Source organism: Natrix helvetica (genome assembly GCF_964273705.1).
Source record: "Natrix helvetica genome assembly, chromosome: 1".
Lineage (NCBI taxonomy): Eukaryota > Metazoa > Chordata > Lepidosauria > Squamata > Natricidae > Natrix > Natrix helvetica.
Window position 1 is genome coordinate 261,978,418 of NC_138548.1, and position 144,179 is coordinate 262,122,596.

The 144,179-nt window shown below is 37.4% G+C and overlaps 1 protein-coding gene across 2 annotated transcripts; it reads left to right on the forward strand.

Annotated features, from left to right (window-relative positions):
- The first annotated feature begins 14,645 nt into the window (after positions 1-14,645).
- On the forward strand, positions 14,646-95,772 carry GABRG2 (gamma-aminobutyric acid type A receptor subunit gamma2). Of its 2 annotated transcripts, XM_081934818.1 has the most exons (10): positions 14,646-14,882; positions 36,767-36,915; positions 42,150-42,217; positions 43,646-43,866; positions 45,805-45,887; positions 47,248-47,385; positions 84,154-84,306; positions 89,921-90,126; positions 92,198-92,221; positions 93,597-95,772. In XM_081934818.1, the coding sequence occupies exons 1-10, from the start codon at positions 14,773-14,775 to the stop codon at positions 93,870-93,872; spliced, it is 1,428 nt and encodes a 475-aa protein (XP_081790944.1). In that variant the 5' UTR covers positions 14,646-14,772; the 3' UTR covers positions 93,873-95,772. The 2 variants fall into 2 exon arrangements, with proteins under 2 accessions (XP_081790944.1, XP_081790945.1); XM_081934819.1 differs by lacking the exon at positions 92,198-92,221 and having other exon boundaries at positions 14,647-14,882.
- The last annotated feature ends 48,407 nt before the right edge of the window (positions 95,773-144,179 follow it).

Below are 144,179 nucleotides of genomic sequence, written 5' to 3' on the forward strand. Positions count from 1 at the left end.
TACTCAAAATTTCCATACCGGTTCTCCAGAACGTGTCAGACCTGCTGAATACCACCTTTGATTGTAATGTCAGAAATGTTTGGAGAAGGCATTTGGATTGTAATGTCAGAAATTGGTCTGTGGAGAAAGTCCTGTTCATATATGGAAGACTCTCCACTAGAGACTGTCTCTGGGCCATCAGTATATATTGTATATCAAATCTATACCCTTTCCTCATCCTGAGGATTTAATTGTAAGATGATTTTATCATTAATTTTAGCCTTACTGTCAACTTTTATTTTATTTTGGAAACTTGAAAATAATTAGATAAGGATAATTGCCATAGAAGCAAATGACAAAATACGCATCAGGATGTGGGAGCACAAGGCACATGACTTATATACTGGTGTCTGATAACAGGACACAAACACAAACAACTAAGTGTGGGTCCAGGTGAAACTCGAAAAATTAGAATATCGTGCAAAAGTTCATTTATTTCAGTAATGCAACTTAAAAGGTGAAATTAATATATGAGATAGACTCATTACAAGCAAAGCAAGATAGTTCAAGCTGTGATTTGTCATAATTGTGATGATTATGGCTTACACCTCATGAAAACCCCAAATCCACAATCTCAGAAAATTAAAATATTGTGAAAATGTGCAATATTCTAGGCTCAAAGTGTCTCACTCTAATCAGCTAATTAAGCCATAACACCTGCAAAGGGTTCCTGAACCTTTAAATGGTCGCTCAGTCTGGTTCAGTAGCAATCACAATCATGGGAAAGACTGCTGACCTGACAGTTGTGCAGAAAACCATCATTGACACCCTCCACAAGGAGGGAAAGTCTCAAAAGGTAATTGAAAAAGAAGTTGGATGTTCCCAAAATAAATAAATGTAATAAAATAATAATAAATAAAAGTGCTGTATCAAAGCACATTAATAGAAAGTTATGTGGAATGGAAAAGTGTGGAAGAAAAAGATGCACAAGCAGCAGGGATGGCCGCAGTCTGGAGAGGATTGTCAGGAAAAGGCCATTCAAAAGTGTTGGGGACTTTCACAAGGAGTGGACTGAGGCTGGAGTCAGTGCATCAAGAGCCACCACACACAGACAGATCCTGAACATGGGCTTCAAATGTCTTATTCCTCTTGTCAAGCTGCTCCTGAACAACAAACAATGTCAGAATCGTCTTACCTGGGCTAAAGAAAAACAGACTGGTCTATTGCTCAATGGTCCAAAGTCCTCTTTTCTGATGAGAGCAACTTTTGCATCTCATTTGGAAACCAAGGACCCAGAGTATGGAGGAACAATGGAGAATGCAAAATGCTTGAAGTCCAGTGTGAAGTTTCCACAGTCTGTGTTGATTTGGGGAGCCATGTCATCTGCTGGTGTTGGTCCACTGTGCTTCATTAAGTCCAAGGTCTACCAGGAGATTTTGGAGCACTTCATTCTTCCTTCCACAGATGAGCTTTATGGGGATGCTGACTTCATTTTCCAGCAGGACGTGGCACCTGCCCACATTGCCAAAAGCCCCAAAACCTGGTTCAATGACTGGGATTACTGTGCTTGATTGGCCAGCAAACTCGCCTGACCTGAACCCGATAGAGAATCTATGGGACATTGCCAAGAGAAAGATGAGAGACATGAGACTGAACAATGCAGAAGAGCTGAAGGCCGCTATTGAAGCATCCTGGTCTTCCATAACACCTCAGCAGTGCCACAGGCTGATCGCTTCCATGCCACGCCGCATTGAGGCAGTAATTGCTGCAAAAGGGGCCCAAACCAAGTACTGAGTACATATGCATGCTTATACTTTTCAGAGGTCCAATATTGTTCTATGTACAATCCTTGTTTTATTGATTGCATGTAATATTCTAATTTTCTGAGATGGCGGATTTGGGGTTTTCATGAGCTGTAAGCCATAATCATCACAATTATGACAAATCACAGCTTGAACTATTTTGCTTTGTATGTAATGAGACTTATCTCATATATTAGTTTCACCTTTTAATTTGCATTACTGAAATAAATGAACGTTTGCACAATATTCTAATTTTTTCAATTAGAATATATGGCATATGTCAACTTAATAATGAATATTTTCTTATTTATTTATAACTAAATGATATCTGATTAGCATACTATTATTTATATATTTATTGTAGAATGACATTATCCAGAAATTCAACTGCTTTGAATTTTAACCAGAAAACAAGGCATTTTAAGAATGTTCATCCACAGATTGGTCATAAGATTTGTTTTAACAGCTTTAGATAATAAATATAGAAGCAGTTATCACTTTTTAAATGGTGTCTGGAACATCCAAAGAACTTAAAAGAAAGTAGCTTAAACTAGGTCACAAATTCTAAAGAATATAGCAGAAAAATAATCTTCTGCTTATTTTACATTATGGTTTTCATAATGTATAGTCCATGGCATACTCCTTTTCTTTCTACTGTATTTAAATTAATAGCAATATCACTTAGACTTATATATTGCTTAACAGTGCTTTATAGACCTCTAAGTGGTTTACAGAGTCAGTTTATTGCCCCCAACAATCTGGGTCCTCATTTTGATGATCTTGGAAGGATGGAAGGCTGAGTCAACACGCACACACATATATACCTTTAAACAAACAAAAACGAACATACATATAACATAAAAATATCATCAATTACATATATGTTTAGCATGTCATTTGGTCACAAACATTTGTGCATCACCGCTTTCAATTTGTGTATAAAATCAGCAATTATCAATTCAATATACATGAGTACATTGTTATCATTGTAAATCATAATAACATATCTTTACAGTATCACCTGTCTCATTCTGGTATTTCTTACAGTATATATAAAAAAAGGTTCACCAACATTTTATATATGTGTATCATTATTTTCAATTGTATGTAAAATCATAAAACATCTATCAAATGTATATAAATACATCTTTATCATTGTGTCTCATATATTCAATTACAACTATTATTTATTCATTTTAAACAAGATATTCTAAATATTCAATTCATATATATACCAATATTCCATTACATTGTTATAAATCTATATAATTTATATGATAATAGTATGTCTTTATGGTACCTCCCATCACATTCTATTATTACAATTCAAGATTGTGATAATTGTATCCATTGATAGAACAAGTCCCAGATCTTATAAAATTGTTCATCTTCTTGTTCTCTAATTTCAAATGTCAATTTATTCATTTCAGCATATTCCATTGTTTTTCTAATAATTTCCTCCTGCATTGGTATTTTCTCATTTTTCCAATTTTTTGCAAATACGGAAGGCTGAGTCAACCTTGAGCTGCTCAGAATCAAATTCCTGCAGTGAGTTAGCATGTAGTATTGCATTCTAAACACTGTGCCACCATGGCTCTATGGGGAAGATTCTACAAGGGGTTTGAATGATAATTTCAATCTTCGGTTGCCAGTAAAATTGTACTTTCCAGGCAATATTTGAACATATGCATGGTTCACTGACTTCAATAATCTGATGTCTTTTAAAGGGAAGAAAAACCCTACATACGACCTCAAAGCTATTCAGCATTTATGATAGCTTGCAAAAATTGAACCATTCAATTCTAAATAGTTATTTATAACCTAGTTATTTGCGGGATTGCATTCTACCCCATACATCCCTGCGACCAATCCGCTCTCACAGAGAGGGCCTCCTCCGGGTACCATCCGCTAAACAGTGCAGGCGGGCGGTGCCTAGGAGTAGGGCCTTCTCTGTGATGGGCCCAACCCTCTGGAACGACCTCCCCCCCGATATTAGAACCACCTCTGATCTCCGCTCCTTCCGCAAGAAACTCAAGACCCACCTGTTTCGAGCAGCTGGTCTGGCCTAATTATAATTATAATCGTAACTGTATTTAACATCTATTACTAACTTCCCTGGATGGCTTTTTAAATTTTTAAATTTTATATTGGGGTTTTAAACGGGTTTTAAAATTGTTTTTTAATTATTCAATTGGTTTTGGGGTTTTATATACAGACAGTGTGTGTGTGTTGTTTCTGCTCTATGTCTTATGTTATTTTCTGTTGTTTTGATTATGAATGGTCTGTACACCGCCCTGAGTCCCTACGGGGAGAGGGGGCGGTCTATAAATTAAATAAACTAAACTAAACTAAACTAAACTAACTAAATAGCTGACCTCTTACAACCTACTGCTAACCCTACTAGTTTTAAAGAGAAGTCCAGGTTCCATGTCCCCTTTCCAAATAGTGCTTGTGGGACTCAAAATCATGCCATTTCTAGTCTGTAGAATAACATGACTTTCTAGAGATTTGGATGAACCCAACCTGTTGGCAAGGCATTGAAGATCAGGCTAAAACTTCAGGTACTTTAGTCAAGTGGATAGATGAGCTCTGTTATGATTGATGGTCTGATTTTATTTTATTTTTTGGTCAGTGGGGTTATTGTTATATTCTTGAGCATTGGAGGGTTTATGCGTACTGTGTTATTTGTTAATTTTTGTAAGTTGCCCAGTCCCTTATGTGAGACAGGAAGCTTTATAAATCATATAATAAATAATTTTGGTGCTCAGAGAGTGGTATTTTAAGACATGCTGACATGAAAGGAAGTTAAGATGAGATATCCCACTGAGTCAAGAAAGAGTATAGCTCTAAGGATGTGAAATACTGGCTGAAATATGGCCAATTTTGATCGACTTCCCAAAGCACATTATTTGACTCTTGTTATGAATTCATCAATTGTAAATTGTGATTTGTGGATTAGCTATTTCATAAAATAGGACAAATGGACAATCACTTAAACATGAGTTAGTAGTGTGCGGCAACAGCCAGGAAAGCTAATACAATCCATGGTTGTTATAAACAGAAGTATACTATCAAAATCACATTGGTACTGCTTTATAAAGCCTTAGTAAGACCACATTTGGAATATTGAATCCAGTTTTGGTCAAAACAGTGCAAAAAAGATGTTGAGACTGGAAAAAGTACAAAGAGCAACTAAGATGATTAAAGGCCTGGAGACTAAAACATATGAAGAAAGGTTGCAGGATTTGGTTTGCCTAGTTGAGAGAAAAGAAGGGGGGGACATGATGGCAGCATTCCAGTATTTGAGAGGCTGTCACAAAGAGGAGAAGGTCAATTTATTTTCCAAAGCACCAGAGGGCAGGAGAAGAAACAATGGACACAAACAACCAGGAATTAAGGAGAAACATCCTAACAGTGAGGCCAATTAACCAGTGCCACAGCTTGCCTTCAGACATTGAGGGTGCTTCATCACTGGAGGTTTTTAAGAAGAGACTGGCCAGTCACTTCTCTGAAAAGGTGTAGGATATCCTGCTTGAGCAGGGGGTTCAATGAGAAGACCACTCAGGTCCCTTCCTGCTCTATTCTGATTCTGATTCTGAAATGCAGTTTCTTGAATAAGGCCATTATTAATTAAATCATGATTACCATACAATATGAAGCAATCTATCAGGAAACCAAGTGAGGAAAGTATACCATCTAAGAGACCTCTCATTACCTTTTGAACTTTTTTCTTTTCTCCCACTTCCTCAGCTGTCTGCCCAATCCTCACTGAACAAATTCGTCCAGAAAGACAAGAATTGCACATATGTGGATGCTTTCAACTTCTATTAGTGACTAGAGTTCTGGCGGTGTTTTTTTTTTGTATGATTTACAGCATCTTTCTTTATGATATTCTAAACCAATTGTCAATTTAAATATCCTGCTCCTCTAAAATACCTAAAATACTTTTGCACTTCAAATACTCTTTCCCTCCAATTAGTCCCCTTTATCATGTCAATTTGTGAAGGCTCCTTGAATTGGCAAAGCAGACATTTAACTGAAGTGAGTGCTGATCCCAGATGGCCCGTGTATCTGGAAGACAACAGCAGCAAACTGATAGCCTGGAATGCTGAAGAAGCTGGTCCTTAACCTCCAAGCAATGTAAAAGTTTTAATTGAATTATTACTTTCCAGAAGAAGATTAACTGACTGGAGAAATAAAATGAAATTGTAATGTGATTACAAATGTGATAGTACTAACAACACCAACAACTACAACAATAGGAAATAAAAATAGGCAGTAACAGAGATTGTGATATCTCTTTAAAGAGGAAACAATCTCAAGTGAAAACATAAAGGATTAATGCCTAATATTTTAACATAGATAGTCTTCTAGCAAAGACAGACTTTCTAAATTGTGCATTCTACCCTCACCGCCTTGCAAAGAAAAACCCAAAAGCCACGAAAGTAATCAAAGTGAATAATATTAACAGCACTAAGCAATACTAATGTGATAGTTATTGTTCTGTTACAATACATATACTGATATGACCACCACAGGAACAAATTGGTAGCTTCTCCAGCTTCCTTGGATGAAAAAGACAAAATCAATTCAATTCAATTCAATTGATGAATGGACAATTACTCAATGTCATCATCATCACAGTGGGAACTGGATGTTTTACTGGATAACACTGCTATATAAAAGATTCCATTGCATATGTAAGTGAGCCGTGGTGGCCACAAGTACCACAAAACTATTTGGCAAAACTATTTGCATGTGACATCAGAATATAACTGACTGGACAACCATTTGACCAGGATGGTATAAGATCTCCTGCTTTGAATAGGGCAATGGGCTAGAAGACTTCCTTTCCACCCTTATGATTCTAGGTTCTTTCATACAATTATGAAAGAACAGAGTGGCCACAGTGCACATTTCATCATTTTGGTACCAGACTCTTATGGTTACATAAGAGATAAGATTTATTTTGCAAAACCTTAGAAAAAAGATTTTTGCAGTAATTGGCATTATACTTTTGGTTTTCTGATTCCAAATTTTTAAACATTATCCTTCACATGCTGTAAAAATTCAACTTAACTACCAATTTATTTTAATATCTTAGAAGTGTAGGTTTGGCTTTTAATAAGGTGCATTCAAATACTTGTTAGGTATTCTATGTACAGGCTAATTGCATTATTTTGAAAGCATTTAAACATTTAAATACAATGAAGCAGAAAATATTGTTCGTGTAGTTTTCATTAATCAAATATAGACTTTAACCCATTTTTGTGGTATTTAAGTACAATGACAATAAAGATTATACTTAAAACAGAAACAGGGAGCAGCAATTGATGCTAAGTCACTTTCAGACTCCCCCCCCCTCCAAACTGATATAAAATATAACAGTTTAAAAAATTGCCCAGGATTTTCTGGACATGTGAACTGAGACATGTTGAGGATCTAGTGTAATTGATGTGTAGGAGAGTGTGCAATGACCCTTGTTTAACATTCAACTGAATCCAGGTAATAGGAAATTGGCCTTCATCATTGTAAAGGAAAGAAATGTATGGTGATTATTGGTATCAATGCGAATTTTGATGTTAAACTTAAATAAATGTTTGGCATTAGCACAATATAAATAGATCTGTAAGATTCATCTCTGCTTATGATGACTCATCGGATCTATTATGTCTCATTGCACAGTCAACCAGCTGTTTAGACTGGATTTGGCATTTTTTTTACCAGCTATGGAGTCATTCCAAGAACCTGGGACAGATGTAGTTGTTTAATAATATTAAAGCTATCATCAAAGAATGTAAGCTGTTCCAAGTACAGCTGCCTTTTGCAACTGACTCATGATTTTGACAATTCTAATGGTGTTCAAGTGGTGCTACATATATTTTGGGATTGCATTCAAGGCACCTATTACTATTAGTATATCTTTGCTTTCTTTAGGCATAGTAGATGTTCTTCTATTTGCAGACCTTTGTATTCTGTGATTTTCTTCAGGTTTTTTCTTTCTTTTCTATTCTGCTGTCTTCATGTATTGCCACATGCCTGGACTTTTTTGCAGTCACAATGCAATAGCTTTGTAGTAGAATTAGAGCTTAGAATCACAAAATATGTCAAAATCATTACAGAGATTTCAGAGCAACAGATCTGATCAGCTCAAACTTATTGAGTACATACATGCAATGACAAGCAAGCCCACAAATTAATGAAATGCAATTACAAATATGAATTTAAATCTTAACCTGTGTAATAGAGCACCATTGTCATGTAACAGAATCTTACCTATTGCCTCCCTTATTATATTCATTTTAATATTTCTAAAATTTATAACAGTGGAAGCAAGAAATTCTAAACCAGATAAAAAAGAAAAGCAGAGCATTCATTATCACAAATCAACAGTGACAAGCAAAAATAGAAGTGATTAGTAATCACATAGTAATCAAAAAAATTAAATGATACATATTAATGCGGAACAAAAAAACATAATGTCAGAGTTCATTTCCGAAACATCCAATAAACAACATCCAAGCCATTTTCAAGATCTAAAAAAAAACAACACTGTTAGATTTTATCTAATTTGAGTTACATTGATTACATTGAGTTAATCAATAATATTGATTAAAATGCCACATTATCAGACCTTACATTAATCCACCCTCACCTGAGTTCACAATAGTGCAAAGACTAGCTTGTAACAAAAATAGCTATTAAAGTCTTAATATCCAGTTGTTGTTGGGTGTGTGTGTGTTTAAAAAAAAGCAGTTTTATGATTGGAATAAATAACAGGATCCTTCCTAGACACTGAGAATTTGGTACTTCCTTCTTTAAAATTAAAGGACTGGATTCTGTTTAGAAAAGCTTTGACATATGTGTCTAATCAAATACAAGGTAAGAACCCAATCTATATTTTACAGCAATCAATTGAAAAATCATATGGCTCAGGGCTCTTCCCAATTTCAGTACTTTAATCACCAAAAGTTTTTAAAAAGTAAAAAGTAAAGGGAGGTTAGTAAATGGTTGCCTGATGATTGTAGTTATCAGTAAAGGGAGCTGGTGGTAGGAATCTAAGGAGCCATTGCTGAAAATTAGAAACTATTAAAATTTGAATTTAAAAAATTAATGTAGATTTTTTTTAAAAAATCATGGCTTTCTGATTAAATGTTTTCTGAATAAATTTATTCTGTAAAAATAAAAATTAGAATAGGAATAGAATAATTCTTCAATAATCTACACAGGAGCAGAAAAATGTACCTTTTCAGAAGAGTCTTCATGTCTCAAGACAATGAGACAACAGCTTGACCATACTCCTTCATAAAGCAATACAATTGTATACAATACAATTGTGATACGATCTTCCTTAGAATGAAATAATTGAGATAAACCTGAGAATGCTACCATTTTCCTTCTGTTGTGTAGGTTGTTTATCCAAAATATTGAAGTGGAAAACTTTTTTGGAATTGTATTTATGTGCTAGCACTTAATAATATTTGCACAGTGTTCCATATTGCTGTGGCCCTGAACAGAAGGCAAACATCTTTGTTTGCCCTATATTCATAGGAAAAAAAGTGAAAAGAAAATGGTCAGAATATAAACATAAAGATATATATGGAGTTTCTCAGTCATCCAGGTCATGATTGTCTCAAAGGAGCTTTTTCAAAGGGCAACTGGACTTCGGTTTTTCCCTTGAGGAAAGCATTTCACTTCTCATCCAAGAAGTGAAACATCTTCCTCAAGGGAAAAACAAAGCCCAGTTGCTTTTTGAAAAAGAACCTTTGAAGTGTCCTACAGATTCTGCAGCTGAGTAATTACATTAAATTCCTCTCACATACAGATATCCCTTGTTCTTCCAAGGGGGTAAAGAAGAACATCAGGTTTTGCCCTGGTAAACAGAGATGTAAAAGGGTCTACAGGTCTATTGTGTTAGAAGCTACTCTTTTCCTCCTTCAGATATGATGCACTTGATTGACATGGCTGAAATAATAGCTTCATTGGAAACTTGTATTACATCCTTTCTCAATCCTCCAGCAGGAATCTTTTGATCTGGTTGCGACCAAGAAAGAACTAGGAAGTCCAAGCATTTCTTACCAAGATGATTTTCATTAGGGTCCATTTTTCCATAGTTGTTATCTAACAGCAATCATTTCATCCTGTCACTGCCGTGAATGAACCATTTGGTCAACTCTTCTGGAGCAACATCCCCATCTGGTTCATCTTCTCCCTAAACAAAATTAATTCATCCTTGTAATAAAAGTATCTGTAAGAGTTTGCTTCTTCTCCTTCCTTTCTCTTTTTTTAATCTTTCCCCTGGGTCACTCAAAAAGTATAGAAGGCAGCACCTAATCCTGAGATCTTGCTGCAAGGATTAAGGGAGTCCTAGGCAGGAGATATGTTGACAAAAGTTCCTTTTTCCATTCAGATCCAATCTCTATAGAACTGACTTTTTACCAACTCTCTAAGAAGTCAAAACTAGATGTACAGATCTAGTCTACGAAGAGCTGGCATCATGAAAAGTTATTGAGAGTATTTTATTTGACAGAAATGTCTTGATTGAATGGAACCCAAAGGAATCCTTCCTTTTGAAGAGTGCTGGTGTTTTGTGAAAGTAGGGAATACTATAGTTTATTGGAGGCTGCATTTACCAAGCAAAACTGCATCTTTCCTCACGAGATTTTTTTGGGGGGTTGCTTTTGCTTGATGAGCCCAAAGTGACATTTCCTCTAGTCCTATTCTGGGTAACTGTCAACATTTATGTTCACATGCACTTTACAGATGACTCATATAATCTTATTGCTAAATATTCATTTCAGTATTTACTGTATTTCCATGGTATGTTTTGAGACCTGATTTTTAGAGTTTGTGCAGATATGCACTAGCTGCCATAAAACTTGAGATTGCAGTAAAAATAATAATTGAACATTTTTAGCAATTACAGCATTATGATTGGTTTTTAATTCCACAGCAGAAAAAGAGTTAATATTTTTAGAATTTTTTTATAGTATTACCTCCAATATTTCCCCATTTCGTAAACAAAAGAGCACCATCCAGAAACTCTGAATTAGCAAATGTTGCAAGTGAATACAAGTTACTTTTAGGAAACTATTGTAAAAGGATCCCAACCCTGGCTGAAGGCATCATTTGTTAATCATATTAAGTGCTGTGTGGAAATCCTTTTCATCCTAATGTGGTTTAAGTACAAGAAATCAGGGCTTCCAGCAAACACTAAAAGGTTGCAATATAGAAATAGTCCTCAAATATAAATCTTCCAGCTGCCAATCTTTCTCTGCATTCACATGATTGAAGATAACACTCACTGACTGGCAAATGACAGTAGTGCTGAAAGCATGACTTCACAGTAATGGAGCACATTGTGAAATTTCCTAGCAGGTTGGAATAACTGTTGGCAGTGCAAACATCTACACACAAAGGCAAGGTGTGAGAGCAGCAGGACTCAGCTCTGCAACACGTTTATTCCCGATTAATAATCCCATGTGAATGATACAGAGATTCTTTGACTGTGCTTCCTTTCAACAGATGTACTGAGAGATATCCCTTATGGAGTCACAACATAGCCTTGCCACAATGCGATTATGTTTTGGCCAAGTCGGCAGGTAATTCAGTTTTCCAGCAGAGAAAACTATTTAGTACCGATGCCTGCTTAGATATCTGTTCAGTTAAAATGGAGAAGTGGCTAAAAGCTGCCCAAAAGCTGTGACAAATGTAGTATTTAAGGTGCTGTTTGGCTTTCTCCATTGATGATGGTACAGGAATAGCACTACCTTCTTATCTGAATTCACCATTTTTTTTTAAAAAAAAATGAGGTCTTCAATGTTCTGCTGAAATAGAGCATTTCTATTACTTAATATGAAATTGACTGAAGTAAATTCCATGGAAATCCATTAAATATTGAAGAAAATATAGTCTGTGTGCTTACTTAGGGGCACCGTCTTGTAGATGTGCAAACGAACCTCTAGCACAGCATTTATCAACTTCAGCACTTTTTAAGAAGTGTGGACTTCATTTCCCAGAATTCTCCTCTATACTGTAATTTGTTAGCTTTGAGTAGACACTATGGAGGAATCCATTTGGAAAGATCCCTTGGGAGGGTGGTCCATTCACATATAACTGCTGCAGTGAGCATGGGCAGTCACAAATCTAGAGTTACCGGATCTCAGTGGCTAAAATTCAAGTGACTGGATAGCCCATCCAAACTTTTTCTGCCTTGTAATGGTTGTTTAGATACTTTCACGTCAGGCCTACAAGATTTAATATAGAAAAACCAAAGGCAAACCAAACTTTTTTTCTGCCATATAATGGTTGTTTAGTTATTTTCACTTCAGGCCTACAAGATTTAATATACCAAAAGCAAACAAACCTCAAATAATTTCGCTTCTCACTCTAGTTTTCAGGTTACAAAGGCAGTCCTACAATAAATATCCTGGTGGCTGATGCTTTGCTTTGTGGTATGCTCACATCCTAATTAATTTGTTTTTTTTATATTAAAGAGTTTTTAATGTTGGATGGGACTGGGAATTTAGTAGGCATTAAAGGGTGTATCAGGGATTACACTGGTGATTGCAAGCTAATTATAACAGCAGCTACTTCAAATAGAAGACTTGCTGATTACAAATTTGAGTTGCAGCTTTTTGAATTAATATAGTAGTTAAGAATATTGCCATTTCATTTCAAAGTTCAAAGTCTAATTTTATACTAGAAAAATCTAACTGACGTAAAACAAAAGTTGATGGCAGTTCCTTAGGGCAAAGAAAACTGGCCACAATCACAGTTCTGGTTTTGTCCTATCTCACCAGCAGTTCTCAATGTGTAAATAGAAAATGACCTGTAGGCAGACTAGGAAGTTGAAAAAAATATCATAAAAGAAAGTAATGGCAAATCAGTCACATTATGGCTGAGCAAATTACAATGACATGAACATGGTCATCAAAGCCTCAAAGGAGGCTTCCCTTAAAGGTGTTAAGCTGTGTTGTGTGGTAAGTGCTCTTCCTGACTTTCTCATGAACTTTGGATCAGGCTTTTCATCACTGAACTAAAAATCATGAAGTGAAAGAAAAGTTAAATCCTGTCATTTGACAGGCATTAAAATGATGCCTGCCAAATGATCAATGAAAATAGGTCTATTTTGCTTCTCTGCCTAAATGTTCCCGACATTACACCCCATTGACAGAGTTGCTTTCTATTTTTTTCAGTTTTCTTTCTTCCATTTTTTTCTTTTTTCCTTCCTTTCTTTTTCTTCCATTCAATCATCTTCAGTTCTTAGAGATTGCCTGGATAAATCTTCCACTCATGTGCTGCTCATTGGCTTGTACCAAAGGTGCTTATTTCAAGAAGCAACTGGACTTTCTGTTTTTTCTTTGAAGATGTTTCGCTTCTAATCCAAGAAGTTTCTTCAGTTCTGCTCACTGGCTCTTTATCTCCCTGTCTACTCATAGATTACCCAAAAACCTTACTTTACTCGCTCTTCTGCAAATGTCTTACATATTGGAGAAACCTTCTGCAAGGCAAAATTTTGTCTGGACATATGTCTGATGGACTATCACCCTTCCTTCCTTCCTTCCTTCCTTCCTTCCTTCCTTCCTTCCTTCCTTCCTTCCTTCCTTCCTTCCTTCCTTCCCTCCCTCCCTCCCTCCCTCCCTCCCTCCCTCCTTCCTTCCTTCCTTCCTTCCTTCCTTCCTTCCTTCCTTTCCTTGTGAAGTGTTAGCAAACCAATCTACTTATTTCAAAATGCAGCAGAAACCAAAACCATGTGCAATCCTCCATTTGGATGCCTCTGAAAATCATCGTTTTGACTTCAGTGCAGTGTGTATATTATACTGCCACCCTCCTTTAAACAGCCACACATATTCCTTGAAACCGCAGGTCCATTTCTGTGGAACATAATGCCCATCATCATACTTCTCTCTGGCCACACCAGAGCAGATTAATTCCTCTTTGCTTCCTACCCCCCACCATGCATCTCAATGCACTTGTTTGAAGGGTGTGAAAGATTCAGGGGACAGGTCCTCATCCTTGGCTCAGGTAGAGGCAGTTAAATGAATATCTTTGTGTAACTGCAACAGCTCTGCAGCCCTGAGGCCCACTTAATCCTTGAACAGGAGACCACTAAGAAATATCAGAGCTATAGGTTGCATTGGGAACTCAGGAGAAAAAACGTGAAGCTGTTGCCAAGCAAACTGCATATAGACCATTAAGAGCAGAACTGAAGTGCAAAGAGGCTGCACTTTTGCTTCACTTTAGAAAAAAGATCTAAAGAGATGGAAGATTTATACTTGGCTACCTAGCCAGGGCGGAAAGCCCCTCATTGCTGCAAGACGGCCCCGCATGGTGTGAAGAGGGAAGGGGGAGCAATTGCACAACTGGTACCACGCATGTGTTAAGCAGTGCTGCGGCAGTGGCAGCAACCTTGGGTGCCGCGTCTCCCCCTCTGACCTCGCGGCTTAATCCGGGCAAAGGCCTCCCCCCCCCTTCCGATCTCTTTCTCCAGGCCGATCCCTTCTGGGGGGAATAGATCACCTAGGATCCTTCGCCTCTCCCCCTCCCCACGTCAAGTGTGTGTGTGTGTGAATGTGTATGTACGGGGCCAGCCTTCCCTCACAGGCACACGCTCGCTGGCTTCTAGTTGTACAATTCATGCCAAGTCGGAAGGTGCTGTCTTTTTTTTTTAACCTATACATAAAGGAAGGATAAGGAAGCGATTTGTTTTTTGAACCCCCCGCCCAGAAAATTAATTCGGCTGAGGGGAAGAGAGCGGGCGAGCGCAATGGCTCATCCCACCAGCGGGACCTGGTAAAGAGAGGGAGGGCGAGACGGAGGGGGGGGGCTCTCTCTCTCTCCACCACCTTCCACACTACAAATCACTAAATAAAGGAGACGGATTTGTCTACGACCGAGGAAAGGGGGCGAGAGAGCGTGTGTGTGTGATGGTGGTGGTGGTGGGGGGGTGAAGAGAGAGAGAGAGAGAGAGAAAGAGAGAGAGAGAGAGATGAGTCCTCCAAATCCGCCGAGCCCAGGCGGCTTCTCGTTGCTGGATACAGCAGTGTCTCCTCTCAAAATGATGCTGCGGACACTACTACTCCTTTCCCTCATCCAGGGGTAAGCCGCGTTTTCTGTTTTGCTATGGAGGGCTGGGGAAAAGCTGGAAGGGGGGGGGGGTTGCGAGAATGAAGTGTGTGTGTGGGGAGGGGGGGCGCGATGAGAAATGCAAAAGGCTGGGAGGAAAATGCTGGAGAGTGCCTGCCTCCGTTATGTATTTATCTGCTTTGGGGTGAGCCGTACGTGCCATTCCTCCCCATGATCCGAATGGCTACATTTGCCTTGCTGTTTATAATGCTGCAGAGGCGAGGATACCGAAGGAGAGGAAGGGGATCGGGGCTCTATTCCAGGGAAGATTACCCACCACCCCCACCACCCCTCTCTCCCCACTCACAGCATTTTACCCGCTGCTTCAGTGCAAGGAAATCTACTAAAGCTGGCTAGGGAGGGAGGGCGGCGTGGGGTTGCTTAAGGCGGCCATAGCGGGACTGCGTGGTCGGGTTTTTTTATTTTTTATTTTTAAATCCGTGCTGCAGCAGCGTGGTTTCTTCTTCTGGGCCAAGGGCACCTCGCAGAGCCAACCATCTCTCCGAGAACAGGGACGCCGCTCCTTGCCGCTAGAGCCCGCAGCCGTAGTGATGGCATGCGCTGCATTCGCCTCCCAGCCTCTTCACTGGGGGGAATGTTGACGCGGAGACTGGAAGGATGTGTGGCTTTCTCGTCAATTATACAGGGCATGTGTATGCGTGTCTATACACACGTGTAAGTGTGTGGGGTAGATGGGCGTGTGCCCTTAATGTCAGAAAAAGCAAGCCAAAGGTTGTAGTTGGGAGAAGATGTCAGGCGATGGAATGGGACGTAGTGTTTGCTACTCTGCTTAAAGCCTGTGCTGTAGGACTCCATGCTTTGCACTTGAACATTGTGGAGTCTCTGATTATTAGCAGGCTGGTGTCAGAAGCAGCAATGAATGCCCTGCCAAATACTGAGCTGCTCTTATCCCAGGAGCCTTGTCCATAGTGCTGCAAGCTCTTTTTATAAATATTTGGCAACAGTAAAGCAGATGTTTTAATGCTTACTAGGTTCATTTCCCTTTCACCTGCCATATTGAAGAACAGCTAATGTGATTCTTGGATAAATGGCCAATCATGGCATGCTGGGCAAGAGTTAGAATTTAAGAAGAGGAAGCGCACATTATTTGCCTCAGACCCATCAATTCCCATTTGGACCCCATTTAATATATTTTCTCCAGTCCTTGCTTTTATTTCTCCCATTTCCATATCATATTTAATAATGGCAAATCTATAATGGAAGTTTTACTTTAGAAATAAATGTAAGTTGGAAAAAGGAAAAGTTTACCTCAAATGGCTTATTTTAAGCATTGATTAGATGTCCTAATGTCATATTTTGGTTACAGGCCCTTAAAGATATAGGCTAGCTTTTGGTTGGAAGGTTCTGCTTGTGTTTATTTTGAAAATTTTTACTGATACTACAATTCCTCCCCATTCTATGTTGGAAAGATTTGTCTACTGAATTGTGCATTTAATAGTTCCAACTTAAAAGACAAATGAATATATGAAAATTATGTGTAATAAATGCTTTAGCCATTTCAAACCTATTCCATTAACCTAATAAATTTTCAGAAATCAGTGGTCTGATAAAGTTGTAGGCCCCAAATGGCAATCATCATGAAAGGGAAACGTTTATGGAAAGCTTTAATGTATTTGATATTGTGGGCAACTTTTTCCATCTTTTTTAAAATGATGATTGAAAATACTTTGTACACACTTTGCGTGGAAAGCTTCTGTTGAAATTCATATCCCTTTATTGACATCACCTTTTGAATGCTGAGGAGGCAATATTCAGTGAACCATTTTGAAAACTTGTGGGGTCTCAACAGAGTAATTTCTGGGAAATATTCAAATTGTAATGTTGGGAGAAAGATTGGAGGTCCTCTTCCACCAATTTCTTGTTCAATACAAACAGCATGGGAGGGGAAAGTTGTCCAGCCTCTCTTTCTTTTTAACGTATTTCAATATTTTTAATATGAAAGCTACCTAAGTTACTCTGTTGAGAATGAATGCTGTAGCAACAGCATGACCAGTGATCTTCTAGGCCACCAATATCATCTGGACTGTGAGGGATAAAATTTTATGGCTGCTATCCCAGGTTTTGATCATGAACTTTGAATAGAAGCGTCAAACCAATTAGATGAGAAACATTTTTTCCTTATTTTTTTAAAAATCAGTGTTAATTTCTTCAGGATACCACCAAAGATTACCAGTATGTCATAGTGCCAAAATATTTTTACCCAAAAAACCTATAGGAGCATGTTCACAGTGACATTCTGGAATTTTCAGGAATGCTGCTAGCAGTTTGGAAAATAAATGCATACATATGTTCATAAATATATTTCTCCAAGCAATTAGTTGATGAGTTGTTATTTGGATGTCTAGTACTTTGCCCATTTTTGTCTGGCCTTGGTAGCTTACTAGAGTAAGATTGTATGGTTGTTTTTAATTGCAATCTGCCAAGAGACAATTGAGTGGGTAGTTCTCTAAACTTTATCATACCGTAAATACCAAAAGAAAAAAGAGCAAACATTGTTAGCCACCTTGAATTTAAGGTAAATCAACCTGTATGTTTGTCAGAAATTTGCTTCTCCTCATTAGAATTTCTTAATGATTCCTTCTCATTTTCATGGAGAATGAATAATACCAGGAAACTTGCTTTTTGGCATAATTAAATTGAGTTTATCCTAATATAATTTGTGCTGACACATCTTCCAATCAGGATGGGACTTGCACTATATCTAAAAGAATCCACTTAATCTGTGCAATATTCACTTTAAATTTTTCTATAAAGGATGATTTTTACTTGATTATTTAAAAGGCTGAATGTGCACCTCTTTGCCATCCTGATCCCAAGTACTAATGTTAATCTGATTTCTTAGATAACGTTTTGTTTCCAGATTGCACCTAATCATGGCACAAACATGCCCTGGCAACTTATTTTTTTTCTGCTGTGTCTCTGTGACATTGCTTTCATCTTATCCTATCTCATGAGTGAAAGAGGCTTAAAGTTGTCTTTAGCTATACCTGTGTTACACAGCAAATGTCATGCTGGAATAGTTTTCTCCTGACTTGAAGTTGGGTCATGAGCAACTCACCAAAGGAGTAAAGAAAAGGCCATAAAAGGTAGCAAACATTATCTAAGCCATTTCTTCTTCTAGCATAACAGACTTTCAGTGCTGTAGATTTTCTCAAAAGGGTTCTTACATACCAAAGGACTTAAGAGTCCTTAAGATTCAGTATCTTTCTTTTTCACTGAGTGACCACCCCAAAGAAATAACCCCTTTTTTTCTTGACTCATAAATGGCTCCAAAGCAAGGAATCTGACTCACCAATTTTTCTAATCAAAGAAAGTCTTTGCAGATGGGTAGGTTGGTAGTTATCATGAAATGTACAGGACATGTTTCTATCCATGAATTATTTGAAAACACCCAGATCTCAAGACAGAATTGTCCCAAAGGTGCTTTGTCAAAAGGCAACTGGACTTGGTTTTCCCTTGAAGACGTTTCACTTCTCATTCAAGAAGCTTGAGTCAAAACTGAAGAAGCTTTTCTTGGTTGACAAGTGAAACATCCTCAAGAAAAAAACAAAGTCCAGTTACCTTAAAAAAAAAGCATCTTTGGGTCAACCATAACATGGATGACTGAGAATCTCCATAGACATCAAGATAGGATTGTGTTAGGCAAACATGGGTGAGGAACTATCAGAAAGAATTTTGTGTTCAACACCAGCACAAGTCTTTGTAGTTTATGATAAATAAGAACTATACAGTAGTGGAAAATGATGCATTAACCTCTGATTCTAGACATTCAGAACCCACTGTCTATCTGCGTCATTGGATTTCTGGATATACATTTAATTATGTATCGTTGATGTAAATTTCAGGTCATCATGAGACACATTAGAATTAAAGTTAAAGAACATTTTTATTTTGGCTTTCTGCTTATGGGTTAAGGATTTCCACAGAATTGGCCAGGAGGCCCTAGCAAAAGGTATTTTGACACTGCTAAGATTGTGACACTTCTATTTTATTACAAGGAGAGTGAATAATAAAATTAACAACTCAAGGCCACTCCTTTCTTTAAAAATGTAAGATTACATTGTGTAGAAAAATAAAATGTGATAAAAGCAGGTTTTTGGCAAGACATTCAAAACTCATCAGTGTGGGAATCAATTATACCTTCCTCAGGGGAAAGAATCCCCTGTTTGAGTGTTAATACCAGTGCTAAAACCAAGAAGGCCCTTTTCCACATCCTTACTATCATAACATACATTGATCCAACAGGAAAGACTCCAAATGTAGTGAAACACAAATGCACAAATCTACTTTGAACTCAACATGCATTTTCATGGTAGCATCTGGCTGTATATTCTTATACATTTAAGTTTATGTGTTAGAATGCTAGTTTATATGAACCAGGAAGTATGAACCATATGATAACAGATCACAGACAGTATACTCAAATACAAGCCAGAATCACAAAAGAAACCAAAATGCCACACTAAGGAGCCATCTATAATCAAAGAATACTCAAAGGATTTAGGAATGCAATAAGATCCATAAAGTAATAATTGCTTTATTTTTTGATGCATTTGAGTCAGTGTTGACTCCTAGTGTTAACTCCAATCAGGAAAAGTCCTGAAGTATTTTTAGCAAGATTTTAGAAATGGTTTCCCATTTATTCCATTTCTAAGGTTGAGAAATGGTGACTAGTCTAGTTTTCCAATTTGTAGCCTGATGCCTTAACTACTATCCCAAACCTCAACCCTTACCAAAGTTTAATTCAGTGTTGCACAATCTTCAAGTGGCATATATATATATATACACACACACACACATGCACACACACACTCACACACACATATATATATATACATACATACACACACACACATACACACACACACATATATATACATACATACATACATACATACATACATACATACATACATACATATATATATATATATATATATATGAATTAATCTCATCTTTAGCTTCTGCAATCTCAACTTCCAATGCATATAAATTGTTATTTTCAGAAACATTTGAAGATGTTTCAGTTTATTTGGATGAAGGTCTAAGATACATTTTGCATTTGCACAACTGTATGCACAATATTAATTCTTTGCCATCAGAGATGTAACAGAGTCATCCACATGCAGATGTTTTTCACTTTTTTAAAAAAAATATTCATTGGCTGATGCACAGTACAGAGATATGCTGATGTTGTGAATGTGAGCAGCAGATGTGATTCCTTCACGTTTCCTGTATCACTGGACATATTTAATAAAAAAAGTCAAACAAGGCTTAATTCTAAGCAAAATAGTTTATCTGCTGGATATTCTAGAACATGGAATGTGAGAACAGTTAAGTTTAAAATTCATACTTGAATCCTGAAACCATAAAGCATTCAAATGCATACTGTAGTGACCCAATCTCAAAAAATATTAATGACCACTTATCTTCATTTATTATATTTACATAATGAAGTCTGTAAGCAACCAAGTTCTTGACTGCTGACTCTTTTGTAGTGGGTAGAGTGCTCAGCTGATAGAACGGAAGATCTTGAGTTCAAACTAAAGCCTTCTAAAATATTTACCCTCTAATGCTTTTGGACAAAAAAAATGCAGGATAGTTCAAAACACAGTGGGGAAAAAAAGTCCCTCATCCACTACTGTTCACACCTGTCCGATTTGTGTGCTACTTCACAAAATAGTTGTGACCTCCATACCATTTTTAATCCTAATAAAATGTTTTCCCTCCCCCCTCCAAAATTTGCTGCATTATGTGATCCTACTTGAAAAAGGATCACACTATGAATGATAACATATCATAGAATTATGGAGCTCCCTGGAGACTGATGACATGAGTGGGAACAAATGAAAGATTGATGTCCTGCCTGTGAATTTCTGATAGAGTTTTAATCACCCAGCTCTAATTGTGGTCTGGAATGCACACAAAGAGAAACAAAGCCCAGAAGAGAAACATAAACACTCCTAAACTTAGTGAAAGACACATCTGAATGCATACTCAAATGCACATAGTCCAATATTACAGTGAGACAAATTAGGAACAAGTTGCCAAGACAATCAAGATGCATTAGTTTTAGGTTTTTTTAAAAAAACATGTTCATAGTAGCTATGTTTGCACATCTGGGATGCTTGGTTATTGTCATGGTTGCACATCGTGGGAGGCATGTCATATGGTTTTGCAAGATACTTTGATTGAAAGGGAATTGGCTAGTTTATGGTTGAGAGTGTTAGCTGAAATCCAGCCATTATTCAATCTCTCTCTCTTTCTCTCTTTCCTTTTTTTTTTTGTAATAAAATTTTATTGGTTTTTCAAGATTTATAGGGAAAAGGGTAAATGGACAGGTATACAAATTTTGGCAGTTGCAAAATGTGAGAGGCGCCCCTCCCTCCATACCCATAGTATACATTTATATATAATGCATTAGTATATAATTGATTACAATCAGCATATCAGTTCTATTATTAAATTCAATCAAATTAAACATTACAGTATAAAATCCAAATATAATTCCATTTTCACTTTTGGTCAATTTATAATAATATGATTTTCTTGTTTATTTTTGTGATCTGAGTCTTCTTGCTATTGCCCCATCTCCCTCCACTGGCAGAGCTCTGGCCCCTCCCGTGTCCTGCGTGTCCGTTGTAATGTCTGGTGTTTTCTCTAGGAGTGTTTTATTTTTTTCCATAAAGGCCTGCGCCTCTATGGGTGAATTGATTCTGATTCTTGTCTCCTCCCAGAATATCAGCATACCTTCAGGCATCAACCATCTAAACCACACCCCTTTCTGGTATAATTTATTCGCTAATTGCGAATAATTTTTTCTTTTTTCTCTAATCTTCTTAGGGATCTGCTTCAGAATGGTTATCTCCATATCATGATATGTCAATGCTTGCCCCCTTTGTACACCCAGAATTTCATCTCTTGTGCTTTTTCTAAGGAATTTAATGTGAACCTCCCTGGGTACATTGTGTATTCTAGCATAAGCTGAGTTCACTCTATAAACCAGGTCTATGTCCCACCCCATCTGTTGTTTTTCTTTGTGTGTGTAGTCAGCCAGAATGTTTGTCATGATGTCCCTTATATTTTCCCCATCTTCTTCTATAACATTTTGAAATCTAAGATAATAGGACATTCTCTCAAATTCTAATTTCATCTGTTGGATGTCAAGATCTTTGTTCCCTTTCTGCACAGCTTCCACACACCCCCTCACCTCCTCCACCCCCCCCTTCCACAAGATCCAGTCTTTGTGAGTTCTTATAAATTTGGGCTTGATTTTCTTTAATTTCATCTTTCATTTCCCTTAGCTGTTTCTTGATTTCCTCCTGGCCCTGTAAAATTTGTTGAAGCATTTGTTGAAAGTCCATCTCTGTAGTCTTAGGTTGCATCAGTTCTGTTATTTTTGACTGTGTGGCTGGACTGGATGTTGCAGATGTTGGAGCAGACGTGGCAAAGCCAGGTTTCCCAGGAGGTGGTCTTTTAGATGCCATCCTTTATAACATTAGAAGTTCAGTCCATATATAAGATAAACAGTTAGAAAAGAAGGGTAGCCAGGTGAGGTCCGGGAGCAGAAGAACCAGGCAGAAGAGAATCTCTCTAATAAGTCTGGCAATAGATGAAAGGTTTCCCCTAGAAAGTTCAAAAAATATCAATCCACAAGAGATTCCTCTGGGAGACACGGAGACAAAGACCGGAAGCCTGAATTTTAAAGGTGGAGTCAGGTTTCACAATTCATAAAGACAACGGAAGTGTGCCATCTTCCCCTGCCAGTTTTGGGCACAGAGGCATAACAAAGTTTTAAAAAGTTCCAAAAGTCCACAAATCACAGTAGAAAGTAAAATTAAGTTGAAAAGAAAATCATCTCAACCTGGGTGAGGCTTCATTCGTTGGCTCTCCCCCCTCCTCCTTCCCCGGGGGCTGAGAGCAAAATTATTCCTCGCCGCTTGTCCAAGGGGGGGGGAAACCCCCCTCCCTCCAGCCGCGCCTCCAGAATACTCCGAAAGTTATTTTAAAGAAAGCTGACTAATTCTTCGTGCAAAATAGGGCATGAAGAGAGAAGCAACCTCACCGCACTGCAGCTGCTTCCTTCTATTGCTTCATTCTCCAGTCGGCTTTAGCGAGGCGCGAGGCGCAAAAACGCGAGGCGCCCTCCGATCTAGCTCCCCGGTGCCTTGGGCGCGCGAGAGACCTCCCGCCGGCCGCCGCCGCTGCAGGAGCTCCCCGCGATGCCGCCCCTCCGGCAGGACCCCTCTGCGGGGTGTCCTGTGCCCCCCAAGGAGTGGGGAAGCCCACCGGAGAGCCGGAGCGGGCAAAGAGCTGCCCGTCGCCGCTGCCGCCGGAACCGGAACCCTCTCTTTCCATCACTAACCAAATTCATTGTATTTAAGTACAATGAAAATAAAGATTATACTTATATTAAAGGGGAGAGATAGGAAGATAGGAAGCTGTTTTACATAGAACATAAGCCCATTTAAACCATTCTAGTTGACATTGACAATAGCTCTGTGTGGTTTTATGTAGGGGTGATTTTTTTGAGACTCCTACCTAGGGACTGTCTGTCTGTCTGTCTGTCTGTCTGTCTGTCTGTCTATCATCCATCCATCCATCTACACGCAGACCCACTAGAGGTTACTACTGGTTCCGGTGCGCTTGCACGTGCCATGCTTCTGGGCATGCACAAAAGCACCCAGATGGGTGGGCAGAGCCTCCCACCACTGCTACTACCAGTTCAGCCGATCCAGGCCAAATTGGCAGCAACTCACCTCTCACCCCTGACACATACACACACACACACTTTTCCAAGCTTGGAATCTTCTACCTTCTAAGAGTCTCTAACCTGGATAAGTCAACAAATAAATCTAGGACATTTTGTGAATGAAGTAGATAGATTCCCATTGGACTAAATTGGTATGGATGTGCAAATTGTTTTACAACATCCATTATAATCTTCGTAGTCATAGAGCTAGTGCCACAGAAACGTGTACAGATACATGAGGTAGTTTAATATAATTATCTTCTCTAGGTCCTTGGAAAAAGAATATTAAACATGGAAAAAGAATATTAAACAATAGATTACAGCTCTGTTTCTTATTGGAATAACCAAGTGCAAGGTTGAAGCAGACAGGCAATGATGCACATACAAACACACATTTAGCCTACATAGTAAATCCCTATAAAAGAAGTTGATAAGCATGTTTAGATAAATGAACATATTATCAGATGCTCTGCTTATTCTCCTGATCACAGGAGAAAAATCTAAGCATGTTTACTCTCAACATTCGTTGAGTTCTCCACAAGTGGAGCTGAAAAGTATTGTGTTTAGCAGAAAAGAACAAATGTTTCACTCTCTCCAAAACAGAGGACATAGATTTTCATTTAAGTCTAAAATCTAGGTGTGAATTTCAAGACTTCTGGATTTTGGTTGGTTCTTTTATTTGTTTTCTTCACATTTAGACTGAACAGACCTTCAACAGAGGACTGCCTGCTAACAATCCTTCACACACACAGAACATAAAGGAGAATGCAGGCCCTTCAAGAATTAATACCCTTCTATTTTATCTATATCTGTCTTCCCTCTATTATATTTTCTTTTTCAAATAAATGAGAGAGAAGATAGTAAAACCCAAAAATTACTGATTTCACTGAGAAAAAAAGCAAGAGTCAGTTCTCTCCATTGCTTTTTATGTGTGTGCATGCATACCACAGACTGACAGCATAAACAGGCATACTGTTCTTTTGCTAAGCTGAATCAAGTACCTCTAGCAAAAGTCTTTATTCTTTAGCAGGCTGAGAATATGTAGTAACAAACATTTCCAATTGCTTAGTCTTTTACCATAATATCAACTTATCAAGTCTTGTTAAACACAAAAATGACAGGTACAGTAGGTGAATTAATGGGAACGTCAAATTCTTCCTGAGGAATGTAAACTGTTCCAAATGAGCTTGTTTAACAGTAAAATTGAGGGTTATGAATAGTATATTTCTGCTCCTTTTGTATTTCATATATGTAGTGTTAGAAGACCTGTGATATGTAAGCATCTATTACTGAAAAGTTTATATTGCACTGAAAAGTCGATAGTTCTCGGCTTGCTTTGAAAAACAGGACAATTTTAAAGAATATCACCAAATTTTGTCATCAGGGACAGAGCCAATGGTCTTAGTTCATAGTGACATCAATAGACCTAGATATACAAATACTGATAATAAAGAGAGTTGCATAGTGATTAATAAAAGTAAAAAGGCTAGATGTCGAGAAGAAAGTAAGTTTCATAGTAAAGGGACTACTTAAAAACTGTCAAATTGTATTGCTTTGTATTTCTTTGAAGCATCTCTCTGACCAATATTGTCAAATTGGCTATCCAGAATTATAATTAAATCTACTTATTTATTAATAAAGATCTGGATCTGCTTTTTGCATAATTGAATGCAATATCTATGAAGAGTTAATCAAGCTATATGTTCATGTATGTATGTATGTTGGTATGCCCAAATATGGGAGGGAGCTCACTACTCCCTCTTTCTGTCATTCGGCTCATCACAGAAGACCATCCAGACAGAAACCCATATTTTTATTTTTAATGTTGCCTTTTTATATTTGTGTTGTATTTGTGCTGATAAATAAATAAAGGGAGACTAGTATGGATCCACTTCAAGCTATTTAGCTCTCATCAGCTAGCCATACCCTTACTGGGATTCGATACAGCCCTGGTTCGAATCCCAGTATGGTGGCAAATATCTGTACCTCGGCTGTAGGATGAGGGTGGAGGTTCGTCCTTCGAGCTTGTGGATTCGTTTCTGAATGTTTTGTTACCAGGCCTGGTGATGAAACATTCGGAACCAACCCACAAACCTGGAGAACAAACCTTCACCCTCATGTTAGAATAGACAATGTTTCCCAGCACATCTCAGAAATAGTGGAACATAATTGAACATAGGTTTTTATGTTCTAACAGTACAGTAAGTTTTAAAATTTCAAAATAGTTACATAGTGTAAGGCAGAGACAAAATTTCCAATCCATGATCACTGGCATTCAAGAAGATGTTGACATCCATATTTTTCTCATGGAGGGTTACAATAACTACCCTTAAGAGTAAGTTAAGAAAAAATATTCTTCATTTAAAACTACTGTCCCTTTTTATTTGAACAATATGCAGTTTGGAAAGAAAGGGTTGACAACCAGTTCTTTCAAGAGAAGGGGCCAATTTAAAGGGAAATAGTAATGAAAAAATGGACTCTCCAGATAGATTTTCAAAGGTTTGCATTGTGCTTGTAAAAATCCCCTAGCATGATATTGGATTCCAAGTAATCTGTACGAATCAAAATAAGGAAAGCAATATTTTATGTCTCTGATGCTTTTTCAGTAAGGATAAATTATCCTGAGAAATATTATCCATGCAATGTAAATATTCTAAATTTTGTAATATTAAAATCAAAGCATCATGTTCAAAATCACTTTCTGTATTTTATTTGAGGAAAAAGGCTAATATACATTTAGATTGAACATATGCAAAAATAACACATTACAAACAATACCAAAGAAATTTCACATGCTTTTCCCAGTATTAATTTTGAAAGAAAGAAAATATAATATTCTCTGGATATTATTTATAAAGAGCACGAAAACATATAGATATATTTAAGTGGATATTGTTTTAAAAAGATTGTTTTAACAATCACATACTCCAAGCAACAATTGTTTCTACCTGTTATTTTATTTCCCTTTCTTCATGTTATATTAATAGTTAATTATTGTACTATGTTGTTGTACTATACATTCACAATGAACAAGTATGTTTTAATGACTGAATTATTTCAATTACATTTTTCATATATTCAGGAATGAGTGCCCTTTAAAGGAAAAATCAAAGTGAATGCAAAACCCATAATATTTAAGTAAATATACAGTACCTGTCTAGTTTTTTTTTCCTTGGAAATCTAACTTTGGACATGGAGAGTTTCATGGATTTCTTATAACTGGACACAATAGCAATGCCAAGATTATTTGTCATTCACAAAGTGACTACAATAAAAAAGTCAATCATGTATTTTGAAAACATAGTGCATGTACCTTTTCTTAGAATTGTGTGTCTATTGCTTCAACAGCAGCTTTCTGCCAGACTGCATATCACAACCACTCAGTAGTAACTCTGAACATGGCACCATTCAATAGTACAAGGACTAGTTGTAAATAATTTTTCTCAGGTTGCTAAACAAATGGTTGCAAGTCCAGGACCACCTGTACTCCAGAGCATGTGCAGAACTATGTATTTAATCACAATGCAACAATGAAAACCATTACTGCTTACTCAGCTAGCCAAATTTACTAGTGCAACTTTACATAAAATAATAAATACTTTCATGCCTCCTTGGCGATCCAAATTCCAGATGTCATGACAATTAATTGAGAAAGAAGAGGGACAATTGTATTCACATTCGTTCTATGGTCGGTCATATGAGGGACAGAGCAATGGGGAACTTCTCTCATAAACAGCCTTCCCTGCTGTAGAAACATATCTCCAGTTGTATGGTTGGCAATAGGTCTAGAGATGAGCGATGACAGGCAGACCAAAAGACTAATTGCTAACCTGTTTTAAATTTTGAGTTCTGCAGATGTAAAGTTAAGCTGAAGATATATATTCCCCAGGCAAAAGCTTTGACAGAGATTGATTTGGAAAGAATCAGAAACCCATTTAGAGCCAGATTTATAGCTAAGTAATTAAAGGCCCTAGACTACATTTACTTAGTAGGAATCCCTTGTAAACAGCCATGTCTGTTTCCTTCATTTTAAGCATGGAACTCAGATGCACTTCTCCTCTAATAGTCCATGCTTCATAATTGTTTCTATCTTCTCAATATATTAGAGCAAAATATATGACAAGTCCATTTTTTTTAAAAAAGTAGTAGTATTTAAACCATATGTAGTTTTGCATTTTAAAGTTGCTTAGATCATAACAACAGCATAGTTACAACTGTTTGTTTCTGTTATTCTGATACTAAATACATTTACTAAGCACTAGATCCATGATGGCGAACCTATGGCACGCGTGTCACCTTTTTAAAAGCTATTTTTCGCCTTCCCCAGGCTCCATTGGCTTTATAGGAGCCTGGGGAGGGCGAAAAGAGCCTCCCCCGCCCCCCTGGAGGCTTCAGGGACCGTCCCTGAAGCCTTCGGAGCGCTTAAAACCACCCTCCGAGCAAACCGGAAGTGACTTCTGGTTTGCTCGGAGGGTGGTTTTAAGCGTTCCGAAGGCTTCAGGGACCATCCGAGGCTTCCCTGATGCCTTCGGAGCGCTTAAAATGACCCTCCGAGCAACCCGGAAGTCACTTCCGGTTTGCTCGGAGGGTGGTTTTAAGCGCTCCGAAGGCTTCAGGGAAGCCTTGGACAGTCCCTGAAGCCTCCGGAGGGCCTCCAGGGGGTCGGGGGAGGCTCTTTTTGCCCTTCCCAGGCTCCTATAAAGCCCCTGGAGCATGGGGAGGGCAAAAAACATGTAAAAATGTGGGGGGGGGGTCGCACGTTTTGCGCGCATGCGCACTGGGGGGGTTGCGCGTTGCATTATGGGTGCGGCACACCCGCACTCAACCGCCCTGCACTCCCCCCACTTGTGGCACGCGAGCCAAAAAAGGTTCGCCATCACTGCACTAGATTATACAACAACAGGATTATATATTTAAAAGTACAATAGTAAAGTGAACATCTGCAACTATGTATATGCCCAGATGATTCCTCCCTCTCCCAAGTATAATTTTAAAAATGAAGAGATGGTTGCTACAATGAAAGCATCGGCTTTAGTAGAATCTGCTCACTTGATTATGTTGCACAGGTTTATTATATCCCAATACTCTCTAGGTATCATTTGAGAATTTTAGGCACAAGCTCTACTTGCATCGCTGATTTGATGCAAGACTTAACTTGAATACTGGGCGCTATCTAGAAAAATGAAATTCAGGGCGAGAAAAGTTAAGATTTTACACTTAGGCAAGAAAAAACAAATGGACATGTGCAGAATAGGTGGAACCCGGATCAATAGCAGAGAGAGGGATCTAGGAGTCCTAGTAGATACAACTTAAATATGAGCCAGCAGTGTGCAGCAGCCACCAAAAAAGCCAATGCAGTCCTAGGCTGCATTAACAGAGAGATAGAATCAAGATCACCTTAAATGTTAGTACCACTTTATAATGCCTCAGTAAAATCACACTTGGAATATTGCATTCAGTTTTGGTCACCACAATATAAAAAAGTTGTTGAGACTCTGGGAAGAATGCAGAGAAGAGCGACAAAGATGATTAGGGATCTGGAAGCTAAAACATATGAATGGTTACAGTCATTGGGTAGGTCAGTCTAGTGGAATGAAGGACTAGGGGGTGACATGATAGCAGTGTTCCAATATTTTAGGGGCTGTCACAAAGAAGATGAGGTCAATTTATTTTCCAAAGCACCAGAAGGTAGGAAAAGAAACAATGGATGGAAACTAATCAAGGACAGAATCAACCTAGATCTAAGGAGAAATTTCCTCACAGTGAGAACAATTAATCAATGGAAAGGCTTGCCTTCAGAAAGATTGTAGGTAACTATCACTGAAGGTTTTTAAGAAGAGATTGGACAACCATTTGAAATGATAGACTCCTGCTTGAACAGGCAATGGACTAGAAGACCTCCAGGGTCCCTTCCAACTATGTTATTCATTTATTTGGGAGAACTTCAATAGTGGGTCTAGAAAAGTCAATATGATTTCCCTCAAACTCAGTTTCAGGGGAATGTTAGGATGGGGAAAAGGAAAAGGGAAAGGACTGAACATAATCTTGATAGCTTCTGTTTCTAATGATAATTAATATTGCTTTAGGGGAGAGATGTTGAAATAATCAGCATTCAGCATTCTTTATTACTCTCTTGAGCATGAACAATAAAAGTATTCAGTGACTTAGTCTATGATGCACAGAATAACATAATACTAAAAGGCTTGCTTGAAAAATGTTGGCTGTTCAAATTCATTTGCTTGTTATAATGTGTACGACACTCATCCTGCCCAATTAACTTTCCATGATATTTATGACAATTTAATAGAAAACAGATTTTCCTCCTTCACCATTCCCCAATTCCTTCTATTAGCCATTTAGATTTCACATGAGAGGAACAAGCTTGGTATGTACTATATTTGAGAGACAGTCTGTTTCTCAAACTTCAGTGATGCCTTCATGTCCTTTAAAGCCATAAAATCTCTGCAGATGCCATAACATCATTTTGTGGCAATATTCTGTCATAAAATATTTCTAGGTTGAAGACTGACTTTATCAGAAGAACGATCTATGTTTTAATGAACTGATGTGACACCCTCACTTTCCACAATAAAACTAATAGTTTTGATGAAATTATAGTTGGGCAAGAAATAAATGTATATCTTAATTCATGTTCATTATTCAATTTTAATATGTATATCCCCTGGGATTGTCAAAAGTATTGCAGCTGCCCATTGTGGACAGGAAAAGTGTTTGTTTGTTTGTTTGGGTGTGTGGGTGTGTTTCTATGTGTATAGCAGCATGACCTTGGGAGACCGGAGGCTGTTGCAAATATCTCAGAAGGGTTCTTCTTAGGTTCTTGGAATATAAAGTGAGGGGTGTGTGTAAAAGAATGTACTTTCATACTTGCAAGTTCCTATTAATGTAATCTTACAATAAAGTTAGGAGTAGTACTTCTGATTATGTTTCTTGTCTGAATTACCATGCAAGTCTGATGGGGAACCATAGTAGCAAATGCTTCCATTTTGCCTGTATGGTTGACTTTAAAATACATTTGTATTAAATGTTTTACAAGAATATAAAACCTAAGACAAACTAATGTAGAGCAAAAGCAGGAAAGGAAAAATAAAAATAAAGCTAAAGTACAGAATTTTTTAAAAAAGAAATAAAAAAAAAGATTTTTTGTAATGTAATGTAATGCAAGTTCCTCCCTTTAAACATAAGATCAGACCAGGGAATCCTGATTCACAACTGAAAACCTCCAGTTTAAGTAGTTGACAGCAAATGACAGATATTTGCTGGATTAATGAAAAGAAACTCATTCTCCCTCTTCTATGAGCTACGAATGTCAGCCTTCATTTCTGAGTTAACATCTAACATTCCAGTAGCTCATTTCAATCAGGCTGTGCAGATCTATGTGAATTATTTTTCCTTCCTGAAGGTTCATCTGACAAATCACACAAAACTATGTAGGCCTTTTGCTCTGAAGAACACCTTTGCAGAAGCCTCATCCAGATTAAGTGCTGGAGGCGCAGAGGAGCAATGAGAAAATGCAAACGCCTTCATGGAGGTACACTGCATTTACCTTTTTACCTCGATAAGAATCACTGCATCATCTCTGCAGTGTGAAACGTCTCAGCAAAGCGCATCAAATCCACTTTGCACATGGATAATCCGTATTATTTTGGTGGGGAGGAACAAATGAGAAAAGCATGAAATTCCCTTCAATCTGCCCCTCATCCTCCTCTATGCCAGATTTTTGAATTTCAGGCACAGTGCTACGTCTGATTCTAAGCATGTCTAAGTCGAAATACTGGAATGTCTCCAAGCATTATAGCTGATATCATGGTCATTTGTATGGATTTTACAAGTCTGACAGGTTTGTTTTTTCCACCTCTAGTCAAGAGCATAGATTTTATCCACGTAAGAAGCTTTTTTAAAAAGGGCCAGAATTACATTTTTCTATCTACCTACTAAATAATAACTGGTGATATTCATATTTGCTTAGTTTAAATAAAAAAGCAAATGGAAGGGAAAAGAATACAAAATGACAAAGGAAAAGAAGGAAACGATATTGACTGAGTCGTGTTAGGATTCCTACGTTTGTGAAACAGACCTCTTACTAATGCAAATTCATGAGGTGCAATATTGTCAAGGAATGCAAAATTGCAAAGCCAGCAGAAGTGAAGGGAAGATGTAGTTGATAAAGGGATTTAAAGATGAAATTGATAAAGAGCGGAGGGGCTCTGTTATTGTTCATTTGGAAATCTGTTTAGCATATCCCTGAAAAATGCATACAGATAAGGAGGGAAGCTTGTGGTTGGGATGGCTGTCTATACTATTAAAATTCTTGTTCCTTAAACTGGCCAAAATGGTGCATCATAGGGCAGCAATTTTGGAACCAAGGTATCTCAAATGAGTTAACTTATAGAATCTGTCCAAAATCTGTGACCCATGACTCCCAAGGGACTGAAAATTGAGAAAGTCATGGCTGTGTTAGTGTTACCAGGCTGTTACTGTTTCAGCTTTGCCGGGATGCTGCTGCTGTTACATGAAGTTCATTTTGAATGTTCTATGATTGTTTCAGAGCCACTCTCAAAATCCCTTGCTCCCTTTCCCACCCAGCAGGAGCCCACTTGCCTGCCTGCTGGGAAGGGAGGCAGGAAGGAGGAATAGGGAGGTAGGTACCTGTGTAGGGTTCTTGGCCTACATCACTTGTCTTTTGCACCCTATGTGTTCCCTCACCCCAGGGAAGGCAGGAAAGAAGTAAGGGAGGAAGGAAGGAAGATTTCTGATGCTCTGACAAGGAAACTCAATGGAAAGATGAAGTTGCTGTCACGCCCAGTGCCTTTTTGCAGTGGTCTGTGGTCATTCTGTTCCTCTGTTTTCTGAAATGATGACCTAATGGAGCCTGGGCTGTTATCTACCTGGCAAAGGGGAGACACTGTGGGTCGTAGGGCATTATATTGGAATCTATTATAAAGAATGAGGTGTAAGTTTAACTAACTAAAATGGCAGGGTGATCTTTGTGGAGCTGTGAGCAACAGGAATAGCTCACATTTCAATAGTGGCAAACAACTCAGTGGCAAAAAAAAAAGCAGCTTGGAACACAGAAGCACAGAGAGACTGCCTTCAGTTTCTGACATAGGGCTGGGAAAGCTTCTGCTAGAGATCATAAAAAATGTTGTCAATCAATGTCAACACTATCCAAGTAGCTGAAGTTGAACCAATGATCTGAGTTATTATCAGGTAATCATGTTCATGATTTGGCATTTGGAAGAACTCAAAAAGATGAGAACACTGAGTCCTCAAAAGTTGTTACATTTTTCTCCAAGCTTATTATATAGTCGTTTCGGGGAACTTCAGGCAGAGAATAACTCTCATTGCTCTCCAATCAGTGTTTTGGATCATGGACATTGCTTTTTTGTCAGTAATCCAGGACGTAAAGGGATTTCAGTGGATTTTGTGAGACTTGGAAGGAGACAGCACTGGATCATTGCTTGGGGGAAAAAAACATGGTCACTAAATAGTGCCCTGTGTGGTTTGCTCCACAGCTATCACCCATTTCTGTCCTTCAGATTTTTTACGATGTGCTAATTATTCTAAATTTTCAGCCCCTGCATGGATCTCTCTCAAAATGTGCCTATTTCTTGCACAAATATTTCACATTTGTGATCCAAATTTATACAGATTGTTTTTTTTTTAAAAAATCCTCCTTATCTTACAAACAAAGCAGAATCAAACCACTGTCGATTTTAATTTGAATGTGGGGGAGATGCTGAGGTCAGGGTATGCTTGAGACCATTTTAGTTGCATAGAGATTTTGATTATAAGAAACTACTAAGCAAGTCCATGTCACGGTTTTGGCTCTATTTGTATATGCATTTTTTTTTTTTTTGCAGAAGGCTGTTAATGCACTGTGTGAATTTTTTTCATTGTGTCATTTGAACCATATGATAAAAAAGGGGAGAAAGCTGTTTCTACAGCCACCCAAGCACATTCTGCTATTTGAACTGAGAATAGAAGCCTTCAGTGTTGATGGTGCAATTTTAGATAAAACATGCTTATACGATTTACTATAAGCCATATGTTAACATTTGCACAAAATGGCATACCTTCTGAAAAAAGAAGACTGTCTTTTAGTGAGGCTTTTCAGTTTGCTTGAATTTTATTTTATTTTATTTTTGGTACTCCTCCTGTCTTGGGATGATCATTGTAACATTCATAATCCAAGGAACTGTAAACCCCGCTGGAAATTTTGTGTTATTGCACTGATCATTGTGTTCCTCAGCTTTGAAAGAACTATACACAACTCCTAGACACCAAGAGAAATCCTTCCCATCCCGTATAAATGCCATACCTTCAGGAGCAAAATTCAGTATTTGTTCAAATAATAAATATATCATGTGGTGCCTCATTTGGGGCTTTACAAGAGTAGCTGTTAACTTCTTACAGAAATGCTTGTTTTATTTATTCATTATATTGATAATGTCTGTTTCCTCTAAGTGCTCAAGATACAGCACTTATAACATTCTTCTTCCAGTTTTATCCCAACAACTTTGTGAAGTAAGTTGGGCTGATAGACAATGATTAAAGTTACCTAATTAACTTCTATAACTGAGAATCAGGGCTTCCTACTTTTATTCCAGAACTTTAAACACATTTTCATGCTGACTTTCTATATTTTGTGTTTATAGATTATACAAACCCATTCATTCATTCTGTGTGTTCTCTCAGTTTGGGGAGACGTGATGAATTTGCATATAATCCTATTTCAGCATTCCTTGTTTATTTCAAATTACTACATATCCATGCTTGTTAGTACATGCAGGTGTTCACCTCCACTTTGCTCTGCATTTGGACAGGCAAACCATACTTACAGTTTTTCACACATGAAGCAGGATTGTAGATAAAACAAATTAGATTTGTGGATCAAAGTCATTTTAAGACATGTGAAATTTTCCATCCAGGGTATTCTGGGAGTTGGAGTCCATATATCTTAAAGCTTCTGAGGCTGAGAAAATTTTTCTACAGGTTCCCTCTTGACTTCTCATGGAGTTTGCACATTCTGGCCTATCGGGACAACCTTGGCATTTCTGTCCCTTGCTTTCCATAATGGTTAGGCCCCATTCTCTGTGGTAGACAGAGCAGCCAGTGTCTGGATGTTCAGGGACTCCAGAAGTCGGACACATGGGAAAGAAAAGCTTCATCTTTCACACCTGCACTCCTACTAGGGACACAATTGGCATTAGTAAAAAGATTCTATTTTGTACTAAGTGGGCACTATTGCTGTTTGCACATGTAATTAGTGTATGGGATGATGGGATGAAAGCACCGGATTAGATATTCCTCCCCCTATGCTGGAGTTTCCTCCCCCTACTGCTGAAGTTGCAAGTCCCAAAGGTAAATATTTTTTTTTGAATCAAAGTTGATTCCAGGAAATTTCATGGACATATCTGTCACGTAGCTTTGTTGGGCAACATTTGAAAGGGTTTCTTGCTCCTTCTACAGAGATGTCTCTTGATTTCCCTGTCTACTTTATAGATTTGGGGTTTTCTGGGTGATCTGTCATTCAATTTAGATGAGCTTTTTTTGAGATAATTCAAAATTGGTTAAGTATTGTCACCTTTGTTGGCTTAAAAATCCTATATTGTGCCCATAATGATTTCCTTGTTAAATCATAAGGGTAACATGAAGCCACGCCCTGGTCTTTTTTTCCACTTCTGAAGACCCTCAAACCCTTTTGAATCAAACTAATAACTTTGACAGAATAGATCCAAAAGAAAAAATTTATAATTTTGTTACAAAGAGTCAAAAAGCTTTGATTCCATAGCAAGTTAGGAGAGTTTTCCATTGACGGGACCTGTGGCACTTCCCAAAGCATGTCTATAGAAATACATTGGATTTTAGTCTAGGCACATTCATTATAGCACATTGCCCTATATTACCTTTGTTTCCAGTTATATTAATACAGAACTTTAAAACTGTACCTATTCTTTTACCTCTTTTGTATTTTCCAGTTTATTTGCTGTGATTATAAATAATGCTATTTTGTTTTGGGATAAAATATACATTGGGTAACCTTTGTTTTGAAATGAAAAAGAATTCCTCCATTAAAGTTATAAAACCATTACATTATAGTCATATAGTGATATATTTTAAAATAATATGCATAAACATTTTTCAAAGATATGATATAAGTCTAGAAAAACTAGAACTATCTGTTGTAGTTCCTTATGAGTAATTTCTTACTTACTCTGCTATCCACTTTGCTAAGTATGCAGATGTATGATAGGTTTTGTCTCTTGTATGTTATCTTAACTCAGAAGTAGGTTGTGCTGTAGAAAAATAAAGATTTTTCTACAACACAAGATGTTGTAGATTAAACATGTGGGAAGATTAAAATGCCTTTTTTCAAGTTTTAAATACTTTTGATTATGGTTACCTTGTTAAACACCTGTTCTGAATTTACTTACACATTATAATGTCTCAATGATACCAGTTGTATCTTATGTCAAACGTCTACTAATGTCTATTGTTCCAATTATTATATTCACTATTTGTTTTAATATTTAATATATTCGGCACCAAAGTGATCAAATGAGTCTCACAGACAGTGGAATATTGTAGAATATATATGTATGGATTAGTCATGCCTCTACTTTTGCACAAATCATATATTTCATTGTCTATAAATATCCTGAACTAATATGATTCTCTTAAAGATAAATGTGGGCTCTAAAGTATTATGTGCATGTAATTTAATAAAGATTTTCTTTAAAAAATATTTAAACAGAGTAGACTAGCAAGCTAAGCTGAAGTATCATTTTGTTTTGTTAACAAAGTAGAATATAGGAATCAATGTTATATATTAACTTTATAGACAGATCACACTTTCAAAAGCATGGCTTGAGCTACATATGTATTTTTTCATATTCTCATATATATATGAATACACAGAGATATATGTTCAGAACTGCTACTATTTAAAAAGGGTAAGATTGTAGTCATAATGGATTCTTCCGGAGTTGTCAAGGAACATAATTTTAACCTTCTCCAGGTACATGACTCCAGTGCTCTTTTCCTTTATTTTTTTTCTAAACAGTACTAGCCAAAAAAATGATGATGATTATGAAGATTATACTACCAACAAAACCTGGGTGTTGACTCCCAAAGTCCATGAGAGTGATGTTACCCTCATTTTAAATGGCCTGCTGGAAGGGTATGACAACAAACTGAGGCCAGATATAGGAGGTGAGAATGTTGTGTTTTATTTATTTATTTTAATGGTAATTAGAAGGAAAAGGGGAAATGTTATTTATGTAATGTTTGGCAATCAGTATCTTTTGTTAAAAAATTTCTTTAATAAATGTATATCTTTAAAATGTTACAGCTCACAGTGATTTTGAAATATTAATAGCATCTTATTGTACAACATGTTCACTCATTGATCTAAGAGTCTTGAGTCTAAACAGTAAAGTGGGAATTGGCTTCAATGTTGTATCTCCATTGAACTCAAATAAGGCTGATGTTGTTCATGTCTCAAACCATAGAACCTGGACTTAACTGGTCAGGCTATATCGTTGCAAAATATGCTCTATGCAGGGAAACATTTAACTGAATTTAACAATATGCTTTCAATGGTATTAGACTATAATCATAATATAATGTCTGGAATATAAAAGAATAAGGAATCAAAAAGAAGATTTGTTGATTTTACAGCAGTGGGGAAAAATGAAGTCAGCTTTAGTAGTAGCACTAGCAATAGTACCTAGACTTATATATTGTTCCATAGTACTTTGCAACACTCTCTGGAGACAACATATTTCCCCCAACAATCTGGGTCCATATTTTACCAACCTTGTATGGATGGAAGACTGAGTCAACCTTGAGCCTGTCAAGATCAAACTCTTGGCAGTGGGCAGTTTGGTCTGCAGTACTGCATTCTAACCATTCCGCCACCACAGCTTTAAAATGAAGTCAATTTTACTTAATTAAAAAAAAAATCAAAAATCCATTCTAAAGTTGTCAAGGAAACTCCTGATAGCCTTGGGAAGCCCGTGTTAGCGAAATAGCATGATCATAACAAATTGCTCAATCATATCTTTCAGGGAAGTCACCAAGAACAGAGCAAGGTGCTTCTCAGATGATAAATAGGAACTGTTATAATAATCTATTCCAAAAAGATATAAGTAACAAGAAAAAAAAACCTAGGGAATGATTATTAACATAATGACATTAATCCTAATGTAACAACCATTAGTCAATATAAAACACATGACAATGGGATAAGCTAGGATCTTTGGTTGCCTGAAGCAGTGAACAAGGTTTCACTTTCTCCCATTTCACATTCAAAACCAGCATGACTGCCAGATGAATTTACTTCAACACTGTCAGTATCTCAGTGTCTTTCACTATATAAATTGCAACAATGTAGAGTCTATTATAGCTAATTCTGCTCTTTGAGCCTTGCATTGTTGTTGTTCCCTGGCAAATGTGACTTGAACTAACTACAACCCACTGGCTGCAGTAAAGCTGGTATTTCTTCATTCTAATAGGATGGAAGAGCCTTTGTTTGTAGAAAATCTACTTATGTGGTTAAAAAAGCCCTTCTTTCTGCAGCATGATGCCCTTCTGGGGGTCAACTCTCTGAAGGTAACAAGAGGAATTTGCAGCAGGGGTAGGGGTGTTGAAATAGTTTCAAGTGAGTTAGCAGTAGAAAAAGAAAAGCCAGAGGTTTCAACTATTTGTGTGTATTTGTTATATTTTATTGTGCATCATCCAGAATCATTGCTGTAAAATGGGAGCCTATAGAAATTGTATTTATCTAACTATGTGTAAATAAATGAATGGCTTTGTTAAAGATAAAAGTCAAAGTGCACAGAGAAAAAAATGGAACTAAAGTTAAAATATAAAGACCAAATTTGTGGCAACAGGTACAATCTTAGGTTTGACAATGAAGAAAATGAAGTAATAGATAACTTCTGCCTTTTATGATCAAAAATAAAGCCAACCATCAGCCAAGAAATATACCATAGATTGGCACCCCGTAGAGTAGACAACCCTAGAAAAGATAGTAAGATGTCAGGATGTGTCTATGCATACAAAAATCACAATCATGCAGGAAATGGTTTTTCCTGTGACTTTCTGTAGAAGCGAAAGTTGGATTTGGAAGAAGCAGTTTAGGAAGAGTGATAACACTTTGGACTCTGGTGCTGGAGAAGACTCCTCTGAATATCAAGGATAGCTAAGAAAACAAATAGATTATTGAACATATCAACCCAGAGGTCATACATTGCACAAATGACCAGCCTGAAATTATCCTACTTCAGAGATGTTATGTGATATCCTTGGGATCTTTCACTGGTGCACCCATTGGTGTTTGTCCACCTTGTTGTTGGTTGTCCTCTTTTTCTTCCTAGGAAGAAAAAGAGAACAACCAACAACAAGGTGGACAGACAATTACAACACCAATGGGTGCACCAGCGGAAGACCCAAAGGATCAGATTAGTCTCAGATCAGCGCTCATTTGATGGCAGATAGTTAATCCAATGATTTGGATAGGATAAACTGATTTGAATGGCCAAAAGGAGAAAAACTGAAAGAAGCGGTTTGGAGTTCTAGCCCAAAAGAAAGGAACTAGGAGTGAATGAGAAAGCTCCTACCTTGAGACTCTGGGCAGACAATTGCAGTGTGTTATTTTGCCAAGAGAGGGGGAAGAGCTGGGATATTGGAATATGTATTGTGCTTTTGGAATGGACGGTGCCTATAAGTAGGCTTATATAATCTATGAGAGAAAACTCAGTTCAGCAAGTGTTTGTTGTAGACACTGGGGTTCATGCTGATTGAAATGAATATCTTAGTGTTGCTTAATGTTATTGTATCTGTGTTATACATTTCCTGAATTTCTGCATAGTTATTGTTCTAATGATAGAACAAAAACTTGAAAAAAGTTACAAGAGAGTTTTTTTATTTCACTTATTGGATGTCACTAGGAGGGAAGTTGTCTTTTAAAAGCTTTACAAGTGGAAGCTTAGGGAGCAGGTTTCTTTTTACAAAGGAGCTGAAAATGAAGCTGCCTAGTTAACTCCTAGAAGAATCAGCTCTCAAATTCAGGATTTCTGTTCAGGTAAAGCAGGATTTATATATTTAATTAAAGTTATTCCATTAAATGAATAATTCATTATAATGATGGGATTGTGAGAAACATGGATTCAGGAAGTGAGATAGAATAAGGAAGACTAAAGAGCCAGAACTGCAATATGAGATGATGCATTGAAGAAAATGAGGGCTTGATCAAATAAGACATTTTATTTGTGACCATGTTCTCTCAATTCGGTGGCAAGAAGTGGTGATTGCTGTGACTAGAGGAGAAAATTCCTCTCTTCGTATTTTTAGAGAAAATCCATTCCAGATTTAAAAGCAGTCACTTGAGGGAGGAAAATAGATTGACAGTTTGTCCAGAAGTGAAAAGCTGAGACTTGTTGGTTCATGTTTAGCAGAAACATGCCATGTAGTGTTACAGTAGGGAAGTGATGGTAAATATGAGGTGGCTGTTTCTCCTGATGGTTTCTTCTTTCCTTGATATCGATGGGACAGTCATGCTGTGTTAATGAGAGAAGCAGAGTATGGAATACTCCAGTTTAACATTTTTAGGGGGTGAGAAGTACATGTGAATCAAAACAAGTTAACTACCGTATTCATTAACTTGTGAAAGTTAATGAATAATGTGATTGATTAAAAGAGATCATAAAAATAAAATATTATCTTTTAATATTTATTTATTTAGTTAGTTAAAACATTTATATAGCCAGCAGTCTTACGTTGAACTCTAGGCATTCCCAATCAAATATAATGGTACACTAGAATTATTATTTATAATTATTAATTCTAATTAATTATGCAATAATACAGATGGAATGAAAATCCATCCCACCAGACATATTAAATTTCAGTCTAATTAATAGTATGCTATGGTTATTTATAATTATTAATTATAATTATAATTAAGTATGCAATAATGGAGATGGATGAAAATCCATCCCACTTATTTAGTGCAAAAACTAATTTACATAGTGTTACAATATTAATATTGTGTTTGTTGATGGAAAAAAGATAATATTTCATCTACAGTTTTGTATTTTCTTTCCTTTTTTTAAAAAAAACCTTGAAATTATGTTTTTTGGGCACAGTAATGTTTCATTTAGTACTCTTTTAAGCAACTTGGATGTTAAATATTTGTAGGAAGAATGATTTGTAACTACTATGGTATATTTGTCTAGTAAGAAAATCTGCATGCTCTATTTCCTTCATGTTTGCTATATATATATATTTTAAAGGCTTCATTCATTTTAATGTTATTTACTGTAGTGGAATTAGTGGCTCTTATTCAGGGTTGTCATATGCCAGCATGGTTCATGAGACCCAGCTGACTATTTCAGGCAGAGGGGAAGGAAAGACCAGCCGTATTTTATAGGAATAAGATTTTGTAAACACAAGCTACTTTGGGTGTTCTGCCTAGACAGTTTCTTTAGACAGAGAAGGGGGACATAAAGTTTTTTTCTTAGTTGTAACTGTTTTAAAAATAGAATTTAGAACATCTAAGGAGGAATTAGCTTCTATTGATTCCTTATTAACTAACTCCAAGTGCATAATTGAGGTTTATGGATTAAATTAGTCTCAACATTTTATATATACATTTGCTATTTAGTTCAGTATGACACTGGGCACAAAGCTTGTTAAATCTGAATTGTGAACAGAAGTCCAACCAATGAATTTAGAATTGCAGTGAAAACTCTTTAACTAGTAAATCCTTAAATGTATGTAACTGTGCATCATATTGACAGTGTTAAATGTTAAATAAGAGAAAAATGCTTTCAAGTGCTTTTATTTTTACTATGTTTGTTTAAGAAACATATCAGGTTGTTTTCTCTTATGTTGTCAGTTGTTTGAGAAAGGCAATCAGACCTAAATTACCAATTTTTATTATAAAATTATCACATTTATAAGTTAAAAATGTCAACAATTAGAATTATAAATATACTAATTATAAACACAAGTCTAAAATAAACATTATGATATATATTTTTTTAATTATCAACTTTTACGATCAAATTGCCAACCTTTTATTATCAAGAAATATCATTGTTTACATGATTTTTTTTCTTCTGTCAATCTTATATTCCAAAACCACTGCATTTCTCAAGGATTTTCATCTCATTTTAGTTAAGTTCAATTATTTAGAATAGATTCCCAATGTTGTGATTTCAGGATGATGAGAAAGATCAATCCTGTTTGAAATGCAAAGTCCTTTCTTATTGGCATTATTGTTTATATTTTCTTGAATTGAAGTAATACAGCTTTTTTAAAACATTCATTGGAGTGTTGGCTGCTTCATTATTTTGCTAATTTGAATGACTAAAATCAATAATTATGGTTGGAATTGTTGTGTTTAATTTACAGTTTTACTCTTATTGTTTCTGTTACAGTGCAACCAACAATAATTCACACTGATATGTATGTCAATAGCATTGGCCCAGTGAATGCTATCAATATGGTATGTAATAGCTCTTCATAGATTTTTGTCAGAGTTTATTGAAGATTGTTTGTCATTAGTTAGTTCAGATCATTACTACATATACAGTAAATATATGTTAACATGCCACTGCCTTAGACACATTTATAGAGTACTTATGAGTAGAAAGTCTCTCTTTCTTGCCTGTTTCTCAATATAGGTATTTGCTCTTCTGGGGATTGAGTAGGAAGTGTGGGGACTTCTATTGGTGGAAATTAAATGTCCTTTAATTGATTCTGTTCTGAGATCAACTTGGCTAAAAGCAAGATGAAATTTGAATGGTTCTGTAAAGTTAGTTGAGAGTACGCTCACTAGTTGAATAGACAGAGAAACAAAGATGATTAAGAGATTAGAGACTAAAATATGAAGAACAGTTGCAGGAACTGAGAATGTCTAACAAAGAAAAAGACTAGAGTTGATGTGATAGCACTCCTGATATTTAAGGGGATGTCACAAAGAAGAGGAGCTCAGCCAAAGCACTTGAAGGCAGGACAAGAAGTAACAGATGGAAACGTATCAAGGAGAGACTCAACCTATAACTAAGGAGACATTTCCTGTCAGAATGAACAATTTATCAGTGGAATAATGTGCCTCCAGAGGTTGTAGGTGCTCCATCACTGAGAGATTGGACAGCTCTTTGTCCAGAATGGGATAGGATCTTATGTTTGACCAAAAGGTTAAATCAGAAGGTCAAACGTCTCTGCACACCAGCTGAATGAGGCCACTTCAAGATGCACCCCACATGACACCTTTGGGAGTTGCAGATTGGACATTGGGTTGGGTAACTGGGAGGAGGGTCTTGAGCAAATGTTTGATATGTATACATTTATGCTTTTTTGCTTCAGATCTTGCTTAATGTCAGGTGTGCCTCATTCAATATCCAAGAAAAAAAAAACAATAACTCCTTTTGAATAGAGATAAAGGTACTTTTACTGGACATGAAATGAAAACAGCTAAAGTGAAGCTTTATGTGGGCTTCATCTTCAAATGTCCTCATTCAGCTGGTATGCAGAGATGGTTGACCTTGACCAAGCCCAAACATGAGCCATCAGCATGCACAGAAAATGGTGAAAACAAACTTCCCTTCAGGATAACTCCTCCAGTACCTAGTAATTCTCTCCCTCACAAATACCACGAGCCCTCACTCTCCCCATTACTATGGCAGCCAATAGCAAGCAAGCAAAGTAGAGGCTGACACAAGGTCCCTCCCAACTCTGTTATTCTGACACAAATTAGGAATCGATTTTTCCTGTTCCACCGACATAACTCTTCTTCCATAGCCTGAATCTCTACTGAAGTGGCTGGTTTTTCCTCAGCAAAAGAGCCATCACAGTTTTGAGAAGTAATTTCATAAAGACTTTGTACTGAGATCTTGAAATCCAATCATAACACATTCTGTTATTACTGCAGGAATATACGATTGATATATTTTTTGCCCAAACCTGGTATGATAGACGACTAAGATTCAACAGCACCATAAAAGTTCTGAGGTTGAATAGCAACATGGTGGGGAAGATCTGGATTCCTGATACATTCTTTCGAAATTCAAAAAAAGCAGATGCACACTGGATAACAGCACCCAATCGAATGCTCAGGATCTGGAATGACGGCAGGGTTCTCTACACCCTCAGGTATTTTCATAGTCAGTTCCATTATTTCCAGTGCTCAGTACTTATTGGATGTGTCCATGTCAATAAAGAAGGCATCATACATACTGACTATCCAATGTCTTGCATATTTCAGCCAAAATTAAGTGAGCATTTTTGTTGCTAGAGCAGAACTAAAATGATAGAATAGTTAGAATCTAAGAATCAGAGCATGAAATAAGGTATTTGCTATCTCTAAAACTGATCCCACTGCATTTTGAGGAGAATAAAATGACATCAACCAATGCACCACCATGTAATGAAAAGACAGGAGTAGACAAGACCTGAAAGCATCTCCTCCTCTCTAGTCGTCCCCCCCCCCAATTCTCTTATCTTAGTATGCAAACAACTATCAGTAGGATAAAATCTGCATTTTAAATGGGTTTTCTCTACAGTATTGGTATGTGCCCATCTCCTTTCTCTTATCACTTGACAGGAAACTAAGAGGACATGATCTGCAGCTATTTGAGGGCTGCTTGCAGCACAGTGAACAAAAAAAAAAGCAATATCAATAATAATAACTTTATTTTTAAAAAGTGTCCAGGGTTTTGGATCGGAATAGCTGTAATTTTTCAAAATAGCAAATATTGCCAACTCCTATGCCTCCTCGGAGTAGTACAGACTCATAGTTCTAAAAGATCTACAAGAAGTAAGTACAGGAATACAGATAGCTTTTACAGTGTTGTGCACTAGACTATTCACAGTTGGTTCTTAGGTCAAGAAATAAGCTAATTCTCTTGGCCTCCATGATATTTCCTTGGAAGCCCACTGTACAAGAACCACACTTGCCATAGTAGCTCTGAAAGATAGCCAGTTTAAACAGTAAGCTTCAAAAGCACATGGTGGTGAGAAGACAAGTATGATTTATACACCTAAAGAGCCCAGATAGGCAGGACGTGTTCCTGCTGGTCAGCATTTCATGGTAAAACCGTAATTGTGACTGCACAGAAGTTATTACACTGACTTAAATAGCCTTTACCCTCAAGTAAAGATATAGAAGCCTGCATCCATTATGCAATAACAAAGAAAGGGCAAGAATGGATGATGGGTGTACCATATAGTAATCAAAATATATTAAAAGGAACACTGGAAGGAATTATTTATTTATTTATTTATTTCTTAGCGCTTATAGACCGCCCCCTCCCCCGAAGGGACTCGGGGCGGTGTACAGTCAATATCAGAAATACATCAAAGTAACTATAAAATTCAGACAGTTAAAATTATTAAATAGATAGATACATAAATAAGAGGAGGATAAAAAGATATACAAAACTGTACTGCTAAGTAAATAATTTAAAATGTGCAAAATTAATTAATGATAAGGGAGTAATTAATGTCATTCATGGTTTAATTCTTTGTACTGAAATTGTGTAATGAAATGGTTATAGAGTATAAGAATATGGACAATTACTTGCAAAAAATCATAAAAAATATATACACAGTATATATCATATAGTGCCAAAGTATGTGGCACTGATGATGTTATCTATTTAGGTAATGAAATCTCTGCAAGCAAATAACCAAACTTAGAGGGCCCCAATGATTCCACAGTTCGACCCTTAGTTACATTCTCTTGTATTAAGAATTGCATATATTAAGACATGTTGTATTAAGAGAACTGCATACAAAAATGCATATGGATTTTCAAGCTTCTTTTTACCCATTCCCAAACTAATATAAAAATTTATATACAAATTTCTGCTCCAGATGATTCAGAATTATAGAAAATGAAGGTGAAGAAATAGTCTACAAAGAACAAGGATTGTAAGAATATTTTATGTACTCAAGGAATACTTCTCAGGGTTTTAGCAGAGATAAAATATTGTGCGTGAACACATATTGACTATTGTCATAGTTACAGTAAGGATTGGTAGGCTGACAACAGTACAAATAGAAATAACATCTGCCTTTGTTTATTTTCAGACTGACAATAGATGCAGAGTGTCAATTACAGTTACACAATTTCCCAATGGATGAACACTCTTGTCCCCTGGCATTTTCAAGCTGTAAGTAGTCAACAATGGAATTATCCTTATGAAAGAAAAAAGGAAAATAATAATAGTCAAAAATAAAAATAAAAAAGCTTAATATCAGAATAATCAGATAAAGCGGACAATGTAATACGTAGTATGTTTTTGTGTCAATGTGCAGCAACAATCAATAGTAAAGTTACTATTTAGATTAACACATTGCTCTTGATTTTTATGAGAAATCTAGGGCATTTGTATATATAACTATTTCCAAACAATAGCTATATAGTTAAACTTGAGGCTGCCAAGTACTGTTGAACTCCAACTAAGGAGAAATATTGCTGCCAAAAAATAAGCTACCAATTCAGATCTCACATGTTTATAAGTTCATCACATCTGTATCCCAACCTTCCTGTAAGCGGGAATAGGTGAAGTTATGATGCCCAGGGTTAAATAGAGTTGACCTTACCATTAAATGAACTGAATGGCATGAAGAGATTGTCTCAGAAGACAAAGATTTACATAGCCATTGCCCTCCATTCTCTAAACTCATCTGCTTTCTTCAATCATGATTAATGCTGAAGGTTTCATATGCCTTTTGTACAAGAGTAAAATGTCTTAGGTAAAATTCAAATTTCAAATTTTTAATTTGTTCCCTCTCCGCAAGGGACTCGGGGCGGCGTACAATAAAAATATACATACGTACATATAGACATACAGGTACACACATATACATACATTACCCAAGGCAAGCATTGGGTTCCTCCTATTTTATTGTCACGTAAGTCAGGGAAGTGAATTGAACAGGGATAGTGAGATTGACTCATTAAATTTCATAGCTAACTGGGGAATGGCATCTAGAAATCCTCATTGCCAAATTCAGTGGAGGATCCAGATCACATAATATCTCTCTCTGCAGAATAAAGCATACAGAAGTGCACATGTTATGATTTAGTTATTATTTAATTTAATAGTGCTTCTCAGAGATATCTAGCAAAACAATTCATCTTTCCAGATTGCCATGAGCATTATCATGCATGTTCCTGATAAACTCCATCACTTTTAAAAAGCCATTATGGGGGTTGGGGTGAGTAGCCAGTGATGTTTCCTCTTAAGAAAAAGAATGTTTACGATTTGGTATACTGGAAACTGTCAGACATTTGACACTCATGCTTTTTCCATGATAGTTTATAACTGTAAAATCTCTTTCGGAAGTTCTTGTTGCTTTGGGTTTTAGATGAATTCAATGAGCATTGTGTTGCAAAATGGCTGAAAGTCATACAAGTACCTCTATAGTATCACTGAGATCCAGACATAAATAGGAAAGTACTACCATGTAAATAAGGAAGCACGTAAAAAATATATTGATATAAACCTGATTTCCCTTGGTTTGAAGATGGCTACCCAAAGGAAGAAATAATCTATGTGTGGAAACACAGTTCAGTGGAAGTGGGAGATACTAGATCCTGGAGGCTTTATCAGTTCTCATTTATTGGACTTAGAAATACAACTGAAGTGATTCCAACAACGTCAGGTAAGTTGAGTAATTATACTTTCATCATATTTTCACCAATTTCATGAATAAATATAAAGGAGTCCTTGCAGATTTTACTCTGCTAGTTGTTGAGGAGGGGGCGGTGCGCATCTCCATTTCAAGGCCATTGGGCCAGCGCTCTCAAAAGACATTTCCAGGGTCATGTGGCCAGCATGACGTCATGGAGCACTGTTACCTTCCCACTATAGTGATACCTAATTTAATTATCTACTTGCATTTGCAGGCTTTCGAACTGCTAACTTGGCAGGAGTTAGGGCGAGACAGGAGCTCACCTTGTCATGTGGAGCTTGGGTCTCAAATGTGGGCTGCTGGCTTTCCAGCCAACAAGCCCAACGTCTTAACCACTGAGTCACCATACTGCCCTATTGTCATGAATAATCCAGGTGAATAGTAGAGGGAATGCTTATCATATCATGTATTCGTGATGCAGATTTTGGAATAGTGGTTGGTTGCAAGCAGTCTAATATCACTGGAAAAAAAAACAAATGCCATTTTACTGTGATTTCTGAATCCTGGGAAATAGTACTTTTATTTTATTTTGCTTTGGCCAGATTCCATATCAGCTACAACAGGGATGTCAAACTCAAGGCCCAGGGGCTGGATCCAGCTCACAGGAAACTTAGATCTGGCCCAGGGGGCCACCCTAGAAATAGCAAAGGTCTGGCTTGCAGTGTCTCTGGCAGTGAAAATGGAGCTCGTTCACTGGCAGAGAGTTGCAGGAGGCTGTTGCAGCCAAAAACAGAACTCAGGAGCCCTTTTTCTTGGCCAGAGTGCTCAGGCTACCACAGATGCCCCTGACATGAGTGACGCCGAGCTGGCCATGTCCACCATGGTGTCACCCACTCTGACCACCTGAGGTCAAACACAACCCGGATGCAGCCCTCAATTAAATTGAGTTTGACACCCCTGAGCTACAGTGTCCAGCTCTGTACACCACATTTTATGAAAGACATAAATAAACTGACCAGTGAAGAGATGGGTAGCAACTTAGTTTTAGAAGGACAGACTAAGGAAACTGAATGGATGTGTGAAAAATGATTGCTGGGGAATATGATAGGGCTTTCCAAAGAGTAGAATGGTTATCCCAAATAGAAAAACTTATTGTTCAAGAGACGAAGCAATGATTTTAACTTATAGGTTGTAAATTAACATTAAATGAAATGTGTTTGCTGGTGGAACATTTATAAAAAGCAGTGGGTGCATTCTTTTTTCAATTAGATACGTTAAAGCTAAAGTTAGGCAGCCCCTGTTGCTTTAATTTGAATTCCTGGACTGAGCAAATATTTGGAATCCTTTAGTGGCCTCTTTACTGGCTCTTCACATGACTCTTTAATCTATAGGGTTATCTCCCAACCCAAACCCTGGCAATATCCATCTTAGTCTTTGTGCTTTTAGTTTGAAGAGATATTCTGTTCATTTGGATTAACATATTCAGAAAATGCTCTGTAATGAGGACCCTGCTTCTAATCATATTCATCCATACATTTATGGAAGATTTCTACCTTGAATCAACAAAGATGAAAGAAAGAGTGATGGTTGGCATTGGATATGAAGTTGTTAGAGTGAGGATGGTATTCTTGTACCTTCCTCATTTTCCCCAATTTTGGCCCTTAAACATAGAGATAACATTCCAAGATAAACACATTACATAGAGGATGTTTACCTTGCCTTGTAAACTATGGTTGATAATGAAATAAATGATGGGCAGCCCAAAGGCTGAAGACCAAAATTAATTTTTGATGAGATTTACAGGGAGTAAGGACAACCATGCAAAATGAGTAAGGCATCAGCATTTGGTATTATACTTTCCATTTTTGTTTTTCTTTAGTTTCTTAAAAAAAATTCTTTATGCTATTAAACCTACCTAAAGCTGGTTTAGTTTATTGATTAACCCATAAGCCATATCAAAATATGGAGCTCCAAACACAAGTTATTAATAAAATCCTATAAAAACAATTTAAAATGAAATTGGAGTAAAATATAATACATACTCAAGTATTATGCTGTATTAAATGTTGATTTCAAATTCTGGCCACATATAAGTTATGTTGCTTTAATAATGGTTTCCAATGGGTCATTTGTATGAACCAAGGTACCTGTCTCTTACCCTCTTATACAAACAACAATCAAATGGTGTGAGAGCCAAGTCTTCTACCTCTGTTGCTTCGCGAATACAGATACGTACCTCCATTTATGGTATAGAATGGAATCACCCATCATTGTATCAAGCTGTTTGAAGCCTACTGAAAGATTTAAACTACAGCTTTCATGGACCTCACCTCAAAATGACCTTCAATGTTTGGCAGTTATGTCATAGAAGGGCATTGGGAGACACAAGAATGGTATTGAGGCCACAGATCGTTTTACTTGCTTGAACGACTCTGTCAGAAAATATGGAAAACAGTAGGCAAAAGTATAAACTCTTAAGCATGAATTCAGAAGTTTTAATCTAGGCTAAATCATCTACATTCTGAATCTAGTTGTTTCTTGAGCACTATGAGGAAGAGAACACATGAACATGATTTATTGGAGTCTGTCATCACAAAATGATATTTTTATCCCGTTGCACGATAAAAAGGTATTCAAGGACTCCTCTTGTGATTCAATGCCACGACTCCTTTTCTAATACACTTCTGGAGTGGCAGCACTCTATTTTGCTTGGGCTTGGATTGCAGCAATAAATAGAGCAATCACTTACTAAATGATGATTGATTTTCTCTGTAGGGTAGATAAGAGTTCTTATAGTTACATCTTTCCATTTTATCTTACCCTGTATGATCTTTAGTATGCACGTGTAATAGACTCTGAAATGACAAAAGGTTAGTGGTTCGGAAGGTTAGCCCAATATTTTATCTGGGGGGGGGGAAATCAGTTAAGGTTGTAAAAAAATCCATTTGGTGATTCAATGTACTCATCAAATTATCATCTTTTATGTGCCACAGATTCCTTAGCTTGGAGAGCATATTTTCAATATAGAATTGGGAAGAGTAGAATTCATGCTTTTACATATTTGATCTTGAAATCTATTTGGTGTCAGAACAATGTCTGAACTTGGAAAGTGTTGTTTTTTTTAAATTCTATGCCAGTAGTAATGGTAGGAATGGGAATAGTAATAGGAATAAGGTGGTGGTTGTGGTGGTGGTAGTGGAGGAGGAGGAGGAGGTGGTGGAGGAGTTCAACCTACTTCTTGGAAGCAACAAGCTTAAACATGTGCTCTGAATCCCAGAGTTATGATATTCGCAGCATGTTTGGAGAGAGGAGAGTATGTGAAAATTGTGCCGATTCATGGTCAAAATAATCCTTTAAAAGAAATCTTGCCAATCAATAAATTATCCATGGTCATATTCTGTATAAAGAAGGGATGGTTGCAATGAAGTGGTAAGACTTTAATTAGCATTGGTACTTCTGAAATGTTTAATTCCAGAATAAACAGAGGTTTAATTAGCCTAAGCTGGAAGAGGGTGAAATGATTGTATTTAGGGAAGCAATTATAGAAAGCATGTGTTTGATAAAAAATAGTTAAATCTAATTTGAAGACCTTCAGCCCTCAATGAAGGCAGGTTACCTTCACAACCCTCTTTATAGAGGAAGGATTAGTAAATTCTGACATTGCTTAATTATACCCTAAAGTTTAGAATATGAATATGAAAAAAAGACAAATGAAAACCTTCACTTGGTTTCTCAAGTTGGTAATTAAAATGTGTGAAGAATATTTGATCCAGACCCACATTTTTTTAAAAAATATTATTTTATTTTTTAGGGCTGCAGAGAAATTTCCCCTCCTTTTTTTGTTCAGTGATTTGTTTTATTGTGTTGTTTCACAGATGCTTAAAACCCTTTATTTAACACCTTTCTAGGACAACAACAACAAAAAAAGCTGAAAATAAAAAATGTGGACTTTACTACCCAGGCTCAACTACACAATCTGGGGGTACTCTGGCATCACAAAATGGAAGACAAAAGTTGCAATTGTGCCATCAGTGAAATATATAAAATAATTCATTGCATAAAGTGTCTTATTTCTGGCTCAGTTTGAGAGTTTTTTGGGGGGGATGACAATAAGAGAGGTGTGTTCTATCTCACTCTTGCTGTTTTTTCTCATGAAATATCAGAACTTTTGGAAGAAATAGTTTAAATTTTAATTCTTTTCTTTCCCTCCTACACAACTATCAGTTCTCATTAGGCTAGTGGGGCCTCCCAGAGGGACCACTAATCAAATTTTGAAACCCACAGTAATGGTCTCACATTACTTGTTGATGTAATTGAAAGATTGTATTTGTTATAAATGCACATGATCCCATTCTACTTACTTAAAGACATAAATTGATTTATTGTGCTTTTATACAAGTCGCAGCCCACATTACCTAAGATTGTTATCAGCAATAATTAAGTATGTTTTACAAGATAATTTAATCATATTCACTTTTGTCATCCATGGAAATATTGCAGATTCAGAAGCAGTGTGGCCTTTAATCTTTCTGTGAAGATTTCTACTTCCATTTTAGGATAGGATAAACTCACAACCCTCCATAGAAAGTAGGTAAAGAAGCAACCCAAAATTGGAAGCTTCCTCCTATGATCAAGCAGAACCCAAAGAGTACAAGCATTTTATTAACATATTTAGAACTCCCATCAGACTTCATGTTGTCAAAAGATTCAACATTATTCCAGTTTAGTGGAATTGACTTTCATGGTACTCTCTGTGAAATGCTACAATTTTCAGTAATAGCTTTAATCCTCTCTAAATGTCAACACTTGCTGATTCACGGATTAAATTCTTATCTATGTCTTTATGAGAGGCCATTTGCTACTGTCTCAGAAAGGCTAAATGCAAAAGCTTTATTCTATATATAATTTCTCTGTGTGCCAGAGTTTATTTCTAGACCATAACGGATTTATTTGCTTACATCCTGAATCTGTTTGTTCAGCCCCCTTTGTGTGGGATCCATATCCTGATTGGCTATGGCTACCTGGTGGATGACATGTGGTGGTGAATGTGGTATTGAATGCATCCATGGGCATACCACCATCCCATAATGAAAATGTGATCTGACTCTGCTTAAAGCAGAGTGCTTCTTAAAGTCTATTCCTAGACTTTAACATTGACTAACTTTAATTTAAAATTACATATTTTTGTTTGTGCTTGTAATTTACCAAATCTAAGCAGACTTGGGGTAGCATACAAGGAAACATCTACAATAAGGGTCCCCAACCACCAGGCCATGGATAGGTACCATCTGTGGCCTGTTAGAAAATGGGCTGCCCTGCTGGAAATAAGCAGCGGGCAAGTGAAATGTTGCATGCGCAAGATCTAGGTTGCGCACTCCCCCCTTTCCCCCAAGTTCATGAAAAACATGTCTTCCACAAAATTGGCCCATGGTGCCAAGAAGGTTGGGGACAACTGATCTACAAAAAGCAATAATTATAATCAAACTGAATACAATGTAAAAATGAAATATCTAGAGAAGTAAACATCCACAATAAATTACATATAAACAAATAGTACTAATAATTAAAATCTATGATATAATGCAGTTACAGTTACTTGACAATGCTAATTCTAGCACTTCAACACCTATGTATTTTAGACTGAGGATGACATTTATACATGAAACATACATTGGATATCTGAATATTTAGAGTACTTACAAAATAGAATACATTTGAACTGTACTTTGCTTCTAAGGAAGCAAAATAGTAGAGGACTTTCCATGGCAAAAAGCTGGTATTTTCTGTAAGGATACAGAGGGAAATAATATGTAAATTAGAAATTGGGCAAGAGAGAAATGCACACCTTGCTGGAACTGATAAAAGAATCTACTTTACTGCAAGATTGCATTGCAGTAAGACTTAATTCTAATGTGTAACTGGATATACTTTATACTGTTAGAAAAAATGTGTATTGGAAATTAGATATGTATATAACAATAATAGTAATAACAACAACAACAAATGAATTCCTGTAATGGAATCTCTGCAGATTTTACTCCACTAGTCAGTTCTGACTATAGGGGATGGTGCTCATCTACATTTCAAAGCCATTGAGCCAGTGCTGTCTGAAGACATTTTCATGGTCATGTGGCCAGCATGACATCAAAGGTGTTGTTACCTTCCCATTGAAGTGGTACCTATTTATCTACTTACCTTTGCATGTTTTTGAACTGCTAGGTTAGTAGGAGCTGGGGTGATGACAGGAGCTTACTTTGCCACATGGGCCTCAGGTCTCCAACCTAGGCTGCCAGCTTTCTAGCCAACAAGCCCAGTATCTTAACCATTGAGTCACCATGCCACCCTAATAACAATAATAGTGTGAGATCATAGCTGCCAGTTCTTTAGCTGATGTCGGCCTTCATAATGCATTGAGGCCTTTCCAAGAACCTAGGTTATTGTAAAGTGCAGATCCTTTTTAAATTGTCAAATAGACATTTTGTCAAGACACAAATTTTCTAAGTACTGTCCATGATTTTTTTTGTATGCTACTTAGTCTGCCAACAGCCATGGTTAGTTTATATTGGAATATTTCAAATTTGACTTTCAGATCTTAATACTTTGTGATCTTTTCCGATTCTTTTTATTCTATTCAATTTTTCCCTGGTATTGCCATAAGAGTTATTCACACTTTCTTCTTTTAAACCACAGTTTAAAATGGTGTGTTATGAGCAAAGAGTTTATCACTTTATATTCATAAATCTCACAATGTTTTTTTTAATTTTTTTTTAAATTACAAACATGTAAAATACACACACACAAAACTTAGACGTACGCCACATTTACACAATACAATATGAACAAGAGCTTCCTGTTCTTTCTAATAGCAATTGCCAATCAATATCGTTCACCTTATATTGTTTCCCTTCTATTATATTTCATTTGCATTTCACCATTCTTAACCCTCTTATCTTACTCCTCTGTCTGCTATATTGGCTGATTAGTAAATTTAAACCACTTGTGTGTGTGTGTGTGTGTGTGTGTGTGTGTGTGTGTGTGTGTAAAAACTTCAGGTTTCCATTCTATTTTAACACCTGTTATTACCTCTAGCCACTTTTTGATCCTTTTCCAAAAAAATTTAGCCTCCTCACAGTCACAGGTCCACCATAAGTGGTAGTATATTCCATGTATTGATTCACATTTCCAGCATTTTGGGGAGGTATTTGTTGAGATTTTAGCTAACCTTGTTGGTGCCAGGTGCCATCTGTAAAACATTTTGTACTGATTTTCCTTGTATGCAACTGATAGTGTCATTTTTAAGTTTGTTCCCCCAAATTTTTCCCATTTATCCAATTCAATATTATAGCCAAATTCTGTGCCCATTTTATCATTTGTTTTTTCATGATTTCCTCTTCCATTTTATGCTTCAGGAGAAATTTATATATTCTCCCTATCAATCTCACAATGTTTTAACTTGCTCATTTTTTTCTATTGTTTCAACTATATTTTACTGCAAACCACTCAAAGTCATTTAGACAGTGAGATGTTTAGGCTGGATTTAGCATTCTTTCCCACCTATCAAATCTTCCCGAAGGACCCAGGATAGGCAGATATTGTTGTTTAAGGATGTGAAAGGTACTATCAGAGGATACTTTCCAGTAAAGTTACCAATTGGCTGATGATGATTTTGCCAATGCTGATGTTCTTCAAGTGCTGCTGCACATATTTTGGGATGTCACCCAAGGTGCATATTTCTATTGATATTATCTTTGCTTTCCTTTGCCACAGCTGTTATACTTCTGTTTGTAAGTCTTGGTATTTTGTGATTTTTATCTAGTCCTTTCTGCTATCTTCAGATACTGCAACATTCTCTATCCAGATTTTTTTTTTGTCTTTCTTATTGACAATGGTTAATCTGGGTGTTATGGCGTTTATATATTTCAATTCTAAAGTGCCAGTGCACTTTAGCTACTTCATTTTGTATTACTTTGTCTATCTTCTTCTCATGGGTTCTTGCTTAGGGATAAATAGTAATTCTTACAGATATTCCCATGCAATATCCTATACTACAGTGTATTATTTTCAACAATGAGTCTGCAATGTTGTATGGCAGGTGCATCTATTTCACCAGCTATATATTCATATCTAAAGTTAAGCAGATTATAGTTGATTAGTTTTTGGCTTCGCATAATGCCTGATTTGAAGTATTATGACTTGTTAAACAAACCATTTTTTTAAAAAAAGTCTGACTTAGTATTCTGCTATGCTCTACTCTATCCATTCTGCTCAGCATTGAAAATGTCATGTTGTATCTACTTGCTGTACATATATTAGAGGTATGAAACTTTTCAAAAAGCAAGACTTGGCAGCTCTAATTCAGCACCGTATCTAATTCTTTGCAGTACACAAACATACATACAGATGAACACAGCTGTTTGCATTTCTAGATTCTCCCTGGGGACATAGCTAAAAGGTTCATCAGAAGAGACTTCATTAGTTCAGAGTTTGATGCTAAAGTGCTATTATGCAAAGGAATGATTTCATAAATTACATAAACACTGGACCAGGTAAGTTGATAAATAATATTTCAAATTTAACTTCATTGAAGTGTGAATAGAATTTGAAAGAAAAAGTGCAGTCTGGGTGTTAGAAATAACTTATTTAGATACTAAAGAGGTGAAAGAATGAATTTATTCATATTGTCTGACTTTTTCTAGTCACACCAGATTAAAAATGGTTTGAAATGTTTACTGTTGACAGAAAGAGGTTTCCAACTAAAGATGACTCACTTTACATACCCCCCCCCCAAAAAAAAGGCTGGGTTGTTCTATTTGAATTATGACTGGTTTATAATTCATTTAATCTTATGTATAATTCCATTTTGTGTTCCCAACTGTGTCCAAAACAGCTATATTATACATTATCAATAAGCACGAAATCTGAACAGACTGCACCACTTGAATACCATAAGCATTGACAAATTTGCCATCAGTCAATTGCAGAAGGCGGCTTTAATTGGAATAGCTTCCATCCTGCGACGATGTCTGTAACACCATCAAACATCCAGATATGTGTAACCCAGGTTCTTGGTAAGGACTCAATAGGTAGACAGAAATTTCAAATCCAGTGTTAACATCTGGCTTACTGTGCAATGATCAATAATAATAATCATCAAGAGCCTGGATGAACGACTGGATGAATGATCTCTATTACTAGCTGGGCATCCTTCAAGCTGACAACATCAAGCATACAAAAGTCAAGATGTTTAGAAGCAAATACATCATGAGAGTGAAGAAAATCTTAAAGCACAATCCCAGTGAAGGAAATACCATCAACACCTGGATAATTCCAATAAATAGATATGTAGCTGAAATAGGACATAACTAAAAGTCCTGTCTAGGAAGACCCGAAAAGTAATGACAATGAATCATGCCATTCATCCACACAGACATGTTGATAGAGTTTGTTTATCAAGGAAAATAATGGATGTGGAATGTTGCAAGTAATAATAATAATAATAAATTTGGATTTATTAGCCGCTCCCTTTCCGGGCAGGACTCGATAGCTGAAGAAGAAGAAAACGGTATTGGAAAAATATATGATGGACCATGAAGATGCACTGAAGATAGTATAGCAGGAAATCTTACTGAGTACTAAAGAGACCAAACTGGCCTACAAGAAAAAACAAATGAATAGAAAAGAAACATGGCAAGCCCAAATATTATATGGGCAGTACTAAAAAAAAAAAATACTAGACAAAGCAGGTAAGAATACCCAGCAATGGCTAAGGGAAATAAAGTTGAAAAAAAGAGACAGAGGAGCTAATTCTAGCTATTAATTTCAAATTATGAATTATGAAATTCATTTATGAATTAAAAGCGCATAAAGCCAGAATTGAGAAGACAGTAAAAGATAGAAAATGGCATACCTTCAAAGTAAGTGAAAAAAAAAAACAATGGAACACCTATTTAGCTTTATAAGAACACCTATTCAACACATAGATTGACTATAAAGAAACAGCATGAGAAAGTACAACAATGGTGCCTTGGAATACTGTAAGAAACACCATTCGTGTGCAAGCAAGTACTGGTGGGATCCAATATAAACAAAGTAATAAAAAATTAAGAAGCTAAAGTTACTTGGGACTTTAGAATTCAATCAGACAAGCCACATTACACCTCACAGTTATACTTGCTGATAAGAGAAAGACAAATTGGAATAGTGGATGTTGCAATACCTGGAGAAAACGGAGTAGAAAGAACTAGAGAAAATCCCCAAATGCAAAGACCTGCAAGTAGAAGTAGAACAATCGAGGCAAAGGGAAGCAAAGGTAGTACCAGTAGTAATAAGTGTTTGGGGTACAACTGTAAAACGAGCAATTTTTGAATACTTTCAGCATTGACGAAATCACCAGATGTCAATTACAAAAGGCAGCTTTTACTTGGAAAGCTTACATCTTGTGATAATACCTTTAACAAAATAAAAAAAAATCTCATAAACAGCAACCATACAGGACCTTGGGAAAAACTCAAGAGATGGACAAAATTGACCTGCTGGAAATACAGCTTAACAAAAGGAATAACTTTCCTAAAGTTCAAAATTTGTCTTTCTTCAAGAGATGGATACGAAGTGTGGTAAAGTATCCTATGGGTAATTGCTCAGAAAATATGAATAACCAAATTTCAAAATGATTTCCAGGAAAGTTGAATGCAACAAAGTACTCTGGCTTGAGATACTGCTTTTAGATATGTGGGAATATTTCTATTGATTCCACTGCAAACCTATCTCAATAGCATTAAAAAAATAGCTTTCCCTTCATGATAAAAATATTGTAAGTCTGTATCATAGATAAAGAGTACATTCTTGGGAAAGCTAATCAAATAAATTAACAAATGAAAATGTAATATCTATAACCTATCAGATGTAAAGCTAAACACATTTCTGTCTAAGCTGTTTAGTCCGGAGTTATTTTTAAAAGAAAAACTTACAATAAACCATATATTAAGAATAATTTATATTAAGGTGAAAATTAAAAACATCTCAGCATTCTTAGTTCTGACTGAACTAAGAATCAGGTACTATTAAGAATTAATGACACTTTTTTGAAAATTGCATTGTCTCAGAATCTATGCACTTCTTTACACTGAAATCATAACTAAATCTAATTATTGGTTTTCATTAAACAGCTGCCGTTTCACTTACAAAGTGTCCTCTGATTTCATTATTGCAGCTTGCAATTGGAGAGAGTCATAGCAACATATTGTGATGGAGAATCATGATCTCAAAGAGATTATAAAACCTAGTTCAACTATCGAAACAATATTCAATCTCTCTAGCAAAAAAGGCACAGGCCTGCTATGCTGAAATAAAGTAACTCTAACCCTAAAGTAACTTTCATGCATATACCGTATTTCCATATACTATTGTACGTCATGCAAAGTCCCTTTTTTGTGAGCTAGACCCCTATATGAATATGATTGATAAATATGAATGCTAAATAAAGTAAAGTATGGTTCAGATTTAAAATCCCTGCCAAGCCATAATTAACAAACCATAATATAATTATTTGAGAGCATCATTAGCTGAATTTGGTTTCTTGGAGAATGGTACTTCATCCAGACACCTAGCATTAGACAGACTGTATAACTGTACCTATTGCATCCAAATATCATTCTGGAAAAATGATTGTATAATAGTTTTGTTTGGTAATCTCTACCCTTCAGTTTCCTTCTTTCAGAAGCATGTTGTTACCTTAGTTAGTGGACTTAAACACTAGAAACTGGTAGTGAAATATTTGAAGGATGTTAAGATTCAAAAAGAAGAAGCACCGTTTTGCTAAAATCTTGTCTAAATACACATGGATTCATTGATAGGTTGGATAGGATTTCCATTTGTTCAGTCAGATGTACAGAGAAAGAGTCCTAATAATCACTCAGTTCCAAATGGAACTTTGTCCTTCCTGCTAAATGTCACATTTTTTTAACTTACAATAATAAAGCAGAAGGGATGTTTCTAGGCCATTCTGATGAAGAGGTATTGCTCAAACATTTAAAAAAAGCAAGGAGAAAAATACTCATAAAATAAAAAGACATTGGCTTCTGGCATATCTGCAACTTCCATAATAAACAGTGATGCCTCCAAGGTGGTTATTGCTCAGTGAATCCCTTATGCAACGCACAGTAATGGAAGGTGCTGCCTTCTCAATGTAAGGTTGTTATGTTGCATTTTGGTAACCTACTTAGCTAATTTGCAAGGGCCTTTTCTCCCATCCCAGCTGTTTCAAGAAATTTTAATTGAGAGCTGGGTGAAGAGGAAGCAGTATAATTGGATGCTCAAGTCACCCAGCAGCCCAGATCACATTCTAGCTAAATCAAGGTTCTTTTTGTTGTTGTTTTGGTTTGAGTAGGTAACATTTGAAGAAAAGGTAGCTAAAATAACTGTAATACTTTTAAATGTTGTTACCAGCTGCGATAATATACACGAATGCATGAAACAGCATGCTATAAAAATCTATTGTCAAATGAACTTAAGCACCTGAAAGATTGAGATTGCCAGTGACTCTAAATTACTAAAGGGTAAATGTTCTTTTTGCTCTCTTTTCCTACAAAAAAAAAAACAAATAAATAATGTGAGATAAAGATAACCTTGAGCTGAACTTCAATCTTGAAGGCTACATCAGCACACCCATGCAGTTTGCAAAGCAATGGTGCAGCAGTTATAATACTATTAACTATTAATATGGCATATCAATATACCACATACCATAATTGCATTCTCTTGGGGGTGGGTTGTAGTGTGCGAAGGTCAGAATAGGAGTGTGAATTAGCAAGAAGAAGAAACCCAAGGCACGAAAGAAGGCAAAAGGAAAGAGGAAGCAGAGCTAAAATAATGTATCCAGCACTCTCTCTAAGTCTGTCTATTGCCAATATTGCTTTTACCATCAAATACCATTTCAAGACACTTGCAACATGGAAGTCTCCTTTATGAGGGTTTTTTTTTTCTGCTCCCCAGTTTCCCAGATTATCCTGGCTTCTCTGATGCTCTTTCATTCAGTGCTAAGTGGATCCAATGTTGCTTAGCTTTTGAGCGCAGACAGAATCTTGGAGCAGTCAAGCCTGTTTGAAGTATATTGTGAATCTAGGTATATATTGCAACATTAGTGTTAACTTTCATTATAGAATCAGTGGTGGCATTCAGCCGGTTTGGACTGGATCAGGCGAACCAGGACTGGCGACCTGCTGCCCACTCTCCCTGCCGCTATGCCATCCTATTTAGCCACGTTATCTAAGCCGCACACATGAGCGCGAGCAAAGCATATGCGTGGAAGGCACACAGACTCACTCACATATTCGGTGCATGGCGAACCAGTGGTAAAATTAGGTGAAATCCACCTCTGTATAGAATGACTCATTATGATGTTCTGTAGAACAGATTGCTTTGTTTAAGAGTTTACATTTCAGGCTTTGCTTGCTATATAATAGATGTTCCTTACAATGAGTAATTTGTGGATTTATTTGTGGATTGTGAGTTGGTTTTCCTTGCTTTAATTAAACAAATTATTGGAGGGGTATATTACTTCTTCCCAGACATGATAAAACCACATTTTTTATCATTTCATACACTTAATAGTATTATGTAAAATGTGATAAAAGGATTGAAATATTTGTTGGGCAGTATTCAACCCTGGCAGGGAGGAGAGATGAAGTGCAAGCCAAATATAGAGTCACAGCATAACCATAAGAGGATCAAAACTAACCTCCCCAAATTCCTTGGAACTGTAATTGTTCCCAGAGAAGAGCTGCCAGACTGGGGAAATTCCTATATAGCAGCATACAATAATTAGCTTGAACTCTATGCATGTGACTCTGGTTGTTCACACTTGACATCATTTAAGGCAAAGCAAATAGTTAAAATCAAACAACTGGAGAAAGGGCGGGAGAGGGAGAAAAAGAGGAAATCATTCAAAAGCTATTGATTAGAAAAATAGCATTTATTGACTTTTTAAAAGCATTAAAAAGTATCCTAGAGAAACATGGTTCCCTTTTTCCAATTTGAAGTATTTATATTGATGCTTCCAATTTTGACATATTATGACCATTCATATAGCAAAAGAAACTGAATATATATATGTGTGTGTGTGTGTGTGTGTGTGTGTGTGTGTGTCACCCTTGCTCTAGCTCAACGATTAAACGTACAATGAAAGTTAACATCCAATCCTTGACATTTTCATTATCATAGCCCATTATTTTTCTGAATCTTGATCTATGAGCACACACACACACACAGAGGGGGAGAGAGGGAGGGATAGAGGGAGAGATGTAGATCCAGGAAAATAAGGGGCTATGATCATTTCCCTAAACTTAACAATGGGCTTCCCCCAATATTTCTCCAGTACATCTGTTTGTGATGCTAATATCGCTAGCAGAAACTTTCTTATGTTGAGCATCTAATTCTATTCATTGAAGATGTCAGGGACTGGATGTGAACTTCTATTGTATATTTTATCATTGAGCTAGAGCAGGGGTGTCAAACTCAAAGCCCGAGGGGGGGGATCTGGCCCATTGGGGTGCTTAAATCTGGCCCATGGGACTGGCCTGGAAATAGCAAAGGACTGGTTTGTGGTGCCTCTGGCAGCCAAAAAGTGGGATGCATGTAACCCCCTGCAACCTATTTTGGTCAGCAGAGTGCTGCAGGTATCCATCCTGTCTCCCCCCCTCGCCAGGTAACCCACAGAGAACTACAATGCTGATCTGGCCCTCAAAGAAATCTAGTTTGACACCCCTGAACTAGAGTCTCTTCCAAATAATTTTTGCAATTTTAAGCAGGTGGTGTATGATGATGCCATACTTTTTGAGGGCTTTATCAACTGCAATATTAATTTTATTCGAATATACAAAGTCTGCATACTTCAATCTGCAGTTAGTTTTAGATATTATCCAAGTTATTACAGAATGTTGCAGAACTGAACAGCTGTATATCGCTAGGTAGAAGTCCCTTAATATTAACTGCTTCAGATCAGTCATGTCTATCCAAAATGTCCCAGTGCTCTGAAAAACTAGATGTTATGGTTGACAGGACTTCTGCACAATAAACTGCATGTTTCTGTATTTTATTTACTGAATTTTATATTCAGTAATAACAAAACCAAGCTGCAGAAGCAACTCCTCTTCCTGAAATAAAATATTCAGGTGGTAAACTTTTTCAGTGCCAGTCTTATCTCAGTAAATTTTAAAAAATGCAGCTGAAAAATACAAACCATCATTTGTTGCCTGTAATTTCCTCTCCTTGTTTTGGAAAGAGGTGAGCTTGGCAAGATTTAACCAATGACCCAAATCTGAGAAAAAGTAAAGAAAAAGCATTACAGGTTATCTCATTGAATGTTATTATTAGAATTGATTAGGGAATGAATTATCAAACCCAAATCAACCATTTAGTTAAGAATGTAGCTCAAAATGTTGACTGCAAAAAAACTCCTTACTTTAATGAAACTATCCGTTAGGGCAGTGATGGCGAACCTATGGCACGCGTGCCATGGGTGGCACGTGGAGCCATTTGTCAGGGCACATGAGTCCACCCTTTTTAAAGCCATTTTTCACCCTCACCAGGCTCCAGAGGCTTTATAGGAGCCTGGGGAGGGCGAAAAGAGCCTCCCCACCCCTTCCTGGAGGCTTGTTGAGCTTCCCTGAAGCTCTGGAGCGCACAAAACAGGCCCTACGGGCAAACTGAAAGTTTGGGAACGGACTTCCTATTTGCTTGGAGGGTCGTTTTGAGCGCTCCGAAGGCTTCGGGGAAGCCTCTTGAAGTTCCCTGAAGCCTTCGGAGCGCTTAAAACGACCCTCCGAGCAAACCGGAAGTGATTTCTGGTTTTCTCGGAGGGTCATTTTGACTGCTTTGGAGGCTTCAGGGAGTCCTCCTGAAGATCCCTGAAGCCTCCGGATGGCTTCCGGGAGGCAGGGGAGGCTGTTTTCACCCTCCCCATGCTCCTATAAAGCCTCTGGAGCCTGAGGAGGGCGAAAAAAGCATGCAAAATGGGGGGGGTTGCACCTGTAGTGTGCGCGTACGCACTGGGGGTGTCGCGAATTGCATTATGGGTGCGGCACGCCTGCACACAACCCCCCTGTGCTCCCCCCACTTATGGCACGCGAGCCAAAAAAGGTTCGCCATCGCTGCCTTGGGGTCTCCAAGAACAGGGGAAAAAAATCCAGATTTTTGTCACAGACGAGCCAGCAACCTTTTTCCAAAGTTCAGTTCTTTTATTAGGTAATCAGTGTTCGGTATTTTACAGTTAGGAAGCTGTGAAAAGACCTATATATGTTTTCAGCTGTAGACAGAGAGCGGTTCCGACTGAGTAAAGCAGCCTGAGATTGCACTAATGCTGCAAGTGAACACTTCAAGTAGATTTGCACTTGACGGTGATTAACTGGTTGCTTAACGACAGTATGCTGAAGAAGCCACAGTTTGTTGAGTTCATAAAAGATGCTAACCCAAAAGGAAACAAACCAAAATATGGTTTACTGTAGCCTATGATGTATGAACTAATAATAATAATAATAATAATAATAATAATAATAATAATAATAATAATAATAATAATAATAATAATAATAATAATAATAATAATAATAATAATAGATTGTTATTTGTTAGCCGCACCCTCTCCCGAAGGACTCAGGGCGGCGTACAATAAAAACACATAAAATATACAAATGAACAATACATATACAGATAAAATAAACACATACGCGTACGTACACATATACATATACATGGAGGAGGTATCAAATATATAAAATAGAATTTAAAATTGACAATTTAAAACACCCTCAATTAAATTACAAGATTTAAAAAAAATAGAACTAGACCAGTGAGGAGGCAACTGTATGAAGAAGTGTAGCAATTCAGAGAACAAAGTTATAGAATTATGACTATTTTTAACTGCACGATTATCACGAATTTAATGAATTTGTGTATCTCACATTATTGCTAGGGAGGTAAGTCCTTACAGTTGTCACCCCTTTGCCTTTACCATTCTGAATAACTAGGATTACAGATTGTTTATCATTTTAAGATGCACTGTAGTAGATATTCTGCTAAAGCACAATAAGATCAACCTGTGTTTTCTTAGACAAGCAGGTGGTATAACAGATGATATTTCCATATGGGCTTTTTCTTCTTCTTTTTTTTGCATCAAATCAGTTCTGCCTTCTGTGTTGTCAACCCATGGACAACATTTATTTATTTCTGGCTCAACTGGTTGCATTTGGAATTGAAAAACAAGGGAACATTTCATCCGCAGCATTGTAGGCTTGAAGAGCTTATTGGTAGTAAGGTTTGCCATTGATTCTGCCTCATCCTGCTTTCCAGTTTTCTCACTTCAGAGGAAGTCACAAGTTCTTGAAGTGAAAAGATGACTGGATGACTTCACAAGGCTTCCTTCACATATTAGAGGGTTTCTTCCCCCCTTTTAACCTTTTCTTTTCTTTTTCATATGACTAAGCAAACTCAAATAACCTTTTAATTCCACATTAAAAAAGCATCCAGGTGTAATCTGGCTAAATTGACTGTTTGCAGATTCTAGCAATTGCCCTTTGTGGCTAACAATTCATTTTCTTCCTTGGGTTTGTTGTTTACAATACTTCGAATCGATGCAGGATAAGGGGAGGATACAAAGTGCAACTAAGCTTAGAGTTTGTGTAAAGTGTTATCTATAGCAAACCTTGTTAGTATGCTTGTCCTTCACCATCACAGTCAGCAAAATGCTCTTGCATATAACAGAGGTATCATGACTTGGTGGTTGTTTCAGGTTCCTTTGCTCTTCAAAGAAATGTTTACAATAGAACTAGAAAACCACATACAATACGTTCTGGAATCAGGAAGAGGGAGTGCTAGCCATTTATATTTCTTTCTCTATGAAATGTTGATAAGAGAATTTTTGTGGCATCAGTAGGGACAGTAGCTCAGGGTACTGACTGATTACTTTTCTACCCTCATCTATGGACCCACTGATTAGTTCATTGTGATTTTGCCATTTTGGGGACAGAGGAAGGAAAATGGTTTGAAAATTATTTGTAAGGACTGAAAAGTGTAAAAAAATATAAGTGGAATTGATGCTGTGTGGAAGTAACTTTAATAATCCAAGAACAGGTAGTCTGTATTGCTTTTGTGAATCTATCACAATTACATGACAGACACATAGTACACTCCATCTGTTCTCAGATCTTAACTGATAAGCCTGAAGGTGATAAAATGCAGGTGCTCAATGTTTTGCTTATTTCCTGAATGTTACAAGAAGGAAAATTGGAGATAACTAATGCACTAGTAACAACTACTTTCTGCTTATACACATAGCCAGAAGGTGTATCACTAGCAGGACTTCATTCAGAAAATAAAAAAGTGAATACAGAAGAAACTAAGAGTCATGTTGAAAGAAATTATGTAAGTGGCTGGGTCCCCATTTCTGTCCAACAGCACAATAATTCTCTAAAAACTGAATAAATTTGATGTAAAGAAAAAAAAGCTAGCCAAAGGGAGAAAAATACAACAGTTTGTGAATAGGTCATATCAAAGGGTAGGAAAGAATTCTGAAAAGAAATCCTTCAATTGATCCCAATCGCAGAGGCAATAGCAGAGCTGCTGAGAAGGTTGTTGAGTGTTTCATTTTAAGCTCATTTCCCTACTTCCTTCCAATTACTTGAGCCGGAGCAGAATATGCTCCCTGCATACAAACACATAATCACAACATTGGGGAAGAGCAGAAACATCCATCCATACAAACTGTTCCTTCCTTACCCAGAAGAAAATATAGATGCCTCCTACAGCCTTGGCTTATCAATTTAGTGTTAGGAAGAATTCCAGAACTCTTGTTCTGCAAGTCTGCCTTGTATAATTTTCATGAGTGCCCCACCTCACACATGCATAAATTTCAAAGAAAAGCATGGTATTACATTGAGAAGAATCTTTGCTTTACATTTATTTGTCAGGACTCAGTTTCAAAATAATTATCATATTTTTCGGAGTATAAGACGCACTGGAGTATAAGATGCACCAAGATTTTGAAGAGGCAAATTTTAAAAAAAGGTTTTGCACTCTGCAGACCTCCCAAAAATGGCCCATTTTTCACGAAACCAGGCTTGTTTTTTGTCAAAAAAAGGCATGCATAGCCTTTAGGAGGCTTGTAGAGTGCTCCTGGGGGCAGGGGGGGCAAAATTGAGCAATAAACGGCCCACTTTTCACTCATTTTTGCCCTCGCCAGCTCCTAGGAGCACTCTGGAAGCCTCCTAGAGGCTATGCACGGCCATTTTGGTGAAGGGGGCAGGGTTTCTAGAGGCAAAAAAAGCTGTATTCAGTGTATAAAATGCACTCAGATTTTTAGCCTCTTTTTTGAGGGAAAAAGGTACGTCTTAAACTCCAAAAAATATAGTACGTATTTAAGACAATCTCGGAAGCCCTCTAAAATAGCCTAACCTTAAGGACATCCAACGCCATGAAAGTGGCCCTTTCAAATGTTAAGGAAACAAATGATCAAGATCTTCAGCAATGAGTTGGACAGTGCCTAAGGGAGAGGGTCCCTGTAATGAAGTGTATAAGTGGCCTTTGATATATCTCATATTGTTAAATGCAAATTGAGCAGTTTGGAAATTTTGCAATCTGGAGCTTCTTCACAGAAGTCATCTTTAAGGCATAATTCTTCTGTTCCATAGAGCCTATGGATTCACAAGAACCTGATGGGTTCTATGAAAAACTGTGGAGGGAATTACCCACCAAATACAGCCACAAGAATTTTGTCTCTTGATCAAAAGTTCTGGAATGTTTTTTTTTAACTAATATTCCGCTGCTGGAATAATCTTAAAAAAAATCTTTATTCTAAGGAACATTTGATTATGGAACAAGTGTGTTTGATCCGACAAACTACATGCAACCAGTGATAACAGGCTAAAAAGCATTAGGAAAGATGAACAGAAAGAATTATCATTCTCCATCACAGGTCTGCATTCTGACCTTTGTTATTATGTTGGCTGACTGTTTAAAACTTGGATGATAACTAGTTTAATTGGAACAATTTGTCTAGGATTTTGAAGATCTCTGATTACATTTGTTCTATAATTACAGATGACCTGTTAAGCTGCTACAGAAGTTTCAACTTGTTGTTCCCTTGCAAATTGTTCTGGGTCATTTCCTAGCTTGCTCTTTAAGAATTGTAATGGGATTGTCGTCACCATCTTGGAATACAAAGCATCTTATTTCTGCTTTAAGGCCAGCCACAAAGGTACTTGGCAGAACAATTAGTTACACAAGGATGCCTTAAGGAACTATGAAAAAAAATAAGGCTTGTGATTATGTTAGTATGTACATAGAATCTCCCCAACATCTGCCTAAACTGTTTTTTTAAAGCTGAATATAAAAATTCTATAAATGAAGAGCTCCTTTCAAGCTGTTTCATAAAGCAACATGTGCCTTCTAAAAGAAAAGTGAGATTTTATTTTGCTTGGTTGGGGTCTTCTCTGACCAATATGGGATCTGGTAGTTTTAACAGGCAGAGATTCATGTTACCTGTTAATAAGCTGGTTCTATTTCAACAGCTATTAATTAAAAATCCAAACATTATGAAGACTAAGCTACAGGAAGAAGGTTCAAACTCCTTTCCTTTTTCTTCATTTTGTGGAGTATGATTTTGTGCAGTATTAGAGACTAAGGGCCTCTTAATTTTTAGCAGGAAAAATGGTTGTCCTCAGCTTGCATCCATTCATTCATTAACTGTTCAGATTTACAGTGGTGCTGAAAAAATTGACATGCCCAGTTCATGGTTATCATGTCACAGCAAAGCACATCATGTGATCACTGTTTGTGATCTTCCCTACTGGCTTATCCACATGGGGATTCTGGCAGGAATGTAGTAAGTTCCTCTTCCAACTTAATGACCCACATGTTCCTGGAGTTTCCATGTGATATTGCACTTTATGATCACAACAATTAGTGAGGCAATGATGATCCCAATTGCCAACATAACCCGAGGAATTATGTATATTGTAATGCAGAGGTGTCATCATGGCGGCATCATGTGATGCATCAGGACTTTTTCCCCGTCACTAAACCAGGCATTGGCCCAGTGCGTGATGCATCTGGCCCATGGGCCATGAGTTTGACAGCCCTGTTTTAGTGGAACATTCTGGTCTCAGGTTTTTGCTTCTGATCTTACTCATCCAATTCTTAAGACTGCTTCCTAGGGCAGATCTCATCATGTACACAAAATATGACATGAAGGTGAATCCAAAATACTGCTCACCAACTCTAACAGCTGATGTTTAGCCATTGGGAGAGGCATGACACTCCTCAACATTTTTTGAGAATCCCCTGAACTAGCTTGCTTTGCATTCTACACTTGCCTGATGCAGCCTGAAATGCTTGTCAGTAGCCTGTCAGATCACAACCAACTTCCAAGAAAGCTGCAGTGAATCTGGACTGTTTTTTGCTTCACCCTCCAGTCTTTTGAATGAAGACAAATTTTGCTTGTTACTTACTGTTCTTAGAGTCCTTTCCCTAGGGGAATTTGAAACAAAATGTTCTGGCAAAACTAGGGATGCCATTTACTGAGGCAATGACATAAGATAAGTAAAAATAAAAATGATAAAATTGAGATATGGAAGGATTTAGTGATATGAACCTGATCAGCATAACATTTTTTTCTTCTTGCTTGTACCTCAGAATTCTTCTCACCCTTTTCTTAACAGAGTAAATATGCTAAAATCTACCTAATCCCTATTTAGTAGCTTCCTGGGGCACCCAAAGGTGCTTTTTGAAGAGGCAACTGAACTTTCTAGTTTTTCTTTGAAGACGTTTTACTTCTCATCCAAGAAGCTTCTTCAGCTCTGACTGGATAGTGGGTAATGGAAGGATTTTTGACATTTTGGACGGAGAGAACTTCTGGTTTGAAAGAAGAGTCAAAGAGCCCATCTATGTCAAAATTGAACAGCCCTCTCTCAATAAAGGGAGAGGAAAATAGCATGGTCTATCTCCAGTCCACAACACAATCCTTTCAACAGTTCTAAGAAAGGTCCATATCTATTTGCATTACTCAGATGACCCTGATGATCCAGATAAATCTCCAGATGGCCTCAACAATTCTCTAAAAGAATGCAAATGATCAGCTGTCTGCAAGAAGTATAAATCCTTCCATTATCCACAATCCAGTCAGCTGAAGATGTTTCTTGGATCAGAAGTGAAACATCTTCAAAGAAAAACCAGGAAGTCCAGTTGCCTCTTTAAAAAGCAACCTGGATGATAGAGAATCTCCATAGATATCTCCCTGGGGTAGAATGCCCACTTTTTAAATCTAATAGTGCCATTGACTTTGAAAGTAGCTGGAAGTACCTTGTTCTCTCCTTCCTTGTCCCTAAATGAAGGTATTTTACAGGAATGCTCACTTAACGTTTTATCCTACCATAAGCAATCCTTAAACTGATGGAGCAGATGCTGAGTATTAACTTGCTTGACTACTTCTAGACCAGCTCTGAGATGACATTTATTCTTGGTATCATTGCACTCACAATCTGGCAAGAGGTTCTGAAGTGGGCAGCATCTGGAATTAATGTTTATTCTTCAAATATGTAGTCAAAAGCATTAGCTTTAGTGATTGGACGTTGCCTTTTACTAGGGGGTTCAAGAAAACAATTTATCCAAATGGTTCCTTAGAACAGGATTTCCCAGGCTTCCCTTTCACCAATGTCCAGCAATCAGTATACAGACATGAAAAGCAAAAGTGAAGCAATATCCTGCCTTCTAAAGAAAAGTTGTCACTAATTGGGAAGCACTGGGAATGATAAGCTGGAATACTGTGATAATTACTTCTGTCACAATAAAGTCACGGTGAAAATATTCCATAGGACATGTGTTTATTTTATTTATCACATTTCTACATCATCCATCTCACCTAAATGACAGTTTACACATGCTGAATGCTCGGAATTAATATCAATATTTATACATATATGTGGATTTAAAGTGTAGAAGTTTTACAAATAGTATGGATTTTCATACAGTTTCAGGAATTTGAAGGAAATGGATGGAATAGTTTGGGGAGGGGAGAGATGTGGCCTCAAAAGTAAATGCATTTATTTGTTGGATTTTATTTTGCTCTTTCTAGCATATATAGAACACCCTCCTTTGGTTTTTACCCACAGCAAACTCACTGTGAGGTTAGGTGGGTGGTAGATTGAGTAATGAGTCCAAACTCACTCAGAAACCTTTGGTGCCTGAGAGTCAATTGGATTGAGATGGAAAGGAGTAGAAATTGATAGATTGGATGGATGGATGGATGGATGGATGGATGGATGGGCTTTAATGAATCTATGCATTTCTAGTCCAATTCTTTAACTACTACATTACATTGCAATCTTTGAAAACTCAGTTGTCAAAATGGCTAGAACATAATAATGAATAATAATAATTAATAATAATGATCGCCTATCCCAGGAAGGACTTGACAGGTGGACAAAAATGGCAAAGCCAGCTTAAACATCTGGCTGGCTGTGCAACCAACCATAATAATAAATTTGGAAAGAAATGAACAACACAAAATGTGCATCCTATGGAAACTAATTAATGTTGATAGATGAGATCTTCATCTTTTGTTTGTCATATGTTCAAACATATTGTCAAAACTATTCCATTTATTTGTCATATGTTCTCTGTTTCTCTCTGTCAAATGAATTAACCCATCCATCAAAAGCATCCAGTTCAGGAAGCAGCCAACACTAGTTATGTAGAGAAGAATTTGATTTATTTTATTTCTTGCACAGTGCTAGTTCTGATCTTCTTAGACACTCAAAAGTCCCACCAGGACAAGGAAGCTATTATTAAGCCAATAGCATATTATAGTAGAGTGTCCTCTTGTTTGAAACAAGCACTGGTGTGACAAATGTACTTTAGAATGATTTGACACTTTACCCCTTTTTAATAAGTATATAGATCTGTAGATACAAATATAAATGAAAAGCACATAATTATCTCTTCAAACTCTGACTGGGCTGTTTCTCTGTGTTTTGGGGGATGGAATAAGAGAAAAGTAAGGTCATCCTGGGTATAAAGGGGAAAGCCATGTTTCCTCTTAACAAGCTCTCTGGGAATTATACTTTGTTACTATGTTTGTTTCCCAGAGGTGGGAGAACAGACCATCTTCTATTTGAATGGCAGCAAAACTTGTCTCTTTTGAATTTTAATGAAAGGGAAGCAATTCAGTTACCTCAGTTCAGTGAAAGGCAATATTATCACTCCCTATGCTTACATTTTAACTGATTCTCCAAGCAACTCCTAGCATGTTTCCTCTGCTAACCTCAGTTAAACTTCTTTGTTGTTATTATTAAAATGAATAAGAGATTTATTTTTTGGTTCAGTGTGCATGGGAGTCAGTTTGTGTACTGGTTAAGGCATCAGGCTAGAAATTAGGAGAGTGTGAGTTCTAATCCTATCTTGGGCACAAAGACAGCTAGATGGCCTTGGGTCTATTTATACTTGTTCAGCCCTTGGAAGAAGTCAATAGCAAACCCCTTCTGAAATCTTGCAAAGGGGAAATGTTAGGCGTCAAGACTGACTTGAAGACAAAGTATAATATAAGCAAATCACTCCTATTCAATGGAAAGACCATTTTCAATGAAGTTGAAAGTTTATTCCTGTAGTGTATGGAGAATAAAATTAAAAGCCATCTTCATATCAATGACTTTTTGATCTTGTTGCTTTCATTTACCTATTCTGATTTCATGTCAACTCTTGTTCTATGATCATACAGCAAATAAATAAATAAATCTACTAATAACTTATTTATAGGAAACCTTGTGGCAGCTATTATTTATTACTCTATAACATAGTTATGAAGCTGATGCTGTTTGCTATTATAATTTGCTATTATAATTGCCACAAAGAAGAGGGAGTCAAACTATTTTTCAAGGCACCTGAGGGTAGAACAAGAAGCAATGGGTGGAAACTAATCAAGGAGAGAAGCAACTTAGAACTGAAGAGAAACTTCCTGACAGTTAGAACAATTAATCAGTAGAAGAGCTTGCCTCCAGATGTTGTGAATGCCCCAACACTGGAAGTCTTTAAGAAGATGTTGGATAGCCATTTGTCTGAAACAGTATAGGATTTCCTGTCTAGGCAAGGGGTTGGACTAGAAGACCTCCAAGGTCCCTTCCAACTCTGCTATTGTATTGTATTGTAACATAGTTAAAATGAATATTTCCCCACTTGAGTTAAATCTAACAACATATTTTTTTTTATATTCAGTTCCTCTTTCTGTTTGCATGGCAAATGGGTTTAGATTTTGGCACTTATATCTTCTAAATCTTTTAACGGTATTTGCGAGAAAGGTGTAGTGAAGAAGAGAAGAAGAAATTGCTTCAGAAAGTATTGAAGAAGCTGGTATTTGAATTAAGTGTCTTCAAGTTGGCACACATCTGGATGTTCTTTTTTCTTATTAGTGATATGTGAACTGAAATATTACACCTTTAAAATATAATATGTCTCACAACCTCAAAGCAATTTTCTTAAATGTTATTGGAATAGTAGTGCACTGCGCAGGTTAATTGGGAAGCAATTTTTTTAACCAGTCTGAACAACTCAAACAAGAAAAAGGAATTATTCTTCTCTCTAGTGGCTGCTTTTTGGAGAGAAAATAAAAGGAGACATATAGGTGAAACTCAAAAAAATTAGAATATCGTGCAAAAGTTCATTTATTTCAGTAATGCAACTTAAAAGGTGAAACTAATATATGAGATAAGACTCATTACATGCAAAGCAAGATAGTTCAAGGTGTGATTTGTCATAATTGTGATGATTATTAGTTCAGAACGCAGCCGCGCGGGCTGTGATGGGGAGTACGAGGTACTCCCACGTAACACCTCTCCTGCGCGAGCTGCACTGGCTGCCTGTGGTTTTCCAGGTGCGTTTCAAGGTGCTGATTACCATCTTTAAAGCGCTCCATGGCACGGGACCTAGTTACTTGCGGGATCGCATCCTCCCACATACATCCCTGCGGCCAATACGCTCACACAGGGAGGGACTTCTCCTGGTGCCGTCCACTAGGCAATGCCAGCGGGCGACACCGAGGAGTAGGGCCTTCTCTGTGATGGGCCCAACCCTCTGGAATGACCTCCCCCCCGACATTAGAACCACTTCTGACCTCCGCTCCTTCCGGCAAAAACTGAAGACCCACCTGTTCTGATTAGCAGGCCTGGCATAATTCAACTGTCCCTCCTGGCAAATGTATTATATCTGGTTATTTTAGGGTTTTTTTAATTTACTGTATTTGTTTTTAGGGGTTTGAATTTATTTTATATCTGCTTTGTACAGTTATTTTAACTGTTTTTTAACCTCCTCCATGTCAATTATCAACTGTACATATTTAATTTTATTGTATCTTGTTATATTTTGTATGAACTGTACACCGCCCCGAGTCCCTTTCGGGAGAGGGGGCAGTCTAGAAGCATTAAATATTATTATTATTATTATTATTATTATTATTATTATTATTATTATTATTATTATTATTATTATTATTATTATTATGGCGTACAGTTCATGAAAACCCCAAATCCACCATCTCAGAAAATTAGAATATTACATTGAATCAATAAAACAAGGATTGTACATAGAACAATATCGGACCTCTGAAAAGTATAAACATGCATATGTACTTGGGCCCCTTATGCAGCAATTACTGCCTCAATGTGGCGTGGCATGGAAGCTATCAGCCTGTGGTATTGCTGAGGTGTTATGGAAGACCAGGATGCTTCAATAGCGGCCTTCAGCTCTTCTGCATTGTCCGGTCTCATGTCTCTCATCTTTCTCTTGCAATGCCCCATAGATTCTCTATGGGGTTCAGGTCAGATGAGTTTGCTGGTCAATCAAGCACAGTAATCCCACAGTCATTGAACCAGGTTTTGGTGCTTTTGGCAATGTGGGCAGCTGGAAAATGAAGTCAGCATCCCCATAAAGTTTGTCTGCGGAAGGAAGCATGAAGTGCTCCCAAAATCTCCTGGTAGACGGCTGTATTGATGCTGGTCTTAATGAAGCACAGTGGTCCAAAATCCTGTTGCTCAGTGGTCCAAAGTCCTCTTTTCTGATGAGAGCAACTTTTGTATCTCATTTGAAAACCAAGGACCCAGAGTATGGAAGAAGAATGGAGAGGCCAATCAAGCACAGTAATCCCACGGTGTGTGTGTGTATATATATATTTGATAATATATACTTAATATTTAACTGCACAACCTCACTTAATAATCAGATTGTTCACACAGTTAAAACTGGACTTGTTTTTACAAATGAAAAGAGTTTGCATGAAAATTCCATGACAACACACTGTACACAATATTTTATATAATGTTGTCTCTCTTAGTGTTGGTTTTGACATAGTTTCGTTCCTCTATAGCAATAGCACTTAGACTTATATACCGTTTCACAGTGCTTTATAGCCCTCCCTAAGTGGTTTACAGAGTCAGCATATTGCTAAGTGGTTTACAGAGTCAGCATATTGCCCCCGAACAATCTGGGTCCTCATTTTACCCACCTCAGGAGGAGGGAATGTTGAATCACCCCTGAGCCTGGTGAGATTTGAACTCCCAAATTGCAGGCAGTTGGCAGGCAGCAAAAGTGGTCTGCAGTATTGCATTTTAACCACTGCACCACCACAGTTCTATAATCACATAACTGAATAAAAGATGTCAATAGAAGGAAATATAACTAGCTCAAAAAGCATCAAGGACTCCGCAAATAGAAGGTGATTTAACATAAGCTTTGAGGTAAGGGGAATATAGTTTTCAAATCAGTGATTTTTACTTAGTCACAATGTTACAGAGTACAGTTAGGATTATCTTTGGAGCAAAATGTGAAAACCTAGCATACATAAAGACTCTGAAATGAATTTTGTTGAAACCATTATCAAAGAGGTATCACTGTTTCACTCCATTATGTAATGAAACCCTAATTATGGCTTAGATGAGAATGCGTGGAAAAAGACAGGACTGGTAGAGGTAATTCATGATCCCACATTATGCTAATTCTGGACAGCTTTCTACACAACGGATAGATTTACTGCATTACAGTTGTCACCTGCAGTTTCAGAGATACTCAATGTAATGCTAGAAGCAAGGCTTTAAATGTGTACCCAATATCTGAATCCAGTTATTCTGGATATGAGAAGCTGATTTTCCTGAGATCTCTCAAGTCAGTTCTCCCCAGTTCCTTTGCAAGTAACTTTAAAGAAAACCTGGCAGTGATTTCCACTTCAGCCCCTTCCACCATAAAAAGAGGAGACTCTTTTTCTGCTGGCAGTATTTTTCTTACTCCTACCCTTTGCATTAAAAAAAATCAAACTAATCCTGAACAAATAGAACAGCTTTACTACTTGCTGTAGAAAAATAGCAACCAGTTATACAGACAATGCCACATGAATAAATGTTAACCCTAAGCTACTTAACTAAGTAAGTAATCTATTTATCTTTACTAAGTTATTTAATTTGTTGGGATGATTTTCTTTCACCGAGAGTGTTTACTAAGAACCTACTAGTTTACCTTCTTAAAGGTGAAATATTGATTGTATCCTTCCTTTTTCGAAATATACAGGTCAACATCTAGCAGTTTATGCACCCTCTCCACTTGCTCCTGGTTGGATCTTTCCCTCTGCTGATCCCAGTTTTCTTTTCCATTGGAGTCTTCAAGCCTTGATTTCCCCCTACTACACTCACCAATTTAATTGATGAATTTCTTACAGGTACAGCTGATAGCTTTTTTCTTTTCTTACTGATTGGCTGAACATTGAGGATCAAGATTTTTATAGCTCACCCATGTCAACTTGTTTCTCTTTCCTGTTAGGGAGTAGAGCTCAGCTGGACTGATTTGTAGAAAGAAAATGCCTCAGCCTGCTTCTATTCCCTTTTGTGTACTTATAAGTAATCTGTCTGTCTGTCTGTCTGTCTGTCTGTCTGTCTCTCTCTCTCTCTCTCTCTCTCTCTCTCTCTCTCTCTCTCTCTCTCTTCCCTTGGCAAGGTTTTTTTTTCAAAAATGGTTGACTACTGTCTCCGTCTTAAGGCTAAAAAAAGTGACTGGCCTAAGATTACATTTCTGCATTAAAAAAAAGACTATAACTCCTGGTTTCCTGACTTCTACCCAGATACTTTCATGTTTGTTGTTGTTGCTGCTGCTGTTGCCCTTCTCCTTCTTCTTCCTCACTCATCCATATCCTCATCCTCTTCTTCCAATGGCTCCAGGCCTGACATCCTTTCATCTATGTATCTCCTATCTATCTTACGTGCAGGATTAGAGCTTTTTACAACTTTTTAAATACTTCTGAATGTTTTTGTATTGCTTTTCTGCTCCTTGGGAGAATATTTTTCTTATGTGGAAGTCGTCAGTTCCAAAATCCTTAGGGATTCCAACATGTTTAATATTAACATTTATCTGTTCCTTAATCTCCACCAATTTGTACTTTGCGGGGGGGGGGGTATTATATATCTCTGTCTATCATGCCTGCCCATCCACCAAAAGGAAGTCATTACTCCTCTTACCAAACTCCTACCACATTTCATCAAACTTTTATTCCATCACAACCTTACTAGAAGCATATACTGTAGCTTCAGACAGGTCTTATCTCTGAATGAATCATTTTATCTGAAAATATACTGTATTTGTTCAGTTTGTTAACAGATGCTGATACAATAAGCAAGAGATAAGGTTGTTGATCCCCCCCCCCCCGCCCACTTCCAGGATTCCATTCAAGTATATTTATCCAGTTGAATGAACTGAGAATTTAAACAAATCTGTGCCCATCCCTTGCTTTTCTCATTTTTTATCTTTCCACCAGAAAGCAATAGAATTCTTTTTAGGACAGCCGGTGTATATGTGCATGTGCCAATAGTATAAGCTGGTTCACATCTCTGTAGTGACTCATACTTACTTAAGCTGTTAGATATTTGATCAGTGTTTAAGAACAATTTATTGAATCAATCTGAACCATTTTCTTCACCATTCAAATGCTCTTCTGGCACTGCTCATCACTAAAATAAATAAAGGGAACTCCTAGCACTTGAACAATATTGATGCCAATTTTTGATGTCTTGATTATTTAATTCTGATTTCAGCCTTGCTCAGCTTTAGGCAGATAGAATTAAAGGGGCAGTTAATGTGCTCATCTCCCTTCAATAAGGAAAGTCAGCTGGTTGTAAAGACAGACATTATGAAAGATGAAAGATACGTTTAAAATTCTGCTTGCTCCATCCAATGGAAGTGAATATTTTGTTAATTCAATTCCAATTAGTCTATTTTGGTCTCGCATTGCAACTTCATTGTCCATACATTAAGGAACAAAGTATCTTACATGTTTTAAATGCGGGCATGTTGACGTATTAACTATGCTGCTATAACTCTGCTAATCTTGATTTATCTCTATAGCTACAAGAGCTAGTTCACTAATTGATTCTAATCATTCAGTACTTTAGTCAGCTGAATTAGTTGTCTTTAGAATTCAATGTTGGAAGTATGCAAGCCCTACTGTGTATTGATCTGTTAAGGCCACATTTTGCTATACCTTTTTTTACGTAATGGAATCTGCATGCTATATGAAATCATTGAACTAGTCCTGTGGTTTCTTTCTTTTTGGAGAATGTTTCAGATCCCCTTTACTGTCTGTCACATATGTCACATAGTTTTGTAAGTGGAGACAAATTCCTACATGGCTTAATATTATTTGACTTTAAGGATAGCTGAGGCCAGTGAATTGGTTGGAGGGCCAAGAAATCAATGTTAAAATATACTGTAGTGACTTCCATGAATGTTCATAGAAAGACCAAGATATAAAAGAAGTCTGGGCACATTTGCTCAGTATAGGACCTTCAATTTCATTTTGTGACCATAGGAGCAGAGTTTGACCATAAGTCTGAAAAGGGATGACAAAACTGCAGAAAATCATTAAAATAACAATGTATATTTTCTCCCCTTAAAAAAAATGGAAGATTTCAATTCTATTTATATTTGGGACATGCTCTCACCCATTTTTCTTAATTATCTATCTATCTATCTATCTATCTATCTATCTATCTATCTATCTATCTATCATCTATCTATCTACCTACCTACCTACCTACCTACCTACCTACCTACCTACCTACAAACACACACACACACACACATATATGTGTGTATGTGTATGTGTGTATATATAATCCCGTGTAAGATTGAGATTGTCTTGGCCGGGAAATCTTACACGGGAAATCTGACACGGGAAGAGACCCGAAGACAACAAAACCAGCATACCTACACCCGTGAAAATCTACGAAAACATATATATATATATATATATATATATATATATATATATATATATATATATATATATATATATATATATATATATATATATATATATATATATATATATATATATATATATATATATTTGTTTTGGTGCCGTATATATATAGAGAGAGTTTGATCCTGACTGGCTAGAGGTTGACTCAGCCTTCTATCCTTCCATGGTCAGTAAAAAGAGGATCCATATTGTTGGGGGCAATATGCTGACTTTGTAAACCACTGAGAGAATGCTGTAAAGCAGTGTGAAGCAATATGTAAGTCTAAGTGCTATTGCTCTATCCACCCACCATCCATCCATCCATCCATCCATCCATCCATCCATCCATCCATCCATCTATCTATCTATCTATCTATCATCTATCTAACATAATCAGAGACAATGCCATCCATTTGTTGTCTACTCTTAGCAATCACATATATATTCTCTGTTAACCTGGTCCTTCAGTTCTTCCTGAACTGGTTCAGTTCTCCCAATGTGCATTCATCATCATTGTATCAATTCACTATATTACTAGAAACCCCATTCTTCTCTTTTCTTCCACCTTTCCCAGCATTAGAGCCTTCTCCAGAGAGCCAGATCTTCAAATAATTGTCCAAACTGGAGTACCATAATTTGAGCCTACTCATTTGTGCCTCAAGTGAGAATTCTAGATTGAGTTGTTCATTTTGTTTGTTTTCTTGACTGTCCACAGTCTTCTCCATCAATAATAAAGATGGAGGGGGAAAAAAGATGCACCCCCCCTCCATAATGGCTTCAATTGGATTAGTGCACAGTGTACTTACACTGTAAAATAAAAGCAAATGGTAGTCATAAGATGCATATTTAAGCATCCTATAGTTCAGCCTTGAAGGATCACTGACCTTCATAGCTCAATCTGGGGACTCTAAGAACGACTTGTGCTCTTTTTTTTCTTTCTGTCTTCCTTCATGGCCCTGAGGAAGAACTGAGAAACTTCAGCTTTTGCTTTTCAATTACCCATTAATAAAGTGCCCTTTATGTCATATGTACTAGCAGAAAGCCAATGCACAAATATATTTTTGCATCAATGGCATATATCAATTGAAGCTAAGTACAAATATTTTGTCATTCATTTGGACTGCATTTGCCAAGGTAAATATATAATTATCCTCTATGTTGCTTCTTTGGCTGAACAAGAGGCAAGTATAACTGTATTGCTAAAATTAGGGGGACTATGCTAAATGTTTTAACATGCTGTACATTGTAATACAAGGTCTCCCTATAGCTTTATTGTGCTGGGTTAACTCAAGCACTCCATTATGGCTTTAACCAAATGTCACAGCGGCCGTCCCAGGCAAAATCACATTTTGTTTTTAATTTCAAAAGCACACTGGCCCAGTTGTTGCCTTGAAAAACGATTTGAGTGGTGAATGTTACATTTGTATTCACTGGAAGCCTTCTGTGGTGACTGGAGGCAGGTGTCTGTTTGTTTTCATTGTGAAGACCACTACACAATGAAACAGCTTGGTGTCTGCTTTACTGAGTTACAAATGTAATGCCAAACATTGGATTCTGTTGTAAAACTGCTAAGATCACCACTTCACTGAATGAACAGTCTGGTTGTTTTATTGTTGCAACTGCAACATTCTTGCGCTTTTCATGCTTGGGTCAATGTTGTGATGTTTTTGTTTTTTCTTACTTCTCCTGAATTTTTTGGATTGAAAGACAAGCAAGGTAAAAAGTAAATGGAATTCTGCTAGAAGGAAGAAAAGGATTTGAGCTACAATACAAACAGGATTGACATTTTAAAACAGTCATAATACTGTATACTTCTAAGCATTAGGGCTGTGAGAAGCTTTGGATTGGAAGCTTTGGTTTGAAGGCAATTCAATCAAATAATTCCTTTGAACTGAATGTTTGCCTTGAATTGCCAAATCAATTTGACCGCCAAATCAAGTCTATTAATTCCAATCTGATGTAAATATGGGTTAGAATTTTGCAAAAGTGCAAACAGACTTTAAATTTGTCTAAATATTTGAATCAAATTGATATGATGGTTTGAATTGCACAGTTCAATCAACTTGAATTTCAATCAATATGTCTTTAAATCGAACATTGTGGTTGAGTAAGGTTTGTGGCTACTTCACACACTCCTACTTAGCATATCTTTTCAGAATGAAGTTCCTCTTCATTTGCAGGACTAGGCCTGCAACAAACTGTATAGGATTGCAGCTACATATTGCAGAATGAAAAAAAAAAAGGTATTATATTTTGATCAATTTGGTTTGGTTTTGCAAGCTGGCGTGAAGAAATTAAGTGCATCTAACTGGAAGTCACACTGTTATTGTTAGTGTGGAAGTAATATTTCAAGTTGATTTTCTGTGAAGTATTGTCGATACAATTGATGTTTGTGGACATTGTTTTGCTTTTCATAACTTAGAGAGACGATTGTTCAGAACCACTGACATTGTTCTTTGTAGTGAATTTGCATGAACAAACTTTACTAACATGGAATGTTAGAGAACCTGATAGACTTCTCACCATCTGATTTGATGCCCCGATATCTTCTGCTTTAGCAAAGGTCCCGTTATTGGATTGCACGGTTTTTCTGGTAAATTACTATTTATTCCCAGAATGCTTTGAAAGTGTGGTTCTTTTACTCACCCCTAAAAGAGCTATATTTTCAAACAGATCTGGGAATAAATCTTCTCCTCTTGCGTAAAAAGGTTTTCTGTGACTACCATAAACCTTGTTGGTTAGGGCATTCAAGGGAAAGGTGAATCCGTCAGTCAGTTTTGCTTAATTGCTCAGTTTTGTGAAGTTTTTTTTTTAATATGACAATTTATTAAATATGGAATCTCCTATAAATTTGGAAGGAATAAAATACTCATTTAAAAATTCAGATGAGACATATTTTTCAATCATTCCATAAAGGCAGTTCTCAGATAAATAAATGAACCCTAAAACTTAGGGTGAGAAATTGAAAAGATTCTTACAAGGAAACACATATTGTAAATGCATAACACATCAGTATAGTCTGATGCCTGCACTGATGACAAACTTTGGTTTCAGTTATGATTTGGTGCTTTTATTTAAATTAGGTCAGAGTTTATTTGCTTAATCTCAGGGCAAGTATTGCAATATGGAAATTTGATCTTTGTGTGCATGGCAAGTGGTCAAAAGATTAAATTTGCAAGAGCTTTTACAAGAATAGGCTGCAAAGCTTTTGGAGTTAGGCTCTTTTCAGTTTTAGGCTTTTGAAACATGAACAAAGTCTGACATTTGTTGACTTGGGACAAAATTAAATGACGTTTTTATCATAATTATTGCAACTGTGAGGATAATCCTTCCAAATTTCGCATAGAGGAATTGTGAGTTTTAATTATAGATTTGTTTGGTTTTGTGTGTAAATGACTTTGCAGTAAAATATTATTAATTAATCTTCCCCTTACCAATGGTAAATGCCAGTGAATTATAGAGTGGGAAGAAGCAGTGGCTTTCAACTTCTTTACAAACTACGGTATGCCAAAATCTGTAGGATTCTTGCACCACAAACCTAGCAATCAGCAGGCAGAATTGCTGATCTGGGAGTAGAAAACAACTCCATTGTAAGCATCTTGGGAAAAAGAAGTGGAGGAATTTTGTTGGCTATGTACCAAACCTTATGATATTTTCTTTGAAGTTATCTATTTTAGCAAATACAGGTAGTCCTCAAGTTATGACCACAATTGAGCCCCAAATTTATGTTGCTAAGTGAAACATTTGTTAAGTGACTTTGCCTCATTTTACAACTTTTCTTGCCAGAGTTGTTAAGTGAATCATTGCATGTATTAAGTTAGTAACACGGTTGTTAAGTGAATCTGGATTCATCATTGATTTTGCTTGTCAGAACTTCCCAAAAGCGGATCATGCGATCCTGGGACACTGCAACTGTCCTAAAATATGAACCAGTTGCCAGGATCGTATGACCATGGGGTTGCTGCAATGGTTGTAAGTGTGAAAAACAGTCATAGGTCACCTTTCTCAGTGCCGTTGTAACTTTGTATGGTCACTAAATGAACTGTTGTAAGGTGCGGACTACCCGTATTTTGATCTGCAATGGTTCCTCAATCTCACTAAGCTAGTTCTTTGCTGCTGTTTTATGGCTACCTGGATTTTTGTAACTGAGAACTTGTAGCCCTATGAGTGGAAAATTAATGGGTTAGTTCATTATTGACTTTGATCTTTTTCTCCTTTTATACCCTATGGTACAATTTAAAAAGAGATTAAAGAGTGCTTTCCTGAGAATTGAAACACAGTGCCTAACTTTTGGCAATAAATCTGGTAAAGAATTCCATGCATTCTTTATAACATGTTTGACCCTTCGTTTTCAACCTGGGTCTACGCAGCATCTGTTTCTGCAGGGTCCCAAACTTTTGAATTGTTCTCAAAGCCTCACAACTTATTTTGTCGCTACAGAGGGCATCTACTTTGCATTGTTAAGCCACAGATTTTGCCCAAACCATCTACATCTGCTCAACATTTAGGGTCATCTCAGGCTACCAGAAGATGGCAAGAAAGCTGTGCAGACAACTCTTAACATTTTGCTGCCATCTAGTGATAAGATGTACTTTGCAGAATTGGCCTGCTAGTTTTAGAGTGATATGTGCCTTTTAATTGAAGGCTCTGTCTCTAACTCCAGGGTACACATAGTTCTGTGAAACCAGCACAGTCAGATAAAAACATTACTTTAAAAAAAAACAGGTCTTTACTTAGTTATACATGCATATTTTTCTTTACATCTGACCAATTGCCTCATACTTCAAAATTACATAGAAAAAGTATGTGCCCCTTGTCTTCTAGCATGGGATTGTATTTATGGAAAGAGCCTGAAAAAAAGAGGAACAGTTCTAGTCTCAATTCCAGGATGCATTAGAATCCTTCCCCTTCATGGACACATCTTCTTTTTTTTTTTACTGAAGTACTTTACTGAAAATGAAGAGTAAAAAATGAATCAAAGAGCAAAGAAAATCAAAGAAAGAAAAGAGATAAGAACCAGTGTGAGTTGAATGTGACAACCTTTTGGAAGCAACTTAAAATAAATAAATGAAAAAAGATGGTATATTGAAATTGATTGGTTAGTCACTAACCTGACATTGAAGGATATGTCGTCCATGGAGAAATGTAAGTTAAGCTGGCTGGATACAATATACTCCACCCTGCTATCATTTGCTAGCTTGTGGTAGATAGGAGGTTAATTGCACACTGATTATCTAGACTCGTCGCAATTAATGAAGCAGTTCTCTTAAATGTATGTGGATCAGTCATGGAGGTACTCTTGCACAGTTTTCAATTAACTTTCTAGTCCAGCTACAAGGAACAAAGGTCCAGTGAAGGGAGATGGGAAAACCAGATTTGGCACCGAGAAATTTACTTACCTTGGGGCCACTGGGCAATGCATCAGTAGACAGTAATTTGACTGCATAATGTATTTTGTGTATCTGTATCTCTTTATATACATTTTACAGGAGATTATGTGGTGATGGCAGTCTATTTTGATTTAAGCAGAAGGATGGGCTATTTCACCATTCAAACCTATATCCCCTGCACGCTCATTGTAGTGCTCTCCTGGGTTTCTTTCTGGATTAATAAGGATGCTGTACCAGCCAGAACATCTTTGGGTAGGTCATTGCTTCTTTATCTTTTTAGTAGTCATAAAACGTCTATAACAATGTGTTAGCTTATACTAATTGCATAGATGCGTAGATCCAATGTGAGATACATTTAGATTGCTGCTTTAAAGCTTTTGCCCTATTAAAATCTAGAGAAGCACAATATAATGCTCTCATTGGAATTCTCCAAATTGGTTCCAAGAAGCTCAAAACGTTATTACTTTCAGATCAGCAGAATAGAAATGAGAACATTTGTAGCTTTGTTTCTCTCTATCCTTTTCCTAGCCTTGCTTTTTCAAAACATATGTTTTCACTTATAAGCAATGGGAGGACATTATTTTGCCTGGGCCAGTAGAATTTTAAGTCAAAAGCATGGTATGAGATGTTTAATATCCTTAGGTTCCCTCCCCCATTTTATTTCTTGGCTAACGTTTTTGTGATTTAACAAGATTTCCAAATTAGGTTTCCCAACTCTGAAAAGAATCAGTCTTGTGGGTTGGAAAGAGCCTGGATCCGATATAATATTCCCCTATTCCACACAAGCCATGCCCTAATTGGGCTACCCTTACAGAATAGCAATATCTTAATTATAGTAGCTATTTTTTTCTATCTGTTATAATTTGTGTGTCTCTGTGCGTGCCTTTGAGTTAGTTTTTGACTCCTGGCAACTACCTGGACAAATCCTTGCAGTGTTCTTGGTAAGTTTTTTTGGGAAATAATTTGCCCTTGTCTGGTTCCTAAGGCTAAGAGAAAGTGACTTGGCCCAATGTCACCCAGGTAGTTTTGTACTTAAGATGGGACTAGAACTTGTTGTCTCCCGGTTTCTAACCTGATCCCTTTCACCTTTCACTACACCAAACTGGCTCTCCAATGTACATTACCCAAAATTATATTCAAGAGCATTGTATACAACATTGACAGACTTAACGATAGTTTAAACTGGGGAAACTGTGAGCATCCTAATTCAAGCCAAGTCCAAAAATTCTAGAAAATCCCTGGAAGCCTGCCATTCAGACAAATCGTCCATCAGAAGCCACATAAACAACATCTATTACTATTCAAAAATGACAATCAAAAAGCCAAAAGTAAACAAAGACACGGAAACACCAGCTCTCCAGCAATCAGCATCCAGATGAGAAGAGGTTAACACCAGAATTAACACTAGAGCAACAATCAAGAAGTAAATAATACTTCAGTCAAGGAACTGCTAACTCAGACAAACAAGCTAACAGTAAATTATAACCTAATCCAGGAACCCCTAAAATCCCTCTCAATTACCCTGAGAGGGCAAGCCACTAGCATATAAAATGAGTGCAAACCCCACTCCCTTGTAGCACTGATGTTGTTACTTAGTTTGGTAATGAAATCTCTACAAGAAAACATCCAAGCTCACAGAGCACCAAGAACCCAACAAGATGGTTACAATCAGATTTCACTGCCTCTGTATGCCTTAATTTGCTCATTCAATAAACGATATGATTCACTTTATCTGTGGTTATAGTATATTGTCAACATCTAATACTTGACCAATATAGTAAAACAGAAGATGTGGTATTAAAACCTGATCTTCATCTAAAAAAGTAAACATATCCCCTTTCTTTCAGAGGTTATTGTGTGCAATATATATTTATATCTTTGTGAACATATTTTGGAGCAGATATGATTGAGATGTTTATATATACCATGCATAGATTTGAAGGAAACATGGCTGTCTGGAAGCTCAAACAATATTTGCTAAGGGAGAACATTTTAATTTTCTCCCTTAGCCATGATTATGATGATTGTTTAGTTTGTTCTGAAGTATTGAGACCCCACTTGGTCATCTTTCCCACAAAAAAAAGCATGGATATATCATGGTTTATGTATGACATTGTCATAATTTTAGACAGCTGGATTACTGAATCATCAATTAATATTATGACTCTCATAAATCTTAGATACTAAGGGCTTCCCCACTAAAGAGTGGAATTGAATGGTTCACATTAGCACTACTCACGGAGAAAAAAAATTGTGATAGGATCATGGGATTCTGCTGGCTAATCATACGCTTTTATTTCTACTGCTTATGTTTGGAACCAGTATGACTAAGTTGGTATAGGTGTGTGGGATCTTCCATATGAAGCAGAATCTTGAATCAATCAGTAGATTGGGACTGCACTCTTTTTAAGTGCTGCAAAACCCACGTTTGCTGTACATTGTAGCTGGTCCATATGTCATTAAGGAGGCGTAAGTCAGCTTGGTATGAATTGATGTATTCTTTACCTATGTTTTAAGAAGGTTCATCTGAATACCTCTATTTTTAGTTAAAAATATAGTTACAAAGGCAATATTCTCTTTGTAAATGTCATGGGTTAGAACAAAAAGTCAGAGAGAGATTCTTCATTCAGCCAAGTGGACCTGGTAGTTTATCTAGCCATAACAAGGATTCTAACTACGTTTACTTGAATGCAGAATGAACATCTTCGTGCCAGCTTTAAAAATAATAATTTCAGAAGATTGTGGGTAAAGTTCATGAAGATCATGAGTGAAACAATATGATAGACAATACAAGAAGGTTTACCTTCTCACCCTCCTTGTGTATTTGAACTAATGAAGGAAAACTTCTGAAAGGGATTAGTAACTCATGACTTATTGTCAGAGAAGAATATTCTATCTTTGAAACCTTTCCTTGATTCAGAATGTATCTAAGCCTTTCCATAGCTGGACATATAGTCCAGAAGTACAATTTGTTTCTGAGATACATAGAACAGAAACCAGTGCCTAAAAACAGAAAGAGAGAAATGTGGCTTGAAATTTGAAATCAGTTGACTCTACCGAAACTGTACTGTCCAATGTTCTGAAACTCCACCATGTCTTTGAGCTATTCCTTTTGTAAAGTGGATGTCAAATATTAATAGATGTTTAAGATAGAATGAGTTTTAGTTTCCACCAAAAGCATTGATGTAATTTAAAATGCATATATTACTCATACTTGTTCCCAAGTCTGAACCAGTTATACTTTTTTTTTTTTTTTTTACCAAAAATTGTGGATGTTTATGTTAGGGAAAAAGGAACTATGATTGCCATAGGGCAGTGATGGCTTACCTTTTTCTGGTCGCGTGCTGAAAGCACCCGCATGCATGTGTGACAGTGCATGCGTGTGTCCACACCCATAATGCACAATGTACATGTGACACCCACATGCCCCACCTCCTGTGTGCTCAACCCCCTGTGCTTCCCCCAACCCCGTGCATGCAAGTGCGACCTCCCCCTGCGTGACCCCCACCCACATGCATTCACGCATGACCCCCATGCCCAATTTTGGGCCTAGTAGACCTCCCTGCAACCTCCTGGGACAAAAAACGGGCTGCAGGAGGCGCACACACATGCACGGTGGAGTTGAGCTGGGGCAACGAGGGCTTAGTGTGCTGGGGCAAGAGAGGGCTTAGTGTGCCACCTGTGGCACACATGCCATACGTGGCCATCACAGCCATAGGGCACAGGCAATATCCATTTGTCAGTATATATATATATATATATATATATATATATATATATATATATGTATATGTATATGTATATGTATATGTATATGTATATGTATATGTATATGTATATGTATATGTATATGTATATGTATATGTATATGTATATGTATATGTATATGTATATGTATATGTATATGTATATGTATATGTATATGTATATGTATATGTATATGTATATATATTTGGGTAGAATACAAATTGTTTCTTGTATTCTCAGCAATACAGCAAAGAAGATTGATGAAGGCTTTCCTCCCCCCCCCCCCGAAGGTTGGGGTGTGTGAAGACAAAGGAGATGTGGGATGCTTTAAAGTAGTAGCTGTTCCAACCTATAAATGCTCATTTTATATAAATGTTCACATTGAGGGAGTTCTACAGTTCACACTTTACCCAGACAAGAGCTTTATGGGTTCACAAGATAAATTCCATCGTTTTAAAATGCCCATAGTTACTTTATGCTATCTAGATATTTCAGGACCATTCATTTTCTCAAAGGACAGAAGGACGAAGCCAAGCTATTCACTTCTTGCCAGCTGGGTAATAAACAGCATAAATTAGCAATTAACTATTTCAGTTAAAAGCCACCTTCCAGATAGTGTAGGATTAGCTGCTCACAAAATGGACCTGAATAGAATTTGCTTCCCCCCCCCACTAATCCTTGTTTTTCTAGCTATATGTTATTGCATTTGGCTGACTAGAACTAGGGCTTTGTTGTAGAAATTGTCCACAAATTAATTACATTCAGGATGAATCAGAGAGGAGGAGACACTAAAGACATCTGCGAGTACCCAAAAACAAATAATGATTTGTTGAGTTTTACTCCATTCTCCCTTTCACAGTTCATGGTATAGGCATATTATAGCAAACATTCTTGAGGCATTAACATCATGGATAACGTTCACAAGGGAGACTGATTAAAAGGGATCTGAGCAATATAAGTTGCAGATCTGAATAAGCATAACAAAGCAAGCAGGCAACTGTACTGTTTTCTTGTTATCCTTTGGGAGATCAACATTGAAGGATCCTCTCAATAAACATTTATTTAGATCTGTTTATTTAATTGAAACATGCTGCAGGTTGGATCCAAAGAATTCCAAAGCTAAGTACAATGAATCGGTTTTCTTATTTTTCTGAACTTTCTGAACATGAAGCCGTTCTATTTTTGGCAATGGTTTTTTTTTTAATTGTATGAAAATTCATACATCTTTTTCTACACACTTATACAAATATGTCCCTTTTATGTGCAGATTCCTCTACATTGTGTATGTGTAGTTTTTGGCATATCCACCTTTATTATCTGAATGTACATGTGCACTGAGAGTCAGTGTTGTGCAGTAGATAAAGTCTTGGAATTTAATTTCTTTGGAATTTGACCCCAATTTCTAGTCCCTCATCAGTCAAGCTACCCTTAGTCACAGAAGCTTATCAGGTGATCTTGGGTCAGCCATCTTGATCCTTTAAAGAGAGAGAAAGAGAAAACAGGTGTGCTTGCGACCTGCGGGATCGCATCCTACCCCATACTTCCCTGCGACCAATTCGCTCTCACAGAGAGGGACACCTCCAGGTGCCGTCCACTAAGCAGTGCCAGCAGGTGGCGCCCAGGAGTAGGGCCTTCTCTGTGATGGGCCCAGCCCTCTGGAATGACCTCCCCCCCGACATTAGGACTATCACTAATCTCCGCTCCTTCCGCAAGAAACTCAAGACCCACCTGTTCCAACTAGCTGGCCTGGCTTAACTACAACTCTATTCTCTAATCCTCCTGGCAATTTTTTAAATTTTAGGGTAGTTTTTTAAGGTTATTTTAATCCTATTATTATTGTATTATTTTATGAAATGTAATATTGTTGTTATGAGTTTTTATACCTCCTCCACGTAACATGTAATATATATCTTTGATTGTACGCCGCCCCGAGTCCCTTCGAGGAGAGGGAGCGGCTTATAAATCTAATAAAATGAAAATGAAATGAAAAATCAAATGACTTTATTTCTGTTTCCATCTCTGTCTGCTGCATGTCCTGCTTTGACAAGCATGGGGAATTCTCTACTTATGCAACAATACATTCTCTGTACTTTCCTGTCTGTTTCTGTTTTCTCACTAGGTATTACAACTGTCCTGACAATGACCACTCTCAGTACCATTGCTCGCAAATCTCTTCCCAAAGTCTCTTACGTGACAGCAATGGATCTCTTTGTATCAGTTTGCTTCATTTTTGTTTTTTCTGCACTGGTGGAGTATGGGACTCTTCATTATTTTGTTAGTAACAGAAAGCCAAGCAAGGATAAAGACAAAAAGAAGAAAAATCCTGTATGTATTTTATTGCAATATTACAAGCCCTGATTTTAACCATGTTTTCCAGAAATGAACCCTTTCGTTCATTCATTCTTTTCTTTAGCTATATCAAACAGAAAGTGTGTATAGAAAATCTGCTTTATAAGCAGGCAAGAGTAGGAATGTAAATGGCAGATCTTCTTAGTATCCAATGTAGAACAAAGATAGAAAGAACATAGATGGAGATCCAGAAGAAATGGGAATGGGGGAATCCTTTACATAGCAAATTGAAGAGAGAGGGGGGAGGAGGGAGAGGGGGGAGGCAGGGAGGGGGGGAGAGGGAGGTAGGGACAGACAAACAGACAGATAGACAGATGGACAGATAGGAAATGATGAGACAAGTCAAAAGCATAAGAGTGCATTCATTTTCTACTGACCCCAACTTCAGTGCTCCTCAAATGTTGTGGAACAAACAGATAGATCATGCCAGAATTGCACTCTGCAATTTTTCTTAGGACCAATCTGAAAGAGTTTCCTCACTTATTCTCTTTATGACTGTCTCAGAATCTTCAGTTTGTATTAACAGATTAAAAGGGGGGTACTTTGCATAGGCTGCCCATTATAACATTGTATATCATTTCTTTGAATGTATGTCAGTGGAAACCTGTTGCCTTTAGATATTGTTCTTCAAGTCCTGCATTTCTAAGCATAAAAAATTATTTTTTGGAAAAGATAAGGTTTGTAGATCTAGACATCAGGGGGCTTCAACATCCCCCCCAATATAGATCTTGTTAACCCTGAAAGTGTAGAATTAACTAACTAAGGTTGGGCAAAAGACTGTAGAGTGCACATGTTACAAATGTTAATTTTAAAAAATGGTATGTCTTTTCTTGTCTATTTCTGCCTGTTTATCACCCTTCCTTTGTTTTAATGGTCAAAATTATCTCCCTGTTTTTCTTTTTATTTTCAGTTGTTTATCATTTGTGTGTTTTATTAACACAATGTACTTGTCCTCTTGTTAAAAATTACACATTTGTTAGTGAGTTTATATGTGCTTATCTGCTTCAAGGGTTCATTCCATGTTAAAACAATTAAGCAAGCTCACCAGCAAATATTGAGTCCAATCTGTCACTGTTGGATCACTAAATGTATGCATGGAGCTATTCTTCAGATGCCAGGCAGAACAAGTTTAATTTCCATAGACTTTTACAAACTTTTGTAAAGAAGATGGCAGTCTATAGTCAATGACATCTAAATCATTACAGAAAAAAATCTGTATGATGTCAGAAAGAGCTCTAACTTGAGAGGAAAATAACTAAAGTGAAATTCTCTCACCCCTATGAAAGCTCCAATGCTATCACTTTTCTGACAGCAGAGTTCTGGCACAAGAGATATAAATATGGATGGACTAAGAATGGAAGATTTTAGACTAGTTGAGCCTCCAGTTCCCAAGAATATCTCTGGCCAGGAAACAAAGAAACCAGGCTAGACCTAATCTAATGTATTCATCTCCATTGCAAACAATGAGAGGAAAATTGTTATTATTTACTAGTATTATTTTAACAGCAGGAAGGGTAATAAAGACTGCTGTTTCATAGAAGAAAGAGACTTGCTCTTTCATGGTTTTGTTTGTGTCTGTTTCCTTTTTTTAAAAAATAAACAGCTTCAAAGTCACTGCTCAAAATACAAGGTAATGTTTTTATATAAATAAGATTTTCTTCTTTCTTCAACCCATGTTGTGAACTGCAATGTAGAAAGACAGTGGATTGAGGAAGAAAAACAAAAGGGATGGGTGAGGAAGCAAGGACAGTGCGTAGAAATCTGATCACGTGTGCTTTTCTACTACTAAATGCTTGCAGACAAATCATAACTTCCTTAGTTTTAGAAACAGCTTAAATTGGAATTCCAAAATGTGTAATTTTGATTCTTTTTTACATACATTCTTGCTTAGTATATTTTAAATCCTTTTTCTGTTGTTTTCTTTTAACATGCTATAGTTTCAAATAGAATCTTTAATTTAAACTACTTTTTGTCTCCTTTTCCCCTCTCCTTCTTTTCTTTAATTTAAAAATTCTGATTTTTTTTTTTTCTGTCTACAAAACCAAAGCTTCTTCGGATGTTTTCATTCAAGGTATAATATTTTTGGAATAGAAATCCACTGCATGTGACTGCTGAACTGAACAATTAGAGCTTCACTAGAGGTTTATAAAATAATTTGTGCATTCTACTTGAAACGGCCTGATGGTGGAGTAGAATGGATAATATTTAGAAATGAACATCAAGATGATTCAGCAGCCCAGACACTAATTCACTGCTCTTTTGAACTTATGCTAAGTTCAAAGGATTTGAATATTTGGATCCGCATGCATGAAGAGATCCTCGTAGAATATCCAAAACATCTATATTACTCTTTCACTCTTCTTAAATTATCCATGGGATGCAATCCAGTGTGATAACCACACAGAAATACACCATAAATTATTTTAGAATTCATTTCTAAGCCTTTGTGATATCTTCTGAAGATTTGCTAGACAGAAATCTTTCAAAGATGTAAACTCTTGGATGCCATTGGATGATCTTATAATTATTTTTACATATGCCAGCAGAGTTTTGAAGACTATAACATGCTTATATTCATTACTGTCACTAGCTCTCAAAATCCAGAACGGAAAATACATGGTAGCTGTATATCATTGTTGAATATGAAATAGAATTCTGAAATAGATAACTTTTTAAATATTCCAGTAACAGATTTAATGAAATGATCCTAATACATCTGAAATATTTTTCTGTGTCCAGCCTTTATTTTAATATTTTTTTTTAAAAAAAAACATTTTAAAACATTTTTTTTAAAAAACCTTTCATATGCTATCTGCTGGTTTCAAGCAGTTTTTTCTCCTCAAAAATATTTATCAGTAAAATGTGATTGAAGTGATTGAACATATACAGCTGCCATATTTTGTCATGAGGAAGCTTTCAGCTAGTGAACAGTTGTCAAATGAAAACTGCATGTTATAGAAATGCTCAGTTTCAAAGATCATTACAAGCATCACCTAACCTATGTACAAATAATTCATATGGTAGTATTCCACTTCTCAATAACCAATTTAAGCTTATTTCACTATGTAGAAATACAAAGCATCATTTTCAAATTTATGGGGAAACAAATATGACCACTTTCCTCTATTGAACAGTCATGTTATAGCTAACAAGGGAAACAAATCATGGCGTTCCTATGGCTTAGTTCTTGTTTGGAATTAAGTCCTGCTGCGTGGCTGCTGTTCAGTAACATTTGGATTTAAGGTATAAGTGTTGGATTGTGCCTTTCCATCAATTCAAAATGATGACTTCATCATCGTAGTAGCAAACCAGAACTTTAGCAAGCTGGTCATGTGCCTGTTCCGTAGAGCTACTAGTTGCTTCGCACCAATTAGCTGAACTTTTTATAACAAAGCGACAACCGTTCATCATTGCCCTTTTTCCTTCTTGCCCCTTATGTATCTCAGGCACCAACCATTGATATCCGTCCAAGGTCAGCGACGATTCAAATGAACAATGCGACACACCTCCAAGAGCGGGATGAAGAGTATGGCTATGAGTGTCTTGATGGCAAGGACTGTGCAAGTTTTTTCTGCTGCTTTGAGGATTGCCGAACAGGAGCTTGGCGGCATGGAAGGATACATATTCGCATTGCCAAAATGGACTCCTATGCCCGCATATTCTTCCCCACGGCCTTCTGTTTGTTTAATCTGGTCTACTGGGTATCTTACCTTTACCTTTAAACAAGCAGAAAGGAAGTTGATGACATGAGCCTTATTGTTGGAATTTTATTAGAATATTGGTTTCCTGTATGAATTCACTTCAGTGCCATGATCTAGTGGCTTTGGTGCATATGAGGGGACTTAAAATAAACATATGGACTATCCTGCAGGCAGGAGCCATCCCATTCTCTTCTGCCCCAGGGAATGCACTGCACATGTATCATTGTCCATGCATAGCATTCCTTGATCTAAGAAGGGAATGGCTCAGCCCTGGTCTGTTGAGCATCAAAGTTTCATGAACTTTTCAATTTTATAACATGCTTTGAAGTGATCTGAATCCTTTAGTGCCATAACTCAGTAAATACCAACCATCAGATCATTTGTTGAAGGCTACTATAACACTATTATGACCTGGATGATATCATTCTTCATTTTAAGTGCTATGATCCAACAAAGAGCCAGGATCGTATTGAAGGCCACGTGAATCTGAGAGGAACCAAGAGGAGAGGATCCACACCAATTCTCAAGCTTTGAGTGTCACCATTTCAATTATATACGACAGCAGGTACAATCTGAGGTAAATGCTGTCTTGTGCATTAGCACTAACTACAAATGTGTGATATCTTTTGTCCTCTGTAGGCTTTTCTTTTTGGAAGAGTCATCTTTCACTTCAGATCAATGAAACTAGTCAGTGGGGAGAAGGCAGCTTTTCTTCTCACCCAAATTTTAAAAAAAGGAACTGCTGGGTGTCCTTCCTTATAGCACATGTACAAACGTTGTAAATATTTCACTAGCTTGTAGCACTTGGGTCTAGTGCATGAAGATTTTTGGGGTGGGTGGATGGGCAAAACGAATGAAGCAAAGATTTCCATATATACAACTATCTTTTATTTTAGATCCCCTGCTTTGCTGAAAACTGTGGAGTAACCATTGCCTTCTTTTTATTTGTCTGGCAGAAATCCCTTCTCCCTCATGCATGGCAGATTTGAACAGGCAGCACTTTTTTTTTGATGTTACACAGATGTTAAACAATTGAACAGAACACACACTGGTCCATGGACAGACTAAACCTGAATGACCAAAATTCTGTAATTTTGCTCCCAGTGTTAGTTCCTCATTTTCAACAGCAATTAGGATGGCAATTACTATATATATGACATATACAGTGTGTGTGTGTGTGTGTGTGTGTGTGTGTGTGTGTGTGTGTGTGCAGGAAGCATCTCCTCGCCTACTTTGAATACTGATGATTGCTAGGATGCTTTTGCTGAGATGCACAAACTATCTGAAATGAACCAGGCTGAATGTAGCTCTGGCTTTTTTTTTACAGACAGCTGTTGGTATGTTTTCATTTGAAACTGTAGACCTGCAGTTCACCATGCATTAGTGTGATGATGTTTGTGCTTCCTTTCTTTTTGTCATGCTTTGGGTCCCTTGTTATGATAAAGGTCTCCACAGTTGGCACGCAAGCTAAAGACAACCAAAATAAACGAACAGTCCAAAATGAGAAAATAATCCATCATAGTATGGGGGTGCTCCAGCTACAACTCAAACCACCTAGATAATTCTTGAAACTCATCAAGCTATAGCAACTGAATTTGAAATATTCATGCAGTGCTCAGTTATGCAATCTTTAGCACATGTAAATATTTCTGACATGTTTATGGTCACAACTGGCAAATATCAAATAGGTTTGCAGACAGGAATGAAGAATAATCTATGTGTATATTATCACTGCAAAATCAATGATAGCTAATACAGTTCTAAGGAGTTCTAAGTTTCCCAATGTCTGTATACTTTTGAAAATAAACATGCATAGAAAGGAATAACTGATTGCTGATCAATTGTTCCTTATTTAATGTACTTGAAAGAAGGAAATGCACTTACCCATGGTTTTTTTTTTCCAATAAAATTGCTGCATTCAATATCACTGTTGTCTTTGAGTGTAACTTCACTAATAACAAGCACATACACTATGTTTGTTCAGAAATTTAGAAATAAAATTAACATATTAACAGAGTTGCAAGGTACATCATGGGCCATCTAATCCAATCCTCTGCCAAAGCAGGAGACCCTACACCATTTCTTACAAATGGCAATCCAGTCTCTTCTTGAAAGCTTCCTGTGATGAAACTCCCACAACTTTGGAAGGCAACTTCTGTTCCATTGATTAATTGTTCTCACTGTCAGAAAATTTATCCTTATTTCTAGGTTGAATCTCTCGTTAATCAGTTTCCATAAAATGAAACAGTGTATGCAACAAACATTTATGGATTATGCATACATTGGTTCATCTCATCAATAAATCTTTTACAAAGTTTTTTGAAAGCTTTAGTTCTAGTCCCCTTCTTCAAAATATCAGTTGATCAAAGAACACTTAACTTAACTTAACTTAACTTAACTTAACTTTATTCAATTTCTAGACCGCCCCTCTCTCAGAAGAGACTCGCTGTTTGACTTTACTTGTTCAACGCTTAGGTTTCTAAAATACAGTGCATTTCTTCTTCTATTATCTGCAGACTTATTTATATGTAAGGCTATGCCCTACGATGATCAGCATCTAAGTAAAGTTCAGAATATCTATGGGGATTTCTCAATCATCTAGGCCATGATTGCTTGGACAAGCATGTCTTTTGGACAAGCAAAGGTGCTTGTCCAAAAGACAACTGGACTTTCTTGGTTTTTTTTCCCTTTGAAAACATTTCACTTCTCATCCAAGAAGCTTCTTCAATTCATAATAAAAATCCAGTGCTTAAAGTATAATAATAAATTATACTCTGTAAATGAAGTGAATGGTAGAAAAAAAACACAGCTAAGGTTTAATGGAAAATAATGTGGATGAACGTGGCTAGTATGTGGGCTTACAGTGTTTTCCGTACCACTTTTGAAAAATGTCCAATGGTTTTAGATTCAGGATCCTGTAATCATTATAGACAAAATACTGAAAAGGGAGTCCACTTAACATCATAGATATAAAGATAGCATTGTTTGTACTGTATGTTCTCTGTTTCAGCCATTCCCTACTTCAGTTAAAAGTTATGTAAGTTATAGTCAACCTTTCTTGAAGACACTAGTCAATCTTGTCTGGGAGTCATACAGAATATGCTAAGTTGTGCAAGGTAAAGGTAAAAGTAACAACAGCACCAAGAAATTTTGGACATTTCAGAAGCTCTCTTCCAAAATGCTCCATTAGAAAAAAAAGGGTTCAATGACAGGGAGATGGGCCACTAGGAAATCAAGAGGAAAAAGGTCCTTGGGGTTGGAAATTTAGAATGTGCTTAATTAGATTCATAATTTCCAGCCTTATGTCAATCATCAGAAATCAGGAGCCAGAGCAGTTTAAATGAATACAGATTCATTGCATGCTAACACTCATTACAAGTGTCAAAGCAAATTAATGGTAGACAACGGCCAACTGAACTCAAGTAGGTTGGAGTTAGATCTCTTGTGGGTGCAAAGACACTTGAGATTGATGACAGGGTTGACCCTTCCCTTGGGTTCAACCTGGTCATCTTCTACACCTGATTACACACATTACACAACTTTTGAAATTTATTGATGTATTATTTGGTATTCATTTTTAACTAAACATTTTTTTTAAAAAATAAAGTATACATATTACATGTAAGAAAACTGCTTACTGTATTCTGAAACCAAAATATTTGGAGATAGATGCAATAAAGTATACTTTATTGGACAGCTTACAATAATTATTGGGCTTCTTGCCAGCAAACAGCAGAAGAGAGAGCCCTGAGCAAAGCACTTCCTCCAATTATATATGTTTGCTTAATTACATTTGAAACAGAAAGATAAAAGGCATAATGCAATTATACTGCGACCCTGTCTTTGGATTGCTTCTAAGCTATTGAAATGACTTCCCTGTTGTATTTCACACTTGCAATAGTCTTCCTGGGATTATTAATATGTACACTAAATAACATTGTTTACTATGCTGTCTCTTATTACACCCTCCTGTTCCTCCTCCCTAGAAGGACAGCTCTCTTATTTATGTAAAAGTAACCTCTGGACCACAGCCATAATACTAGGAATTGGGTTACACAAATATACTGCTGCTGATTAACTTCATGAAGAAAGAGTTGCATGTGTTTAACATGATTGAATATTACTATATCACCACAAACAGAAGGCAAAATATGTATCTAATGTATCAATAGCCTTTGGATAAAATCTTGTATATTTATGACAAAAATATATATTCTCCTTTCACTGATTTTTAGTTCCTAGAATAATGGCCACGATGAAAAGGAATAGACAATTTCATTTGCAGCAAGATGGGCAGCAAACAAATGTAATAAATAAATAAATAAACAAGTAAACAAATTCACATACATTTGCTGAAGGGATCTAATACAATGGTAGTCACAGAATGGTCACAAGATGTTGCCTTTTTTATTTTATCATACGAAGCAGAATACCTAATGTTGTTTATTTACCTCAGCAAACTTTAAAGCAGGAACAGGGAACGAGAGTTTCATTTGTCAAAAACGATTAGGTTCAGAGGAGACTCCATACCAGTATACTAACAAAGGAGAAAACTGAATTTACTATCCTTTCTTGAAGAATTTCAGATGAAGTAAATACAGTCGACAGAAAAATCCAATAGCTCAAGTTATCAATTCTCTACTAGGAAACTTGGCCCCATCTTTTGCCTTGACAGGCTTTCAGTGAAAATCAAGGGTTTATACCTGTAATTTTATACCTGCTTTCCTGATGAATTACAAAAGTTATCCTGAGGCCTACCAATTATTTTGTTACTTGATTGTATGCTGACTTCTAGGATGATTTAAAAATATACTGCACAATATAACTACTCAGCTTTTCTGCTTTGAGAGATGATTGGATGAATATGGGACTTCCTGCTGGCTAGACTATACCTTGCCTGCTACGAGCAATTTTCTCATGTTTAACTCCAGTACAGTTCAATTTTTGTTGAAACAGAAATCTGAGTAACTTTAAAGTCTCCCAATGTTCTCCAAATCTTATTATATGTAGGCTGTTTCTCAACGTTGTAAACAAAATAATATAGAAAAAAATGAATAGTAGGGATAGGAATAAGGCTAGAGGTAGAGATGGTAGAAGCTAATTTGATGGCCTCTGAGATTTCACCATATGGTGGCCTTTTGTGTAGAACATAGACTTTAAACTGAAAAGTGCTCTGGACTTTCCATTATGGGAAAGCTGTACATGGAGAAATCTTATGTGAATAGTTCTGGTCCTTATGAAGGATGCGTGCAAATGTTGAATTGGAATCCCTTTTCAATCCAACTATAAGCAAAGTTTCCCTAAATTGTTGTTTGTACAGGGTTTGTCTCCTAGAACAGAGGTCTCCCATTTCCAGTCCATGGACTGGTACCAGTCTGCAACCCGTTGGGAACCAGGCCACATAAGCGGTGGGCAAACATGAGAACTCTTTGCGTATGAGCAGGATTAGGTTTCGTGAACTAAACCATCCCATCCCCCTCCCACTGTCAGCCACCACTGCCAGTCAGCAGAGCCAAAAAGGTAGGGGGACTGCTGTTTTAGAGATTTGTTTTGATTGATACTACATGTTTATACATTTTCTGGATTCACAACTACACTGAACTAACCAAATAAGCTGGAACCACATTTGGACACCCCCCCCCCAAAAAAAACCCTCAAATGAGTAGCAAAATCTATAACCCATTAAGCTCAGTGTTTAATGTGAATGTAGTTTATTTGTGTTTTTTTTTAAACCAAATCTGGTTAAGTGTACTGTGCATATGATAGAGATTATACTATATATTTGTCAGGGATATGATTTATTGGAGGCACAAACATACTATTTTCTTGATAATGTAGAAACATCATCCTTAACTTTCCATATGCAACGGCATGATGGACACTTGGACCATATGGAGAAAGGAGAGCTGCATTGCAGATTAGAGATCTCAAGTTCATCATCCATTGAAGAAGCAACTGAGATTCATTGTTTCATGGTTTTGTGAAGCTGCCAAACTACACATAGCCAAAAATCCATTCACTGAAACATATAAATGAAATCACAGGACACTGTTCCAACTATATCCATGTGTTCCATTATATAGAAAACACAATGAAAAAGAGGCATAGTACTCACCCTAAACATGAGTATAAAATAACCTTGAATTATTTTACTAAAATAAAATAAATACTGATTTTTGAATCTTAAAATGTTTGTATTGCCCTCCTAGGGACCATCCAAATTTCCACTCTGCTACTACAGAACTTTTTCCTATAGCAACAGATTTCTTAGGATGAGTTTCCATATTTTTGTTTTTAAATTCATTTCTATCAGGCTACACGACTATATTTGTAAGTATCTATTATTACATAACTAGAACAGGCATTTTTGAAACTCATAATCCTTGCCAGAATCCATATCATGTTCTATTCCAGTTCTTAAACAATGGAAAAACACTTTGAGCAAACTAAGGACAGTGTTTCAGAGTTGCAGGTTTCCATGATAAAGCTCAATTTATTTTAGCACAAAATACACATCGATGGCTGTCTACTAAGTCAAGTTAGCAAGGTTTCAAGCATGGATCAGAGCATTATGAAACAGCCCTTTGTGAATTTCCAAATATCTCATTAATTCTTTCTCTTTTAAGAGATCATCTAAGATGGAACGAAGAAAGGACAAACGACGGAATAGAATTGAGGAATATATTCCTTCCTGAAAACACAGAAATTGGATGTATTGCTTACCATAAAATCTGTTTATTGCCGTCAATGTTTTATACAACTTTGTTTAGCTCCCAGTGAAATGTGACCTCTGTTCACCTTGAAACATTACATACAACAAGTGTGCTCAAGGGAAAGTCATCTGTAGGCTAGCTTTACAATATTCTGATAAAACCTGAAATGTTTACTACCTATGAAAGTTCTTTTTCATGTATTTGAAGAAAACAATAACTTCTCCAAGCCTGTAAAGTTAGCCTACAGATAATTTCCCTTGAGCACACTTATTGTATGTTGTGGCAATGTTGCAAGGTGAATAGAGAACATGCTTCAGTGGAAGCTAATGCAGATCAACTATATGACAACTGTATGCATATTTTGGTAAATAGATAATAGGTATCTTTTTTCACTGATCTAGGGCTATGAGGATTATTTTTTAGAATCAGTTGCCCTTGTTTGCAATATTATTTTTATATACTTTTTGTATAATGAAGGTGTGCGGTGGCTCAGTGGCTTGTCGATCAGACAGGTCGGCAGTTGAATCCCTAGCGCCACATAATGGAGGAAGCTCCCATTACTTTTCCCAGCTTCTGCCAACCTAGTAGTTTGAAAGCATGTAAAAAATGCAAGTAGAAAAATAGGAATCACGTTTGGTGGAAAGGTAACAGTGTTCTGTGCGTCTTCAGCATTTAGTCATGCTGGTCACATGACCACAGAGACGTTTTTGGACAGTGTTGGCTCTTTGGCTTTAAAACGGAGATGAGCACTCCCCCTAGAGTTGGGAACAACTAGCACATATGTGCGAAGGGAACCTTTACATTTACTGTATAATTATCAAATATTCAGCAAATCTTAATCCAAGGACCTCTTCTAGTCTTCATTTAAATTCTGGTTTACTTATTCCAAGATATTCATCAGCTTTCTATATTTTTTTCACTGTTTTGTTTGTTTTTTGTTTTTGTTTGTTTGTTTGTTTTATTGGGTTTATATGCCGCCCTTCTCCCAAAGGACTCAGGGTGGCATATAGCATTAAAAAACACATATTACAAAAGTTAAAAGGAAATTAGAAACAATCCAAAAAACAAACCCAATTAATATAACACTAACATTTTAAAAATTAGATAAAATTAGATAAACTTAACTGAGTGATTTCAAACAATCAAACATTTGCATTTTGATTTTTTTTAGAGATCTCAATGGATATCTTGAGCATACGACTGGATATTTTGAGCAGCCTTCCTCCCTAACTTGCTCTCAAGGGAACATATACTTTCCAACAGCAATACACATTTTATACAATGAATCCAGTCCCTGGCATTTCCAGCAGGACTGATCAAATTCAAGCAGTTTCCTCTGATTTTGTCATTTTGAAAGATGGTTATTTTTTGTATTCATAACTTTTCATGGATTTCTCCTGCCTCCAATCACCAAGTAGGCTTCAGTGATTCTTTGGCAGGAGTTAATATGAACAGCCTCTTTCCTTCCAGGTTCTCAAGGGACTTCCTATTGTTAACCTAGCTGCTGGCAGTAAGTGTATATAACTCCATTAAAATGGAAACCATTCAACCTTCTGACAGTTGATAGACATAAACTTTCTGTTACTAACACTGCAATGTGACACAGTCTAAGATAATTAATTTAAATAATCCTGGACAAGACTGGATATAAAATAAAAGAGTCCTCAAATTCTAATGTTGGAATATATAGTCCTATAATTACCAAACATACACTCAGTAAATGGGCACTGTATTTAAGTGATTCTTTCTGTCTTAATTTACCTAGTCAGTAATCCATGGGACCCCTCAATGGAACAATCAGCAAAAAAGGCAGGTCAGATTATAGAAAAAAGAGTATTCTAATGTAACGTTAGAGAGAGATTAAAATATAATTATAGTTGTAACTGCTGTGAATAGTATTGGAAGCGATTTATTTATATATATTTTTTCTTTCTTCTCAATTTTTTTTCAACTTTTTTATTTTTTTGCATTCTTTTCTTTCTCTTTGCTTTCCATCTTTTTTTCTTCCTAACTTTACATTACTTTGTACTAGTTTTTATCTTCTTTTTTAAATCATACTTATGGAAAACATACTGTATGTGTAAAAATGATAAACCCAAGAGCTTTCAGATGCTTGCCAATCTCTTAATGTTGTAGTTCGGCTGAAGTAAATACTTGGACTATGCAAATATTATACAAGATTAGGTGTATTTGAGCATGCAAACTGAAAGTGAAAAGCTCAGAAGTTGGATGAAGGCTGTTGTCCAAGGTATCCTGAGTTATTTTCCATGGTTAGATGTCTCCCTGATCTCTACTGCTGCCACCTTTTGTTAAATAAAGAGAAAATAATCTTCCCTGGCAGCAGAGGTGAAAAATGTTAGGCTCCTCTCCTTTAAAATTCATAAACAGATGTTTGTATGAACAGATACGTTCCAAATCTCCAAATCTCTTAAGTAGGACGTTCACAAACTTCAAATAGAATGTAGAGTTATTTTGATCACTGAAGCTTTTTTAGTCCTTTGCAAAACTCCTATTTAAGGCAAGGATGATGAACAAAGTCTAAAGCAGCAGCTTGCCTGCATCACTTAATTAAAGTAATGAAGTTTCATTAAAATAATGATGTTACATTGCCAGAAAGAAGATCAAGGATTTTTTTTTAAAAAAAATGCTTTTACATTTTTATTAAAATGCTTCTCTTTGTATATGACAATTGATAATGCTATTGATTGAAATAGGTGTTTGGAAAGTCAATTCATTTCTTTCTTTAGAAGAGATGCCCCATAAATATATAATGAGGATTTTAATAATGGTGGTGCCTTAATTTTGGAATGCTGTTTGCTCTCTAAGGAAGCTGTGGCTGACAGAGATATCAGAAGCAAGTTAAAACTGAGGATTCTGCAATATTTATGAACTAATTTCTGTAAAACTGCAGTTGCCAGTCAGAAGGAGGGGAAGGGGTGCATGTGGGAAGCTACCCAATGTACTGATGAAGCAGGGAAGAACAACAATTTTATTTTCAAAGAAGTGTGTGTTGTGGCTGAGTTCATGGCCAATCCCAGACATTTCCCTTGACATATTCAACTACTTCTTTATCAGACTAAATATTTTCCTTCTCATGATTGACTTTGAGTTAATTTCACCTAATTGTGAATTGAAGATTCACAACTGGAGCTTCCCCAAAATGTCTCTTTTAAAAGACAACTGGACTTTGTTTTTACTTGAAGACATTTCACTTCTCATCCAAGAAGCTTCTTCAGTTCAGAGCTCAGATGAGCTTCTTGGATGACAGTGAAATGTCTTCATGGAAAAAAAAAAAGTCCAGTTGCGTTTTGAAAAAGCACTTTTGGGACAACCATGACCTGGATGACTAAGAATCTCCATAGACAGTTACTGTGGTTTTCCATTTCCCTTTGCATAGCTGCTTTTGCTAGATTCTCTCATGTTCAGTTAGTGGATATGTTTCTTTCTTTTCCAGGACTGCCAAAGCATTTTGTCTTTTCTCAGAACAAGGGCTTCCAGCTTCTGGGGCAAATGATTCCTGACTCCTTCCAAAGAATCTGTCACAAATTCCAATACTGCATTGATTTGAGATTAGGTTATGCATTCAGGAATATGTGTATATTTTCTTGGGTGGCTGAATGCCTATTGGTGGAAAATTAGAAATAAAAAGATTTAAGCTTTCATTTCTATAGACTTGGAGGGTTTATTTATAAAAAATCCAATTTTATAAATTAAAACATTTTAAATTTAAATTAAAAAGTTAGATTTCTGGTTCTGACCCATACATACCTATGAATCATAAAGTAATGCATGAGAATCATATAAGGTAGGCACAGGTCTGAGTCCTATTGGGCATGGAACAACAACAACAACAAAAACAAAAACCCTTATGTCACTCAGCAGAATTGTAGATTTTCACGGGTGTAGGTATGCTGGTCTTGTTGTATTTGGGTCTTTTACATGGGAAAAAGACCAGAATACAACAAGACCAGCATACCTACATCCGTGAAAATGTATGAAAACAAATATCTTACCTCTATGGGGAGGAAACCTTCCTGCTCACCAGATCCTATGAGAAACTTGAAGTCTGAAGAGCCACCATCTTATGTGACCTCACATTCCTATGCAACTGCCTAGACAAAAGCCTGATCCCCACATGCTTCCAACTAAAATCCCATTCTAAAACCTCAGCCACCGAAAGGATCCTGAAAAGAACTGAATTAGCCCTAATCAGAAACGAACTCCACAGGGAAAGATTCCTACTAGACCAAACCAATGGAGACCTACTCACTCTTCACCACAAATTCAGCAATAAAATCCACCCAGCACTCTGGTACAAATCCAAACAACTAGCCCTCTGGAGAGCCGAAACAGAAACAAACTCCACAGACTAGAAAAACAACAGAAGCCCAAACCCCTCCACAGCAACTCATGACCATATCAGACAGAACCTTTACCACAACTGAAACCAATGTCCTTTCCAGAGGATTCAACTTTGCAGTCACCCCTAGACGCATCCCCACTGAAGACATCATATGTGGAGTTGAAGCTACACTCACCAAAATCAACCCAGATGAAGCCAATAAAATCAGACTTGCAGTCAGCAACCTCCTTTACTCCAGTAATCTACCCAGAAGCAACTTACAGCAAGAAGAACAAAAAGCACTCACCAACCTGAGGAAAGACAACAACATAATCATTCTCACATCAGACAAAGGTAACATCACAGTGGTGATGAACACGTCTGACTACCAAGCCAAACTATCCAACCCAGTCCAAGACCCTGTTTACAAACCTCTAAACACAGACCCCACCACCTACCTGGAAAAAACCACCAAATCCAAAATAAAAGCCTCTCCCATCAGTGAAGAGATCCAGCAAAGAATCATCCCCAGAGAGAAATCTTCCAGATGCCCAAAACTCTGTGGCCTCCCCAAGATACACAAAGAAGGAACACCACTCAGACCCGTAGACAGCTCCATAGGCTCAAATCTACAGAATCTTGCCAAATTTCTTACCAAACAACTCCAACCCTACGCTGAATCCATCACCTCACATGTACACAACTCATTCCACTTCATAGAAACAATAAAGTAACAAAACCTACAACCCAGCGACCTACTCGAGAGTTTCAATGTCATATCCCTCTTCACCCAAGTGCCTATAAAAGAAGCCTTGACAGCTATCCAGAACAAACATAACCTCCCTAAACACATCCTGGACCACACCAACCACTGCCTAACCAACACATACTTCATCCACAATGGACAAAGATACAAACAGATAGAAGGAGCACCCATGGGATCACCCCTCTCACCCGTCATCGCAAACTTACACATGGAACATTTTAAAACTAACGTCTTTGATAAATCTGAACACAAACACAAACTCTGGTTTAGATATGTTGATGACACTTTCGTGATTTGGCCACATGGGAAAGAAAAACTGGACAACTTCTTCAAACATCTCAAAAGCCTACACCCCAAAATACAATTCACCATGGAAATAAAAGCAAACAACCAACTTCCCTTTCTGGACATCCTAATCTACAAAAAACCCAACAGCTCCCTAGGACACACGATCTACCAGAAAAAACAAACACACCAACTGCTACTTAAACGCACAATCCCATCACCACCCTGCACAGATCAACTCTGTAGCCAAGACCCTCATCTCCAGAACAAAACCACTAGCCGACAAAGACTAGCTAAAAACTGAATTGCATACTCTCACAAAAGTATTAATGTCCAGTGGATTAAAAAAAACCAATTACCAATCTAATCCAAAGGGAGACTCCCCCCAAAAACCGAGACACAGAACAGGACAATGGCATCGCCCTCCTCTCTTACATCAAAGGCACCACAGATAAAATCAGCAAAATTCTCCACAAACTCAATATCAAGATTGACTTCAATACTGACCAAAAAATAGCCAACATCTTAAGAAATCCCAAAGACAAAAGCCAACTAGAAAACCAAGGAGTCTACAAAATACCATGCAAAATCCGCCCTGCAACATACATACAGTAGGATAAATGAACAGGAGAATAAATTGCAGAACACAAGAATGCAGTAAGAAAAAAACTTCCTCCCTTTTCCGGCATCTTAAAGCTACAGGACATGAAATTAATTTTGAAGGAACCAGGTTAATCTCCAAAACTGAACACTTCAACAAGAGAATAATTATGGAACCTATCGAAATAGAGAAACACTCCCACAACATGAATAAACATGACAATACCTCCTGCCTACTAGATATCTGGAAACCAGCCCTAGTCAACAAATGAGCCACACCCACCACCCAGGCTGTTATAACATGAAACAACAATAGACACACAGCCAGCACCAATCTACCAATCATGATACAACCACACAACCAATCATTCCACTTATTGAAACAAAGCCAGCACTCCGCACACCCACACCAAGATTTATAGAAAGAGGGTAGCTCCGACTACACTTTAAGCCCAAAACCCAGCCTGAAGACAAATTGTGTGTGTGTGTGTGTGTGTATGCGTGTATGCATGTATATATGTATATATATACATTTGTTTTCGTAGATTTCACAAGTGTAGGTATGCTGGTCTTGTAGTATTTAGGTAAGTTTGAGATTGTCTTGGCAACGTTTCACTTGAAGCAAACTGCTAAGATGCTGCTAATGCACAAGCATATTCCAAAATGTTGACTATTGCAAAACTATTTTCCTCCCAAACTATTGGTTAACCATTTCTGCGTCAGCAGAAGGCTTGTTTATTAAATGTGGGAAGCATTCCAAGTAAGTAAAGACTACCACATTCCATTACTATACAGAATATCACCCTCTTATTCCTGATATCAGCCTTTTCTTTCTGTATTCATACTGAACTTATTCTTCTGAGAGAAAGAACAGTCCCTTGGTATGTTTTATTTTTCATAAGCTGAATTAGAGTTGAGGGAAAATGCCATTCTTCTTGTTGTCAGGATGTTTTAAAATAGCACATCAAATGCCCTGAATGAACTTTGCTGTTCTGAGAAAAGAAAATGATTTTACTAGAAATGAAATGAAAGAAGAAATGAAAGAAGAAAGAGAGAAAGAGAGAGGGAGGGAAGGAGGAAGGAAGGAAGAAAGGAAAATAAATCAGTTTTATATAGTGATCACTGTACAAATGTGATGATTGGGTAACATTTTGAAGAATGCTGATTCACCACTTCAGGTCAGTTTATCTGTGTTACTGAACACTGCATGACTGAATTACTAAATGATACATCAGAGGGAGTTTGGTCACAGTTTTTCAGACTAACAAATTTTATTTTAAAAATGCAGGATTTCATGAGCTTCAGTTCACTGCACAAAAAACACTGGGAGCTAAGTCTGATCTAAAAAGGAGGCCAGTTACTTCAAGGAATTCAAGGAACTCCTTATTGTTGCTAGTTGCATAAAATCTGACAGGTGTTTTCCTTTGAATCCAAAGCACTGCACAGTCTTATGAGATATAGTGCCTATCATGGCATTGGACCTTTGAGAGTATCTGCCTACTTCATTAGATGCTACTTGTTTACTTGGAAGGAAGTCTCAGCAACATGCTGAGGGATCTGTCTAAGATATGACCACAGCAGACTGATCTAAATTACCTCTGTAGGACTTATACATGGGATCAAAAGGAGAAAGAAAATCCCATAGAAAAATAATTGTCTTGGCACTGATTAAACCCAATCATGAAGCACAGTAAAAGTATTCATGTGGTCAAAAGCCACCTTTGCTTTTGTTTATTTTTTCCCCAATTGCACCATATATGTTTAATTATTAAACCTTTGGGGCAGTGGTGGGATTAATTCTTACAACAACCATTTCACCAAACTGCTCAGAAAATTAACAACCGGTTTTCCTGAGGTAGTGCGAACTGGCTGAATCCCACCACTGTTTTTGGGTGAATTAGCAAACAAATGAAATAAAAAGGAGTCAAGACAATATCATTCTTCATAGTGAATCAAAAGGATCTCTAACAGATAGTCATGACTCTACACTACAATCTGAAATAACAGTTGAAACTAGGAAGCTCAGAATGAAGTGCAGGATTTGAACTACATATTGAGTTCTGAGGTAATAACGGCACGACTACAGCAATGGTCAACTATTTATTAACTTCAGTATAACAGAACAGAGAACTAGCCGGCTGACAGCTATTTATACCCACAGCTGTCAGACCGGCAACCAATGAGAGCTCTAGGATTGTCCCGCCCAGGAGATTGTTTAGTTGGGCCAATCAGGGGTGAGCTGTAGGATGAGTTACTGAGCGCCACCTGCTGGTGGACGCTCTCAGGACATAACACCCCTTTCCCCTTGTTCGCGCAAGCGTATTCGTTCAAATACGCCGGTCGTCTGCGCGTGCGCAGGGATCTCCTCAATTGAGGTGTGGCTGATGTTGCAGGAGGAGCGTTCCCGGGGAGTGTCCTGGCAGGCCGAAGTCCTAGAGTTCCTTCAAAACTTGCAGGTACGGAGTCCGGCGTGAGCGGGGCGGTTGAAACGGCGCCGGAGTTAGTTGGGCTATTCTGGTCGGGCCGGTAGGCGTCGTCGTCAGGGCCTGGATTATTCTGAGCTGGAACATGCGATTCGCCCGGTGCTTTACTCCGGACGCGCTGCCGTAACTGGTCTAAATGCCTCCTCCATTCTCGTCCGTCGTCAAGGAGGACCCTGTAGGAACAGGGTCCTGTTAACTCAGAAATAACCCCCGGCACCCACTTCGGGTCCCCTGCAAAGTTTCTTGCGTACACTCCCTCCCCCACTAGAAAGGTCCTAGGGGGTGGGGAAGAAGGGAAAGAGGGGATAGAATAAGAAGGGTGCAGACGGTCTAAAGTTGTACAGAGTTTGCGCCCCATAAGTAGTTCGGAAGGGGCCTTCCCTGTAAGCGGACACGGGGTAGTGTGTTGACAGCGTAGAAAGGTTGCCACGCGGAGATGCATAGGCAATGCCGACATGCGGGACAGGGATTCTTTGGCAGAGCGCACAGCGCGTTCTGCCATACCATTCCCAGCTGGGTGGAACGGAACTGTCGGGGCGTGGCGGATGCCTAGGCGGGCCAAGTAATGTTGGAACTCTTGGGAGGTAAATTGGGGTCCATTGTCTGACACTAAAACGTCGGGCAATCAGTGTGTGGTAAATAGATTGTCCTTCTAGTTGTATGCAATGGTGAAAATTTTGTCGCCGAGCAAAGCGAGATGGAGCAGGCTCGTAATGTGTCTTGAGCTTTGCCATCAGGGTGTCCCACGGCACTGTGTGGACGGGAGTTGGAGCCGAGAGTGCGCGAGCGGTCGCGAACATCTCCGGCCCGCAGTAGTTTAGAAATATGCCTCTTTTTCTTTCTAGTGAGAGGCTCGTCAGGTCGTGAGCAAGCAAGAAGCACTCAAATCGCTCGACAAATGCCTCCCAGGTTTCTGCCTCCACACGGAAAGGTGAGAACATTGAAGAAGTCGTCATTTTGGCTAGATGGATGGTTGTGAGTTAGTTTCGCCAACCTTCGTCGCCAGTATTGAGTTCTGAGGTAATAACGGCACGACTACAGCAACGGTCAACTATTTATTAACTTCAGTATAACAGAACAGAGAACTAGCCGGCTGACAGCTATTTATACCCACAGCTGTCAGACCGGCAACCAATGAGAGCTCTAGGATTGTCCCGCCCAGGAGATTGTTTAGTTGGGCCAATCAGGGGTGAGCTGTAGGATGAGTTACTGAGCGCCACCTGCTGGTGGACGCTCTCAGGACATAACACTACAGAAATCACCTAAGGCCACCACTGGCAAAAGATGAAAATAAATAGGTTGGGACTCTTCCCCCCCCCATTCTTCCCATTTACTATTTTATAATGTTCTCCAAATCAGTTAGTTACAGTCTTGGTTACTCTTGCAGCATCCTTTATATACTTGTAGATATGAATCATGATGGCCCCTTCCTCAAACACTTTCCAGTGGAAAGTGGCCATTAGAAAGGAAGGTTTCAAACAAATTTCTAAGTGGGCACTACTAGTGTTCATGAGAGGGGAAGATCTTCTTGTTGCTTATTAAATTTATAGGCCACCCCTCCCCCTCTTTCTGCAATGTGACCTTAAGGATAGAGTTAAGGATATGCAAAGTGATTCAAGCTCAAACTGGCAGTTCTGAGTGTTTCAGCCTTGAAACAAAGGAATACATTCCAAGACTTTTATGCCAATGTTTTGGTAACACAGACACACACACACACACACACACACACACACACACAAAACCCAGCTAGAGTAACAGTCAGGAATGGTCATATATCTGCTTACTAACTGCTGACTTGCAAGGACAATATGGAGTTCTGGGAAAATCAGCTTATTTAAATAAGAGATGCATTTAGGTTCTGACTGTCATTAGGGCCCAGTTGTGACTGAATTCCTGCAGCTACCAAAGTTTTGCTAATAAATATATCTGGAGGTCTGATTCCAACGCAAACCCTCCATCCTCCCACTCCATCTATTTTTGTTGGGTTTATTTTTATTGCGCTGCTGTTTTAGTTTTAAAGCAGGGTAGGAGTGAATAGTTGGGGTGATGAAAAGAGAGAGAGAGAGAGAGAGAGAGAGAGAGAGAGAGAGAGAGAGAGAGATAGAAAGGGAGAGTCAGTCTACCCCTTTTTTTCTCCCCTGTCTTCTCTTCATTCTAGTTAAAAAAATCAAAGGAACATTTCTCTCTATTCTCTAAATAATTTCCTTAAATTAGGAAGAATTAATTATTTTAATTAGATGTTGTATATGGTAGCACTGCTAAGCTGTTTACTAGCTACCCACACAAACACAAAAGTGAGATGTGCAATTATGGCTTCTCCCCTGCTTCACCACTTCCCAGTCTGGTGCTGAGCAGCTAAATTTGCCCTCCTTCTTCATCTTCCATTGTAAAGGATCATCTTTTCATCAGCCGTGACTAGCAAAGATGGAGAAGGAGTTTGAGTGGTTTACAGAGAGAAGACAAGCAAGGGCCAGAGGCAGCCTAAGGAAGAGAGAAGATGACAGCTGCATAGAGACTTCTATATTATGTCCACACGATAATTGGTGCTAACAATTGCCACGATGGCAAATGTGGCTGAATGAGGACAAAACTGTACACCACATTTCTGTGAATCATGTACCACAATCGCGCTAACATAACATTGTCTCCCTTTTAGAAATGTCTTTTCTTTTTTAAATTCCCACTGACCTTTAAACATGTCCTTGTCAACAAGGTGCATATGAAAATCAAATGTTATGTTCTCCACAGTGAATTCCATTCCTTCCCCCCCTTTGTGTGTGTGTGCGCGCGTGTGTGTGTGTGTGTTGTCACTTCACTTACATGCAGTTGAGGTTATGCTCTTTTCAGGATCAAAACGCTTTTTCCTCTTTGTGGATGATATACAGCCTGCAATGGGCTATACAGATGAAGAGCCACTGACCAATTTCATTTTTTAATTAATATTTGTGAAAGGTCTATTTTTCTGAGCAGCAAGCTATGAAATGAAAGTGGACTCTGTATGCCAGCCCACTTACCAGGTTTCAGCCTGCTGGCACAAGATTCTGGAATTTTTCCATGCTTATTATAAACAGATTATACAAATGAAGCATGCTTTTACATATTGAATTAAAAGCAGGTTTATTGATCAACAGAGTTATGAGTTGAACAGATTATGCATGGAAGGTGTATTAGGTTGATTCTACCTTAATATTTTAATTTCCACTCCCCAGTTCCACACTGAATGGAGGGGTCATGTCTGTTACATTATGGAGTGTGGAGATTACTGACATACTATATGACAGTCTCCCTCATATCACTATAGGCAGCTAGATTGTTGAACATCAGAAAGAAATCTAAGATGATACTTAGCCCTGAAGTTGGGTTTCAATTTCATGAATTGCATTCAATATTCTGACAGACCAATACATTGCAGAGGTCGATTTTCTCTGCATAAAATTATCCACTAAACATGGGTAATAAAAGTGAACTCCATTGCAAAGATACAGGAAAGTAGACCCTGCTAAACATATTTACGTTAGCCCAAAAAAACACAATTTCCTCATTCAAAATGCATGAAATCATTTGACTAAATCTGAACCAGATAAAACAAAAGTAAGTTCAGTGGGGAATGCAGCTCTTATGGAAGAAGTAAATTTTCTTATAATTGACAGAAGAAATATGATCCTAGCAAGTGAGATATGCAGTTTGGAGTTGCTTCTTAAGCCAATTATGGTGTTTAAGAAGCATAAGTTATAAATACCACATATACTTGCAACTAAGGTGAGAATTTTAAATACCAAACTATATTTCCCACCCACACCCACCCCCATCAATTGAATTTATCTTATCCATAGGTGGGCTTATCTGCAAGTATATACATTATTTTTTAAAAAAATAACCAAATCCCCATACATACCCACAGCTAAATAGACCCTCAAAATGTTAACAAGATACAATGAAAAGTAAAGCTTCTCTGCAGGTGGTGAATTTTTCATGGTATTTTTATAATAAGGGAAGGAAAGAATACTAGATATGTTCTCCACCTTGAGTTATTTCTAAAAACAATAAAGGTAGGGTGAAAATAAATTAAATAAATAAATTAAAATTTTGAAGGTTGGCATATCCCCAAATTGACTTATCTATGAGTATGGTAGCAGAAAGATCCTCTGGTAAATAATTATTCTGACATTATCATTTATAGTTTAGCATGGCTCACAACAATGCATTTGGACCTGGAAAACCAGGATATTTTGACTGATGTTCTCAGTCTTCTTACTTCTAAGCATAATTTCATTCCATGAGGATAAGACTGAAAGAGCAGGAATGCCATACAAGGTCCTTATGTAATGAAGAAATATGCAATCAATCAATAAAAGCCAATAGTGTACTTTGGTGCATATAGGTTAGTTGGTGGAGGCTGTCCTGGAAGATGATCCAAACTGAATCAGACCAAGAACTCTTTCAGCATTCAGTTCCATATAAAAAATTCACAAAAGTATGGAATGGAAGTAGAAAAAAAAAAACCAGAATTGAGCAACTTTTTCCAACCTTACAAATAGGAATCTGAATGCCTCACCCTGAGTGTTCTATATTTTGATAAAGCAATAGCAGAAACCTAAGAGAAGAAAGGAATTGGGCAACCAAACTCGTTTGTATGTCATATTCAGTCTGAAGTATTGTGCCAATTTTATTGCACTGAAGAAAGGGGAAGTCAGAAGTGGTATGCCCGTTTTACATCAGAATAGCTTTCCATTGGCTGAGAGGCAATTTCTGATATTTTTTTTCTTTTCCCTCTGCTCTTTGAAATTATGGAGAAGGTTTTTGCTCTGAAGCAGAAAAGAAAATATATGAGAGCATTTCCTGAGAAAGGAGGGAGAGGCAAAAAATGTTATCCACCATCCTGAATTGCATTTCCATCCTGTCCTACAAAATCCTTTGTATTTCTAGAAAGGCAATTATGCATTCAATCAACCAATTTATTATTTCTTAATGGGAATTTACATTTTAAAATAGTTTGCTTGTTTTGTACAAAAAATGCATCATATGCCAAGTATCTAAATTCCAAGATAAAAGATCATCAAATGGTCCCTTCCAACTCTGTTATTCTAGTCTATTCTAAATTAGAGTTCTGAAAGTGAATATTTTTCAATTGTTTTCCAATAGTTAGAAGCCATTAGAAATCAATCATAGTTGTTAAAGAAAATTAAACAATACCAAAATTATAGAAAGTGATAGAGATAGATAGATAGATAGATAGATAGATAGATAGATAGATAGATAGATAGATAGATAGATAGATAGATAGATGATAGATAGATAGATAGATAGATGATAGATGATAGATGATAGATGATAGATGATAGATGATAGATAGATAGATAGATAGATAGATAGATGATAGATAGATAGATAGATAGATAGATAGATAGATAGATAGATAGATAAATAGATAGATGATAGATAGATAATATAGACAGACAGACAGATGATAGATATAGATAGGTAAATAATAAACTTACTCTAATATACAAAATTGTGAATGCACATATATTTCATAAATATTAAAAGACTATTGGATTTGATAAACTGATAACCAGTCTTATTGCTTGAACATATATGTTCCAATCTGGGAATTTGTACAGTAGTACACATGTTACTGTGAAAGTCCGAAATCTGGTGAATGTCGACATTCACCGGTGAATGTCGACATTCACATAGTCGCTTGGTGTATGTCCGAAATATTTGCTAAATACCCTTATCCTCTCGACACCTTTACCCTAATACCCTTACCCTAATACCTCGGCTCCTCGCTTCCTTTTAAGCGTCTTCTATTCGCGGACTTTTTTTAAAAAAAACCTGCAATTCTGCACGGTTAGAACGAGTAGTTTCCAGGACCGCGAATTGAAAAGCAAAAGGAAAGCGTTACGCTGAAATTTCGGACTTTCACAGTAACAATATGTCACTGTGAAAGACCGAAATTGGTATGTGTCGACATTCACCGGTGAATGTCGACATTCACCAACATTCACCGGTGAATGTCGACATTCACCAATTTCAGTCTTTCACGGTGACACATACATACATCCTCTTGCCTCCCCCCCCCAACCAGTTATTACCATTTGATTAGGGGGAATTTGCTTTGCTTCTTTTACTTGAAAGGCAGAAAGCAATACAGTGAAATGTGCCATGGAAGGTAATAATTTTTCACTTACTTGTGATGAGGTGTGTGTAAATCTCCTGTTATTACATTTGTAATAACTTTTTTCAGTGATCCAATTAAATTGCAAGGAACTCTTCTTGTCTGAAATTGCAATAGAAAAACCTTCATGTTTACTTCTCAAAAGCAGCATCAAGAACATCTTGAACAGAAGATCAGAAAAAAGAAACCTCTTCCACAACTACTTTAAATGATGTCTCTAAATACAGAGATGTGCTTAGTAGCAATGTAGTCAGCTTGACAGACTCAATTATATGATTTTTAAAAAGATGTATATTATTGTTTATATTTGTATTATATTGTTGATAACAAACCCTTCATCAGGAAAATTGGATTAAATATGACAGATAAAAGTGAAAAGAAAAGGGGGGGAAGCCGTTTACATTTAATTTAGTTATACAATTATTTTCATAACAACAACAATTATTAAAGTTATCTGAGTTAATTATAAAATAATGATTAATTATTAAAAAAATTGAAAAGAGAAGGAAAAAACCCTATAATAAAATGGAATGAAGACAATCCAACTCTTTAATGCTTAAGAAATACTATAGCAGAGGACAGCCAAAATTCAGCCATGAATTGGTTTGCCTTTAATAGAGTATGGGTTCCATAGGCTGAAAAAATAAATGTTTCTGAGGGCACACGGGGCATTCCCCTGTCAGCTCCAGCGTGCATGTGTGCGCTGGCCAGCTGATTTTGGGGCATTTTTTGCTGTTAGAAAACCTCTGGAGCCTGGGGAGAGTGAAAAAAACGGACCAACCAGGACCACCGGAAACAGGACCACTGAAAACAGTCTGTTTCTGGCCTTCGGAGGGCCTCCAGGGGGCGGGGAAGGCCATTTGTGCCCTCCCAAGGCTCCAAGAAAGCTATTTGTGCATACGTGAGGAAGCGGGCTGGTGGTGGTCATGCATGCATGTGCAGGGGGAATGGCACAGGGGGCATTAAATTATGGGAGTGGACACATGAGCATGCACAATAGCACACATGTGTACTTTTGGCATCTGAGACGAAAAAGGTTCATCACTGCTATATGCTATAGTAAGCTAACTTCAGTTATTGTGGGAGATGAACAGGCTGAGCTAGAGAGTGGGGGTTAAATATGTCATCAGTTTAGAGTCAATGTGTAGTCATGAGAAACCCAAGTCCAACCCCACCAATGAATTCTGGTATGCCTTATCTAGTTAGATCATTGCTTGCTTAGATTCTTCTGTATAGGTGGCAAAAATAAGTTCTTAGTGCTTTGAACCCAACTTCTGTTCTGGATTCTTTGCACCTGAGCGTTATTATATAATAATATTACATACTATTAAAATATATAATATTTTTCACTTCCTTAATGAAGTGGCTGAGATACTAATTAGGCTCTTCCTTGAACAATTTGAGACTTATTATTGGAAACTTTTAACTTCACCAATTAATTCCAGAATAAGCATATGAAAAATATTGGATTGCCAAACTAATATTAATAAGTATATACTTTTTAAAAAAATATGTTAAAGATGTAAGTATATACTTGATAAACAGGTCATCACATATTAGGGCCATGAAATAGGATGGTTGTGTGTGTCAGTGATCACATGGTGGTGGGTGTGAGTAGCTTGTAAAAACCCACTCCTTTTTATAATGTGTGTAACTGATGTTAAACTTGGGTAAGACTTCAATCTTCCACTAACTTCTATTATCTTGAAATGGTTTATCTTGACAAACATGCCCACACAGAGATACCCCTGTATATTATTACTTTGGATAGGATTAATTTTAAGAATGCCATTTTAAATACCTTTGCCACTTGTTGTTATTGTTTGTTTGTTTGTTTGTTTTATTGGATTTATATGCCGCCCTTCCCTCCAAGGACTCAGGGCGGCGTACAGCATTAAAAAACACATATTACAAAAGTTAAAAGGAAATTAGAAACAATCCAAAAAACAAACCCAATTAATATAACACTAACATTTAAAAAATTAGATAAAATTAACAGGCCAGGCCGGCTTGCTGGAAAAGCTAACTTTTTAGGGCGCATCGGAAGGACTGGAGGTTGGGGATTATGCGAAGCTCCAGGGGAAGCTCATTCCAGAGAGATAGCGCTCCCACACAGAAGACTCTCCCCCTGGGGGTCGCTAGCCGACACTGTTGCTTTATGTAATGCCAATTGATTTTCAATTATCCTAAATGAGATTAACCCAAATACTGAATATTTGCAATGTATTTAATAAGAATTGACCATGATCATCTTAGTTTTGGAGCTGGGTCCTCAGTTTGTTTAAAATGACTTGTCTTAATTTTGGCAAATTTGAGCCTGTTAGTATTTTTCAGTTTGATATTTGTGTGATAGAATTTTTTTTGTTTTCCTGATACATTTGGAACATTTTAAGAACTTTTGGGCCATGGAGGCTAGCTAAAGAAACTGATTTAGTAGAATCAAGGTATAGATTAGGAGTAAAGTGATCACTCAACTTTAAATCCACAGTGGGATTCTAAATTATTATTTGGTAATGATCCCTGATTATATCATCATACCTTCAACAAGTAAGGAAAAAAGAAAATAGTTGGGGTGGAAGAAGATATTTTAAAGTCTTCTTATTGATTGACTAAGATTGAAAAGGTTTTTTAAAAGAATGAATAAGTTTTCTGCAGAATGATAAGACAAAAATCTAGGCACAGGGAACTGTTTCTAAATTTATGAAAGGGAACACATGGAATTAAGCAATACCCTAGTGCATTTTAAATATCTGCAGTGGTTCATAATCCTGTGGGGAGCAATTGACTGTGAGATACAAGCCAAAAGACATATCAAATTAAAACTAGCAGCAAATGCTTGGCAGCCTTGTCTCCCTATTGCAAAGTATGTCAAGTATAATTTTGTTGATTACTGTACAGAACCATCCAGGACAGTTCCTAATTTTGTCCTTCCCGTATCAGTAAAGCATTAGTAAAGAATCCAATGACTTCCATCTTCAAGGAGACAGGAGTGTGATGAAAGCTCTGAGAAGTAACTCACACTTTTTCATCTTCTTCACTTGCAAGAGGAATACATTAGCTATTTTCTAACTCTTATGCTTTATCCTGATCTGAGTCACTCAGTCACCTGTACCACAAGATTGGATAAACAAACAAATACTGATGGAAAAGAATGTTTGTAGTTCAGGATTGAACGCTGTGTTCTCTGCAGGAGTTTCATGGTAATATCTCCAGTGAACTTCAACCTACTTTCTGCAAGAAAACAAGAGCACCGAAGACCCACAGCTCTTAACCTGGAGCTTTCATATTTTTCAAATTTCTGATGCCATGTTTAAAAAAAATCACGCTAAAAAAATCCACTATGTAGATACATTTAGTAATACATTAAAATGCCCACTTAAAATTACTAAAACACTTTCATACAAATTGAAATTGACTTTAAAGATTAACATATTTCTATGGATCACGTTTTTTGAAAACCATAAATTCACCCAAAATGGGGGAAAGGGGGGTTGGATAAATTGATGGGCAAGAAACAAAGAATATCCCCATCTCTCTCCAGTCTGACTTCCTTAGCAAAGGCCCAAGTGTGTAAGTTGATACAGATTGGTGGATGGGTGAACAGAAAGTGATCTTTCTCCCCCTACATTAATGGTAAAGCTAAAGGTTCCCCTTGGACATATGTGCTTGTCATTCCTGACTCTAGGGGGTGGTGCTCATCTCCGTTTCAAAGCCAAAGAGCCAGTGCTGTCAAAAGACAACTCTGTAGTCATGTGGCCGGCATGACTAAATGCCGAAGGTGCATGGAACACTGCTACCTTCGCACCAAAGGTGGTCCCTATTTTTCTACTTGCATTTTTACATGATTTTAAATTGCTAGCTTGGCAGAAGCTGGGACAAGTAACAGGAGCGCACTCTGTTATGCAGTGCGAGGATTCGAACCGCCAAACTTTCTGATCTACAAACTCAGCATCTTAGCCACTGAGCCATTGCATCCCACTACATTAGACCCACTAACCCACTGCACTAGAGTAGTAGAAAAGCAGGAGGAGAGTAAGATCAGATGCAACTTACTTAATGACCACATCATTTAGTGACAGAATTTCCACTCCCAAATGTGTTCATAAATTGAAGATTACCTACCTACTATTCCTCAGCAAATTTTTCAAATCCTTCCTTATCTTTCTCACTGAGTTCTACAGAGCCTTACAAAGTTGGGAGAAGAGCATTTTTGGTTCAGTTCCCTTGTGTGTGTTTTACAAGAAAAATATATGGCACTTTTTTTTTTGTAACTAGAATCATAAATGGCCCTTTAGTTTGTTTTTGAAACTTTTCTTTGGTATACCAGTAATATTGAACAAACCTTTAAATCAATATGAGGTTTCAGCAATTTCCTCCATCAGAAATCACTGCCCATATAATGGCTGCATGAAGATGTATCTCAGTCACTAAAGAAGATTTATGGATCAAAAGAAGATCAGCAAAGGATCATACAAGGATTGTCTATGCACAATGCAGTATGCACACACTACCAAACTTGTTTATTTATTCAGAGTGTTATTGATCCCAACCCAGGTTTTAATTTCACACTAAATACTACAATAAAATATTTAAAGCTTCCTTATCAAAGTTACTATCAGAGCTATAATTCAGATGTATTTTCTCATTTCTTTTTTAATACTATGATACAACCTTGTGAAAAGGGATGTTGTACCCTAAAGGATTGGGCATCAATATTATCTTTATGCACCTCTGCATATTCAAACCTTTTCCTGGGGCTTTATTCAAATAACATAGTTTAATTAACGTTTTAACAAGGGACCTAAAACTTTTGCTAGAAGTGAAATATAATTCAATCAAGGCACAGGAGACGGGCAGACACTTCATTGTTTTCTCTATCATTGTTTACTTAGAGGCATCAATTTCTATATTCACTATTTTCACTATTCATAGTAATACCATTCTGCCATAAAGTTTTGTTGGAGAGATTTCCATTTCTTCTCTCAAATTACTTCTGTTTAGTAGTTAACTATATATAGTGACTGAAATCAGGTTGCGACTACTGTTGTGCTTTTTTAGAAGATACCATGGGCTGACTTTAACTCCTTAGCAATCTTTACAGCAGAGGTGGGTTGCTACTGGTTTGCACCAGTTTGGACGAACCGGCAGTGGTATTTTGGCCTTGGTCGCAGAACTGGCAGCAACCCAGGCTGGCCACACCCCCAACCAGTTCCTCGGTCGCCGCTGCCATTGCCAGCATGATTTTTTAAATAATTTTTTCATGTTCTGTGCATGCAGAACAATTTACAGTCCACTGTGCGTGTGTACATGTGCACAGCGCACAGCTGGTGCACATGTGTGCAAAGCACACACAAAGTGAACCGGCAGCAACCCATCCCTGCTTTACAGCCAAACTTGTTTTATAGAAGGCTAGTAATAGCAACAGCAGGAACAACAACAACATAATATAATAAACAATGATCATTTATATGTCTAAAAAAAATTCTTACAATTTTCCAGATACAATCTCTCACAGGGTAGCTGGGGGTAGAGAATTAAGGATGGTGACTTTGACAGAGCTAACACAGAACGTATTGCCTAGAGAAAAGGGGGCTGAAGCATTTTTTTCTTAAGTCCAGAAGTGCAAGATGACATTTGGAAGAAGCTCAGGCAGGCTCTTCCCTTCCCTGCACTCCTAGATGGTTCAGATTTACACTGGAGGGAGACTGTCACATACTTCAGCATCATGTCTTCTCAGAACCATTATTAATTTCCTTGAGATTTGAGAAGGGTGAAGCTGAAGTCAGGTAGTGGATGAAACTGGGCAGAGGCAAGCTTGCTGCCTCTGCTCCTGTTTTTTTTTTTCCTTTGTGTGATAATGTTTATGATGCAACACCGCTTGGGTCATTGTGATGAAAGTAGTGAGAGCCTGAGGATGCTGCTGATACATGATATGGATCTTACATATAATCTCTGCTATCTTTTTTTTTTATTTGGGGACCTCAATGTTGACTCCTTGTGACCACCTGGACTAAACCCTGAAGATCAAGGAGAGATTCAACCTAGAAATAAGGATACATTTTCTGACAGTGAGAACAATTAACCAATGGAACAGCTTGCCTTTGGAAGTTGTGGGAGTTTCATCACTGGAGGCTTTCAATAAGATATTGGGAAGCAATTTGTAAGAAATGGTGTAGGGTTCCCTGCTTAGGTGGGGGAGTTGGAGGAGATGACCTACAAGTTCCCTTCCAACTCTGTTAATCTCTCTAGAACAATTTCTCAGCAAGATTCAGGAGTGGTTTCCATTATCTCTTTCCTAGCATTGAGAGTACCTAGCCCAAGGTCACCCATTTGATTTCATGTCTAAGGCAGGACTAGAACTCACGGTCTCCTGGTTTCTATTTTGATGCCTTAACCATTACCCAAATTGGCTAGGAAGGGACTATTTAAAAGTCCCTTTTCCTTACCCCACGCCTTAATTTGTTTAGACTACTGTTTCTTACTCCTTTTCTCATTGGGAAACTCGCTATGATTGATATTTGTGAATCTGACACTGGAACTGCATTTGCACTTTCCTTTTCTCTGTCAATCCAAGGAAGCCACAGGGCAATATTGCCTCATGCTTTTTTAATGCATGAACGGGTTTTAAATAAATTGTGTTTCAAGTTCTGCATCAGATCTTAGTTTCTGATTACTGGCTTGCCAATGTTTATACTCTTCTGGTGACTTCTTATTAATGATGCATGAGGAGAGAGCATGGGGAAGAGCTGGACTTCTAACAAATTAAAGAAAAAAGGAAGGAAAAAAAGTGAATTAAGAAATAAAGACAGCAAAGGAATTGAAGCAGAAAAAAGTTTATAGGAAAAGTACAGCTGCTTAATGGTTACACCAGCTTGGGAAGAGTAGTTTCAGAATGATTCTGTTAAAAACATGACAAAAAATGATGCATTCTTGTCATGTAACTTATAATATCCTTACAAGAACATACACCACACAAACAAAATCTTAAACTTAGTCCAGTAACCATTAGATTAAGAATACAGAAGAGGGTCATGCTATTATTCAGTGCTAAAATACAAAGCAAAAAACATATATCATTATTTTTACCATTCAGGACGTAGCTCAAAGAAAGAAGACAGGTTTTGCTAATAGACTATTACAGGTTTTAATTCCTAAGATCTTAGTTTACAACAGGCCCAGGTTTTGAAAGAACTGATAAGTGTAATCTGGCTTCTGTTTAGATAAACATGCTTATGGTGTAGGATTGATGAAAGTGTTTGAAAAAAATAGCTAGGTTAATATAAATTATTATAGAAATCGGACAATATATCACTGGAGGAAATAAAAAAAACTTGCAGCTTCTCCTTCAGCTAAAGAGAAGATGGTCTCTGAAGTCCATTCCTCAAACAAATAGCATGTTCCCATTCATTCAATCTAATTTTTCAAAAATGGTCGATACTTGTAATAGTAATGCCAAACAATTTGTCCAGCCAAAGGGAAAACTGTGTTGCGTATATGTTGTATCAGTTATTCATGCAAATATTTATCTTAATTTTTGGAAATGGATTCTGCCAGGCTCTCACTGAGATGACAATGAAGACATTGGGGAATCCTTGATGGAACCAGGTCAGACCTGGGAGGCAGGAAGAGGATCAGAGAAATATGCTGGCTGAAGAAGGAAGGGAGAAGAAAGCCCAGTTTAACTTCCAATAAGTTGTTTTAGGAATTTAATTACATTATTTTATTTCCTTTGATGGAGACTTTCTTGCTTTGTAGTAATGAATGTTCTTTGTACAGCCTTTTCAATTGCTACAGAAATAATGGAAAAAGAGTTTATCTTATGAATTTGATGCTCATGAAGAAATTATACGGAATGCCAAAAGGCAGGAATGGAATTTGCACAATTCAAGAATTTTGAGGAGCAAAACTATGACACTAATGGATTTGCATGCCACATTAGGAACTCATCAAACTGTCACAAGTTCATAATTGAGCAGAACTCTTTTTAGTTCTTGAAATTTGAACTCCTTGCCCACAGTCATTAGTTTACTAACTTAAATTTAAGGAATGATGAGCCGTGGTGGCACAGTGGTTAGAATGCAGCACTGCAGGTTAAGTCACTGCTCACTCCAGGAGTTTGATTCTGAAATGGGTCAAGGTTGACTCAGCCTTCCATCCTTCTGAGGTCGATAAAATGAGGATCAGATTCTTGGGGGCAATATGTTGATTCTGTAAACTGCTTAGAGAGAGCTGAAATGGTATATAAGTCTCTCTGTATATGATTGTGTGTGAGATTTCTTATTGTACGCTGTTGGAATGGGTATTCCTCCCCAATAGTGTGCTATCAAATACATAGTCTTGAAATTTCTAGAAGGAAAAAAAGAAACCCAACCATGTGGGGGTGGAAAAGATCATTCCCTTTTGAGCTTTTCTGGTAGAACACAGGAAAAGCAAACTTCACCAAGAGCTCCTCACCCATGGCTTTCAGGTTCTGGGAAATAAAAACAGGACACCAATGCTGGATCTAAACCTTGTTTATGTAACCGGTACTCACTGATCACCCACTGTGATTACAATAGAAAAAAATGTTGGAGCTAAGGCTCCATGCTCCCCACCACCTTATGAATCTTTCCCCTGGCCCCACTCAGGCTGTTCATGTTAAACCCCTCCCCCAGCACCCAGTTAGTTGTTCCATCCTATTACTAAACTGCCAGCCTTCTAATGTCCCTAGCAAACTCCCTCTACCTCACTAGTTCCTTCCATCCATCATGACTACTCCACGCTCCTCTGTCCCCACTAGCCAGCTTCTGGTCACACCCCTTGTGTGTCAGTTGAGGCTGTTGGTAATGGCTACCGCTCCCAGCAGAGAAGAGCTAGGGGTGAGTCACCAGCCTCCTGTTCGTGGCCTAATGTGCAAGCTGACAATGGCATTTTCATTGATCTGTCACTAGTGTTTCATTTATGTTCCTGCAACATCATCTGTCATAGGCAGTCAAACCAATTTTCTTCTAAAACAATTTGCCTGGAGTTCCACTGGGCTTGGGATCAGGTTGATTTCCAGAAAATCTGCCCTGATCCTGAGTATCTCCCTTCAAACTAGTGCTTTCACAGCACATCTTACCAACTCCAGTCAGCTTCTAGACAATTCTTAGTTTTCTTTAACCTGGTTTACCGGGTTTCTGCTTAAGTCTGTCTCCAAGACACATTCAAATGCTATACTGCAACATTTGTTGTCGGGAAAAGTACTTGGCTGCCAAATGATGAATTCCTGCTTTTATTACAGCTCCCAGTGGAAATGTATGTGGAGGAATGATGTCTTAACAGCTAGAAGACTTTCTCATCATACCAACTGTTGCAAAATGCACATGATGTGATCAAAAAACATGGCACAGGAGAAAAGCAACAATTTGTAGAGCGGCAATGACTAAACAATTCTCCCCCTCTGTCTCCCCCTTCTTCTCTCTCTTGCTCTCCTTTATTGATCAGCTACAAGAAGCACTGATTTGTGACGGTACTGAATGTGGAGTAATTCTACTAGTTTTGCTAGGTATGAATGCATACATTTTGATGCCTCTGAACAAATGGAGATGTACTCCAAATGTTTTGCTATTGCTGTTTTAGGACAGCATGCAAATACTGGTTATTCTAATATGAAAATTCAGATGGTGAATGCTTCTCCCTTTCAACATATAAGAGACCTGAAAGGCAATGGGACAAGCTCAGCAGGGTGGGTATATAAACGCAGAATTATGATTCACTGTCAAATAATTATTTTTTTCTTAGATGCCTACCTATCTCTAGAATACTTTTAGATGGTTTTATGGCTGGTATGAAATGTGACAGACAGGGAGAGAACAATGAGAGTTACAAGTTCCCTTTTTACTTTTAATTATTCACAAAGTTATTTGGTAACTTTGGTGTAGGCTGACTAGTCCACAGCTGTTGTGGGGTACTTCTTTGAAACATGTGCTGCACAGCCTGGAAAACAGCAGGGCTTCTTCTTATTTCTTGTCTGGAATTTAAAAAAAAACCCACAAAGGGTGATAAACCTGCAGCACTGGCATTTCTAATAATTAATTAAGAACACCATTAAAATAGGGAAAGTAAAACCAGCCGCACGTTCAACAGCTTAAATAAAACTCAGGAACAAGTAAATAATAAGCTCCTCTCCAAAGCAAGGGAACATGAAATAGAAAAGCAAACAGCAAGAGTGACATTTCACAGTCCACATACACGTCTGTAATCTGATTTATCTTTTTTAGGATTGCTGCAGAGAGTAAATGGGTCTGGGTGAAATTAGGCTGTAGCACAATTCCCAGAAACTTGCAATTGTAATGATATATGAGAACAATCTTGGGAGACGAAAGGAAAAGGCAATGGTCAGATAAGAGGCAGTTGAGTATTCAGGAGATATTGAGGTGTGGCAACATCTTAAAAAGGACCCTCCTTGTTTCTTGTACTGTAAATGTGGGGGAGGGGATGGCTATGTTCTGCCAGACTTACAAGACTCTGTTAATGTAACCTCATAATAATAATAATAAAAAAAAGATCTAGTACTCCTGGATATGCTTCTGATCTGTAGTACAAGGATGACAGCAAGCGAGACAAGCAATGAGATTGTGCATATGTACTGTGATGTTGTGTTAACTTTTGACTTCTTTGCTCCTTTTCCCCGTACTTTGGTATATTTTTGTCCTCACTTACTACCCAGTAATGTCATGATATGTGGCCATTATAGTAAAGGCCAGTGGTGGGTGTCCATTTTTTTTACTACGGGTTTGCGTGTGTGCTCTTGCGCGTGCGCAACGAATCTGCGCATGCACAGAAGCGCCCTGGTCTAGTGAAAAGAAGGAACAGGGGTGACATTATAATAGTCTTCCAATACTTGAAGGGATGTCACAAGGAAGACAGGGCCAACCTATTTACCAAAGCAAGACAAGACAAGAAACAATGGATGGAAACTAATCAAGGAGAAAAGCAACCTAGAACTAAGGCGAAAATTCCTAACAGTGAGAACAATCAACCTGTGGAACAAATTGCCTTCGGAAGTTGTGGGTGCCCCATCATTGGAGATTTGTAAGAAGACACTGGACAGCCATTTCTCAGACATAGTAGAGATATATTTCGTGAGCAGGGGATTGGACTAGATGATCTCCAAGGTTGCTTCCAACTCTGTTATTGGTACACTGGAACAGGATTATTTGGCTGGATGCCTCATGCTTTTTTAAACCTATCAAAGAGAAATATTTTCAAAAGAGCTTTCATATTTCTTGGATTAGATGCAAATGGTTTAAAAATTTCCATTCCGGTTTGTCTAGAGAAGCTACTGTATGTGGAGGCTTTATATCATGTACACAAATACCCCTTATAACAACAATAATCTTTTATCACTTTCCCCATCTGCTTCAATATTTGCTGTTTCATTTTTACATCCTGTCATTTTTAAAAAATTTTCTCTTAAAGGGGAGAAACCAAGCCAGCATCTTGATAAGGAAATATGTCTGCCTTGTGGTTCCCTTTAATTGGCGAATGTCTCATTCAGCTTTGCACCTTTTGGCAAACTGGGGGAGGGGGGACATTTATGCAAAACATTTCCATCACATTAATGTGTTACACTAAACAAAGATTTTAAGATTGCATCCTTATCAATACAGTTATTATATCCAGATTTGAATAAAGACCTACCTGGATTTTTTTTTCTTCCATCAATGCTCAATTCCAATCGATTTACAAACATGATTTATGACACTAATTTTAATCTGAGAGATTGTTACTGGAAGAGTCAAATAACCATTTTATCAAGTATAAATGCATGCATGTAAGCCATGTATTTGCAGAACTCCTGTTTACTGTTGCCTATCATCGAATAAAAATAAAAATAAATAAGAATAATAAAGAAATTAAAAGAAAATAAAAACAAAAAATCAAACAGCGAACTCGATGGACTTCTGGAACTTTTTATGCCATCTGTTTTCTATGTTTTAATGTGATACATGTGGCAGTACAGGAGCTTGCTCCTGATAAAATAATTTAATATAATAATTTGGGTTAACTATATAAATAAGTAAATGTCTCCAAACCCTGTTGTTCATTAATGGCTTGGCTTTGCATAAAAGCTAAAGAGTTAATTGCCATTTTCTGGTACATGCTCAATTAAATAGCAAATGCATAAACAATTGTTTTCTTAAACATAAAGAAAAAACATCGCTGATACATATTATTATCCTATTTGTGAAATTTGCTTTGAAGGGTTATGGCTGTTGTTTTTCTCTTGTCTGGCAAATCCATTAATCATACCTTATTAAGAGATGATTTTTGCTAACATGCCTGACATAATTTGCTAATGTTTGCCATTAAATATTGACCTCTCAGACTCACACATGCAATTCAGCGAGACTTTGAACTTGTCACCCCCCAAAAAAAAATCATGTTAGTATGCTTTGTCGCTGAATCAACTTAATGTCAACATCAGCTTCCCAATTAGCTGCCGATGGTTGGGATCCTTTTTGTAAAAGGAATCTCTTACACATTTAAGAACTAATGTGTTCTTGTGGACCCACACACCACACAACCACAGATCAAAGCCTGTTTTTTTCCCATTTAATCTTGATTTAGTAACCTCTGCTGGCTACTTCTGGGCATTTCATCACTTACTGAATCTTCACATACAGTATATAGTAGATAGTCCTAGACTTTGAGTTTGCCATTAACTACCAGATTTTACTCTACCTGGAAATGGTTAACTATACTAATCAAGTTACCATTTACAAACTTTGGTGCTATGATTAATTTTTCTCCTTACCTGAACTGCGATGGCAAAATTATTCCAGACCAGAGTCTCCATTTCTACACATCTGCTGTGTGTCTATTAACATATGGTGTTTCACTAATTAATTGCTAGCTATCAACCAGTTTCCTACTGTTCATATTAAATAGGAAATGTTTTAGGGGGAATATGGTAATAAGCATTGGGCAAATTACACAGAGCATCTTGTGAGAAGTTGAAAGTCCAATTTCTCCGTGTGTGACTTGGGTTAAAAGTGAAAATAAGCAAAGAAGGATATGCTACCTCCATTGTTTGTTTCTTTCTTTCTTTGTTTGTTTGTTTGTTTGTTTGTTTGTTGGATTTATATGCCGCCCTTTTCCCAAAGGACTCAGGGCGGCGTACAACATTTAAAAAAACATATTACAAAAGTTAAAAAAGAAATTAGATAGAGTATCCAAAAACAAACCCAATTAATGTGAACAATAACATTTTAAAAATTAGATTAAAATTAATCAATCATTTATTTTATTTTGTTCAGGCCAGGCCGGCTTGCTGGAAAAGCCAACTTTTTAGGGCGTGTCGGAAGGACCGGAGGTCAGGGATTATGTGAAGCTCTGGGGACAGCTCATTCCAGAGGGAAGGCGCTCCCACAGAGAAGGCTCTCCCCCTGGGGGTCGCTAGCCGACACTGTCTGGCCAACGGCACCCTGAGGAGGCCAACTCTGTGGGATCACACTGGACGGTGGGAGGCTACTAGTGGCAGTAGGTGGTCTCGCAGGTACCCTGGGCCTAAGTCATGGAGCGCTTTAAAGGTCATAATTAGTACCTTGAATCGTACCCGGAAAGCAACCGGCAACCAGTGCAGGCCGCCTAAAAGGGGTCTAACATGGGAGCACCTAGGTACCCCCATGATAACCTGCACGACCGCATTCTGGACCAGCTGAAGCCTCCGGTGCTCTTCAAGGGCAGCCCCATGTAGAGAGCATTGCAGTAGTCCAGGCGAGAAAGGACGAGGGCATGAGTGACTGTTCACAGAGCATCCTGATCCAGGAAGGGGTGCAACTGATGTATCAGGCGAACCTGGTAAAAGGCCCCCCTGGTCACGGCCAACAGGTGTTCTTCTAAACTAAGCCAGGAGGACTCCCAGATTGCGGGCCCTCACTGAGGGGGCTAAAATTTCTCCCCCTATCATCAAAGATGGAACAAGATGCACAATTCGGGATGACGGAAACCACAGCCACTCAATCTTGGAGGGAGCTTGAGCCTGTTCCTCCCCATCCAGATCCGTACAGCCTCCAGGCATCAGGACATCACATTGAGGGCATTGTTTGGGTGGTTTGGAGTAGAGATGAAAAGTTGGGTATCATCAGCATATTGATGATACTGTACCCCAAAACCATGGATGATCTTGCCTAGCGGTTTCATATATATGTTGAACAGGAGGGGTGAGAGAACCGACCCCAGGGGCACCCCACAAGTGAGGCGCCTGGGGGTCGATCCCTGCCCTCCAGTCAACACAAGCTGCGACCGATCTGACAGGTAGGAGGAGAACCACCGTAAAATGGTGCCCCCCACTCCCAACCCCCCGAGTCGTCGCAGTAGGATACCATGATCAATGATATTGAAAGCCGCCGAAAGGTCTAATAGGACCAGGACAGAGGAGCAGCCCCTGTCTCGGGCCCGCCAGAGATCATCAACCAACGCGACCAATGCCGTCTCCATGCTGTACCCAGGCCTGAAACCCCACTGAAACGGATCCAGGTAGACAGCTTCATCCAGGTACTGTGGAAGCTGATGTGCTACCACACTCTTGACAACCTTCACTACAAAGCGAAGGTTAGAGACCGGACGATAGATAGCTAAAGAAGCTGGGTCCAGGGAGGGCTTCTTAAGGAGGGGCCTCACCACTGGCTCCTTCAAGGCAGTGAAAACCCTCTCTCAATGAAGCATTGGTAATTGCCTGGAGCCAGCCTCGTGTCACCACTCGGGAAGCCAAAACTAACCAAGTGGGACCTTGGTTCAGCACACAAGTGGCAGCACTGAGTCTCCCCATAATCCTGTCCATGACCTTGGGGGTCACAGGGTTAAACTCATCCCAGATTGTCTTCACAAGATTCATCCCCATCAACTCACTTGAATCTACCTGCCATGAGCAGCTGCTCCAATATTATGAACCTCACAGTGATGCCATCACTCACACATGCAATGCTACAGCATTGTGTGTCCTGGGATACTCTGAAGGCTCAGAATGGAGCTTTTTTGTGAATGGCAGGAAAATGGGAAGGGGGGGTTCCTAGGCCCACCCCCCCCCCAAAATCAGGCTAGGACTTTTTTTGGGGGGGGGTATGACATATTTTCAAGGAAACACGGTATTAGTGAGTGTCCCCAAAGGTGCTTTTTTTCAAAAGACAACTGGGTCTTGTTTTTTCTTGAATATGTCTTGCTTCTCATCCAAGAAGCTTCTTCAGTTCTAACTGAATGGTGGAGGATGGAAGAATTTATATTCCTTGCAGTCATCTGGTCTTAGCATTCATTCTGAGAGTTGTTAAGACCACTTGGAGGTTTATCTGTGCCCATGAGGGCACCTGAATAGTGCAAAGGGTGTGGAATCTTTTTAGAATTGCTGAAAGTTCCAAAAAGAAGTTCCAAGAAGATTTCATACCCATTTGCAACCTGATTCAGTTGATCCCGAGGACATAGATAAATCCCCAAGTGGCTTCAACAACTCTCAGAAAGCTAAAGATTGACCTTCAGCTGAAGAAGCTTATTGGATGAGAAGTAAAACATCTTCAAAGAAAAAAACAAAGGAAGTCCAGTTTCTTTTAAAAAGCACCTTTGGGATAACCATTACCTAAATGACTGAGAATCTCCATAATTATTTTTAAGATATACAAAGAAAGAACATGTTTGATGTTAGCCTATATAATCTTATAGTAATAATACATCATAAATAATTATGAGTCAAAGTTTTTTAAATTTTTGTACTTTCTTTTCAGTTCCTAAAAATTGGAGATTGGTAATTGTACTAGTATTTTCTGCAGCAAAAGAAAATTCCCTCAAATTATGTTGAATTTTCCTGTGAGATTCCCTCCTTGGTCCAAGGTTAAAACTAAATAGATAACAGCAGTCAAGTATTAAGCAAGTACATTTTCCTCCCACATTAGTATCATATAAGAAAAAGCTTTCCAAAATTTGCAACATCTGGTTTGCTAACGTAGAAGCAAAAATAAAAAAATTAAAAATTACATGACCAGAAAAATGGAATTCTGGGTAGTCTTGAAGTCTTATGAATAAAGATATTTGAGAATGAAGGAAAATGTATATGTCCTAGGATAATGTTTTAGGATCCATGATAATGTTTCTTCCTAACATAGGAAAACAGCCTCAAGCAGCAGCTTGAAGAGGTTGGTCTTTAGGAATGTAGATTTTGTATCATAAAGACTGGACAAATCTACTCATAAGCAAAGAGACTCCAAATAAGCAATACAATAGGTAAACCAAAACCAACAAGATTAGCTCAAACATCTAGGATTTACATTTCCCTTTTGCCTGTAGAGCCAGCCAGGACCCCATAGGAATCTGGCAAATTAAAGTAGTGAAGAACATATCCTTGCAGAGGAACAGGCATCTCAACCTGCAAAGCCCCAAAGAATGTATAAAAACCCACCTACTCTCAATCCCATTTTGTCAGCTATCCCAGAAACATGCTGCTGTCACTAGTTTCTGGCTACCAAATAAACAGAGACTTCCTTTCCTGCAGCCTCCCTACATTTTATTTCCAGCATCTTTCTCCTGGCTCGGAACTGGACTTGATTTTTCTTCCAACATCTGAAAGCTTGGAAGACTAAACATCTGCTGATGGACCTATCTTAGATCCTGCTGAGATCTTTGGCTACATACATTATATGAACACGGGGAAGACCTAAGTGTTTGGCCAGGAACAAGAAAGCCTATTTTTCTCTCAGGTACATTCAAACAACAGCCAATGACCAACTTTGCATACAACCAGAACAGTAATTTGTTCCCTGTTTCCTTTTGGTTCCCTGCAATATGTATATGTCAGGATGCTTTTAAAGACAATTCCCACTTTCTTTCTTTCTTTCTTTCTTTCTTTCTAATAAATATATTTTTCCCTCTACTTCTTAAGAGAAATTAAGAAAGTTGGCTTTCTATAATGCTGAAGGAAAAAGACACTGATATGGGCCAAGACACTAATGGCTCTTAAAGAGAAAATTGTTCTTTAATCTCCCAGGTGGGATTAATAGCAACAAAAATCTCCAATCCGTATGAAATTGCCAGGGATCTCAGCTGAATGGACCTTTCTTATAAGAAAATGTAAGAGGATGTTGGGCAAAAGGCAATCATGACTATTTAATGTGGTGCAATATTAAATCCCTTTTAAACCACATGGGAAGGACTGCAACAAATTTAAAAATGTGGGATGTTTTACAAGCCAAGATCCTCAAGTCCTAAGGGTTAAATACCCATTTAAACATGACTGTAAATGCACTATGCATTTAAATACCCTTTAAAGGTCATTTACTTGGCTTTCTAATGAGTTTAGCTATACTTATTAATTAGTTTAGAAAAATATTTGGGGTTATTTATTTTTATTATTCTATGTTTTTAAGTAAATGCATTTGTATTTCTATGTGTGCTTATATTATATCTCTATTTATACATATGCATCAGTGGTGGGTTGCCAATTGTTTTACTACCATGCATGCATTCTGCACATGCGCAAAAGTATCCGGGCAGGTGGACGGAACCTCCTGCCACTGCTACTACTGGTTCACCTAATCCGGGCAAAACGGGAGCAACTCACCTCTGGTATGCGTAAAGTAGAAGTGAAATAGAAGTCGGTCTTTTTTAACATTGCTACATATATTTTTAAAATACATGAAATACAATCATCCAGTATCCAGGGATTGGGTCAGGTTATAAAAATTGAGAAATAAAGAAATATTGTATCTCCAGATAGTGATTGGGAGGCACTAAACTACAACCGGAGATTGTAAATCCCGTAAATGACCAGCTGCTATTTGGGAATTATTAGTAACCTGGTTTGACATACCACCTCACTCTTACCAGTGGGACCTGTAGATTACTGCTAAATTACAAGAATTGTGCTTTCCTGAATCTCAAGATAAGAAGATGAAATGGTAATGAATAGGAAAGGCAAGGATAGCATACTAATGTCTGATTTTTAAAATGTTCTATATCATGTAATTGGCAAGGATTCATTTCCATTGTAGGAAATTCACTTTGACCCAAGATGGAAGAAATCTTATACAGTGTTATAAATGAAATGTATTCTGAGCACCAATTTTTGGATTCCATTTGGCTTAGCTAAATTACAGAGGGGCTTTTTTATTTTTTTGAAGTTTGAAATGTAAGATTTAGGTAATGGAAATATTAATGCAGCCTAGATTAGCCCTTTTGTCAATCGGTTCTTGATGCTCTTGAGATTGGTTGTTTTCTTTGCTGATGCTTCATTACTCAACTAGATAACATCATCATTGCCCAGAAGGGTGGGGGCAGATTCCTGTTTATATACAGTATCTATCCTTATTAGTCTTTAAAGTGATCTCCTTGATTGTTCCTTGATCGTGGTATCCTTTCTTCTCTGATTGTTTATCTAGTCCCATTTCCAGGTTATTTGGTTATTGGCTGTGAAGAAGAGGTGTTTTAGGTTGATTTGCTTCCTCCTTAGTGTTTTAATTATAACTCTTGAATGATTTGTAAATGGGGTGTATTTGTTTGTTTAATTTATTTGCCGCCTATCTTGTCATAGGGCTACTCTAGGTGGCTTACAACAATAAAAATGGAGAAAGGGAAAGAAGTGTAAACGCAACAGTAGCAAAGTGAAGGAACAATAGAGTAAACAATGAAAAAGAAAACAATGAGAATTCAGTGAAATAAGAATAAAAGATAGGCAAATAGGGAAGCAGGAAGTGAGAGGGAGGTGGGGTTTGCTATCAGTTCTAATAGCCACTTCCAGTGTGGTAATCTTCCAGGGCAATAGTAGAGCCAGGTCTTCAATCTCTAATGGAAGGATAGGAGGATAAAGGCAGATCTCACCTTGGAGCATAGGATGTCCCATAGAGTAGGTGCAACAGCAGAGAAGGCTCTTCTTTTGGATGTCAATAGTTAAAGAGTTCTTTGACTGACTTTTATGCCTGTGGCTATTGATGGATGATTTGTCTACATATCAAGCTTCCGGTAATTCCCTAGAATTTTCAGGTTTGACTTGATCTAAAATGTCAATAGTTTCCCAGTTGACAGTGTGTTGACTCTGTTCAGGGTTGCAAGATAAATGTGTTTTGGTCAGGTCTTGTGACTACTAGTTGGTGTTCATGGATGTGGCCTGCCAGTGTTCTACGTGTATTCTACACTATGTACTACCTAGTGGCTGTTACAGTCTTTACATTGTATGTTGTGAATGATTCTTGGTTGTTCTTCTTTGGTTATTGGATTTTTAAAAATTTGCTCTGGACATTATGAAGATACTCGGTTGGTTATGTGCTATAATTAAGTACAATGGTTGTATATGTGGTTATCATATAAACATTTTTGATGTATTATCTGTTCATATATTGTAATGGTTGTGTTTCAATGGATGTATATGTAAAATCAGTGCAATGCAAAGCAATGTGTACTGTAGTCAGGTATTTTTGAAGTTGTGTGGGTATCCCTTGTGTTGGAAGATGTAGAGCAAGTCTGTTTCATTTTTGGGGGCATTCTGGACTTGGCATTATTTCATTTCTTTGGAGAACATATGAAAGGATTTATGTGAATTCAGTATAAATTCAAGATGCCCAGTACAGGGTCAGAACTTGCAGAGAAGCAAAAGGGGCATTTGGAACAATAAGGTTGAAGAAAATTGATGTCAGGCCTGCAGCCGGTTCCTTTTGGGATTTTTGGCCTGCCACACTAATATTCTATTCTGTTATGCTGTTTCATTAGTGGGGAATTGGGAGGGGGAATTGTAAGGAGTAGATTGTGATGTTGTCAAAATAAAATTCCTTTCTAGAATCTAAGGTCATCTGTTGTCTCTACACCTCTGCACCTGACCAGAATTGGATGGGTGGAACTGCCAGCACGGCAGTGGAAGATTGGACCATGTGATGGACTTGTGGGTGTGGGGGCCGGATCTTGAACTTTTAACCGGGTGGGGAAAACTGGGAAGCTTTCAGATTTGGGTTTTCCCAGATGTGCCAACATGGCTCTCTTAATAAATTGGAACTTTGAGTAATACTTTGGACTCTTGGACTCTGATTTAATTTTGGCTGTTATTTGGAACCCTGACAATTGACTTGTTTTGGAAGGGGGAGAGCTTGAAACTGCCAAGAAGTGAATGATATGTCAACATTTGTAGCATTATCAATACATATCAACAAAAAATAAATATAGCAGTGTCAGGGGAGAAAATATTCATTGGAAAGTTGCAGGTAATAGGCCTAGGAGTGAGATTTCAGGTCTCACTGAACCAAAGTTTTAAACTAGCATAATTGAAAAATGTAGCAGACTAATATTTCTAATGTGCTGACTTGTGTCTGCATTTTCTTCAAAGTTTGTACTTGTACGGATATATTTAGAGCAGGAAGAATGAGATAGTGGGAAATGAGGAACTGAAAGTGACAAGTGTCTGAGAGTTTCAAATGTACACGGTGTATGTGGAGACTGTCTGTCAATAAGACAGTACAAGGAAGTAAGTTGTGAAATGTGTGCAGAAAAGTATAAAAAGAATGCTTTGGGAAGAGTTCAGGGCCACTGGCCATTGCTAATCCTTGCTGGATTCAGCTATGTCAATGGAGTTTATTGCAATAAATTGCTAATCTAAATAATGCTATGTTTGCTATTCATGTTCAGAATTGTTCATGAAACAATAAACTTCTGATCTTAAAGTAAAGTTGCCAAAAAAGCCAACACAATTCTAGGCTGCATAAATAGAGGGATAGAATCAAGATCACGTGAAGTGTTAATACCACTTTATAATGCCTTGGTAAGGCCACACTTGGAATACTGCATTCAGTTCTGGTCGCCACGATGTAAAAAAGATGTGGAGACTCTAGAAAGACTGCAGAGAAGAGCAACAAAGATGATTAGGGGACTGGAGACTAAAACATATGAAGAACGGTTGCAGGAACTGGGTATGTCCAGCTTAAGAGAAAGAAGGACTAGGGGAGACATGATAGCAGTGTTCCAATATCTCAGGGGTTGCCACAAAGAAGAGGGAGTCAAACTGTTCTCCAAGGCACCTAAGGGTAGAACAAGAAGCAATGGGTGGAAACTAATCAAGGAGAGAAGCAACTTAGAACTGAGGATAAATTTCCTGACAGTTAGAACAATTAATCAGTGGAACAGCTTGCCTCCAGAAGTTGTGAATGCCCCAACACTGGAAGTCTTTAAGAAGATATTGGATCGCTATTTGTCTGAAACGGTATAGGGTTTCTTGCCTAGGCAGGGGGTTGGACTAGAAGACCTCCAAGATCCCTTCCAACTCTACTATTGTATTATAAGATTTATTGCTTGTGGTTGCTTGTGGTTTCCCTTTGTTTTTCTATAGGGATATTTTTAAAATTTCATTTATTCAAAGATGAGAAGTGAGACCAGTAGCCTAGAAACCTTTTAAAAGCCAATTTGCATGTTGAGATTTTGTTTCATTATACTTTGCAATATATATTTTACATAAATGATTTGACCCTCGGATGTATTTCTCCCACTTCTTGAATGTAATAGATTGTCTAACAAATGATGGGTAACTTGAGAGTCTGTGTATATTGTGTAAACTGTTAATTTATTAGAATATTCTTTTTCATGTATGTTATCTCTCTCACCCACACATATTTTTGTCATGACTGACCAATGCTATTTGTTCCTCCTTCTGCTCCCTTAGTTTTAACTCAATGTCCCTATCCTTAGACACAAAGAGAAGTTAAATATTTTTTAATCTTCTGAATTGTGATGCAAACAAGTGCAATTGTTCCAAGGAATTTGAAATAGAAAATACGTTTTTTTAATGGTTTCATTCAGAGACACATGTTGTCAGTTGTCAAGACCATAATTCAAAGTAGTACTGAAATATATGCACCCCTCTCCACCAACCCTTTTTTCTTAATCTCCTGCCTACCTAACTCTTTGTTCATTGAAAGGACTAGTCTGATTAGGCCAGACTATGGTAGTATTTTGAAGTTAAGTTTAAGAACACAGGTTGTGATACTTGAGTAAATTATTTATAGCCCAACAAATACAGAGGTATAAGTGAAATGTATAGTAGTACATCTCTCAGTGTGGATTTCTTCTTGGAAAGGCACTCACAGCAATAATAGCAAAAGAAAAAAAAAGGAGTTTATTTCAAACTCTTCCACCAGTGTTTCAGTATTAGTATTTAGGAATGAGCCGTGATGGTGCAGTACTTAGAGTGCAGTACTGCAGGCTACTTCTGCTGACTGCTGGCTGCCTGCAATTTGGTACTTCGAATCTCACCAGGTTCAAGGTTGACTCAGCCTTCCATCCTTCCAAGGTGGGTAAAATGAGGACCTAAATTATTGGGGACAATATGCTGACTCTGTAAACTGCTTAGAGAGGGCTGTAAAGCACTGTATGTAAGTCTAAGTGCTATTGCTATTAGAGTTGCTGACATTGTCTTTTTTTTTTCACCTTGTGGAGAAATGGCCCAAACTAGTCCTTTCTTATGACTTGAACCTCTAATTTAGAGTTGTTGGTTGCAAGGAGCAAAGAGCAGGTGACAAACAAAAAAAAAAAAACACATGGTGAGGCAATTATAATAAGGGATCATATTTATATACATATTTAGCAATGTTTATATTTGATTTAATGATGGTCTCCATGGGACCTATTGGGAGACTATTTTAATCCTTTCCTTTATCGTTTCAAAAATCTGTTTCTTACAGCTAAGCCCCCATGTGCTGTAAAAATACTTCTCCCTGAGGAAAGTTATAAGAGAGTTAATCAAACCTCATAAGATTAGCTCTCAGCAAGTAAGAGTTATAACTGTGCATTAGGAACAGAGCTCAAGGCTCAGGAAATATCAATAATAATTTTCTGAAAAGTATAGTGAGGAAACAACAGGGATCCAACAATGACAACTAAAAGTCACATTGCAGATTAAATTTGCAAATTGAAATATTTGAGTCTGAGTGCTAGTGGCAGTCTTTCAAGACTATTTTCTGACACCAGAAAATAAGACTCATCTCCCTAATCAGGGACTATAAAAATAAGTTTTAGAAGAGCATATTATGTGCTCTTTGTCCAAATTCTCCTGATCTCGTTTCTGAAGCTGTCTTTTGAATCTTTCTTTGGATCTCATAACCACCTGAGGAAAGGCACAAATATCTTGTATTTGTAATTGCACTCAATGAAATCTTTTTTCAACATTACAAAAGCCAGATTGTATCACAGATCAAGGCTTCCTGAACCACTATAATGTTTCTATATCAAACCTAGGCCCCTCTGAGTGGTTTCTGGGACACCAGGGAAAACATTCTGACTTCCAAGAAATAATAATAATAATAATAATAATAATAATAATAATAATAATAATAATAATAATAATAATAATAATAATAATAATAATAATAATAATAATAATAATAGATTAATTTAGGTGACATTGGTGAGGTGGAAAAAAAGTTTGAGGTGATTAGAAACAGATTTTGGTGTGGCAGGATTGTGGTAAGGTTCAGTTCTACTGCTCAAAACAATTCTAGGTTTGGAAATCTTTCTTTAAAAAAAAAAGCTTTATTACAAAATATAGGCAATTTACGTTCTTCAAGCTTATAGTAAAGAATAAAGAGACATAGAAAAGTGAGATACTGATACAAGCAGGAGTGGGATTCTACCGGTTCAGACTGGTTCAGACAAACCTTTAGCTCTAAAGATCATCTGAGAGCAAACCGGTTCACTCTGACCTTCAGGGGGGACTGCCTGCCTGCCCCTGGGCTGTACTCATCTATATTTCCTTGTTTTTTAGCCCAGCCAATAGGTGTGGCAGAATGGATTGCCACACCTCAGCCGTTTTGGCACACCTCAGCTGCAGGAGATGGCAAGTTTTTTAGCTTTGTTTTAACCCACTGTGCGTATGCGCAAAGAACTGGTTGTTAGGCCAGTTGAATCACACCACTGGATACAAGTAAGAAAAGTAATAAATAAGGAGATATTTTCAGTTGCTTATTTCACCCCTTTTTTCTATTGTTCATACACATGAATTGCTACCTAAATTTTCAACTTTTCTTGTAGCATTGGAAATGGTTGTTTATATTTATTTAAATTGTTTCATTTTATATTTTTAGTCGATCTCTTCCAGTGGTGGGTTCCGGATCCCATTCCAACCGGTACGGTTAGAACGGGCCCGGCGTCACCCACATGGACACATGCAGCGCATGCATGCATTGTACTTGCCTGCGATGCTTCCACAAGCCTCCACGACACTCCAGCTGCTCGGCAGAGCGTCGTGCAGGTGCCGTACGCGCGATGTGTGTGCACAGAAGCGTCAAATGCTTAAAGGATAGGTAAGGAGCTTAAGCGAGCAGATGGGCCCTCCAGAGCACTGAACCAGAACAGTACCTGGTGCTCCGGGCATGCTCTGGTACGCCTGTACTGGGGATACTGCCTGCAACCCACCACTGATCTCTTCCTTTCTCAAAATCTGCACTCCAAATGATGTGGGAAACCCTGCCTTGCTATGTGATATTTGATATGTAAATAAACCATTACCTGCTTGAATTTAATTAAATGTCTGTTATAAATATATAGCCAGTTTTGCCATTGCATTTTTAGTTTCCCATTCTCATCTGCATTTCATTTTTGAAGTGTTGTGCCAAACTGGTTATTGCCACTGTCAGCACATATCTTAGAACATCGTGAGATACTTTAAATTTATGTAAATTGAATTGAATTGGATTGAAAAAATGTAGCAACCAGTTCTCTGCCTGGTTGGTGGGTGGATGTGGCTATGGGGGTGTGGCCTCCTCAGCCTCCTCATGGCGGGGGTGGACTTTTCACCCTTTCCAGGCTTCGGAGGCTTTCCTTGAGCCTCGGGGAGGGCAAAAATGGCCTTCCCCTGCCTCCAGATGCCCTCCAGAAGCTGGAAACAGGCCCATTTAGACTTCTGGAACTTCCACTAAGCCTGTTTTTCACTATCCCAGAGCCTCCGCATGGGCCTGTACTTACCTGGCATGATAAACGGAACAAGGAGACTCCTGGGAGGGGCAAGGCAGGGTGAGCAGGGCCAATTGGTCCTTGCAACAACCAGTTCAGTGAATCGGATGCAAAAGTAGTATCCAGTTCACCTGAACTGAACCTAACTGGCTGAATCCCACCCCTGGTCCTAATGTTGTTACCTAGTTGGGTAATGCAATTACAGATACAGTAATAAAGGAGAGAATGGACACCTTTATCTTTTGCCTTGATTTGTTGAAAAGCCTGCAGTGTTCTATTTACAGTGATCCTCGCTGCTTGCCATTGATATAGGATGTTCTCCCAAGTTCTAAATTCTTATTCAAAAAGTCTTAAATATTAATCATATTCTCTTTGCTATACTTGCTGAGTTTTCAGACTCCAATTTAAAACACAAAGATCTTGCTAACCTCAAATATATATATACTTCTGTCCAACTGATCTCACAGTCTATAAGCAACAGAATAAGAGGCTATGTAAAAAATCTTTCTACACTTTATATAAAACAGCAAAAATTAGCACTTCAAGAAGAAAGAATTTAGAATTAATCTGATCCTTGCTTCTATGTACTGAAGATAATTTCATTTACTAAAAAAGTTCATAAGAATGTGAACTCTTCTGAATGGCTGAGAACAATTTCATTCCTACTACTGCATAAACCAGTCTTGTCCTAATATTATCAAAGGGAAGGGGAATGTGGCCACAGAATATGTAAACTGATCCCTTCTTATAATGATTGAATTAATTCTTAATATCCATAGTCTGCTAAATATAGTTGGATTTTAACTCCCATAAATCAGTTCTAAAAATGAGTAGAATAATTCAAAAAGGAGAAAATAATAAGCATACATATGAATAAAATGTAAACATGCATATTCATAATTAACAAACCTCGTTACTTCTCCATCTCTCTACTATTACTATCTTCAATTTAAAAAAAAATCAACTTAATAAAAGAAACATATCAGTTACAGTGCCACAACAATTTATAAAGCTGACTGAGAATATTTCAATGCTGCCTTTTTTCATGTGCCAATTAGCAAACATTCTTTTTCTATTTCTACTTTTTTTGACATGCTCCCAATCCTCTGAGAATTTGTTTTCCTCACAATACTAGGCAGGATGTTGATGAGAAGGCTAAAATTTGAATAATGCACCTTACATAGTCAAAAGTTTGCTAGGAATCTGATGACAGCACAGTTTATGGGTTAATTTTTAATCGATTGCTTTTGGTTATTGTACTTCATATATACTGTTTATTTCCCTTCATTCTTGGTCTTTCCATTAGGAGACACCCCCACCACTTTTTTTTTTGCACTAAAGAGAATAAGACTTTGTTGTAATCACTTTGGTCTGTGTCAATGACTTTCCAGATCAAATAGACCAAACTGTCACATCAAGGCTAGAAGCAATAAAGTTGATATTTTATCAGTCTGGATTTATCTTTATGTGGACAATGGTTGGAAATCACAAGCTGCTCTTGTAGCTTACCTTATCACAAATCCACAAGATAGCAACTGCAGTGTTCAGATCTATTATTATTTAAAGAACAGCTTATTCAGTTTTGCTAGTCAACCTTCTTAAATAGTCCTCAATTTGCCTTTTGTTCTTTGCTGCATTGAAATTGAGGAAATCTTTCCTGGATTTCTGGAATTATAAGAAATTAAGATACATAGAATAATAGAATAATAGAGATGGAAGGGATCTTGGAGGTCTTCTAGTCCAGCCCCCTGTTCAAGCAGCAGACACCATACCATTTCAGACAAGAGGCTGTCCAATTTCTTCTTAAAAACCTCCAGTGTTGAAGCACCCCCAACTTCTGGAGGGAAGCTGTTCTACTGTTCAATTGTTCTCACTGTTCGGAAATTTCTCTCCTTGATTACTTTCTACCTGCTGTTTCTTATCCTGCGCTCAGGTGCTTTGGAAGATAGGTGGCTCCCCACTTCTTTGTGGCTGCCTCTCAAATATTGGAATACTGCTATCATGTCTCCCCTAGTCCTTTTTTTTTCTCTAGACTGGTCATATACAATTCCTGCAACTGTTCTTCATATGCTTTACTCACAATTAATCAATTAATCATAAGAGAGCAATGGCTGAATTCAGAAGTATGTAACTTTATACTTTAGGATCTTTTTCAGTAAGGAAGCTTTCTGTTTTCATCTTCATTTGTCATTATCTCTTGTTCCATTTCTTCCTTTCATCTCCTCCTCTTCATCTTCCCAAATGGGCATATTTCTCTTCTCACAAAGAAACAGAAAGGTGCTGTGATCTCATGACAACAACAATACACTAAAGAAGGAGAACTCCAAATGTTTCAGTTCTGTCTTTCTTCAGTAAGCTGAATTAATTATTAAGTCAATTCTCAGGAACTTAATTTGTGGATGCCAATTTGAAGCAAAAGTTAATTGTGGGTATTGGATTTGGGAAAAATACCCCTTAAAACTATGCTATTCTAGTCCCTTCAGAGCAAATAAAAATAGCAGAAACAAACATATAATTCTTCATTTATACACTTAATTAATCAGTGGAACAGCTTGCCTCCAGAAGTTGTGAATGCCCCAACACTGGAAGTCTTTAAGAAGATGTTGGATAGCTATTTGTCTGAAACGGTATAGGGTTTCCTGCCTAGGCAGGGGGTTGGACTAGAAGACCTCCAAGGTCCCTTCCAACTCTACTATTGTATTGTATTGTACTTAATTACTGATGTAGGGTAGGAAAAACTAATCTGGAAAAAAATCCATGAGACCCCTCTTTGAGGCAACTAAATATTACTGCTAGACAATAATAGGAGAAGTTATGAGTGAAAAGGTTACATACAAACTGGTAGTAGTTTGTTAAGAAAGTAATTTTATAAAAAGATTTCAGGGTATACAGTGAATTGGCCGTAGTGTGTGTGTGTGTGTGTGTGTGTGTTAAAGAGGAGTCAGAAGTAGAAGTAGGTCTTCTGTATGTAATAGACCATCCCATGCAATAAAGAATATGAAATTCTGCCCACAAGAATTCAGTTCTGACAGGACTCAAGGTTGACTCAGCTTTCCATCCTTCCAAGGTCAGTAAAAAGAGGACCTAGATTGTTGGGGACAATGTGCTGGCTGTAAATCATGGCTACCAAACTCCAGCCTGCTGACCGGATGCATCACACACTGGCCACGGCCACACCCGGTTTAGCAAAAGGGGAAAAAATCCCAATACATCTTGTGATGCCGCTATGATGATGTGAGTTTGACACACTTGCTATAAAGCCTTTAGAAAGGGCTGTAAAGCACTGTGAAGCAATATATAAATCTAAATGCTATTGCTATTCAGGAGAGATGTAAAAGCAAGTGAACTCTGAATAAACAAGATGAATACAACAGCCTAGCCTGGCAAATGGCAAAATGACAAAACAAATCAGTAGGATAAAGAGTTTTTTTCTCTCAGCAACAAGAGAATTGTTTCATTTTTTTAGCCCCAAAATAGATTTTCTTGCAAAGGGGGGAGGAATTAAACTGTTAATTTACAATGCTTTCTACAGGTTAGAGACACCATTACAGTTTAAAAGTAAAATGCAAGAAAATGGAGAAGTCATCTTCTTGAATCCAGAACAATCTCTATGACTAATAGAACTATAGTCCACCATAGATTAATTTTGTCAGAAGGATAAGAGGTTGCAAGAAAGGCAAAGTGAAACATTTCATAAGAAATATTCAGCTGACATCCATGTCTACTATGAAGACCTGACTGTACATGGCTTAAGCTCAATTTTTCAGAAAAATTGAGACAGGTTGAAATGAGTTCAGGGACTGATGATAATCAGAGAATGATAGTCAGAAGGAAAGATTAAGATTATATCTAGTCTTATATCCAGACTGAAAAGTGGGTAGAATAACATTATTCTAGTATATCTAGGGCTGTCACATAAAAGAATGTCCCACTTCTGTTTTATCTTCAAGTGCAGGTCACAGAAATATATCATTGGAAGGCACACTCTGCTGAATGTTTGCAAAATTTCATAAAATAAGAGTGAGGCTGCACCG

Excerpts from the sequence above, each read along its gene's own strand:
- GABRG2 (XM_081934818.1), top strand. The coding sequence starts at position 14,773 with ATGAGTCCTCCAAATCCGCCGAGCCCAGGCGGCTTCTCGTTGCTGGAT. Across the intron at positions 42,218-43,645 it reads CAGTGAATGCTATCAATATG|GAATATACGATTGATATATT; the intron begins GTATGTAATAGC and ends TTATTACTGCAG. Across the intron at positions 47,386-84,153 it reads AGTGATTCCAACAACGTCAG|GAGATTATGTGGTGATGGCA; the intron begins GTAAGTTGAGTA and ends TACATTTTACAG.